The 144,179-nt window shown below is 43.4% G+C and overlaps 1 protein-coding gene and 1 long non-coding RNA gene across 2 annotated transcripts; one reads left to right on the forward strand and one right to left on the reverse strand.

Moving 5' to 3' along the window:
- The first annotated feature begins 8,519 nt into the window (after positions 1–8,519).
- TMEM114 (transmembrane protein 114) lies at positions 8,520–62,151 on the forward strand. The gene is made up of 4 exons (XM_083153386.1): positions 8,520–8,971; positions 9,069–9,149; positions 52,518–52,655; positions 59,733–62,151. The coding sequence occupies exons 1-4, from the start codon at positions 8,788–8,790 to the stop codon at positions 59,960–59,962; spliced, it is 633 nt and encodes a 210-aa protein (XP_083009512.1). The 5' UTR covers positions 8,520–8,787; the 3' UTR covers positions 59,963–62,151.
- Positions 60,058–88,945, reverse strand: LOC146020347 (uncharacterized). Its single transcript, XR_014450770.1, has 3 exons — positions 88,810–88,945; positions 62,444–62,588; positions 60,058–60,183 (listed from the first exon to the last, which is right to left on the reverse strand). It is a non-coding gene; the product is annotated as an uncharacterized LOC146020347 (long non-coding RNA).
- Between the last annotated feature and the right edge of the window lie 55,234 nt (positions 88,946–144,179).

Below are 144,179 nucleotides of genomic sequence, written 5' to 3' on the forward strand. Positions count from 1 at the left end.
GCTATTCCATAACATGTCCTATTTTTCCCAGCTGGATATAACCGTGTGGTGACAAAGAACATTGTTACCCTTTCACACTGCAGCTCTTAACCGGTATACTGCCGATTTTTTTAGCCTTTTAAAACGGTTAGAGCTGCAATGTGAAAGTGCCAGTCTGCATTTACTGGTTACAAATAACCGGTACTTGCAAATGGGTAAAAAGCAGAGTCTCTGAACCTACATGGTTCAGAGACGTTTTTTATGCAGTATGAACGGCTCTGAACCGGTATATGGGACTCAGGCAGCAGTGAGCACTGAGCTGGCTATCAGCGCAGTGAATATTTTATGAGCGGGAGCTGCTCATTACATATGCGCATATGTAATGAGTGGCTTCCGCTCATTAAATATGCACTGCGCTGTCTTTTAACTGCTGTCTGTCCTGCTTTCACACTGCAAACCTGCTTAAGACCTGGTATTTATGTGTGGTGAGAAAGGGGTTTAAAACTGTAATATACCGTTTTAAATACCATTTCAAAATACCGGGTCTTAAAAGTTTAGGCAATGTGAAAGCAGTATGACTTTACAAATTTGTCATAGCAACAGCTATGTTCTCTGTATAGAGTGTTACTATTTTCTTTATTATATGCACAGCTGAGCCAATGAATGATTAAATAGAAGGATTATCTTATCATTTTCCTCTCAGCGGTGCTCTGAATTGTGACTTTTCCATTAATAGATTTTGTTTTACTTATTATAACCCTATGAGCAGCTTTTATGAAAACATGTTATGACTTCATGTAGGTGATTGAGCAAACTTCCACTACAGTATACTGTTGCAATGAACTGCTACTACCTAAGTAAATAAGGGCCTTATTCTGGTTCACTCCTTCTAGCAAATTCCTTCTTGGATGGACAAAACCATGTGCACTGCAGGGGGGCAGATGTAAAATGTGCAAAGATAATTAGATTTGGGTGAGTTATTTTGTTTCTGTGCAGGGAAAATACTGACTGATTTATTTTTACACTGCAATATAGATCTCACTTTGAAGTAAAACCCCACCCAAATCTAATTCTCTCTGCACAAGTAACATCTGCCACACCTGCAGTGCACATGGTTTTGTCCATCTAAGAAGGATTTTGTCAGAAAGAGTGAACTAGAATAAGGCCCTAAGTGACATAAATACAGTATATAATATGATTCAGTTGATTGTATAAGTACTTTATTGGAAATAGTGTAGCATTTAGAAGCAAATGCAAGTATGATCCCATGATATAGTTTTTGAATAGTTATATCATCATTATATTTTTGATTGTGTCATTCGACAGCCCCATTTAAGACTTGCTACTGCTTTCTACTAAGTGATTGGGGTTTCTGGAATTAATAGTTTAAGAAAGTGCAGGGGAAGGATAGATTCCAAGATTGTTGTAATTTGCGACTGATTACTGAGCGCTTTGTCTTGTACTTGTGTTTTTGAAGGTTTGTTATTGATTGATCAATTACAAGTATCAAAAGTTTTATTTAAAAATAATGTTCCAGCATCAGCACAGAATAGCCTGGCTTTCAGAGTTTCAATACAGAATACTCTGGCCAACAACAGAGAAAAATATATATATGTACTGTGACAGGCAGCCAGGGAAAGCTGTAATGGGATGCATGGGCAGGACTTTGTGGCGGATCTCAGTTTATGTTTTAACTGTCTCCAGAAGGAGGCGGCCTTGTATACATTGTCAAGCAGTCTTTTTGTAGAAACAGACACACAATTATAGATTTGATTGTCCATTGTTCTATATATGAAACTCATGTAGTGTGCCCACATATACAGTAGCTCCTCCTTCCTGTGTGAACCATCTCATGAGTAACTATTAGTCCATGTGTTGCTTCCTATCTCTGGAGTTGTCTTCTCTCTATCAGAATCTCCACTCTCAAGACCCACTTTTGTCATCAAACCTAGCCATCTCTCATCCTAATCCTCTCTTCATTCTCACTGCTTACCCCATCTGTGTCACCCATGCCTGTCTACTCCATGCTCCTTTGTTTGGGGCAGATGTATTAAGCATGGCAAAGAGATAAACTGGAGATAAAGTGGAAGGAGATAATGCCCCAGCCAATCAGCTCTTTTTGAAACATGACAGTTGGGAGTTGATTGGCTGGTGCGTTTTCTCCTTTCACTTTATCTCCAGTTTCTCTTTTCACCAGGTTTAATAAATCTGCCCCATTGACATCTACCCTTTGGCTTGTGCCATCTTGATGCTTATATCATTGTCATGTCCACTGATGCTAGCAATAAAACAAAAGGATAATTTGAAACTATGCACCCGGTTAAAATAGCAAAGGGTTTAAATACAGAAAGCCTCACCATACTTCACAAAAATTGACATAAAAAATGGATTAACTCTAATAAGAAGTTAACTAGATAACATGTAGTAGCTATGACACCAACTGGTAAAAAGATGACACTTCTTGTGACACCCACACCTCTTTACTATATCAAATGTCTTACACTCTGTCACGGCTGTTGTCACAGACTGTAGAGAGTCTGTACTGGTTTAAAGTGGCAGTGGGTTGCATAAGCAGCAAGCATGGCAGTGCGATATAGCTCCTTTATATGAGTTGTGGGTAGCAGTGAGAACTGCCATTTGGTAAGGTGCTTAGGGTTACCCCATGGGCACTTGGATACATGACAGACGTCACCAACTGACACAGCTGGAAATGAAAGGCAGCCACTGGGATCTTGCTAGAGGATGCCAAGTCATAGGTGGACTAGACCTGCGTGTGAACAGATGAAGGCCAGATGGATACCGGACCTTGGAGAGTACTTAGGAGTACCGGGCTGGGTCCCGGGCCAGGTACCATACTTAGAAGGTTACTGGGCTGTGTACTAGACTTTGGGGTCGATCTTATTAGGTCCAAAGGATGTGAGGTGGACCATTGTGGTGCCATTTTCATGCATTTAAATGCTGGAAACGGCACCCGATTCAGTCTGATCTCCCACCCTATATATACATTATTGACTAATATACTTCTCTAAGATAATATAAACACACAAAAGGACAAATGTAAAAGGGTGTGAAATCAGAAAGCGAGAGATTTGGGGAGAGTTTTCCCATTTTTTTTAAGCGGCAATCATTTACACTGAAAATCCAGGTTGATTTTGCTATTTAATTGGTTGCCACTTTTTTAAAAAGAGGCAACTCTCCCAAAATCTTTCACTTTCTGGTTCTCACACCCTATTACATTTGGCCCATAGTATCAACTTAAACCACTAGTAGGCAACAGAATATTAACTGTTAAGTTATTGAATATATTAGTATCATCTCTTCCGGAAACACCTATTTTAGAAATACAGACTACTTGGGGGTTTATTTACTAAGATATGAGTTCTACTTCAGACGGAATGTTAAAATCTACTTCTAATTTATCTATCACCTTCTAGAAAATAATAGATAGAATCTGATTGGTTTTAGCCTGAGTATCATTACGATCAGTGTGTGTTATAATGACAGAAATCCCACCAATATTATTGGACACACCAGATAGCATACTTGAACTACTTCCAATTGCCATCAAAACCCCATCACAGAGCCACAACTGTAAACACTAGCATCATTCATTAAGTCAATACTAACAGAAAAGAAGAACATCCCTGGCTCACTGACAGTAGCATATTATCGTTTCACTGACAGCAGCACATCCCTGCCTCACTGACAGCAGCATATGTCACGTCTATCATTATAATACATTTATCGTAATGATACTCAGGTTAAAACCTGGCTTGAAAAATGACCTAATGAAAACAGCATTGCAATTGTTTTAATGGTTTCAGAGTAAATCTCATTCAGACAAATAAACAAACAAAAATCATACTTTTATTAGTAATATGTATAGACACACAAACACACACACATACACACACACTCACACACACACACGCATACACTATATTGGTCTATTATATCTTCAGCAGTAGATTAGACACATAAATGGGCAGCACACAATTTCTCTAATAGTATCAAGGGTTTTGAAACTGCCGCCATTCTGACCAGTTAATCTAATCAATCACCATCCTGTGTTGCATAAATGCAGTTTTTTATATCTTCCTACAAAACTAAAATGTATTGACATAAATGTATGACATATTGCCAACCGAGTTTCCCAGGTCTCTGAGTAAATGATGATTATTATTTTTGCCACTTACTGGTGATGTTCTGTACCTTGTACTTTGTTTCCATTGAGTCATTTAAGCCTTAGGGCCTTTGACATTTGTGTTCTCTTTCTATGAGAAGTATGTGTCTTATTATAGTCATATAATGTCATTTGTTCTTGTTAAAGTTAAATCAGGCTCTTCTCATCCCAGGACCCCAATTTCAGAAATATTTGGAAACCTGTCCTTGCACAAATATAAAACATCCCCTCCTTTAATGTATAAGGACAATCTAAGATGGCGTTAATAATTGCTTAAGAAACTATTAGCAAAATAGTTTTATTTAGGATCAGTACTGACTGATCATTGTTGTTACCTATAATTTGCCTCTGGTAGAGGGGGGAGGTGTATTTCACGAGAACTCTAGTGGGGTTTATAAAGTATAAATATGTAATAGATGCTTACATTGTGAACAATGACTGCAGAGACATCGCATATAACAAACACTTCTTGGAAAACAAGTGAATGGCAATGATGCTGCTTCCACCATCTATATACAGCACACAACCCCCCCCCCCCTGTTTTCAATGTTAAGTGCAATACACAGGTGTGTGAGTATAAGACACTGCGAAAGGAGTTGGATGTGGGAACATTGTGCAAAAATGAACAAACTAAGCAAGAAAAATGGGAGATGAAGTAAGGATCTATACTGAGCCTTGGAGAGAAGCACCAGCCAATCAGCTTCTATTTCCCATGTTACAGGCTGTGTTTGAAAAATGTCCACTTTATCTCTCTAAATCAGGCATGTCCAAAGTCAGGCCCGGGTGCCAATTGCGGCCCATGCTGTCATTTCAAGCGGCCCGCAGCCTCCAGCTGGAAGAGCATCAGATGTGGGAAGCACAGCACAGGACACTAAAGGTGCCCATACACATTACAATTATTGTATACAATATCGCATCTCATCGCATCTCGGTTTTGCGATGAGATCAGGGGCCAGATGTATCAAGCTTCAAAGTGATAAAATGGAGAGTGATAAACAGCCAGTCAATTAGCTCCTACCTGTCATGTCACAGGCTGGATTTGAAAAATAACAAACTGAGGAAGCCGCTGATGACTGCTAAGAGGCGGAGAAACGCGTTCTTTGGAGCTGTGTTTGATGCCAGGATATTGCAAAGTGAACCCTGTATACTGCTGCTAAAAATTGTCTGCAAAGTGGGTACACTGCTTTGGCTACAGCTGCATCCCTCCTCAGCAATTGAGAATATCCAGCTGAGTAGAGGAAGGACTGAGCCCTGACCACACACATAGAGTGGGGACATTTTTTGTGCAGCTTGAAGCTCTATCTAAAGAGCAGGACTGGTAACTATGCACACAAATCTGCCTTGTCAGTGTTGTATTGAGAAATAAGCATATTAGTTACCATATATGCCAAGCATCCGTTTGTCTTATGTTGTTTGTCCTGTCTGTCTGATCTATGTTTGAAGTGCACTTCTAATGAATTTTTATTCTATGTATAAATTGTTATATATTGTTTTTTAATAAATAATTCCATTAAGGAAAATTATTATTGTTATTTTTTTCTGAGTACAACTGCGCTCCTTGGGTATGCATGCAGCCTAGGCAGCGTGCAATTTCCTTGAAAAATAACAGGTAGGAGCTGATTGGCTGACTGTTTATCACTCTCCATTTTATCACTTTTGAAGCTTGATACATCTGGCCCTAAATGAGATGAGATCTAGTACAAAAAGTATGTGCTGCACATACTTTTTGTACTAGATCTCATCTCATGTCAGCTCATCGCAAAACCGAGATGCGATGAGATGCGATATTGTATACAATAATTGTATACAATAATTGTAACGTGTATGGGCACCTTAAAGGTGGGGCCCCGGCGAGCGCGCCTTTATCTTGCTGTCTGCTGCAGTGAGAAGTTGCCGGCCGCCACAGTAAGATGTGTTTGGCATCCTACCCCTGCTGAAATCGTGTATCACCCTACTCCACAATCTCAGTGACAGCAGTGTTTGGGGAGGGGGGCAGCAAGGGGAAGCTTTCTCCCGTAACATGCAGAGCGGAGGAGGGCAGCAGCGGTAGCCCAAGCATCTCCTATCCTTGCAGTTCCTGCTTTGCCTCTTCTTCTTCTGGCTCACACAAGGGGTTGGGAAACATACAGAGAAGGGAGGGGGCAGAGTGGGGGACATACAGTGAAGGAGTGTCAGGCTGGGAGACATACAGTTAATGGAGGCAGTGATGGCCATTCAGAGAAGGGGGAGCAGGGGCACGCTGGGGGACATACAGTGAATGGGAGTCATACAGTGAAGGAGGGTCAGGCTTGGGGACATACAATGAATGGAGGCACTGATGGACATTAAGAGAAGGGGGCAGGCTGGGGGATAGAGTGAATGGGTGTAGAGTGGGGAACATACAGTGAATGGGGGACATACAGTGAAGGAGGGGCAGGCTGGGGGACATACACTGAATGGGGGCAGGGTGGGGGAAATACAGTGAAGGGGCAGGCTGGGGGACATAGAGTGAATAGGGGCAGAGTGGGGGACCATTCTGATGTGATTAAGGATTCAAAGAATGTCAGGCTGAATGGTCGGCCTCCACACATTTAGACTTCACCAAATCTGGCCCTCGTCACAAAAATGCTAAATGCTTCGTAGACCTGGTGACAAAGCAACAGAATAGTGGTGAATCCAGTTTTGCAATTGGCTCATTACACTGGACAACATATTTAAAAAAAAAATTTGGATCTAAAAATTACATATGTTTATTAATAGAATATAGGGTGCTGAAAACAAAAATGACAATGAAATTGAAAGATTTGTTGCCGTTATCTAGTTATTCACATTTATACTGTACATACACAACATCAACCATAATACAAATGATTCCTTTTAATGCCGCATTCATTTTGCAAGTCGCTTGTACACTATTTCCGCGGTACCTCTGACAAGTGTCCAAAAATAGTCTGCTAGCATTGAAGCTTTCCATTTCCCCCGCTATCTCTTCTCCATCTTAAAAATATCCTGGTGAAAACATTCACTGTGTTCATCACTAACGGCGCCACAGTTAGCTGGGAAAAATCTAAGTGAGAATGAATCAGATGCATCTTCAAAGACATACTGTTTTGTACCCATGTCTGATATGAGGAAATCATATTTTCAACCAGTTCAACGTAGTTTGCTGCCTTCTTATTTCCTAAAAAGTTTTGTGCTACCAGACGAAAATCGTTCAAAACAGTCTTCTCATCACCTGTTAAGATACTATCAAATCTTTGTCCTTGGAAAGATTTCGTATGTGGGGTCCAACAAAGATGCCCTCCTTGTTTTTCGCTTCACTGAGCCTTGGGAACTTTTGCCTAAGGTACTGAAATGCTTGACCATCCCTATCCATTGCCTTAGTTCATCGCTAAGGATCTTCAAAACTTTAACTAATAAACAATGTTAAACATCATATTTGTGTTCAGCGCATTGAAAGCAGTAAGAATTGGTTGTTTTTACGTAGGATTCATTTTATCTGATGCCTAGTGGTATTGAGCAAGGGAATTGGACTGGCCTTCACCTCAATAGGTACTTATTCATGGATAATGTCCATGATGAAGGTTGTTCTTACATTCTCACTCAGAGGCAGATTTATTAAGCTTGGTGAAGTGACAAAGTGGCTTGTACTTTATCACCGGCCAATCAGCTCCTATCTGTCAAGTTACAGGCTGGGTTTGAAAAATGACAGTTCGGAGCTGATTGTCAGATGATAAAGTACTAGCCACTTTATCACTTCACTGAGGTTAATAAATCTGCCCCACAGTGTCAAATGATGTACTGTAGAGATGTGGCTCACACAACCCTAGAAGGTGGCCCCTGTTACTCTCCTACTGTACATACCGTATATCCGACAAGCAGTGCTTGCATTTGTCTCTGAAGCAGCTTGCTCACTGTACAATTAGTGTGATGCTGGAGATACACTGTACTGTATGTGTGAATGTGTGTGTTGGGGGCAGGGGAAGGGTGGGTGAAGAGGGGTTAGGTAGAGTGATTTATTTTTCTACTTAGGATTAGAGTCAGATGCACTGTGTGGCTATTGCTAGAATTTGCAAAAATTCACAACCAAGTGTTAACATATTTATATTCATCATTAGCTTTATTATATATACTGGAATTGATGCTTATGAATATTTTATGAGAGAAGAGTCTGAATGAAAAGGTGTTAAAGATTCCTAGTAACAATTTTATAAATAAATGGTTTCATCATTATTCATTAAGTGATGCATTTAAATATATCACGTTATTTGATTGGTCATTGCTCATTGTTATGCTAAATACAAAGGGGGCTTTTAAAATTAATACACATATACAGCGCATCTGCAGATCACATTATTTTATTCCTTTCTACTGTCTTTGTGCCTGGCTTATTCATAAGTGAGGCAGGAAAGCTCTCAGTGTTCAGCTGGTTGCATGCTCACAGCAGTGGCTACTGAATTGTCGCTCCTGTCACTGCCTGTTTTACAACATCACTAGAATTGTTTGAACCTACAGTAGAGGAAGACAGATTCTGCTGCTGTGCTGATGGAACATGACGCTTCTTTCATCCTAATGGAAACTGTAGCAAAGAATCCTACTATTTACATCACCACTGACAGATTACAATATTTATAACCTTATCTAAAATGAAGCTCAAGTTAAGTATTCTGACTATTTTTGTTGCCTTTGTGGGTATTTTGAGTTTTATTTTTTTGGTGGTTGCTATTGGGACTGATTTTTGGTACATTATTGATGCCTCCAGATTGGAAATAAAAAACAACTTTTCCGAGACCATGAGCTCACACTCAGGACTTTGGCGGACATGTAAATGTAAGTATCATGGCCATTTGGATTTTTTAACCTTATTCTTAAAATATGTGAATATCTCTTTGGAGAAATTTAGTTTTAATCTTTCTTTCTTTTACAGTTAAGGACAAATGCTCCACTTTGATAAATCCTTTCTGGCATGGTAACGTAAACTTTACAGATTCACAAAAGCAACTTTTAAGTGAGTTGAATATTGCATTTCTCAAATTATATAGATTCAATGATTTTGTTTTTATTCAGAATTTTAAGTGTACTTGTTAAAATGCACTAATTCTACTCCAAACATATTTAAAATGGAGTGGTTCTACAAGTTGAATTATGTACAATAATAAAACTGCCATAGCTACACTGTATGGGGTGTGAACAAGTAATATAAATCGAAAGACAAATTAAGATATGAATTTTCATTACATAAGATTGTAGATGGTAGAAAAATTAATATGATCAGAATTATTATAAAAATGCACATATTAAACTGTATTGTTGCTAAAAATGTTATCAATATCTTAAGAGTTGAAATGCTATTTTCAGAATGTGATGTGACACATCCTGCTTACATATATACAGAATACACACACACTCAAAAAAACACACACACACACACACACACACACACACACACACACACACACACACACACACACACACACACACACACACACACACACACACACACACACACACACATATATATTTATTATCCCCAATACTCCAATTAATCTGTGCAAGGCAGCTTTACCTCAACAGTCCCTGAGGGTTATAGGGACCAGTTTCCACTATATATATATAGTCCACAATGGATCCGGCACAGCCACTTATATTCATACCAGGAAGGGTGCCAGTAATCCAATGGCAATACACTTTGACACAGTAACGGCACTCCATCCTCTTGAAAGCAAATTTATTCCCAATAGCATTGTTTCAATACAAAAAGCTGTATCTTCATCCAGCTCATTCATATGTATATATACTGTACATCCATCTATATTTCAAAATAAATATTAATGTACAGTAGTTCTTGTTTTACCTTTTGAAAAAGAGTTTGATGTGATTGAAATGTGAATGGAGATGGGCTATATTTTCTTACTAGTGCGTGATCACCACTTGCAGGGCATTTAATGTATTGCAAATTACTATGACATTTTGAATTATAGTACAGACTTCTATTACAAACAGATCTTCATCATTAGTTGATTTATTTATTTAAACTAAATTGTTATATAGCGCCTTAGAAATAGAAATTAATCAATAAATGTATGTATTTGTAACAATATACTTACAAAATCAAATACAAATAAATGGTTGTAAGATATTAGAAAAGATGCCAAAAATAATTTTACTGAAAAAAAAAAATAATATACTTTATTATCTGCATCTAGAAGTATATGGTACCCTCTGTAAGGGCAGTATTCAATGCCTCCGATTCACCATATTTTACAGCGAATCTGGCAATTCGCCGGGGTACCAGCGAATTTTCTGTCAGAAAAAAACAATTCGCCCTATTCAATGGAGCCAATTCGCTGCAAATGAACAGCGAAAGTGCAGTGAATCCTACACAAGATTCGCTGCCAGCCGCGATCCTGGCCATTGAATACTGGCCTAAGTGTTTTAGGAGCTATTCACTCCCAGCCGCTATTTCCGCCGGCTAAAGTAGCTAACTTTGTCTTTTTAATGCTTCCGTTATCAACAGCATTGAATGCAGTTTCCGACAAATCAGATCTGACTTTTAAGCAAGTCAGATCTGTTTTGTCAGAAACGGCTGCAGATTGTTGAATTCACATCTGTTTTTCATCAATCTACGGCCTTTTTGACGTTTTGCAGACTTTCCGATAGTCGGTACATTGAATACCAACTGTTGAGTTCCTGTCAGAAGGAATGGAAAACGTCCCAGATTCTGACTGTCGCAATGTCCCGAAATTCACAATCCATGATTGAATACCCCCCTTAATGTCCCAGTAATACTTTGGGACTTTTGAATTAGTATTATATACCAGGATTTTGAGAACTAAAATGATTTAACTCTGTATTCATAATAAATGTCTCAGCATACTTTGATTTGGTTTATATTTATTTACTATTTTATTTAAGTTTGTTTACACAAGAGTTCATAGCCAGATTAAGGGTTGGGGAGCAGGGTATACGGTACCTTGGGCCTGGCTGAAGCACAGTGACATCACTAGCTTTCCTTCTTGCTCAGCAGCAGAACTAGGAGGCAAGAATGTTAGTATGCCTGCTTAAGGTAACCCCTGTTGCTCATCTCTTTCACTTTTTGAGATGGTCTGCTGTTGCAGAAGGTTTTGCATTAAGGTTCATGTGCTGAGAAAGTTGCGTCTCTAAGTGTGGTGCAGATGGAACATAGCTAAGGTGTTTTAAAAAGGTGTATATGCAATTCTGGAATATACACCATATTAAGCAAACTTGCTTCATAAGTACAGTACACATCATTATTTTAGTACCCTGGCTCAGTCTAAATGATTGTACACATTGTGACAGATTTGTCAGATTTGTTACTTTAAGCAAATTTTAAGAGCAGGTGGCATTGCATCCAATTCTGATCAAGGAAGCCAAAAAAGGTTGGCTATTTTTGCCAATGTAAGTGGGATTGGAAATATACCATCGAAAAAGATTATTCAGATTATATAGTAACATCGTTTGTGAGGTTGAAAAAAGACATAAGTCCATCAAGTTCAACCTACTGTATAACCAATCTTCTGTGGTGTAAATAACTGGATGAGTTTACCATCTATTCATTATAAACCAGCATCCCTGATGACCCAAAGTGGCTGTCCAATCTTAGTCCACTATAGTACATTATAATCAATGATTATTCCCCTGGATACTATTTTCTGTTAAAAATATATCTAAAAAATATCTATAAACATATCTGGTGAATCTGCTATCACAACCTTCTCTGGGAGAGTATTCCATATAATTAACTCCCTTACTGTAAAGAAACCCTTTTTATGCTGGGTGAGAAACTTCCTCTCCTCTAATCTTAGAGGATGACTGCATGTCCTGTGAACAGTCCTCGTGGAAAACAGGTCACATGATAGTTTTCAGTATTGACCCTTTATGTATTTTAATATATTTATAATATTCATTTTAGATGCCTCTTATCCACCGTAAACATACCTAACTTAGCTAGCCTCTCCTAATAGCCCAATGACTCTAAACCTTAATTAATTTTGTTGCTCTTGTCGTCTGTAGCTTTTCAAGTACCAATATGTCTTTTTAATGGAGTGATGACCTGAACTGTGCACTGTAGTCTAGATGAGGCTATACCAATGATTTATAAAGTGGCAAAATTACACTGTCCTCCCCTGCCTATATGCCCCTTTTTATGCATGCATATACCTTTATTGCCTTCGCTGCTTATCCTTGACATTGGGCAGTACCACTAAGTCTACTGTCAATAAGTACTGACAAATCCATCTACATTGAGGATTTCCCTATATTTTTCCCATTTAATTTATAGATCACTTACTTGTTTCTGCTCTCAAAATGCATAAACTTACATTTATCAATATTAATCCTCATCTTCCATTTAGCTGCCCAATCCTTCAATTTATTTAAGTATTTCTGTAGAGAGACTACATGCTGATCCGATTTAATTACCTTATATACTGTAGTTTAGGGTCATCTGCAAAAATGGAGAATTTGCTAACTAGACCATCACCTACATCATTAATAAATATGTTAAAAACAAGTGGCCCTAGCACAGACCTTTGAGGAACACTGCTTTAAAGTTTAGCCCAATTTGAAAATGTTACATATACCACAACTCTCTGTTCCCTATTCTCAAGCCAATTTTTCACCCATATTTTGTAGCTCAACCTCATGTGAGGCACTGTTTGTTTTAAAGGCCTTAGAAAAATCTAAGTAGACCACATCTACTGTGTTGCCCTGGTCTACGTTCTCACTCACCTCCTCATAGAAGCTAATTAAATTGGTTTGACATGAATCAAACGATTTTGGTGGAAAGTTATAAACTTTCCTTCTACTATATTTCATATTACGTTCTCTATGGAACCCTTAGCTCTAATGGGACTGTCTTTTCGCTTATGGCCAATGGACAAAATTGAAGGCCATACTCTTCCATTGCTCATTCTAATTCTCACTGTGGCAAGGAAATGCATATTAATCCATTGGACTGGGAATACCACTCCACAATTATCAACAGTCAAACAAAAACTCCTACATATACTTTACTTTGAAAGGAAATATGCAAAACTAGACATATTTCATGGAGCCAATAAATTATTACGAAAATGTTCTCTATTTATAGACACTCTAGATTCTAATACTAAAAACTATATCTTTTCAATATTTGAAAAGGCCTAAAAAAATATTGTATTTTTATTCCTATTTTGGGGGGTATTCAATCGGCGTTGTGCTCCCGCAGCCATCTTCCGATGGGGAGATGGCTGCGGGGCCCTATTCAATGCTGTCTTCCGCGACAGCATTGAACAGGGGTTCTCAGCAGAACGAGCCCGACATCACAAGCTGTCGGGCTCGTTCTGCCGAGAAAAGCAGGAAATAGGCGAGCTCCCGGCCGGAGCTCGTCTATTTCCATCCTCAGCTCGCGGCCACGCCCCCTTCTCGCCGCTCGGCGGCCGGGACATTCAATCCCGACTGCCGAGCTCCAGGCGAGCAAAACGAGAACGGGACAGGGGCACGGCTGTCGCACTAGCTCGACAGCCGTGCCCCTGACATTGAATACCCCCCTTAATCTGTCATAATTCCTATATAACCTTTACAATAGAATATTGCCTGTTGAATAATGTTATAGGGACAGTTCAGTACCTCAAATGTATGTCTATTGTAATATATGTTATATTTATATGTTTTCATGATGGTAGAACAAGACATCAGGTATAAGTTTATTTTCAACCATTGAAACTCCTCTCACCACATCCCCCCCACCCCCACCCTTCTCCTCCCCTCTATTTTATCCTCATGTTTCTTTATCTGTATTATAATTTGTCTACCCCTGCGATGTCTTCAGTGTTTGTTTTTATTTTATTTAGAAATTAGTCTTGTTTGTGACTAACTTTATATTACATATGTATCAGTTCATATAACATAAATACTGTACTTTATTGCAACATATCTTACCTTAGGTTACATCTTGTATTATAATGTTACATCGGTACCAGAAAATCTCGCTCATAACATAGATGGAATGATTACGATGTAAAAAATTAGTTTAAAAATGTAGCTCAATGTTTATTACATTGGAAGTTATCATATATCTGCACATGATGCATATGACTGTGATAATCTATGTTTTGATCTTCTATGGAAAAAAACTTTCAGTAAAAAGTATTTAAAAAAAAAATTGGATTGACATGACCTATCCCTCATAAATCCATACTGGTTCCCACTGATAATTTTATTGCAAGTCACGTACTCCTAAATGCTACTCCTTGAAATACCCTCCAGTACATTCCAAACAATTGATGTCATAGTTGCTGGACTATAATTACCTGTATGTGTTTTTCATCCATTTTCATATATGGGTACTACATGCAGGTCAGCTGAGAGGGGGGGGGGGGGGGGGTTACTAATTTCCCGGGCTTGCTTGAGGGGCCCCCATTCCCCCTCTCCCGAGCAGCAGAACAGACCAACAGCTTGATGAGCCTACTGTCAGCACAGCACATGCTGTCAGTAATGACACTACCCACCAAATTATTTTTTCACCCACCTTTGTTCACCCACACTTTGGGGGCATGGCCTAATCACAGGAGGCGATTACTGGGGCCAGGCATACCTTTCAGTGGCCCTGACTACATGTGGTGGGGCCGCTCTCTAATGAGGTTCCCCCTGGGGGGATACAGGCACTGGAACGGGTTATATTTTCAAGCTGCTGTGTGGAGTGGGGGCGTCGCTCCCACTAATGAAGCTGATGCTGAATACAAAGATACAAAAAACACTGTGCTGGTTTTGAGGAAGTAAGTAAGTAAGTAAGTAAGTTTTATTTATATAGCGCACTTTCTCCAACCGGACTCAAGGCGCATTACAGACATTAAAAATAACAATACACATACTGCAATACAAAGGGATATCAGTACAAGGAACAGGCAACAATGGCAGTACAGATGTACATCACACATACAGATATGCACAAGACGCATTCTAATAAGGGACACTAACATGGGGAACATATTTACCGAGCTGTGCAGTACCCAAGCAGCCATTCAGTGGCGCCACATGGTGATTGCACAGCCAGCTAGGTAGCCAGTAACAGTACTGATATACACTGGCGGATTTAGGGGGGGGGGGGCACCAGGGCACGTGCCCCCCTGTCATTTCAGATGTTTTTTTTATATTTCTGCTGCCCGCTCCCCCGCTGTGCCCGCTCCCCCGCTGTGCCCGGCCGGGAGAGAGATGTGCTACTGTATAAAATTCACTTCTCCTGCTGGACCGCTAGCCAATGGGTGCTTGCGGTCCAGCAGCCAATCAACTGGCGGCTGCTGGAACGCGAGCGCCTATTGGCTAGCGGTCCAGCAGGAGATATGAATTTTACATAGGATAGGAGCACATTTCTCTCCCGGCCGGGCACACTGTGGAGCGGGGAGACGCATGCGAGCGGAGCGGGCGGGGGGGGGGGGCTGGCTGTCAGCACAGGCGGGGGGGGGGGGGGGGTGCACACACAACCCTCCCACCCTACTGCACCCAACCTGCTGCAAGCACCTTCCCACCCTGCTGCTCCCAAGCAGATTCAGTCGAGCATGAAGCCCCTTGGCATCGAGCATGTAGGTAAGTGGCACTTATGTGTCAAATGTGTAATGGGCATTACAGTGTGTTATATAGTATGTTATGGGGATTACAGTGTTATATAGTATGTCATGGGCATTGCGGTGTGTTATATAGTATGTAATGGGCATCATGTGTGGGCTTATGTGTAATTGGAATTACAAAGTTCACTAAAATGTGCAATGGGCATTACGGTGTGTGGTATAATGTTGGTCCATGCCCACTTTTAACTGAGCAGGTGCCTCACCTACTACAAATTGAGAGGGAGGGGGGGTGCGAAACATGCCCTTGCTCCGGGCACCGTGGCACCTAGCTACACCACTGCGGCCGCCTTATAGGAGACAGACACTAGAGGTACTGCTATACCGCTAGTGTTTGTCAGAACAGAAGAGTGCGGCCAGCGCTACCCGGAAGTGTGGATTTGGGTAGCGCTGGCGCGCTATTTGAATGGAACCCTTCACAAGCATGCACCCTGGCTCCCCCCTGGCAAAAAAAAAAATCAATCCCATGGCATGGCAACAAGAATAAAACCCCTGTCAAGAAGCATGTAACCCCTGGCAACAAGTGATATTCCTCTGACAATAAGTATGTAGGTAAGCAGCAATTATATGGTATAATATGTTATAGGCATTATTATGTTTAATGGGCATTTTGGTATTGGCATTATGTTTAATGGGCATCACAACGTATGGCATTGTGTTTTATGGGCATTACTTTGTTGGCATTATATGTAATGGACATTACAGTGTGTGACATTATATTTAATTGGTATTACGGTGTGTGACATTATGTGTAATGGGCATTACTGTGTACATTTTTGGCTCGCCGACGGCGCGCAATGTCCCTATTTATACATCATTATCTATATTATGGCTTAATCCATGTGGCGTTATCCGAATTTTGGCTTAATCCATGTGGCATTATGGAAATTTTGTCTCATTCTTTTTGGCATCATGTGTAAGCGGCAAGTATAATAGGGTCCACTATTTTGTTGCATAATGTGTAAAAGTGGTATATGGTGTGGTACACTACACTCAAGGACACGCCCCCTCTGGAATGGCCACGCCCCCTTTAAAAAAACAAGCTACGCGCCGGAGGCGCGCACACAACTCCATCCTTCACTTTTCACTCCACAGTGGGCCTGTGGACTTAAAATGTCAGGGCCTATTTCTAATGCCATTCCTTCCTTCTCTCTCTGCTCTCCTCCTCTCTATCTCACTTCACTCTCTGAGAATGCACACTGGCACTACTAACACCGCTCACTCCCATCCCCCTGTCATGGTGCCCCCCCTGTCATTTTCTCCTGGATCCACCCCTGCTGATATATATACTAGATGTACTCTAATGAGGGACACAGACATGGGGAACATATCATTACTGAGCTATGCAGCACCCAGGCAGCCAATCAGCGGTGCCACATGGTGATTGCACCAGCCAGTACTGTACATATAGAACACAAAATAACAGTACAGGGTACACAGAACTAGACATAACACAATTAAAGCACAATTCTTAGTATACAATACAGCTGAGATATAAGGAAGTGAATGAGAATAGATGCAGGTATAGATTGTAGATGAGTAAGAGAGCTGTAGTTGAAATACAAGAAGAGTGCTGTGAGAACAGGAGGGAGGAGGGCCCCGCTCTAAGGAGCTTACAATCTAGAGGGAGGGGGAGACAGACGGGTGACATGAGGTGCAGGTAAGGAGACCTGAGGCAAGAATTAAGCATGGCAGGGATGGTCAGGACACGAGGCTGCAGGTAAAGAGAATGGACAAATTAGTCCTCTCTCTCCTCCTATCCTCCTCTTCCCCCTCCACTGGCACCCTTGACCCCTAACAGCTTTGCACAGTGGGCCATGCCAGGAAGGATTAAATAAATTAATTACCATGGGATAATTGCATTAAATCCATTGTATTCATGTAAAATAATAATAATACATCAATATTGAAATAAAGAAATTAATTAATGAAAAAAAAAAGCTTTGATTATAACCACGAATAATTGGCATGGTACTTTTTACAGTCTCTAACATGGTTAGATATTGTATAGTACAGTCCCATTCCTTGATTAACCATGTGACCTTATATCATTCCCCCGAAATTGCACAGTCTCTTACACTCACTATTTGTAGATCTCAATGGTGGTTGGCTCAAATAGAGAAAAAAGTCCCTGGAGTGGAGAATCTTTATCCTGGAGGGAGTTCCTGGGCCCGTAAGAGATGGATCTGGTAGGGCAATGCAAGAACTTGGGGTCCTGTGGTCTGGTTCAGGGTAAATCTTTGGTCCAGGGATGTTGGGTATCTGTATCTCAAGAAGAGGCTGGTAGGTTGGCACACTTGATGCATTTTGCCAGTTAAACTGGCTTTTTCAAAGGTGGTCTAATGTTGCCACTGGATCTATATTTATACTATATCCAATATGGCTGCTGATTGTTTGCAGCTGTGAGGCCACATGCTTTCTAGCTTTCATTTCATCTAAAAAACCCATATCCCATGGTTTATTTAAAACATGACAGGGATGAAGTGGCGATGAACTCTGTAATATGCTGGATATCTGCAGCCGCATGACTGCGATGACGCGGCAGCCATGCAACTACAGTCACCTAGTATCGTGCACTGTGAGGAGGTGGTTCCTTGTGGTCTCATGACCAAAACGTCGTGATGGACTTGCACCCACAGCTGCACCATATCAGGGCCGTAACTAGGGGGGGGGGCTGGGGGGGCACGCGCACCAGGCGCTGGAGGCAGGGGGGCGCTGGAGGCAGGGTGTCGCTGGTGTAAGCAGCGGCAGCAGCGGGGAGCTAGCGCCGCAGACATAGATGTATGTCTGCGTCGCTGCTGCCACATCAAAGATGGCCGCCGCCATGAAACAACAGACAGACACTAGAGGTGCGCTTGACCTCTAGTGTCTGTGATAAACACAGTGCGCGCCCAGCGATACGCGCTGGGGCTGGAGTCTGGACAAGCCCTGCCTGTCTCTTCATGGGGGAAACTACATCTTCCTCCTCCTGCAGCAGGCACCCCCTTCGCCCTGTCCCTGGATCCACTGGCTACCTGGACACCCTGCAGCTCCCCCCACAAATTGGTGAGTGCCCAGGGATTGACCCCCCTGACCCCCCTGTACTCCCTTCCCCCATGTGTGACCCCTGTTACCCCCTTCCTCTGTGTCTGTGACCCTATCTGCCCCAATATCCCTGGTGTCTGATCCCCTCTTCCCTATATGTGTGTGTGTGACACCTTTTACCCAAATTAAAATGTGTAATGGGCATTACGGTGTGTGCTATAAATTGTAATGGGCATTACGGCATGTGATATTATGTGTAGTGGGCATTACGGTCAGTGGCATTATGTGTAATGGGCATTACAGCATGTAACATGTGTAAGGGGCATTGCAGTGTGTAATATGCGTAATGGGCATTAGCGTGTGTAGCATATGTAATGAGCATTACGGTGTGTGTCATTTTGTATAATGGGCATCACAGTGTTTGGTATAATGTGTACTGGGCATTACGGTTTGTGGTGTAATGTGCTCTGGGCATTACGGTTTGTGGTGTAATGTGCTCTGGGCATTAGGGTGTGTGCTGGAATATGTACTGGGCATTACGGTGTGTTCTATAATGTGAATTGATACTACTATGTGACCACACCACTCCCCCCTCCCCCCAAAAAAATGCCCTAAATTTTTAGCGCGCGCCTTCGGCGCGCACTGTCCCCGTTTACTGTCCCCCTTCTGCTGTCTATAAGCACACATAAATGGCTTCTGATTAATGTTTTTCTTTCTGTGCAAAACCAAATGCCAAATGTGTGCCTGCTTCTGGAAAAAAAATATTTATATATATATATATATGCGTAATGGGCATTAGCGTGTGTAGCATATGTAATGAGCATTACGGTGTGTGTCATTTTGTATAATGGGCATCACAGTGTTTGGTATAATGTGTACTGGGCATTACGGTTTGTGGTGTAATGTGCTCTGGGCATTACGGTTTGTGGTATAATGTGCTCTGGGCATTAGGGTGTGTGCTGGAATATGTACTGGGCATTACGGTGTGTTCTATAATGTGAATTGATACTACTATGTGACCACACCACTCCCCCCTCCCCCCAAAAAAATGCCCTAAATTTTTAGCGCGCGCCTTCGGCGCGCACTGTCCCAGTTTAATATCCCCCTTCTGCTGTCTATAAGCACACATAAATGGCTTCTGATTAATGTGTACTGGGCATTACGGTGTGTTCTATAATGTGAATTGATACTACTATGTGACCACACCACTCCCCCCCCCCCAAAAAAAAATGCCCTAAATTTTTTGCACGCGCCTTCGGCGCGCACTGTCCCTGTTTACTGTCCCCCTTCTGCTGTCTATAAGCACACATAAATGGCTTCTGATTAATGTTTTTCTTTCTGTGCAAAACCAAATGCCAAATGTGTGCCTGCTTCTGGAAAAAAAATATTTATATATATATGCGTAATGGGCATTAGCGTGTGTAGCATATGTAATGAGCATTACGGTGTGTGTCATTTTGTATAATGGGCATCACAGTGTTTGGTATAATGTGTACTGGGCATTACGGTTTGTGGTGTAATGTGCTCTGGGCATTACGGTTTGTGGTATAATGTGCTCTGGGCATTAGGGTGTGTGCTGGAATATGTACTGGGCATTACGGTGTGTTCTATAATGTGAATTGATACTACTATGTGACCACACCACTCCCCCCAAAAAAATGCCCTAAATTTTTAGCGCGCGCCTTCGGCGCGCACTGTCCCAGTTTAATATCCCCCTTCTGCTGTCTATAAGCACACATAAATGGCTTCTGATTAATGTGTACTGGGCATTACGGTGTGTTCTATAATGTGAATTGATACTACTATGTGACCACACCACTCCCCCCCCCCCCCCCAAAAAAAATGCCCTAAATTTTTTGCACGCGCCTTCGGCGCGCACTGTCCCTGTTTACTGTCCCCCTTCTGCTGTCTATAAGCACACATAAATGGCTTCTGATTAATGTTTTTCTTTCTGTGCAAAACCAAATGCCAAATGTGTGCCTGCTTCTGGAAAAAAAATATTTATATATATATATGCGTAATGGGCATTAGCGTGTGTAAAATATGTAATGAGCATTATGGTGTGTGTCATTTTGTATAATGGGCATCACAGTGTTTGGTATAATGTGTACTGGGCATTACGGTTTGTGGTGTAATGTGCTCTGGGCATTACGGTTTGTGGTGTAATGTGCTCTGGGCATTAGGGTGTGTGCTGGAATATGTACTGGGCATTACGGTGTGTTCTATAATGTGAATTGATACTACTATGTGACCACACCACTCCCCCCTCCCCCCCAAAAAATGCCCTAAATTTTTAGCGCGCGCCTTTGGCGCGCACTGTCCCAGTTTAATGTACCTCTTCTGCTGTCTATAAGCACACATAAATGGCTTCTGATTAATGTGTACTGGGCATTACGGTGTGTTCTATAATGTGAATTGATACTACTATGTGACCACACCACTCCCCCCCCCCCCCAAAAAAAATGCCCTAAATTTTTTGCATGCGCCTTCGGCGCGCACTGTCCCTGTTTACTGTCCCCCTTCTGCTGTCTATAAGCACACATAAATGGCTTCTGATTAATGTTTTTCTTTCTGTGCAAAACCAAATGCCAAATGTGTGCCTGCTTCTGGAAAAAAAATATTTATATATATATATATGCGTAATGGGCATTAGCGTGTGTAGCATATGTAATGAGCATTACGGTGTGTGTCATTTTGTATAATGGGCATCACAGTGTTTGGTATAATGTGTACTGGGCATTACGGTTTGTGGTGTAATGTGCTCTGGGCATTATGGTTTGTGGTGTAATGTGCTCTGGGCATTAGGGTGTGTGCTGGAATATGTACTGGGCATTACGGTGTGTTCTATAATGGGAATTGATACTACTATGTGACCACACCACTCCCCCCTCCCCCCAAAAAAATGCCCTAAATTTTTAGCACGCGCCTTCGGCGCGCACTGTCCCGGTTTAATGTCCCCCTTCTGCTGTCTATAAGCACACATAAATGGCTTCTGATTAATGTGTACTGGGCATTACGGTGTGTTCTATAATGTGAATTGATACTACTATGTGACCACACCACTCCCCCCCCCCCCCCCAAAAAAAATGCCCTAAGTTTTTTGCGCGCGCCTTAGGTGCGCACTGTCCCTGTTTACTGTCCCCCTTCTGCTGTCTATAAGCACACATAAATGGCTTCTGATTAATGTTTTTCTTTCTGTGCAAAACCAAATGCCAAATGTGTGCCTGCTACTGGAAAAAAAATATTTATATATATATATAATTTTTTTTTTTTTTTTTGGGGGGGGCACTAAATGTATGTCTTGCCCCGGGCACCAGAAACCCTAGTTTCGGCCCTGACCATATGGGGTTCTGTGATTTGTCCTGGTCGAGAGACCCCTAAGACATAGTGGCCATCTGTCCACAACGTAATAGCACATAGCCGCATCCTGAGACTTCTTAGATGAACCCGCTACCGTGATGATTTAATGGTCACGTGTTCATGATGTATTGCTATGAGGAGGAACTATTGAAAACAGGAAGTTTTGTGCTAAACATGTAAACATTTGTGCTAAACTCATATTGTGGGCAAAGATTATTCAATTCAAGGGCATACCACATTAATTACATTCTAAACAATTGGTTTTATTCCATATATAATATATATATATATATATATATATATATATATATATGTATATATAAATTTACCCAGTTACCCAAAGCTTATCATATAACTGTAATTATATAGATTATCGTAAGAATAAATAAATAATACAATAAATGATAATATTATATAATATTATCATTTATTGTATTTTGTAGTATGTATTTTTTATTTATTTTTATTTTGACTGTATCATTATTTTGATGAAGATTGTGACAGATATATCTAATATAGATGATAGTTAATTCCTCTATGAATACAGTATATTGTAAATCTTTATAAGAAGCATGAATGAGGATAATCAGTCCACTATGTTTATAATTCTTACGATAATTTATATAATTACAGTTATATGACAAGCTTTCCCTGAAGATGGGAAAGAGAAAATTATTGGAGGATCTTAAATGTGTGGGAAAAGATTTTTAAAACACTCTATGCTCGGCAGTGTCTAAATGTGCAGCACATTAATAAGTACATTAAAATGCTCCATAAATTCTATGTAACCTGGAATAATCATAAAACCTATCCCTCTAGTACAAGTTTGTTTTAGAGAAAATGTGGCTCATAATTTTTGTGACTCTCCTGCCCTTGGACCAAATTTACAATACATTTATGCTAGTCTAACAGGTCACAGGAATAAAACATTTCCATGTGATATAGCAGGTATTAATCATTACTATTAAGTAGTAACTGCACAGTGGTAGCTCCAATATAACCATCCCATCTTTTCTGAGATAGTTGTTAAAACATTTAGTTAATGAAGTCACTTAAAAAAATACATTGGGTTAAAAACGCCCCCAAATTTAAACACCCTCATCCCCCCCATTGTTAGGGATGTTGAGATATTTGTAAGTTGTTTACATATAAATGGACCTAGGTATAGGCCTTTTACTTCCTATATTTTTGGTTGATTTTATCTTTACCATACTACCTGAAGCGTCATGCTATTGTTGTGATTTCAAGAATACCCATTTCCTTGTTTATTCTGCATTCCTATTTTTTCTTTAGAAATTCGAAAAAATGTCAAAAAAATATGCAAATATAGGGAGGTATAAAATCCAGAGACATGTGTATCCTTTCAGAATTTGCCTAATCAGCAAACATATTATTGTCAGTATTATTATAATTTTATTTATTATTATAATTTTATTTATAAGGTGCCACAAGTGTTTCGCAGCGCCGTACAAAGGAACAATACAGGGAGACAAAGCTTGGCATAACATTGAATAAATAACAAAAATAGAGTACAAAAAAGAGCGCCACAGATCAATTCACATTACAGCTTAACTACAGTATAAGTAGTGAGGACTCAATCAACATACAACTAGAGGCTTGAGGCCAATGATGGAGATGAGTATGCAGACGAAGATGGTCACTGAGTGTTGGAGTATAGAAGAGCTGTGAGTGAAATGTGAAGAGAAGTGGGCTTTGACAACAGGAGGGAAGAGGGCCCTACTCGGAGGAGCTTACAATCTAGTAAACGTATCCAGTAGACGTATATAAATACATTGCTGTATTTTGCACATCTGCAAACATAAAAAATATCAGCATCCAGAGTACTAATGGTATTTCAATCCTGCTGTCTAAAGTATTATCTAAATAGCAGTAATAATCAATGGCAGCTCCTACCTGGTCATAGGAGGGGCGTTGCTGCTGTCTCCGTTGGCCAGGGTCTCCGTTTCCACTGCACAAGGTCCTGGCTCCTGTACAATGCTGTTGACAGGTGCTGGTCCTGGCACATGCACAAAAGACTTCTATAAGCCTTATTGCTAAAACAGCTTACTGTTGTCCATTGTTTTGAATTTGTTTGTTTTTTTAATTCTCCTGCCTCCTGTCTTCAGCTCCCTGGAAGTATTACATACGATTAATAACGCATGTAATTGATAGCATGTAAAAACAAGTGCCAGATCATATCATATCTAAATATCTGCATTGACTTTGTCTTACACCAATCATCATTAGTATTGAGCTGATAGATTCTTCCCAAGAATCCCAGCACTTACCTCTTGTTTCATCTACCAACTTATTTATTTATTTATTACCAGTTCTTCATATAGCGCACACATATTCTGCAGCGCTATACAGAGAATATTTGAATATTCACATCAGTCCCTGCCTTAGTGGAGCTTACAATCTATATTCCCTACCACATGCACACTCACATTCATTATATGGTTAATTTATGTTGGGAGCCAATAAACCTACTAGCATATTTTTGGATTGTGGGAGGAATCCGGAGTACCCAGAGGAAACCCACTCAAGTACGGGGAGAATATACAAATAATTCTGCACAGTTAGGGCCATGGTGGGAATTGAACCCATGACCTCAGTGCTGTGAGGACCACTTCTAGCATTGCTAAAAAAAATGTAAGGCTGCACCTACAGTATATATGCATTTTATTCCCTAATAATCTTTTTTTTTTGTTCTTTTTGGATAATATTTGTTGTTTTTTCTTGGTCTGGTTATCAACTCTTCATAAAGAAGATTTGAACAGAGTAGGATATGTTTTTCTTGATGTAATACTGCTCATTCTCCCATTTTTTTCTGCGGCTTTCAGTTAACAATGGAGAGACTATTTCAATTCAGATCTGCAATGCTCTGCATTGATTTCCTCTGTCTACACTTAAAAAATATATGGGATTGATGCTGGTACCAGGGCTAGCTCTGCCATTAGTCAAACCATTGTGGTGTCCTTATTAGTTCTGCAGTTGTGCACACTTGTGTTTTTGTGCTATTTCAGCTGGATAGGGTGAGGGGGCATTCTTTTCTTTCTCAAAAACGAATTATTTCCAAGCTATTGTAACCCTAATATAGGTTTACATAAGTAATAAGGTTATCTCATATAATTAGCCAGATCTGTCAATCTGTGATTGTGTGTATAACGCTGGGCGGAGTCAGGCAGTGAACCCCGCCCAGCATTGAACACAGCCCACAAATACACAGATGTGGCCTGGACTTTAACATAAATGGTTGTCCCACTGGCACCCACATATAGTACGCCAGAGGCATACACATATCCTCCTGTCCTGTGCTCTGCGAACCAGGAAGTCTTGCGGGAACACCCACCCACACATAGCACTGCAGCGGCATCCACACATACCCCTGGATGGTGATCTGCGACCTGGAAGTCCCGCAGCCTCCACACCCCCTCTCCTTATTTTTAGCAGTATAACTGTAGTGGAACAACAGAATTTTGGAGAACACTCCTGCAGCCTGGTGCCCAGCTCCCGCCACCGGCCAGGATCATCCTCCCGCTACCCCGACACACAAAACTCCACAACAGCAACTCCCACGGCCTGCTACGGCTGCCCCGCCCATACGCTCTCCATCCCCATATGTCCTCCTGCAGCCGCCATGGAGCAAGCCCGCCTGCCATAGATGAATGAATCCAACCGCCCTGGGCTGCACTGTTGTCTGCCGCTGTCCGCCTGCTGCCCGCCGCCAGTTATGAATCCCCTACAATCTGGAATGGAGCGCGGCAGCCGCCAGGGATGCATCCCCCTGCTGCCCACCTGCATCCCTCCGGCATCCCCCTGCTACCCTCCTTCACCCCCTTGCAGACCTCCTCCACCCCCCTGCTGCCCTCCTTCACCCCCTGCTGTCCTCCATCACCCTCCTGATGCCTTTCTTCACCCACCTGCATCCCCCTGCAGACCTTCTTCACCCCCCCCCCCTGATGGCCACTAGCACCCTCCTGCTGCCCTCCTGCATCCCCCTGCTGCCCTCTTTCACCCCTGCTGCCCACCTGCATTCCCCTTCTGCATCCACCTGCATCCCCCTGCTGACCTCCTGCTGCCAACCTGCCAGACTGGGACAGAGGGGCAGGTGTGATGACGTAGGGCCAGATGTGACGGACAGAGGGGAAAGACAATGCAACATACAGTAGGTGGAGTAAATAAAAAAATGAAAAATATCTAAATATAATCATATGGGCAATACATAAAAACATAACAAATATATTTACAAACAAAATTACAATAAATTACATTGATCATGTAAAAAAAAAACTACACGTACAGTATCTCTTATATATTTAGCCAGATCTGTCAATCTGTGACAGTGTGTATAACGCTGGGCGGAGTCAGGCAGTAATATTCTCCCCGTACTTGCATGGGTTTACTCCGGGTACTCTGGTTTCCTCCCACAATCCAAAAATATACTGGTAGGCTAATTGGCTCCCAACAAATTAACCTTAGAATGAATGTGTGTGTGTGTACATGTGGTAGGGAATATACAGTAAATTGTTAGCTCCACTGGACTCCACGGGACTGATGTGAATGTTCAAATATTCTCTGTAAAGCGCTGCGGAATATGTGTGCGCTATATATGAAACTGTTAATAAATAAATTAGCCTAGGGATGCTGCCGGGAGGAGGGGGATACGTGCCAAGATGCATGGGTGAGGATGCGGGGGGGTGGAGATGCTGGCGGGAGGGAGGTGCGTGTGTAGATGCTGCCGGGAGGGGGTGGTCCAGGTGGGGATGCTGCCTTGGGGGTGGATATGCTGCCGGGAGGGGGGGGGGGTAGTTGCGGGTTGAGATGCTGGCAGGAGGGGTGCTGGTGTAGATGCTGTCGGAAGGGGGGGTCGTGGGTGTGTGGGTAGAGATGCTGCTGGCCTCACCCATGTCCCAGCTGAGAAGCGGCTTACCAGTGCCGACTGTGCGGGCAGTGGCTGTGGTGGCAGAGGACGCCGCCATCTTTTCCCTTTCACCCAGCTTAGACTGCTGCTGCACACACCGGAAGTGACGCCGTAATCCCACCCCCCTGTATGTATGGCAGCTCATCTGTCTTCCCCCTCCTGCAGTCACTCACGTGTGTTTGTATGGGGATATTCAGTTTGTCTACTTCTCCTGTGTGTATAATGCTGGGAGGGGGGCGGAATTGACTGTGTAACTCCGCCCAGCGTTATATATACACACACATGATTGACAGATTTGGCAAAATATATAGGAGATTGCCACCTACCATCTATACCCACATCTCTTCTCACTCGTTTCCCTACATCTCAGCTGTATTGTGTGCTACATATTGTGCTGCTAATTGTTACCTGTGCTCTGTTTTAGTTCTGTTGCTGTTATATTAATTTCTGTGTACCCTGAACTGTTCTAATGTGTGCTATATGTACGGCGCTGCGTACCACTTGTGGCTCCTTATAAATAAAAATTTAATAATAATAATACTAATAATATATTGGATTATATAGTGACCCCCCTTTGTTTGTAGAATTCCCCCCTCTGGAAAAATCATTAATTTACACTGTTTCTTAAAACCTTGATACTCGATTTGTTATAGTTTATTCTGAAAAATTCTGCTGGGTCATTGCTTGTGTCCTAATTGTATGAAAAAATTTCAGTGTTTGGATATATGGATAAGGGAGACTCAACCTATATACAGAAAGAACGGTCACTTGCGAGAGGCAATTATCTATACACAAGTGGATTTTTTTTTTTTTGGAGGCACACTTTTTTCAATTTAAGTATTGGTTACAAAGAGTCAAACATAGCGTTTCATTTTATTTTTATTAAAATGTAGTGGCTAGGTAGCTCAAGAACAAATATAACACAAACGAAAATACAACAAATTAGTATCAATGGCCCTTATTCTGATCGGTGCGTACTTTCCCGAATTCTTTCGGATCGCGTTTTTTAGCCATCTGCGCATGCGTGGGGAACGCTATGCGCATGTGCCACGTATGGTCTCCGTACTTGTTCTCACTAATACCGTACAGAAATGTGCACCGCATACATTCGGGCAATAGGGGTGTGTTATGGGCGTCATGCGGAATGACACAGGGGCGTAGTTTCAAAGTGGGCTAAACAGGGCGGAAACATGGGCGGACACGGGGGAGTACACATATATTGGTAGGCGTGCATTCGGACAGCACGCCGAATGCACGCGAACAAAAAGGGAAGAAATGTGCGGTGTCCAAAAGGTTACTTTTGCTTTGCGGACACCACTCGGTCATGCGCTAGGCAATCGGAACACCTAATCAGGACGGACGCACCTCAACCAATGTCACCTGAACCCAATACAATCACATACTTTACCCATTACTTGTTAATTACACGCTTCTCACTGCTACAATTGGAAGCATTGCAGCTTAAAGGGAACATTACATGCTGCACTTGTCACACACTTTTACACTGCAAATAATGCACACAACTTAATAATATTAATGAAATTGCTAACAATCCCTTTTTCAGGAGGTTGCCTAATAGCCTAAGTGGGTCATGTGATCGCTGTGTGTACTCAGTACAAAAGTGTTGGATTGTGCGTAAATACTCCGCATCGGGGCGTACGGGCAGCTTTCCGTACGTTCTCACGCGGTAAGACCGTGCTTGTGCGGGAAGACCGTGCAAGAATCTGTACGTTTCCCCCGCGCGCGCACGGTTTGTATGTCGTCCGTACATACGCCCTGTTCTTACAGAGTGAGTCCGTCCGAATGCGGAGGACACGTGGGCGTTTCTACGGACGATGCCCGCACGCTACCGCACAGCGATGCGTGCGGCCCGCACCGTAAGAATTCGGGAATATCCGCACCGATCAGAAAAAGGCCCAATATGACTAATGTAATATGTTAGATACTGTAAGTAGAAATAACTAGTCATAAGGAAGCGCAAATGCAATAGAGATCGTGTTTTTCTAGTTTAACATTATATTTATTACCAACTAGAAAAACACAAAGATCTCTATAGCAATGGTGCTTGCTTTTCTTTCTGAGTATTAGAATATTTGATTTCTGGGGCACCTCAAGCATCAGTAGATTAATTTCTTGCCATAGAGCAGGGGTGGCTGAACTTTTGTAACCTGGGACGGGATGACAGGGAGATAGCTAGTGATTTGAGAGACAAAGATAGAGGGTGACTGGGAAAGCTGGGGTGACAGGGTTATAGCTTGTGTCTGAGGAAGCTGATATATATATATATATATTTTAGAGGTGGTCCGGCACAGCTACAAATATTGCCGTTACTTTGGGGTGTTCCCACACAGCAGGGACCAGGTATAGAAACACCAGAGATGCAGTAGTCAAACCAGTGTAAATCCTTTTTAATCCAAATTTTGGAGTAAAAAGGATTTACACTAGTTGGGAGAGCTGCACCTCTTGTGTTTATATATAATTATACACATGCACACACTATAAAATACAGGCTGCTTTTCCTGCCCAGCCTCCCTGCCTCCTCACCTTGCAAATTGTCTCTGCTCCTCCGTCCCTGGCTGCCACTGTCCGTGCACAGTGCACAGCGGCAGACACTACTTGCAGGTCTGTCATTTCCCATCTGTCCTGCTGTATTGCTGTGGGACAGCTGGAAACACAGGCATGCGGGTGGATGACGGAAGGCACGGACGGGCTGACGGATGGTTGACGGGAGACACAGGCGCAAGGCTGGCAGGCGGATGATGGGAGACACAGGTGGCTGGGAGGATGTCAAGAGGATGCAGGCTTTCCAGTGTGGGGAGTGGGTGCCAGTTCCCCACTATGCCATACACCCAGGCTCTTTTTTCGTGGTGTGTGGGTGGCGTCATAACCCGCGCACTGTATTGTTACCCACGCACTGTATCCTTGGGAACTCTGAAGCCTTTGAGACCTAAGTTCTCAGAGGTTTCGCCAGCTGTTTCCATGGTACATTAGGGCACTTGATCGCGATCTACCGGTGGGAGCTCATCGATCGACGGGAAGATTGCGATCTACCTATTTTCCAGCCCTGCCATAGAGGTACTTAATACTAATTGCTGGTTTTTGAATAACATTATTTCATATTTGTTCTGTGCGGGATACGCTGGAGGTTATTCTGGTTGGTGCGTAAATTTCCGAATTCTTTCGGAGCGGACCGCACGCCACGCTGTGCGGACATTGTAAGAAGAAACGCCCACAGGTCCTCCGCATTCGGACGAACTCGCTCTCTAAGAAGAGGGTGTGTTTACGGGCAACATCCAAACCGTGCGTGTGCGGTGGCCACACAAAGATTCTGCACGGTCTTACAGCGTCAGAACAGACGGGAAGCTGCACGTACGCACCGATGCGGTGTATTTCCGCAAAACTCTCGACTATTCTCTGAACTCATAAATCTGTCACATGACACACTTATGCAATTAGGCTACCTCATTAAAAATTGTTTGTTTGTAATTGGAATCAATTAAATCCTAATAGATACTTAAACACATTATACACATTACTACCACTTTACATTAACCCTTACATCATGTGAAGTGCTATTCATTCATTGTTACCCCTTTACCTCGGTTTCATGTATGCATATTATGTAATAATTGCACCTCAAATGCAATATTCTACAATGTGCTAATTATTACTAACACATTATAATGCAAACTTACCAACAGTTATAAACACAGTGTGTGTGTGTGTGTGTGTGTGTGTGTGTGTGTGTGTATTTATTTATTTGGATAATGTTATTTGGTCTACAATTGTAGTACATTTGTGTATTGCAAGGATGTGCACACTACAATAACAAACATCTATATACAGTATTTACCTTTTTCAAGTGATAAATATTGTAAACAATTTACACATATACTGTTTAATGTCAAAAAACACACAGACAACTTCTAACTGTCAACAACTATTTATTTATAATACAAAATATAGAAAAGTAAATATAATAAAAAAAAAGATTTAAAGCAGCAGGTCTGTCAAGTCCTGTAGGTCTGCCAGTACTAGCTGCAGGTGCTCCCTCAGTCGCAGGAGGGCCCCACGGACACCCTCATCTGCTTGGCTAGGGTCATCTGTGGGCATGTTAAAGGGAGTAAAATTACTATTGATATTCATGAATACATTTAACATAGTGATACATAAATCTAATAAATTCAAGGTGACATCTATATCTATCTATCTATCTATCTATCTATCTATCTATCTATATATATATATATATATATATATAGGTATATATGACACATACATACATACATACATACATACATGCATACATACTAAATGAAAAGCCTGTTTTTGTCCCTCTACCCTTTACTCTGTAGAAGACCTCACAGTCATAGTGCTCTCTCTGAATCTCAACCCACCCATGACTAAGCTGCTGCTGCTGTTGTCCTTGGACATGAGAAGCATGTAATGAGCTCCACCAATCACAACTAATCAAAAACCTCTCAGTCTCTGTTCTCTGATGCAACGTGGCATGGGACTTAGTCAACTCTCAGGAATGCACAGTACACTTGTGCAATCATGGATGGCTTGGCTGCTGATGGTCTGCTCCATAAATCATTGTCATATTGCCAGTTAGGTGAAGCTGCAGCACTAACCCACTCCCATGCACAAAATCATTATTAAGTCAAAAGCAACCAACAATTATGTTGTCAAAAATACATGCCAACCACAGGGGGTGCCTAGCTAGAGGAGGGCCAAGGGGCACTGACCACTTGTGACTCCATTATAAGCCACACCTGTCCATACTCCATTAATGCCATACTTAATCTAGTTTAGAAATATAAATCAACTATAAACTCTATTTACCTATATGAGGCTACAGATTGTCCGCTTGCAGCAGGGGCCTGTAACCCTAAGGTGACCAAGTCATCCCTTTAATCCAGGATACAGATTAACTACACAGGTTCTGTGGCAGTTAAAATCGAGCTGAAAGCCATCCCCAGAACCAGTGTCATTGAGATGTGTCCCGGATGAAAGGGATGACTTGGTCACCCTATCTAACCCCTAAGTGTGTCTGTTGTTACCCACTTTGGTTTTTTACTTAATACTATAGTAATACACTATTGATTCTGCAATGCTACATAACAAATAGTAGGCCCAAAAATTATTAGTGATGCATTATGTATACCTACCACTTTCTGCCACCTGCACCTCACAGGCCTCCTCCTCCGACACCACTTCCTCTGCCACTTCCTCCTCCGCAACCTCCTCTGGCACCTCCACCTCTGCCACCTCCTCCTCCGCAACCTCCTCTGGCACCTCCACCTCTGCCACCTCCTCCTCCACAACCTCCTCTGGTACCTCCACCTCTGCCACCTCCTCCTCCACAACCTCCTCTGGCACCTCCACCTCTGCCACCTCCTCCTCCACAACCTCCTCTGGCACCTCCACCTCTGCCACCTCCTCCTTCACAACCTCCTCTGGCACCTCCAACTCTGCAACCTCCTCCTCCACAACCTCTTCCTCTGCCACCTCCTCCCGGCCCTGCTCCTCCTCGGCCTCCTCCCGGGCCTGTCTTGCGCGTTCACGTGCTGTAAAAAAAATTAAAATGCAGAGTGTCAATTAAGGCACATTATTTTTTGAAACATCATTCACCAAAAACAATGACATATTATACCCACATTACAGCATGTCAAAGAGGAAGTAACACATATATAGTGAAGGCATTTTCAAATCATTAACAGCCATTTACCCACATTTACATAAATAATCTACTTAAATCATTCACTGGTAAATATGTAATATTTGCATAAAAACTCACATCTTGAGATCTGCAGCCTTAGGCGCTGCAGAAGCTCAGGCTGCCGTCGCCGCAGATCGGACCACCTGCGCTCCAATTGGGCCACGGACCTCCGCACCTGTGTGCGTGTGAAAATTCGTCGGCGGGCAGCAAGATACGCCCGCCGCTTTTGGACGTTAGTAATAAAGGGCCCCGCATGCCCTAGCCTGGTCCCCATTAAAGAGACCAGGGCCCTCAGCTCTGCTGTAGTGAAAGGCGCAGAACGCTGGGAGGTCGCCATTTTCCCAATGGGGCATCACAAACAATCATGTACTGTAATTGGTTGGTAAGATTGTTATCTGGTATTAACTTTATGGTTAATTTTTACATGCAAAGTGTGTATGCGCTACAACAATCGGCTAAATCAAACGCTTGCTATACCTTGGCATCGCTGAGCTGCCCTTCGCAGTACTTACTGTATGCAACGAATATTGCCACCAATAACCACATCACCAACACATACAAAACAGACAGGGTGAAAGAAGTTGGGAAAAAATATACTCAGCAAACATGGCAGAAAACACTATTTAAATAGTGTTCAACAATATACTAAATTAGACAGCCTTAATGGTGTAAACCCAATACACCACAAACATACAAAATAGTGCAATAGCTTTTCCCATTATAAGGCCATGGTGCCATTTAAACACTAACCTTATACCGGCCCACAATATAGATGTGGATTAAAATGTACCTAGCATCAGGGCAGTATTTATAGAGCTACCACATGTGATTTGGATGGAAGCAGTGATTATTATTGCATTAGTTGTGGACTGGATTAACATATGGAATGGGTTAGTGTCATTTGTTGTACATACCAAACAAGTGCACATTACGAAAGAACATTCACAGATATAATTTATGTCTGGCTAAAGGTGCAGTTGTTCATTGTGATTAAAATCTGGCAATGAGTACAAAATCAGACTTAGAATGTACGCCTGGTTTTGTACATTTGATTTTCCGCTGGTATGGGCGTGGCCTATGCGCCGCACAAACACCACGGTGTATGTCGCCGTACGGTACGCTGCCGCACAGAACGCAGGGTGGGGCTGATGTACGCCTATTACATCAATGTGTATATATAGGTGTGCACAAAATACAACTTTGTGCTGCAAACATGTCTGGTTCACAATCAGAGGGAGAACAGGAGCATCAGCACCTCCTAGCTCGGCTGGACTCCATCACCTCCAATGAGCACCTCACCAGAGACCCGCCATTGGGAGGTGAGCAGGTAGCTGGGCCATCTACAGCTGCCCAATCTACAGCTGCCCAATCTACAGCTGCCCAATCTACAGCTGGGCCATCTTCTGCCTCAGCAGAATCATTGGGAACACAGCAGGTGGCTTCACAAGAGAGTAGCCTGGCCAGCACTTCAAGTACAGCGACTGGTAGCCGTGGCCGTGGGCGTGGCCGAAAGAGGCCAACAGAGGAACCAAGCACCAGGAACATGGCATTTGAAGCACAGGAGCTTGCCATACTGGTACCCCGTGCACGGGATTGGAGAGAGCTGACACAGGACAGGTTGACACACACAAGGAGATGGAAGATTTGGGAGGACATAACTGTGGAGACTAATGCGGTAGCTCCACAAGTTCGTGAGACAGAGCATGTGAAAAAGAGGCAAGCTCAAGTGTGTTACATTTGAGCAGAACAAGACCATTAATGTTTTTATTAGATGTTAGATGGATTTGGTAAATGGTCAGTCACGTTGCTAGGAGCAACAGATAGATAGATAGATAGATAGATACAACTTTATTGTCATCATCCTAATTTAGGACAACAAAATTCAATTTAGCATCCATCCGTACACATACATATTATAAAAAACCAGAAGTCCATAACAATTTTACAAAGAATACCTAAAACCCAGTAATCCCCCTCCCCAAACCACATTCCCCATTTAATTTAACAATAGCCCTCGGGAAAGAAGCTGTTCTTCAGCCTAGTCGTCCTTTTCCGTAAACACCTATATCGCCTACCTGACGGTAATAGCACAAATAATCCGTTTGCCGGATGGGTGATGTCTTTTAGGATATTATGTGCTCTACGTAAACAGCGCTTACTCTGAATCTCCTCAGCAGACGGGAGTGTAATGCCCATTATACGTTGTGCCGATTTAATCACCCTCTGTATAAGTTTCCTTTCTGCAGTGGTACAATTCCCGTACCAAACAGAGATACAATTGGTCAAAATGCTCTCAACTGCATGATTACCATGTCACTTATTCTATATTTATTGTAGGGTGAGCATAAATGTTTCCTCAAAGTGTTGGTTTTATAGTTTAACATAATGTAAGTTATGTTGAATGAAGCACACAATGAAATCTGTAGCAGATTAAAATGCATGCTAAATCAAACGTCAGGGGTAACATGTAATAATATTTAAACTTTGTTTGCAGGTGGCATGACTTCAAAACCAACCTCAAGAGGAAAATGACCGCACGTTGGAACCACAGCCACACCTCTGGGGCTGGCCCCATGCCAGGCCGACTGCAGCTCACCCCCCTGGAGGAGTTGGCTCTGCCCTGCATTGCAATTGAGGAGGTCCAGGGGGTGAGCAACATGGATAGTGAGGCTCCAGTGGAAGTTTTTGCTACTGACTTAGAAGGTAATTTGTTTGCATGCCATAAGTAGTTTGTACTAATTTTATAGGAATGTGTTGTAATTGTACGTTTCTCTTTCAGCAGCATCTCCAACGTGCGGGAGTGATACTCTTGAGGAGGCGGAGGAGACAGTGCCACCTGCCACCAGTGGCAGCCATGTGCAGCAGCAGCAGCAACCAACGACCACACAGGATTTGGACAGGTGGGTGCAGATGCTTGGGCAGATTCGCCAGCAGGGAGACTTAGCATCAGAGCGGCTGCGTAGGACCGAGGAGGTCATGCAGGGTATTGTCAACACCCAGCAGACAATCGCTGCCACCCAACAGGGCATGGCTGCCACCCAGCAGTCCATAGCTGGCAGCCTGCAGGTGTTGGCAGAGCAAGCCCTGGGCCAAAATGACCTCCTCCTCCGCCATAATGAGCTTGTGGCAGAGCTACTTAACACCAATAGGGCCCTATTGTCAGCCGTTTCTGGTGCATTCCCTACACCAGCACTCCCTGCTGGCAGAAGGGGAATACCATCCCCCCCTTCCACATCATCTGCTCCACCTGCCCCACCATCCCAAGGTGGCCGTGGCCGAGGAGCTGCTGCACATGGCAAGGACCCTACCAGGGCCAAACGGTCCCGAAAGTGAACTTGGCTCCGCATTAATCTCCACCCTTATGTCTTCCCAAATCTTTCATTTTGCTGTGTGTGTCAGCTTCATGTGTGCAACCCAATCCCGTGCACAGGGTACCCACATTTGCCCTTGTTTCAAATGTTTTGTTTGGTTCCCGTGTTGCCCTCTTTCTGCTACCATTACTGTCTGCTGTACTTGAAGTGTTGGCGCTATACTTTTCTTGTGAAGCCACCTGATGTGTTCCTAATGATTCTGCTGAGGCTATGTATGAAAAGAATACATTTTTGTACATTTTTGATTGTTTTGTACATTCCTGTTATGGTACCTTTATTTTTTGGCATGTGCCACATAACATGCTATTAAAATGTTATGCTTTCCCTAACTGTAATACATTTTTCATTTCATCCCCAAATGTGTGCTGTTATTGCTGAATGTAAAAGTGACATGTATATTTATATAAGTGATACCAAGTTCTGTCCATTGCTTGCAGTGTAAATGTGTGTAAAAAATGCAGCCGTGCTTTCAGCATATATTTGTGTGTTTAGTAATGGTCCATTTAGGCTGCAATGGTTCCAATTTAAGCAATGAAAAGAGTGTAATTAATGAGTAGAGGAGTGGATTGTATTGTGTTCAGCTGACAGTGGTTCAGGTGCGGCCGTACTAATTGGGTGATCCGAATGCCTAGCGCATGACCGAGTGGTATCCGCTTATGAAGACCGCATATTTCCTGCCTGTTGGTCGTTTGCAGTCGGTGTTCTGTCCGAATGCACGCCTACCAGAATTAGTGCACTCCCTCGTGTACACCCATGTTTACGCCCAGTTTAACCCACTTTGAAACTACACCCCTGTGTAGTTCCGAATGACGCCCATATTACGCCCATATTTCCAGAGTGAATGCGGTGCACATTTCTGTATGGTATTAGTGAGAACGAGTACGGAGACCGCGCGTGGCACATGCGCATAGCGTTGCCTACGCATGCGCAGACGGCTAAAAAACGCCATCCGAAAGAATTCGGAAATTTACGCATCGACCAGAATAAGGCCCTCTGTCTCCTATTTCTAATTTCTAAACCAGAGAATCGTTTGCATGAGCTCTACAAGAAATGCTTCTATATTCTGGGTTCGAAAGTTAATGCAAGAGTCCAGCTAACTCACATCTACAAGCGATTAATTTGATGATACTTTTGTGAAGGAGGCAATGCTAGACTCCAGCATAAATGTAGATTTGTTAACCTCTAAATTTTTGATACCTTACATTTTGTACAGAAAGCGTGAAAGTTGGTCTGATGTGGCCACACATCAGACCAACTTTCCTCCAACCATCCATCTAGTTGCTTGGATGGAAAAAAAATATGGTACTGGATGGGAGCAAATGTAATATTTACTTCAGAAATTTGCTCCCAAAATCTGGAAATGGACAAAAATTGTCGCTCAGACACGGTACTGTAGTTGAAACTGTTTGATTTAAACAATTCGACTGAATGTTTTTGTCCATTTTCCGGGGTTTGTGAGCACATATCTGATTGTCCTTTGCTCCCATCCAGTACCATATTTTTATTCCATCCAAGCAACTAGTTGGATGGTTGGATGAAAGTTGGTCTGATGTGTGGCCAGCATTATAGGAAAAACTTATAAGATTATTTCCTAATGAGAAGCCATGGATGAATAGTAAGTGTAGCATATAAGATTATTCATAACCTGAAGAAGAGCATTCAAATGGCTAAGGGGACCTATTTGGTAAACATTTAGAGTTACTTCAGGGAATCTGGTGATGCAAGGTCAGTGTGACAAGGGATCAAGCATATAACTGATTCCAGGGATTCCAGTAAAGGTAGTTACAAGATTAATGATCCTTTTGCAGATGAGTTTAACAAATTGAATGTGATGAAAAAGGATGTGGCAGAGATACGCTAGGTGCACACCAGTAATTTTCTTAATCTGTTGAACTGATTACAAACACATTTAAAATCTTTCACGTTTATTCGAAAAAAGAATTTTTTAAATGGATAATGATCACCTATCCCCTTTAACCCCTTCATGGCAGAGCCAGTTTGTGCCTTCATGACAGAGCCCTTTTTTTCAAATCTGACATGTCTCACTTAAGTGGGGATAACTTTTTTTTGCTTTTACTTATCCCAGTGATTTTGAGATTGTTTTCTCGTGACACATTGTACTTCAAGTTAGTGGTAAATTTGGGTCGATACAGTCTGTGTTTTTTTGTGAAAAATACCAAAATATCGTGAAAAAATGGAAAATTTAGCAATATGCAAAATGTCACATTTTCTGCTTGTGAGACAAATAATCATACCACTCAAAATAGTTAATAACTAACAAAGACCATATGTCTACTTTATGTTGCAATCATTATTTCAACTTCCTTTTAATTTTTTTGGACACTAGGAGGCTTCAAATATGACTAGCAAATTCTCAAATTTTCAAGAAAATTTCAAACACTGATTTTTTTAGGGACCAGTTCAGTTCTGATGTGACTTTGAGGGACTTGTATGTGAGACACCCCCATAAATGATGCCATTTCAAAAACTGCACCCCTCACAGTATTCAAAACAGCATTTTGGAAGTTTGTTAACCCTTTAGGTGTTTCACAGGAATTAAAACAAAGTGTAGGTGAAATTTCAAAATTTCATTTTTTTTTTCGGATTTTCAATTTTAATACATTTTTCTAAGGAACACAGTACATTTTACTAGAGAAATGTGACTAAAAATTGATTCCCCCAATTCTTTGGTTTTCATAAATATCCTATATGTGGCCCTAGTGTGCACGGTGACCAAACCACAGGCTTCATAATAGAAGGAGCACCTACTTGATTTTGGAGACTCCTTTTTATGAGATTATTTTTTAGGCACCATGTAGGTTTCTAGGCACCATAAGATGCTAAAAGTTAGGAACCCCCCCACAAGTGACCCCATTTTGCAAACTACACCCCTCAGGGAATTCATCTAGGGGTATAGTGTACATTTCAAACCCCCAGGGGTTTCACCAATTGTGGTACAAGTGGGCAGTGAAAATGAAAAAAAATAATTTTTCATTTTCACAGCTCAGTTGTATCAAAATTGGTGAAACCCCGGGGGGTTTGAAATGTACTCTATACCCCTAGATGAATTCCCTGAGGGGTGTAGTTTGCAAAATGGGGTCACTTGTGGGGGGGTTCCACTGTATGGGTGTTTCGGGGGTCATTCAACCAGAATCTGTGCTGCAAAATCCAAAAATCACTCCTTCCCTTCTGAGTCCTGCCATGCACCCAACTGGTATTTTTTGGTCACATGTGAGGCATTGCCGTACCCGGGAGAAATTGGGGCACAGATTTTGGGGTGCTTTGTCTCCTTCATTCCTTGTGAAAATGAAAAATTTTGAGCCAGATCTGCATTTTTGTGTAAAAAAATTTAATTTTTTACACAAAAATGCAGTTCTGGCTCAAAATTTTTAATTGGCGATCGTTGGTGATCGGTGCGGTATACGCACACACACACACACACACACACACACACACACACACACATATATATATATATATATATATATATATATATGTGTGTATATATATATATATATATATACATATATCTAGAAGGAGGCAGAAAGAAGGCGCTTCATGGTGCAGTATTTTGATAGTGAGAAATTTATTAGGAATAAAATTTCCAAGGTACAATTAAGCATAGACTCGTACCATGTGTAAAAACACTGTGGACTGGGTACCACAAGGCTTAGGTAATTAAAACCAAAGGCAAACTGCTCACACTGTACCGGGACCTTGGTATCACTCGAAACGCTGCAGAGCTGGCTTGCACGGAAGCGTGTGAAGGAAAACCACGTCCAGGAGACCAGTGATCGGAGTAGTAGGAGCGTCGTAGGCCACGCCCTGACGCGTTTCGTCACTGGGGACTTCGTCAGAGGGCGTGGCTACTACGTACGCTCAACTAGAATATAAGGAACTATCCCTGTCACTCAAAACTAGGTAAGTATGCCGTATTGGACAGCTGGACAGAGAGGGCGGGTGGGCGTTGACATGCATAGATCGCTGACATAGACAAAGAGCATGATGGGATTAGGCACCGCTAGTAAGCGGGCGAATACCAGCGTAACGCGACAATCAAGTGACGCGAGCTGCTGGGTGTGTCTTACCTCGTCACCATGACGCGAACGGAGAGTGTGTAGATATCACGGGTAAGTGGGCGGATACACTCGCGATGCGTCAGCCAAGTGACGCGGGCCGCTGGGTGTGTATTACAACGTCACTATGACGCGGACGGGACATGCTCAACCACTATTGGACCTAATTTGTATAGAGGCGGATAAATGTATAGCGCATCATCTGAATGACGCGAACAGAGGAAATACAACACAGTATTGGACCCCGCGATTAGAGGGGATGGTTTAAGGATTTTACGTCACTAAGATGATAGGCAGGCGTATCAACCATTAGCTGCCGAGTGTAATTATAACTATACCCCAACAGGGGCGTTGCTAGGCCATGCTAACATGGCAACAGATATAAACAAGATTGTATATTATATATCAGCAACGCAACAATCAGGTGTCTGTGATACATTTCAGAACCTGATATAAGCAAAGGGGATGTGTGGTAACAGTAACATCAGCGTCTGTCACAGACTACTGAATAAAACAGGGAGTATTGTTAGCTCACGTAAAAAATGTGACATTTGAGGTACAACTGTATGCTGTGCTAAATAAACAGCTATATAAGCTCAAATATATAAAAATGTCTCTATAAAGAGTTATTATATACCACTGGTACAGATACATTGTGTGAGCAGCCTACCTATTGGATGAAGGCATAAAAAACAACAATCAGTTTACATAAAAATTCACATAAAGACCCATCACAAAAAAACATTACAATAATCCATATCAGCTAGTTGACAGGCGTCAATCTAGCTAGAAATATCTAATATTAATTGTTCCCAAAAAACAGGGAAATAGAGTTTCTACATATAAAACATAATTCATGTGAAACATATCATAAAAAACATATCATAAAAAACATTTATAAAAATAGCCCAATTAGATTGCAGGCTACATAATTCATCAGTATAGCGTACAAGATTCAGCCACAGTAATCATACCCATGATAAATATCCACAAAATCATATTACAAATCAGCCTAAGCATAAATAGTATAGACTGATGAATAAAGAATGTCGGGCTTATGATACCAATAAAGCAGAACTAGTTTATAAATGGGGTTATCTCGTATCCTTCGTTGAGTCCCCTCGGGACCAGTGTGTCCAATCTCAAGATCCAGGTGGTCTCACGCTTAAGAAGAAACTTGTCGTGATCACCACCTCTCTTACTATGTTGTACCAATTCAATTCCCCTACAAGTCAGGGTTTTCGGGTCACAATTATGGACCTCCTTGAAATGTCTGGGCACACTGTGGTTGGTAACCCCATGCTTGATGTTACGTAGGTGCTCCAGGATTCTAACCTTGAAGCACCGTTTGGTCTTGCCAACATATCTCAAACCACAACCACAAGTCAGGAGGTACACAACCGAGGTGGAATTACAGTTAATAAAGCTATTCACTTTAATGTCGGTATATCGTTGCCAAATACCATCGATGGCAGCGACATTATGTTTGTGACGCAATACAGTTCACATGAGAAAGAACTGAAGGGCATCTTTCAGAGGCATTGGGGTGTCCTTAAGTTGGACCCAGTCTTGGCGGGCCACATACCCGAGGTCCCCAAAATGGTGTTTCGCCGAGCCAAAACTCTTAAAACCATGATTTCAAAAAGTCAATTGGAGGGCATTAACAATCCCTCTGAAACATTCTTGAACATAAAGGGTAGCTACCCTTGTAATCATTGTAAAATCTGCCCCTTTATGAAAAAGGGTCCTCTGATAGAAGGTACCGACATTAAAGTGAATAGCTTTATTAACTGTAATTCCACCTCGGTTGTGTACCTCCTGACTTGTGGTTGTGGTTTGAGATATGTTGGCAAGACCAAACGGTGCTTCAAGGTTAGAATCCTGGAGCACCTACGTAACATCAAGCATGGGGTTACCAACCACAGTGTGCCCAGACATTTCAAGGAGGTCCATAATTGTGACCCGAAAACCCTGACTTGTAGGGGAATTGAATTGGTACAACATAGTAAGAGAGGTGGTGATCACGACAAGTTTCTTCTTAAGCGTGAGACCACCTGGATCTTGAGATTGGACACACTGGTCCCGAGGGGACTCAACGAAGGATACGAGATAACCCCATTTATAAACTAGTTCTGCTTTATTGGTATCATAAGCCCGACATTCTTTATTCATCAGTCTATACTATTTATGCTTAGGCTGATTTGTAATATGATTTTGTGGATATTTATCATGGGTATGATTACTGTGGCTGAATCTTGTACGCTATACTGATGAATTATGTAGCCTGCAATCTAATTGGGCTATTTTTATAAATGTTTTTTATGATATGTTTTTTATGATATGTTTCACATGAATTATGTTTTATATGTAGAAACTCTATTTCCCTGTTTTTTGGGAACAATTAATATTAGATATTTCTAGCTAGATTGACGCCTGTCAACTAGCTGATATGGATTATTGTAATGTTTTTTTGTGATGGGTCTTTATGTGAATTTTTATGTAAACTGATTGTTGTTTTTTATGCCTTCATCCAATAGGTAGGCTGCTCACACAATGTATCTGTACCAGTGGTATATAATAACTCTTTATAGAGACATTTTTATATATTTGAGCTTATATAGCTGTTTATTTAGCACAGCATACAGTTGTACCTCAAATGTCACATTTTTTACGTGAGCTAACAATACTCCCTGTTTTATTCAGTAGTCTGTGACAGACGCTGATGTTACTGTTACCACACATCCCCTTTGCTTATATCAGGTTCTGAAATGTATCACAGACACCTGATTGTTGCGTTGCTGATATATAATATACAATCTTGTTTATATCTGTTGCCATGTTAGCATGGCCTAGCAACGCCCCTGTTGGGGTATAGTTATAATTACACTCGGCAGCTAATGGTTGATACGCCTGCCTATCATCTTAGTGACGTAAAATCCTTAAACCATCCCCTCTAATCGCGGGGTCCAATACTGTGTTGTATTTCCTCTGTTCGCGTCATTCAGATGATGCGCTATACATTTATCCGCCTCTATACAAATTAGGTCCAATAGTGGTTGAGCATGTCCCGTCCGCGTCATAGTGACGTTGTAATACACACCCAGCGGCCCGCGTCACTTGGCTGACGCATCGCGAGTGTATCCGCCCACTTACCCGTGATATCTACACACTCTCCGTTCGCGTCATGGTGACGAGGTAAGACACACCCAGCAGCTCGCGTCACTTGATTGTCGCGTTACGCTGGTATTCGCCCGCTTACTAGCGGTGCCTAATCCCATCATGCTCTTTGTCTATGTCAGCGATCTATGCATGTCAACGCCCACCCGCCCTCTCTGTCCAGCTGTCCAATACGGCATACTTACCTAGTTTTGAGTGACAGGGATAGTTCCTTATATTCTAGTTGAGCGTACGTAGTAGCCACGCCCTCTGACGAAGTCCCCAGTGACGAAACGCGTCAGGGCGTGGCCTACGACGCTCCTACTACTCCGATCACTGGTCTCCTGGACGTGGTTTTCCTTCACACGCTTCCGTGCAAGCCAGCTCTGCAGCGTTTCGAGTGATACCAAGGTCCCGGTACAGTGTGAGCAGTTTGCCTTTGGTTTTAATTACCTAAGCCTTGTGGTACCCAGTCCACAGTGTTTTTACACATGGTACGAGTCTATGCTTAATTGTACCTTGGAAATTTTATTCCTAATAAATTTCTCACTATCAAAATACTGCACCATGAAGCGCCTTCTTTCTGCCTCCTTCTAGATTCTTTTGCCCTGTGGATTCCAGGGACCTCCATACAGAGAAAGAAGTAGCTGCAAGTTTTCATATGAACTTTGGTGCAATTATCCCCTGCTTCATATAACAGTGGACGTTGTATACTGGTGTTTCAACTGACATTACGGGCGCAGTCTATCAAATTTCTCTCCATATATACATATATATACATATATATACACACACATATATATATATATATATATATATATATATATATATGTGTGTGTATATATATATATATATATATATACACACATTTGCACATTTTTTTATTTTATTTTATTTTTAACTTTTCCAGCAGCAGCATGATGCTGCTGCTGCTGCTGCTGCTGCTGCGGGGGGGAGGGGGGAGGAGGGGAGCGCAGCGTGCGCTCCGGACGTAGCGGTGGAGCCGCTGGAGCTGCTGCTGCTGCCGGGTGAGGAGGGTGGTGCTGCCGCTCGGTGGTGATCGGTGCTGCACCGATCACCACCGTTTTCTGTGTTACCGAGCGGCTTAGCCGCCGGTAACACAGGAAACGCTGTGATTGACTGTTCAGATTTGAACAGCCAATCACAGCGATCGCCGACCGGGGGGGGCACCCCTGCCCCCCCTGGGCGACGAGGGGGGATGTCTGCTGTCAGGGACAGCAGACATCTCCTAACTGTCACCGCGTCTATAGACGCAGTGACAGTTAGAATCCATGACGTACATGTACGTCAAATGTCGGGAAGTACTTCCCGACCATGACGTACATGTACGTCAAATGTCGTGAAGGGGTTAAGGCAAAAATCCCCTGTAAGGCAAAAATAATGTTAGAATGTGCAATAAAGTTTGGAAATAGTGATTTCCAATAGTGATTAAAAAGGTTTTTGACAAGATTGTTCTGATATACTGTAGGTTTCCTTAATATTGGTAATATTCTCAATTATGTTTTGCACCCCTTATTTTTTTTTAATAGTGCTTTCCTTTGTTAGGTATTTTATAACAGCTAGGGAATATTGTTAAGTGCTCATTTTAGTTTTTTTTTTTAATTTCTGGACCAAATTGGCCTTATATGTATTTTCTGTATTTCTTACAGAGGTAAAGTGGGGCAAATGTATTAAGCCTTAACAAGAGATAAATGCAAGGGTGATAAAGAGAGATAAACAGCCAGCCAATCAGCTCCTTACTGATTTTTTCAAACACAGCCTGTAACATGGTAGTTAGCAGTTGATTGGCTAGACGTTTATCTCTCCTTGGGGTTTATTCTAGTTCATTCTTTCTGACAAAATCCTTCTTAGATGGACAAAACCATGTGCACTGCGGGGGGGCAGATGTAACATGTGCAGAGAGAATTAGATTTGGGTGAGTTATTTTGTTTCTGTGCAGGGAAAATACTGACTGCATGATTTTACACTTCAATATAGATCTCACTTTGAAGAAAAACCCCACCCAAATCTAATTCTCTCTGCACAAGTTACATCTGCCCCACCCGCAGTGCACATGGTTTTGTCCATCTAAGAAGGATTTTGTCAGAAAGAATGGACTAGAATAACCCCCCTTATCATCCTTGCATTTATCTCTTGTTAAGATTTAATACATCTGTCCCTTAGTAGCTAATTGTTGTTACAGAAAGTGTTTCTCTATTTGAGCAGAATGTTACCAATGGTTCTTTCTGTATTCTGGGCTTAATGTCAATTCTTTATTGCTACATTTGGCTCAGTTCTACTTTCATCCTTTAATTGGCTATATTGCCTTTTAGGATGTATCTCTGTGCTATTTTATTGCAAATACAGATGTTAATATAAAGATACATATTTGAGTATCTGTCACATTTTATTAGTGAGATATATTTTTCCCATTTAGATATTGTATTTATATATGATACAAGAAAAGCACTTTAATGTGAAACACTTACTGTATTTTATTCCCTATCACTGAGCATAGTGTACAACAGGGGTCCTTATCCTTTAATGCATAGGCTCCTTTATTTTTTGTTTTTTTATGTTTCTTTGTAAATTTTTATTAATATTTTTTGATACTTTCAACAGTGGTTCCGTGTTTATTGTTTCATTTTACTATGCAGTGTACTATCTCTGGCTGATATAAGCATACAGTATATAATCGGCGATCCACCATTCACTCACAAGTCTCCCTTTCCCTTTGCTGGGTGTATATTATATCTAAAGGGACATGTTGTTCCATATATCCTATAGTAGCAGATTGTGTTGTGTATACTCTGTCATTTGATTTCTGCCAACATCTGTGCTGGGTAGCTAGAGACTTTGATTGGCAGGCTTATTTCTCCCCATTTGTGGGTATGTGGTGCGTTCCTGTATAGGTGCGTATTAATTTGCACCTTTTGATTTATTTCTATAGACATGAATTGCAGGTTTCATTCTGAATTTGAATGGTAACTTCACTATTTAGAGCAGTGGTAGCCAACCCTAGCCCTCGAGAGCTACCAACAGTGCACATTTTCCAGACAACCTAGCTGCTGCACTGCTGCACTCATTAATCACTGACACATTTTAAAAGATACACAGATGGAGCTAATTAGCTCACGTGTGATTCTGTGAGGAGACCTGCAAAACATGCATTGTTGGTAGCTCTCGAGGACTAGGGTTGGCTAACCCAGATTTAGAGTAAAGCAGCCCATACACGGCCCGATGCCGGGCTGTGTATTCCTTGCTTTGAGGTGCGCGCTCCCGCAGCACCTCATCGCACAGTACAAAAAGTATGTGATTGCACAAACTTTTTGTACTTAGTTCTCATCACATTGCATCTCATTGCATGCACAACGCATGCACATGCAATGCAATGTGATGTGATCTGTGCTATTTAAGCCCACAACGCCTGCCCGTATCGGGCCGTGTATGGGCAGCTTAAAGGCTACATATAGATGCCCTGCTTGCAGGTTATCTGTAAACCCAGTTTGTTGTATTACTGTCTCCATTTGTAAAGCACAACAGAATATGCTGCACTGTATAAGAAACTGTTAATAAATAAATAATAAGTAACGTGTAAAGTCTGCAGTTGATATATATTTCCGCTGGCCTGTGTTCAATGAGTTATGGCTTCTGCTTTCCCTTCATATTTGATGCTTTTTTTATCCAGGGTCTATTTTTTTCCCTTGTTTATTTATGTTTTCTTTATTAGTTTTATGATATTGTATACTATATTTAAATATGTATCTTTATTGGGATGTTGATTCATATTGTTGATAATATTCACTGTTCTGTATTTTCCGATCCCTATGCATTTTTATTGTACAGTATATAAATTTGGTTTTCCTGTTCAACAAAGAAAGATTCTTAAAAGTTACATGGGGAGCCGGTGTTTATTTATAATACAGCATCAGTCTTCTATAGGCAAGCTCAGTGTGAAACACTCATAAATATACCAATAGGTTTATGTTATGTCAAAATAACTATCTTTAAAACAAATCAGTGAAATAAAATTCACAAACCAATTAAAATCTTCAGTGTTGTACACAGGTCATACTGGCATTCATGGAAATATTTATATAGCGGCAGGTTTATGTTTAAAATGTAAAGTAAATAGTAAATGCAAAGCCAAGTACTGTATATTTTACTTTACAATTTTGAATTAAAACCTGTTGAGAAGTGTTGGCTTCCAAAAGCTGTAGTTTTAGAGGTATTTCCCTTAATATTACCTTTATTAGCTAGGCCAATGTATGGGACAGTTATTTGTATTTCTGAACTGGGAACACATGAGGAAATTAATGACTTGGAAGCTCTCCAAACTAACCTCTTGTACACCCATCTGAATAGTTACAGTATTATTCTCCCTTTGTTAGTTTATTTCTAGCAAGGCTTGTGTATTCAAAGAGATTTTTATACTATTAATCCATATTTATAGGGATTTTACATACATTCTTACAAACCTACAACAGCAAAACTGTGGCTATGAATGTTTTAGAAGAGATTTGAATGTGTTATTCTAAAATCCAGCAATCCATCCAATCCAGTGTCAGAAAAATGTTTGATGTGTGGCTTCAGTTGGATGTGGCTTAAAGGCCCATACACACTTGATGATTTTCAGCTGAAAATCGCCTAGTGTATATGGACCAGAGATCCCCGACTAGCGATGATGCGCACTCCCGCATCATCGCTACCAAGGTGGGAAGTCTGCTGGTTTAACCAGCACATCTAGCGATGATGGCTGGTTTTTCAGCCATCAACGCTAAATGTGTACGGCAGCCAGGCTGAAAGGTGACTGCCTGCTCCCTCCCCCTGCTCATATACTCACCCCGCCTCGCTCCCACGCTGTCCAGCTGCACTCCGGTCTCCTGCACGCCACATGGACTCCTCTCCCCTGCCCGGCCACACAGCACAGTGGAAAACTCCGCCCCTGCCAAACGCCCCGCCCTCTGGCTATCTGAACGCTCCCTCCCCTGCTCCACAGTGTGGAGTATACACTCGCAGCCGCTGCCCACCAATGTTTAAAGGCAATAATATATACATTGCTGGCACAGGCCAGTATATCAGTATATATTACTGGCACCACTGGGCACCAATGTTATTAATAAGCCAGTACTATATACATTAGTATATATTAATGGCACCACTGGCCACCAATGATATTTATAATGCAGTAATATATACATTGCTGGCATATGCCAGCAATGTATATATTAATGGCACCTGTGGGCACCAATGTTATTAATAAGCCAGTAATATATACATTGCTGGCACATGCCAGCAAATATTACTGGAACCAATTAATTTTTTTTTATGGCAGCAATGTATACTCTCTCGGATGGGCTGCCACTATTGATGCTCTTAGGGCTGTTTCACACAGTACGGTTCCTGCCGCACGGTGAAATCCCGTACGGTCAGGGAGCCGCGCCGCACTCAGAATTTTATAATGGCAGGGATGGCCACAGCCCGGCAGCCGTCCCTTCCAGTGGGGGGATCCGGCTGCAGCCGTGCGGCCGGGCCGTGGCCGTCCCGTGTGAATGGACACAATAGTGTCCATTCACAACTGCTGAGTGCGGCACGGCTCCCTGGCCGTACGGGATTTCACCGTGCGGCAGGAACCGTACTGTGTGAAACAGCCCTTAAACTCCCCTGTTACAACGAGCACTTCACCCCCTTGTGTCGAGCATGCAGCCCCTGGTGTCGAGCATGCAGCCCCTGGCGTCGAGCATGAAGCCCTGGCATTATGGCATGTGGCTTATTCTACACATCATGATGTGTAGAATAATGTGTACTGGGCATCATGATGTGTGGCATAACATGTAATGGGCATTATGATGTGTGGCATAACATGTAATGGGCAATACAGTGTGCAAAATCAAGAATAGAATTTTAGCATAGGTTAAGAAAAACATAAGGCGGGTCAAGGGGCGGGGCAAGGAGCGGGCCACTATCCGGGAATCTCTCAACACAAAGGTGGTAATGATAATTTTATTATGGCAGTAGCGTATACATTGCTGGCACAGGTGTATGGATTTCTCCCTACGTGCACGGCTGCAAATAAAATCGTAGCTATGCACATGGGCGGGATTTCCCTGGGCAGGGCGGCATTTACCTGATCGCTGGGTTCCGAATATACGCAGCCCAGCAATCAGTTCTGAATCAGGCCCCAAGAAAAGAAATGCACTGAATAAAATGGCCCATGCTCCCACTCTTAGAATTCTAACCCAGCCCATTATGTAAATAGCCTTTTATACGAAAGATTTTCAGCAAAGTCACCTCCTGAAAATTTCTTGCTCTTTGGGAAAAATAGCTCAGTGTGTACATACTACTTTGGTGAAAGATATATCTTTCATAGATTTTGGCAAAGTCTTTGGAAATGAAAATCTTCTAGTGTGTATGGGCCTTTTGAGTGGATTCAGTGGAATGCAGAGGATTAAAAAAAAGTCTCCAAATCACGCTTAAATTAAAACCCCTTTTTTAAATTATACCTAATGATGCATACATTCTGAGCGGCTCTCCCCCTGCCCGGCGCCGATGGAGGGGGAGCATAGGCGAATCTAGAATTATGGTAATGGGTAGTCCTAGATCTAGACATAACAGCAGGGGGACCTTTGCGCGGCGCAGCCTCGCACCAAAAAGGGGGCGTGGCCTCATGGGAAGGAGGCAGGTCATCACAAAAAGGGTGTGGTATTACACTTTAGACCATACACAGTAATGCCCATTACACATTTTAGCAAACTCCGTAATACCCATTACACATAAAGCCACACGCCGTAATGCCAATTACACATAAGGCCACACACCATAATGCCCATTACACATTGTGCCACACATCATGATGCCCATTACATACTATATAACAAACCGTAATGCCCATTACATATTTGCCACATAAGTGCTGCTTACCTACGTGCTCATTGCTAGGGGGTTCTTGCTTGATGGCACCATAGTAACCATTACACATGACGCCGCACACCATAGTACCCATTACACATGATGCCGCACACAATAGTACCCATTACTCATGATACCGCACACCATAGTACCCATTACACATGATGGCGCACACTATAGTACCCATTAAACATGATGCTGCACACATAATGTCCCTTACACATGATGCTGCACACATAATGCTGCTTACACATGATGCTGCACACCTTAATGCCCCTTACACATTAAGCCACACATTATGCGTAATGCCCCCCACATACCGCCACTTGTAGCGTCCCTTAAGCAATGCCCCCAAAAGTGCCACTTACTGTAAATTTTTATATGAGCCTTCGCTGCTGCTGCAGGGAGAGATGGAGAGCGGTGCAGCTGCTTCTATGGGGAGAGGAGCAGAGCGCAGCGCACGCTCCCACTCCCCTCCTGGTGTCCCCTCTAGCCGAGTGGACATTTGAAATATTGTGCACGCTGTTGCTGTGCGTGACGTCGGGGGAGCATGCCGGGCGCCGGCACCACATGATTAAAGGGGGGGCGGGCTGAGGTGAAAGCGGGGAAAAGAATTGGAGCGGAAGCTGCAGGGGTGACATTCATTGACAGCTGGGCAGAGAGCAGGGGGCTGCCCGGCTGTATTCAGAGCACTGCAGGTCACGGCTGTTTGAAATAATACCCCTTTCACAACAGAAAATGCAGGGATTTACCCGGGAATATGGTCCCAGGATCATGCAGGGACATTCCAAGGCTGACCCCTTATACACCAGCCTAGTCCCTGCATTTTCTGGTGTGAGGGGGAGAGACAACCACTCCCCTCTTCCTACCCCCCTTTAACCAACCAGCTATATCTTCAGAACCAACTGACCCATTTACATAAGACCAGTATCATATTGAAGAACTTTTGAGTTGGCTTTGAATGATTTTGGTCCCGTGAAACTGGGCTGTTTGGTTCCAGAGAAATCTGCCCTCAAAGAACATAAACAGTCATGAAATTACATTTAAGAAATGAAAAAAAAAAACGGTTTACCCTCAATATCCCTGGAACCAATTAACCCATATGGAACCAGCCTGGTATCAGATTGAAGGCCCAGCAATTTGGATTCGACTGAGATCAACCTCGAGCTTCAGTGATGCCGAAGGGGGAACTGGCAGCCGTTGAACTGGGTGGGGGTCGGAATTAGAGGGTCCCATGTTATCCTATAGCGAAAATGTTCCAGCTTTGCCTGGCAGTATCTCCGGTTCCCAGGGAGCTAGAGACACGGGACTGGTCTCGTTGGAAAGCCCCATCCCTCAGTTACAAAATGGGCTAATGGGTGTTCCTGTGCACCCCCGGACCACCCCCTAGATTCGCCTATGGGGGGGAGGACAGCATTGCATAGCGCAGAGTTATGCAAAGCAGTCCTCAACGCCGCTCATCTGCTGGTATAACCCCGGCGATGATGCGGGAGCACGCAGCAGCTCTCACAGCTCATCGCTAGGGCATACACACTGGGCGGCTTTGAGCTGAAAGCCGCTCAAACAGGCTGTTTTGAGCAGCTTTCAGCTCAAAGTCACCCAGTGTGTATGGGCCTTAAGTGTTCAATAAATCTAAAATACAATATTAACTTCAGAAAAACACATTATAAAACTTTCCTTTCACATTATTCATGCACAGTTTTTTAATAACTGTTTTACCATTTGAGTTTTGAGTGGAATGTATATAAGTGAATAATACACTTCTACAAAGTAGTTTGGTTAAAGTGTGGGGGAACAGGGTGGTACTGAGTTCCACCTCCTCCAATGGTGAGGTGGAACATTTTAACCTCCACATTGGCCGGCACAGTAATTCTCACAGAAAAGCATTCTAGTTTGCTGGGGGGTGCCAAAAACTCTACCACCGGCCCTGCCTCTGTCTAATTGGGGGGGGGGGGGTAATTAGGTGGCATCGAGAAATGAGTTCCCCCACCTCTGCATGACCACTTTAAGCCCTGTGTATAAAGCATTGGCTATTATAAAACATTATTTATATTTAAAGCAAATGAGATGCATTTTTGTCCATCCAATTGCGGTATGCAGTGTCAGAGATATGTAAAGTACATAGTAATGTGCCATGCTGATAATACATGTTACATGGTCATTTCTTGAAAGCAAAGCTTCAGTTTCACAGCAGTGACATTATTTTGCAGGTATGCATGGGACTCTAGTGATCTTACTACCTCTCAGCCTGATTCTGATGATATTTGGAGGAATGACGGGATTTGTTAGTATACTTGCAAGGGCATACATGCTGCTGCTCTTGGCGGGAATGCTTTTTCTATTTGGAGGTAATGTATATATTCATTTTTAGAGGAAATATAACATCTTCACATTTCCATTGTATCCATGTATTTAATATTCCTTTACATGTATTTATATGTATGCTTTTCTTTTAGACATTGAACTTCAAATAAGAGCACCATTAGTAATATACTCTGCAATACATCGCAAACGAATGCATATTGCTGTCTTTTATGTAAATACTGTTGTCAGTGGCGTAACTATAGCTCCGCAGCCCCCGTGGTGGCGGGGAGGCGCAGAGAAAGTTTGGGCGCCGGGGGTCTGCGGGGCTATAGTTACCTGCTGCTGTCTCTGCCGGTACCTGCCTGCCGTGCCCGGTGCCGTCACGGTCCCGTCTCTCCCAGCGCTGGCTAGTGGCTCCTGCTGCTATAATAAAAACGGACACTTAGAAAATGGCTGCCCCCATACTGCAGACAGTTTTCTGTCTGCAGTATGGGGGCAGCCATTTTCTAAGAGACTTTTCATTATAGCAGCAGAAGCCACTAGCCAGCGCTGGGAGAGACAGGACTGTGACGGCACCGGGCACGGCAGGCAGGTACCGGCAGAGACAGCAGTGGGGGGCGCCGAGGGGAGGGGGAGTGGGGGCGCCCAAAAATTTGCGGCGAGGGGGCGCAAAATAGATAGTTACGCCACTGACTGTGGTGGTATATATGTACAATAGGGAGCTTGTGCTGCATTCGGTGTTAATCATGTCAGTAACATTATGCTTATATCCATGTCTCTTGTAAATCTTGTATTTTTATTGAAAATTTTAGGGCCCATAAATGCTGCCCCACCTAATGCACGCCCCCTGCCGACCGAATACCCACAATACCATGCGAGCGGATGTGTATGGTAACACTTCCGCTCGCATGCGAACTCACAGAGGAAAAATAATTTGATGTTCCCTCACCATCGAATGATTTTTCCTCCCTTTGCAGATAAAAGTAAATTTGTACTTACTTTTATCAGCCGAAATTGGGGCGGATGCTGAAGTCATGTGACATCAGCAGCCCACCCCGAGCAGGCAGGGGCACTTTGTTTGTGGGCACATCCATGAGATGCTAGTGAGCCTGTTGGAACTGCCTGTGACTGAAAATCCTACAAAAGGCGCTTGCTGTGGGGGTTTGCACATGCGCATAATCGTGCACACGCAGGCGCAGATCCCTGCCATAGACCAGGGGGAGCGAATTCGGACCACATGTCTGAATCGCCCCCTCCCCCCCCTTAGTAATGTTTCCTTAAAAAAGTAATACATTTGCTAATATTTTCAAATTACATTATTTTTAAAGCAATAGTTCTGCTATGAATAGCTAAATAAGAAGTAAAGAAATACTTTGTTCAATAACGTTCTAAACTTTAAATTCATGGATTTTTGTTTCCAATTTATATTTTATTGAACCTCAAAAAAAAAAATCTCTTCAGTAAAGATACCAAAGACAGGTACAAAACATTTTTTTAAATTTTCATTTAAACCGTAAACCTACCAGACATAACAAATACTCGAATAAGGGCAGGGGATTCTTCAGATGAACTTAACATATTAGTCTTGAAAACACAAAATAAAAAATAAATATCCTTAAGGATCTCCGGCAGAGATATATTAGCCTATTCTCCCATATAAATATGAAATATTGCTATAGTATAAGATAAAGATACAGAGATAGCAAACCCTCATTATCCGATAGAGAACAAAAAACTTAATAAGATAACAAAGAAAAAGAGACAAATGCCTAACCGAACTCCAGAGTCGTCAATTCATCCATAAACAGATCTATTCCATCAATGAAGAAAAAAAGGGGACAGTAAGAGCAAAATAAAAAATAGAAATAGTGAGTGCGGAATCATTAATTCATTGTTGTAAAATAGCCGTTCTGCCAACATCTAAAAGGTGTGTGACAAGATTCTTACTTTGTTTAGGGACAATAGGCTGTCCATCCAAATATCCAAATAGTGCCCAATGAAGAGTGCATTGAAATGATCTACCCAAATCTGCCCTAGCATAATGGTGTTGTTCTTTCTAAAATGTTTAGATATGACATCAGTCTCAGAAACAGTGCAGAAGGTCTAAATGAATGGATTAAACTACAGACCATGGTACAGTTTATAAGCTGGGGGAAATGACTGTGAAGAGCATGAGTTTCCTATTTGCCTCACTCAATTTAAACTGTGTGTGCAGCATAAGATGTTGCTGAAGCTGTGGGTGTGGCTAGTGGCTATAGAGTTTAGTCCCATGATCACAGGATGGACTGGGGCCCAATATTACTTACTTAGTGGCTGTTGCTGTGTGTAGTTGTGTCAGTATATCCCACATATAAGCAGTGTGACTCTGCAGTGTCATTTGTGAAAAAGTTTTATTAAGTTATAAAAAGTAAAAAAAAATATGCACAGTACAAATTGTTTCTGTTGTACGCCACAGTGTTTGGTTGCATACATATACTGTAAGCACTGTTATACCCCACAATGTCAGTGGACATTTGTGAAAAAGTAGTGACAAATATTATTGTTTGCACTCCTTCTGAGTTTTGTACCCCAGTGAATTGTTTCATATTTATGAATTGTGGGAAGGAGCATCACAGCACGTGCCTTCTCTGGGATCATTTTTGCCATGCCCTTTACATACAAGGGCATGCACCTTACTCCTCCATAATTTAAAATTGTATGTATAGGGGTGCCAATTCTCTTTCATGGAACATGGCACCAAAAGATTTAGGGGGTTATTCTAGTTCATTCTTTCTGACAAAATCCTTCTTATGCTGTGTACACACAGGGGAGATATATTGCTCAGCCATATATTGCTGAGCAATATATGGCTGAGCAATATATTGCTCAGTTTCTAAATACATCAGCGACCAGAGAAGGTCGCTGATGAAAAAGAAACTGCCGGGGGAAGCCCGGCAGTGGTAATCAGCTGGTCGCAGGAGCATGTTCCTGTGACCAGCGATCACCACAGGGGCAAAAACGGGAGCGCGCACCCGGCGATATATCGCCGGTGCACACTCCCATTGCGGGCAATATGGTCGCTCAGCGACCATATTTCCCGCGATTTTGCACAAAATCACCCCTGTGTGTACGCACCTTTAGATGGACAAAACCATGTGCACTGCGGGTGGGGCAGATGTAACTTGTGCAGAGAGAATTAGATTTGGGTGGGGTTTTTCTTCAAAGTGAGATCTATATTGCAGTGTAAAATCATGCAGTCAGTATTTTCCCTGCACAGAAACAAAAAAACTCACCCAAATCTAATTCTCTCTGCACATGTTACATCTGCCCCCCTGCAGTGCACATGGTTTTGTCCATCTAAGAAGGATTTTGTCAGAAAGAATGAACTAGAATAAACCCCTTAGTTACAGCTCTGCCTCTTGAATAATGAAAACATTATTGGTTAAAAAAATAAAAATACAGATCCAAAATCAAAACATGTGGCAAAACCAAAGCCAACACCAAAACACAAAGTTCATTCAGATGAAAAACAAAAACGAACACACAGGGGTCAGCATACATCCCTAATGTTTAGTAAGGTGTTCCATAGTTTTGAATACAACTGATATACTGTTTTTGACAACCATTTAAAGCTGGTTAAATTTAGCAATCTGGAATGCATTCGATCATGGTGGTATTGCCTTAACTAAGTGCACCTCTCTGAGGTCATTCAATTAAATCTTGAAAATACCATAGCCTCTACCAAGCTGCTCTCTAAGAAAATACACTACAGTATATGGAAAAAAGTATTTGGCCATACTTGTTTACCTATTGACTGTCGACCTAAACCCATGTCAACCTTGGCCCATGTCAACCTTAAGTCAGGCAGACCTTGACCCATGTCGACCTTTAACCCTGTCGACCTTGGGGCCAGTCGACCTTCCTGGGTCGACCTAATGACTGTAGACCTAAGTCTGGTCTGACAGATGTACCGATTCCATCTTTCGTTCCAGTAACTGATATCGACATACACACAACTCACCGAAACATGTACAATTTTAATATATGTCCCCAGTGGTAATTATTGTTACATATTCGTAGTGTCTCTCAGAAGCATGTGCACAGGTTACACATTGTGAGGTTGTGTCCAATGCTTTACTTGCATCTAGCTACAGTGTGTACACATGTACATCACACCTCCACCATGTTACAGGAGCGACATTTATGGAGAAATGTGCGCACCCACCACTACACTTCTTTGTCATAGTCGCACCCAGAAACTCATTGGAATACATTGGCCGGTGCTGGCACCAAATAGGCACAAGCGGCCATATCACTGCCACGACGAGTGTGGCTACATCTGTATAAACCACAAGAGATTCCAGCACTTGTGTGCATGTGACTTATCCTGTACTTTGATAGAATTTTAGTGGTAACATATTTTGAATTGCTCAACCATTGGAAGAATATTGGAAATGATTTTTATCCCAGCTAAATGTGCTAATCAGCTGGCTACTATTATGGTGGTCAGTCACTACTACTAAAATGATGCTGAAAATGTTTGAGCATACAGATTTCAGGCGCAATAAAAATGCAATTGCCACAGGTACAGATGAGAACGGGCATAAATAACTATTGTGTCTAAATCATCCTTATTAATGCATTCTAGTTTACTGCAAAACTAAACTAGCTATGATTGTGAATAAATGTTATATTTTAATGCTTCTTTCAACACATAACAACAAAGCACAAATATAGCTCTCTTGCAGTTCCATAAATGGATGGAAAATGAATTATGATCACATAAAGTACATCCATAAATCAAACAGCATAGAATATACTATACTAATTCTGAGGTGAATGTATTATAGCAAAATCACCAGTCTAATTTTCTTGTAAGATCAGTGACAAAACATGCATTAGTGTCAATAACTTAGTTGTGGCTTATGGTTGGCAGTTTTTATTATGTTATGCGGAAGATAAATTATGTTACTCTACTTGCTGTCTTACAGAAAAAATACATAAAGAAAGAATAATAATAGATCTATATTTTTTTACAGTATATTTTAATTAAAATGTATGCGTATGAGCACAAAATCTCCTTTCTATTTACATATCACTATGTTGTATAGGGATTGCAACACTTTTCTATTTCCAAAATAAAATGAAATATAGTATGAACAATAAACTACAATGGAAAAAATTGGGAGTCTCCTGCTTTCTGTCCTCCTGCACTTCAGATCCTGTGTGTCTTCCTGGTGCTTTCATCCCTCATCTGCTGATATGTGATGAGAGGAAGGCAGAAACTGGACAGGAAAACATACATGCAGCTCTTTACTTAATTTCTATCATGCACTACAAATACGTCTGATTATTTAATCAAAACAAGGAAAGTCATTATAAACACTTACTGAATCTTTGTTTATTACAAACGCTTGTGCTATAATCAGTATTATTTTTCTGGAAAAATAGGTCCAGGAACTCAATGAAATAAATAAATAAATAAAAATCAATGAAATGTGTTAAATGTTGTTTTACATAACTGTCATTACCACATATTTACAGTATTTCTGTGCCCCCCAAACTGAGTCTTCTTTTCTCTGGTATTTGTGTATGTTATCTGTTTGACTTCAGATTTATTTTCTTACCAATTATGTAATTTTGTGTAATCTTTCCTTGATGTTCTGTCATTGTGGCATATTGTCCAGTAATCCTGATATGGGAAAGAATGCCTGCCTCTTTTTTTATACATAATTATATTCTTCATTATATACCACACAGGTATATAATAGAACAACGGCTTAGTGAGGAATAAGTTCAGTCCCTACAATGGACCACAGGGAACAGATTATACAATTCCTCATGGCCAAAATAGATGATTTGGAGAACAGCGATATAAAGGGCCGTATTCAATGAGAATATTGACGGCGTGCAGCGAATCCTGTTTAGGATTCGCTGCACACTCGCCACTGCCCGCTGTGTTCCGGAGCCTCGCTGTCCCCCCTATTCAATGTCGCAGGGGCTCGCTGCCCCTGACGGCGAGTGTGAACCGCCGCAGGGAGCCTGAGGACGGTGGCAGGCAGGGAGATGGAAGTCTCCCTGCCTGCCCCAGAACGTATGTACCAGGCAGCACAGGCTGCCCCCCGGGAGAGCCAACAAGGGACCAGGTATTCACTGCACCCGATCGTGCATATGTAATGATCGGGTGCAGTGAATATATGAATATCTAATGAGTGGCTCTCGGCTCCCGGCCCCCTGCTGGCTGCTCTGTGTAAAAATATATATTTTTTTAATTAAATATATATTCATGTGCTATAAGCACATGAATAAAAATAACATGCCCCTTCTCAGAATAAAATTCCTGATATTTTGACACCAAATGTAAAACAACAACAACTTTATTTTAAAAGTTCACTTTCCACTGCACCATAAAAAGATGGCGATTTGCTACACGGTGACAAACAGTAAAAATCACTTAGAAAGACGGCGAGAAATGCACGTTGTATAGGGTGATTCACTTTCTGACCCAAAAAATCACCTTCCAAAGCGAAAATAGCACAAATTCGCCGTGAAAGATGTATTAGTGTTAAGATTCCTACTGACCTGGGCATATTTGATCCCAATGCTGTCCCACAGGTTTAGAGGGTGCATAGGTTGGGCCCTGAGAGACAAGAGACCTAGACCATTGCTCAATTCTTAGATTTTAGAATCAGCACAATCTCTCACAGTTGAGGGTCACAAAGTCTTGATTTTTTATTATTTATCAGTTCTGGTTTCCCAAAAAAGGAATGAGTTTTCCTCTGTTTGTAAACTGTTGATGGAATGGGACAGATGATTTTATTTGCTGTATCTAGCCAAATTGGGGATAATGGAGAATGGTAGACCTATATTCTTTATCATGTCAGAACTTTCAGAATTGACAGTTACCATTTATTCTATATACTGTATCATGGCATAAAGATATAACTAGATATGCATAAGATTTATGAGTTTTTTTTTTTTACTTTCAATGACATGCGGTTTATTGGATTATTGTTGTTTTGTCCTTTTCTCTTCAAAAGTGTTAACCCACATTTTTTTTAATCATATTTATGAATTTTTTTGTGATTTTCATATTTTTGTTCTAATACGCTAAATAAAGCTATTTTTTCTTTTCATTTCAGCATTGGTGACTCTCACTGGAATCAGCATCTATATTGCCTATTCAGCTGCAGCATTTAACTACGCACTGTACTCTGTAGGTAGTGAAATTCTTTCTGAAATTGAAATACGGTTTGGATGGTCATTGGCTTTGGCATGGATATCCTTTATCACGGAAGTTCTCACTGGGATGGCCTTTCTCTTGGCTGCCAGAGTTACTGGCCTCAAACGAACTCGAGATCAAGTTATATAAACAATGTACATTTCTATACTGATTGTCTACTGATTGATATATGTGCATATATGAAGAACAAGATGAAGAGAATCATATATAGCATATTCTGTTACCTTTAATGAAATGATTCAAGATGACATTTGGAATACAAGTTATGGTCTGTTCCGAGAACTTCAGCAAGATAATTCAATTTTACATCTGCGTGCCTCACATTGAGATTTACATACAGTTCTTCATTCCTGTAGAACAGCTATAAACAGTTACTCAGAGAAGACCATTGACTTTTTGTATTGTTTGGGATTTTCATACAGTAGAGATTAATTTAAGCATTGTTATCAGCAGTGTTAATGTATTTATAAGTCATCATTATTCCTCTTCATGTTACCATCTGGTCATCTAAATTATGTGCATAAGTGGTATATTGTACACTTTTCTTGGCATATAGTACAGTAAATCTAGTGGTTCAAAGAAAAAAAATAGCAATCTCTGCTAAAAAAACTACGGGTTTGTATACGCAGTTGCTATGGGGACAGCTGTCATAAGGAAAAGCCTTCTTGATACAGTAATTGGAAGTCATCATTACACCACAAAATAAAGGTTTAGGCTCTACATGAAGGATTGTGAATAGAGATATGAAATATTTATTTTGTGCCTGTATTAGTCCGTTGTGAGCTATTGGTTTATTAATACGTACTATCTTTGCTGTAAATCATCTTTCTAAAATAACCTGTTTAATGGTAATGTTACATCTCAACAGTGCAAGTTATGGATCAGCAGATCAGTATGTCTTAATACAAGCCTGCTAAGGCATTTTAGTCATTCTCATAATGATTAAACAGCTGTGTAGTCGTGATTTAATTATGTGATACATGAATGTAGCAAACATTTTTTAAATATTACCTGGCTGTGCATAAAACATGGGCCCTTATTCTAATCGGATCGGTACGGCCCGCGTGCGGCCGTACCGCCGATGTTTTTACTCTGCACATGCGCAGAGGTGAATCTGCGCATGTGCAGCCCCCTTCGCCGCAGACGTATTTCGTCCGCCGCAAAGGGGGCGTATAGGGGCGTGAGAGGCATCATGCCCTCATTTCCCTATGTGTACGCCCCGCGTTTCATGGGCGTTCCCATGCAAACGCGGGGCGTACGCATGGTAATGAGGCCATGACGCAACTCATGGGGGCGGAAAGCTGACGTCGCCGGATGTCAGCTTTCAGCCCCCATACAAGCTACCACACGGACGATTGTCCGTGTGGTCTCAGCTTGCGGGAGCTGCCGCGGCGTGCGGACCTGCCTTCGATGGTCGACGACCATCGAATGCAGGGGGCAGCTCCCACCATGGTGGAGGCGTACGCCTCCACCATTTTTATGCGGATCGCCAGCCGTCCGTGTACGGACGGCCGTGGCGATCCGTAGGGTGGGCGGGGATTCGTCTGGTGCGGTCGCAGCCGCATATGCGGCTCGACCGCACCAACCAGAATAAGGGCCATGGTGAGAGAATCATTGTTGGAAAACTATTGCTTCACATATTCAAATAAGGGTTTTTCATTTTTCATAAAAAAGACACCAGCATGCTGTTTCATTGGAAGCTTTTGGATGGGCATTTTTTAGCCGCCAAGCAATCTGTATGGCAATGGATCATGCATACAATTTACAGAAGAATGAAACTTTATAGAAAATTTGATTTGTAGAAAATGATTAACAAATATAATTTTAGATGATAGGGTTTCTAGATTTATTTTAAATAATCCCCATTTTGCAATAATAATAAAAAAAAATCATTATTAAACAATTATTGTAGATTTAGATATGATACTCCATAAACTTTTCATTAATGCACAGCATTTGTGGAAAATAATGAACCTTTATTCTATAGAGTTCATTACATTAACCCTTTGACTGCCAACATCTCTGCGAGAGATGTGCAAAATTTCTGCTAAAAATGCCAGCGTCACTCACATTTGTTCCATAAATTCAAATAAAAAATGTTGTGTAAAAAGATTATATTTTATATATATAATGTAAACATTACAGGTCATTATGAGGAATAAAAATGTTTGCTTGGTAATGTTCATGCCTATTTTGACAAATTCAGCTGGCGCTTAAAGGGTTAATTTGATATTTCAATACCAACGATGATTGTGTTACGTTGATGTATCTGTAAAAGCAAGGGGGAAATACAATAGCCTGCGAGATGCAAACCTCAACATTATTCTGGAGGGTCTGTCTAATCTATTAAAGTAGCAATCATTTAAAAGGCAAAACTAAGGCTGGGGTCCTAGTGAGGTCAATTAACAATACCGTTCAGTGTTTACCCCGTGGGTCACTCATTTCGCAGCACCGCCATTATCGTTAAATATATCAGCGGTGCCGAATATAATGTGTAAGGGGCATAACTCATCCATCTTGACTTCAGTTCAAGCGTCATGTACCCAATTCTCAACAAATGACACTTTATTTTCATAAAAGAAAATGTTCCCTTATTAAGTATATTTTTACCTGCTAAGTGTCTGACCAGTATCTCTCACTCCAAGGCGTGCTTTCATCAGCGCTGTGTGTGCTCAGGCTGCAGCACAGTGATCCAGCAGTCTCCCAGTGCTGCTGTTCCTGCGACTGGTCATCATCCCATGCCTGTCATGCCAAACTGTCAGAACGAAAAACTTTCTACTCAGGCGCTAAATACAGTATAGGTAAATGTATAAATAAATCACTGCTTGCTATCAAAAAGCATATGTTGTTGTATAAAGAAAAGCAGTAGAAATCAATAATACACCTGTGCGGGTGTATAACAATGGCCCTTATTCTGATTCGCGCGGTACGGCCCGCGTGCGGCCGTACCGCCGATGTTTTCCGTCTGCACATGCGCAGAGGTCAATCTGCGCATGTGCAGGCGAATTCGCCGCACATAACGTTACTACGCCGCAAAGGGGGCGTATAGGGGAGTGAGGGGCTTCATGCCCTCATTTCCCTATGTATACGCCCCGCGTTTCATGGGCGTTCCCATGCAAACGCGGGGCGTACGCATGCTAATGAGGGCATGACGCAACTCATGGGGGCGGAAAGCTGACGTCGCCGGATGTCAGCTTTCAGCCCCCATACAAGCTACCACACGGACGATTGTCCGTGTGGTCTCAGCTTGCGGGAGCTGCCGCGGCGTGCGGACCTGCCTTCGATGGTCGACGACCATCGAATGCAGGGGGCAGCTCCCACCATGGTGGAGGCGTAGCCTCCACCATTTTTATGCGGATCGCCAGCCGTCCGTGTACGGACGGCCGTGGCGATCCGTAGGGTGGGCGGGGATTCGTCTGGTGCGGTCGGAGCCGCATATGCGGCTCGACCGCACCAACCAGAATAAGGGCCAATATCTGTAAAGGAACCAACCAAAATTCAAAAAACTCTAAAGAATTCTGCGCTTATATAATAGAAGCAGGATCACTATGAACATATTCAAAAGGTATTTAGTCAATTATAAAAATGTATTCTACACATAAATAAATAGATAAAGAAGTAAATTAATACATTTACAGATAAAGGGCCATATGCACTTAGCTTCAAAAGTGATAAAATTGAGAGTGAAAAACAGCCAGCCAATCAGCTCCTACCTGCTATGTCACAGACTGTGTTTGAAAAATGTCAGGCAGAAGCTGATTGGCTGGCTGTTCATCACTCTCTATTTTATCACTTTTGACAAGCCGGCGGTGACCCGGGGGAGCAGCTGGAAGCGCCGCTATGCAGATGGCGCTGGCGGGGGATGGCAGCTGGCGTCGCCATCGCCATCCCCTGCCAAGATGGGACCTGCCTCATCTGTATTCACATCAATTATGTTACATCTGCTTCAACTCATGATGGCTATATAGCTGTTGGTCACTGCAAATATTACATAACCTACAGCGGTTTGTGGTTAATTGATTACAGCTACCAGCAAGAATTCAGTATATTCCTCGACAGGTTAATACTACAAAAACATATTATATTCTGGATAAGCTCATCAGGGGGGATATCAATGAGAAATTCCATTGGAGATACATACTTTTTTCGATGCATCGTTTTTTTATAAAATAAAACGTTTTTTTGATAATTTTCTTATGTTTATGTATTATCTTTTATTTTTGATCCACCTCAGTTTTTATTTTTAGTATATATATATATTGGTTTGTTTATTGCAAGATTTTGTATCTGTAAATTGATTAATTTCCTTCTCTATCTATTGATTTATGTGTAGAATACATTTTTATAATTATGAGTGCATTTTGAATATGCTCATAGTGATCCTGCTAGTGAGTTTTACGCCTGACTGTCAGCCCCTGTCTCCTGCAGCTTCCGCACTGCCGTCATTACAGGGACGTGCAGTCAGGGGAGGCAGGGGAGGCAGTGCCTCCCCTGTCATTAGAGCATTAGGGATAAACATAATAAAATAATACAAAGAATATACTTATGACACATATTATGTGTTACAAGTATATGCTTTATATTAATATATTAATTTTTACACCATAATTTGTTACTTTACTGTTTCGGAGGCACCTAGAGCAGTGACTCCGACTGTTAATGTTAAGTTTCAAGAAAGAGGGGTGGGCAGGGGGCAGGGCCAGGCACCAGGCTGCAAAATTCCATCAAAAAAACCTCTACAAGCGGCACCTATAGCGGTGCCGCAGTGACAGGGACATCCTTTAAAAGCAAGCCGCTGTCAGTGAAGCAGCTGCGATTGGTCAGTGCAGCAGAAGTTACCCAGCTGCACTAGCCACTAGCTTTCGCAAACCCACCCCCTCCCCCGCATGGCGGGAGCACGGACCTCCGTACAACCCACCTCCTTCCCCACCCGGCGGCTGCTTGGTCGGCCACACACCTGGTATGCACACGATGAAACCTCCACACCCCTACCCCCTTCCTTACCCGGCGGCTGCATGGACACCCACTTTTCCCCCCTCCCCTGGTGGACGCATGTTTAGAACCACTGAAAACTCCCCTTCCCCACCCGACGGGTGCACGGATCTCCGTACCCCAGCCCCCCTCCCCAAATGTCCGCGATACGCAGCTCACAAACCTGTGGGCACCTCTGCTGTTCACGAAGCACGGGGACCGCAGGGGACATCCCAGAAGCCAAGCCTGGAGCAAAGCTGGAGACGGCATTGCAGCAGCCATTGATAATGCAGGTACCGGGTGCCTTATGTCTGGCAGTTGGCTGCCGGTGAGTGAGAGCCGGGGAGCGGACAGGGGGAGGAGGGTGAATGCTCACTGTTAGCACAGATCAATGCAGGGTGATGGTGTCAGCCCTGCCGGAGCTGTCACTGACACCAATGCTGTGCTGTTCACGGTGTTCAGGGAAGGGAGAAAAGTCTTGAAACAATGTGGGGGCCAGGAGATATGTTTAAGGTGCATTCTGTGTAAAAGGGCAATTAATAATGTGGGGCAAATGTAAGAGGCACTATGTGGGGCATTATATGTAAAAGGGAATTTAACAATGAGGGGCATATGTTAAGGAAATTATTTGTAAATTAGAATTTAATAATGTAGGGCATATGTGTTATGTGTATAAGGTCATTACTAATGTGGGGCATATGTGTTATGTGTATAAGGTCATTACTAATGTGGGGCATATGTGTCATGTGTATAAGGTCATTACTAATGTGGGGCATATGTGTCATGTGTATAAGGTCATTACTAATGTGGGGCATATGTGTCATGTGTATAAGGTCATTACTAATGTGGGGCATATGTGTCATGTGTATAAGGTCATTACTAATGTGGGGCATATGTGTCATGTGTATAAGGTCATTACTAATGTGGGGCATATGTGTCATGTGTATAAGGTCATTACTAATGTGGGGCATATGTGTTATGTGTATAAGGTCATTACTAATGTGGGGCATATGTGTTATGTGTATAAGGTCATTACTAATGTGGGGCATATGTGTCATGTGTATAAGGTCATTACTAATGTGGGGCATATGTGTTATGTGTATAAGGTCATTACTAATGTGGGGCATATGTGTTATGTGTATAAGGTCATTACTAATGTGGGGCATATGTGTTATGTGTATAAGGTCATTACTAATGTGGGGCATATGTGTCATGTGTATAAGGTCATTACTAATGTGGGGCATATGTGTCATGTGTATAAGGTCATTACTAATGTGGGGCATATGTGTCATGTGTATAAGGTCATTACTAATGTGGGGCATATGTGTCATGTGTATAAGGGCATTAATAATGTGGGGCATATGTGTACAGGCAATTTTTATGGTAAGGTGCATTATGTGAGAGAGCATTAATAATGTGTAGCAAACAGTCTGTGTATGGGGGAATTATTTGTATTAATGGGATTAATAAAGTGTGACATACTGTAATGTGTAAAAATGTATTCATTAGGAGTGTCATTTGTAAGGGGGTTTATTGTGTGGTAATATATGGATAAGGACATTACTAGTGTGTGTCATTCTGTGCATATGGTGTATGTGTACTGCGAATAAGGGTACGACTGTGGAGGTTGAGCGCAGTGGCATAACTACGACAGGTGCCGGGGATGCGGTCGCTATGGCACCCTTGATGATTGCAGGACCTGCCGCTCCCCTGCACCAAGTCATGCTGCTGCCACTGCCTCACTAACCACTGACCTCACCGCACGTCACTGCGTCATTACCATAGGCTGCAGTGCATGTACTGTACAAACAGCGTTTATCGCCTTCCCTGAACATGGGAGTAGCCATGTTCTTCCTGGTCACATGTTACTTCTCAGCCTATTCTGCAAATCTCACAGCAGTACCAATTGCCCAGTCAATCATCACTCCCCTGCTGCTATAAAGGTGCTAGGTAAGTGAGGCCAGTAGCCAGTCTCTGTCTCTCAGCTGCTTCCAGGTACCTTGCTCCAGAGGACTCCACTAAATCGATTTTCCACCATTGATACTAACCATCGGTGTTCCGTTATAGGTAATCTAGCTCTATTGATGTTCCACCATTAATACTTATCATTGATGTTCCATCATCTGTAATTCAGCTCCCTCACTGATTCACCACCAGCATCAGCAATCCTCAAAGCCTCTGCGGTCAGTATCACTTGCTTCAGTTATTGGAACTTGCATTAATTACCTGCCATCTGTGTTATAGGGCCTTATTCTAGTTCACTCTTTCTGACAAAATCCTTCTTAGATGGACAAAACCATGTGCACTGCAGGGGGGCAGATGCAACATGTGCAGAGAGAATTAGATTTGGGTGAGTTATTTAGTTTCTGTGCAGGGTAAATACTGTCTGCTTTATTTTTACACTGCAATATAGATCTCACTTTGAAGTAAAACCCCACCCAAATCTAATTCTCTCTGCACAAGTTACATCTGCCCCACCTGCAGTGCACATGGTTTTGTCTATCTAAGAAGGATTTTGTCATAGTGTGCTCAGTAGTGTACGGACTCCATCAGTGTTCACATACTGCACCAACTTCAGTTAACTTCATTACATATACTAACAGATTTCATCAGTAGTGTATCTACACTGCACCTATAACCGTCTTTATTGTTGTTTTGCCAAGTGATACTCTTTGACCTGCTGCTTTTGCTATTCTGTGCATATTGCATCATCAGTATTTAAGTCACTTATTCACCGTTCATTCACCTTTCCTGTGGTCTTAATAAAGGCACTTTGCTTTTATTGCTGTGGTCACATCTCTGGAATACCTGTTCTGAGTGCTGGTATGCCCCACCCATAAGAACCCAGTTTTGAGCCAATTAGACCACCAAAACCAGAGAAAGTAAGCGTTTAGCCCATTTTAATGTATCCATAGGGTTAAGCTATAGCAATTCTATAGCAGCATGCTTTTACACCAGCACTGCTGACAAAATAATACATGTTGCACTATATAACCTGCAGCAGCTCATCCCTAAGTTCCTGGATGCAAAACACTATGCTTAGCGTCTCCATACAGTATTCCCTATTTGAGTACTAAGAAGCTCTTTGCGTACCAAGTAGTACAGACAGCTTTTATTGTACTGTGCTGTAATAACTACAGCTATAAGTGATATATTTATATGTATAATGGAGAGGGATAAAAGCTCATCCCTAAGTTCCCAGATGCCAAAACTGTGCTTAGCATCTCCATACAGTTTTTGCTTTTTGAGTACTAAATAGCACTTTGTGTACTGTACCAAGTAGCAGGAACAGCTTTTATTGTACTGTGCTGTATCGGCTACAGCTATAAGTGAAATCTTTATCATTTTAATGGAGAGAGATAAAAGCTCCTCCCTACGTTTTTGGATGCCAAAACACTGTGCTGAGCATCTCCATACATTATTTCCTATTTGAAATGGGCTTAAAACTTTATTTCTACGGTTTTGGGGGTCTAGTTGGCCATAAATGGGTTTTTATGGAAGGGGAGAAATTTAGCTACCAGAGGATATCAACTCCAATTGTCATTGGCTGACTGCGGTGAGATGATGGTGAGCAATCTTACGCTCAGGTGGGACAGCTCCTGCCGGGTGCTTAGGTCCCTGTTGCACAGCAGGTACGCCCAAATATGGATAGTGTGCAGGTAGGGGACTGGAGCTGTGGGTTGATCATTTCAGTGTATGTTCCTTTGTCAACATCCCCTGTGTTTTTTAACTCACATACGGGCAGATTTATTAAGCTCTGTAAAGTGATAAAGGGTGACATTCTATGCTATGCGAGTATCGTTATTTTGCGGTAATTAGACCACAAAATGGCGATATCGCATTTTCCCATTAAATCGTTGATTTAATGGGATGCGCATAGGGGCTGAAATCGCATATTTTGTGCATTAAGGTCTGGTGAATAAAAATGCGAGATTAATTCGCATTTTTATCGCATCCAGATGTTTTCGCACAGAAAAGTATACAAGTCGCTTATTTAATGCAATGCGCATTTGCACATCGCATTTTTTAAGTGACTAATTTTCGCACTAATTTCAGACCTGGGTCTGTTAGGCGAATTAGCCAGAACCCTGCACAGATCGCAATGTTCCGTGCAGGGTTCTGCTGTAAAAAATAAAACAAATGGTTAAATTAATCATTCTGAATATAGACGCCGAGGGAGTAACATCTCAGCGCATCCAGAGCAGAGATGTTACTCCCTCGGCGTCTATATTCAGAATGATTTCTGGCCAATCAGGAGCTGACTTTCTCGGCTCCTGATTGGCCGAGAAATCATTCTGTTCAGAGACGGCGAAGAGGAAACATCTCAGCGCCGGGCAAAGTCCTTCAAGCCGGGTACCAGTCTGGAGCAGCACTGTCACCGGAGGTCGCCGCCGGGGAGCAGGTGAGTTGGATTCTCCTCCTTAGGTACCCCTCTGGACTACCACGGATCCCGGACCCCGGATTCTTCACGCCAGGAGCCCCGGAACCCCAGGACCAGCCCCGGAACCAGGACCAAGGCCCCGGAACCGGACTCTTCTGCCCTGGAGCCCCGGAGGAAGAATCCAGGATCCAGGGACCGACCTACGGGCTCAAGGTAGGTAAGTATCAGTGTGTGTGTGTTTTGTGTGTATTAAAGTTTTATTTTACAGGATGTCAGTGTGATTTTGTGCACTATTTTTTACACTGCAGAACTACAAGTGCCAGCGGGCCCTTTAATGCCCCGCATGCTGGGACTTGTGGTTCCCCAAGTCCCAGCATGCGGGGTAGGCTTGCTGGGACTCATAGTTCGCCAGTGTAAAACAATAGTTATCATTCTTTTTTTTACACAAAGCATCAGCTCCATGCCCACAGCCCAGGGGCATGGAGGACAGCCCCGGACTATCAGCATGGGCTGGTAAGTCCTGGAGGGGGGGGACCCCTTCATTGGGGGGGTCCCCACTTCCCCAGGACCCCTGCCCATGCTGACCAGCCAGGGGGTTAATGCTTTGGCCGGGGGGACTTGTATAAAAAGTCTCCCCCCGGCTGTGGCATTACCCTGCTGGCTGGTTGTGTCCGGTGCTGGTTCTTAAAATACGGGGGACCCCTAGTCACTTTGTCCCCCGTATTTTGGGAACCAGCGCCGGACCTTGAGCCCGGTGCTGGTTTCATAAAATCAAGGGGACCCCTATTTGTCGGGGACCCTGATTTTATGTCACCAGCACCGGCTCAGTGAGCCCGGGGCTGGTTACACTCGGGCGGGGGACCCCGCGCTCGGTTCTTTTTTTTACAATCTTGCGCTGTCCTGCAAATGTGCGATTTTCAGACATGAAAATCGCACATTTTCAGGACTAAAAACAGCGCACCACTTCGCTGCAAATCGCCCCTATTCGCACTTTTTAGCCTCCAATGCTCATCACATTAAATATGCGCATTTAGGCTGAAAAATGCGATTTCAAAATAGGCGATTTGCGGCGATGTGGTGTGCGAATTAAACATGCGCATTTAGCGCATAGCATAGAATGTCACCCAAAGTGTCTGTTTTTTTATCACCGGCCAATCAGCTCCTAATTGTGAAGTTACAGGCTTGGTTTGAAAGATGAAAGGTAGGACCTGATTGGCCGGTGAAGAAAAACAGCCACTTTATCACTTCACTGTGAATAATAAATGTACCCCATAATGAGATACACCTTCAGATACAACCAGGTTAATGCCTGGTTGACATTTGTTAACCAGATCGGTGATCGTGTATGGCCTGCTCATACTGTATATTATTCATACTGTAGTGTAATTCTGTGTTTAACCAGTGTAGCATAATGTGAGGCAGGTACAGCAGTGCCCTTACACAAGTATAACCAATGACATTGCTAGCTCCATAGATGTGGGCTACCATGAAGCCCTGGCTGAAACCCGGTAGCCATTTTGTTAATTCACATGGTGCTTGAGTGTGATCTGCTCGTACTGTATGTTATTCATACTGTAGCGTAATTCTGTGTTTAACCAGTGTAGTGTAATGAGATGCAAGTACAGCAGTGCCCTTACACAAGTTTAAACTATATAATGATTAGCTTCGTAGATGTAGGCTCCCATTAAGCCATGGTTGAATCCCGATTGCCATTTTGTTAACCCGAGTTTGGCCTGCTACAGTAAGTACTTTTGACCATACTGTATACTCTTTCACATATATCCATAGGGGGGTATTCTTGTTGATTCATAAGGCTGCGCATTCGCAGCCTTGCGAGTCCACCAAACCCCACCTTGCAAAGGGTGGCTGGGCGCCACCCATTTGCAAGGCAAATTCGCAGGCAGGGCATGCAAATTAATGTTACACAGTAATATCCATTCATAGCCTGGTGGGATCCGCAGCCATCATTTCATGGTCTCTGACCATCGAATGATGGCGAAGGCTCACACATGTGTAAGGTTGCCTCAGAGCAACCTTACAGATGCGAGTCTGCTTGGGGGGGAAGTAGGCGGGTAGCTGACATCCAGTAATGTCAGCTGCCCACCAGCCACCTTTCCATCATGCCTCATTAGCATAAGAACGCCCAACGTTCTCATGGGAATGCCCAAGAAGCGCCCAATATAGTTACTTTAGGTTCTATGAGAGTAGCCAGGTAGCATCAATGTTACTCATCAAACTGTACAAATCTGAGCCTGTTTAATCACAAATTCCTTCATTCAGCAGGTTTTCCTTTGGAAAGGATAGCTGGTAGATTAATCCAATTTTCATGAACTATTTTTTTTAGAGACAACATCTAACAAAGGGATAGTTTCAAACTCATCCCATATGCCCCAAACAGATCACTATTATAAATGTATATGTAAATACATCTGTGTAATTCATATCAGCAATAATGATTGCATTACATTTTCAAGACTTATTTTTCAGGACTTCTCCCATGCATTCATTCTCATTGCTGTTGTGCCACATTCAAGAAATTCTTTATGACTGCCCTGTTCATTGCAGCACTTTGTTAAAGTCAATGTGCCAGACATGTTTTTATTAACTATTCCCACATTATTGATATCAGTACTGTAATATTTCTTTGTAGTATGCAATGCTGTTTTTTCATATGTGGTGTCATAAAAAAAGCAATCTAACATAGAAGCTTGTTTTTCTATCTAATGTTTGTACATGCTTTTTTCTAAAACCTTTTGAAGGAAGTTTATTTTGTGTCTTTTTTGCATAATGTCCTAGGTTACCAGATGGGAAGCCACACAAGTCAAGGCAAGGAGCTTCTCCCATGCCAGCACCTCTGGACACCATATTAACATGCATGCATGCAATGCATACACTGTAGATACATAACGTATGCATACCTCCCAACTTCCAGCCCATATGAAACGGGAGACTCGGGTGGCGGAGCCGTGCGCACACCCGAAAAGGGGTGTGGCCTGTGGAAAGGGGTGTAGCCTTGCACACTGGTGCTTCCTAAGGTCACAACCCTTTACCCATCCCTCAGCAGCGCTGAATAGATGCTGTGCGCATGCGCACAGCATCTATTCTCTTCAGGCTAGGAGGACTCCCAACTGCCCCCCCCCCCACCGTGGGACACTGGCAGCACCGGGCGGGACGCTGGAACGTCCCCGAAAACCGGGACGTTCCCGCGGAAATAGGGATGGTTGGGAGGTATGCCTATGATAGGCATTTTGTTTTATAAAAAAGATGAATAAGACATAATTAAAGGCTTGATAACTTATGACCTTAGCTCACAGATAGAGCAGTGAATGAAACAAGACTAACATATTTAATTCTAAACTTACCAGCACTTATTACTGAATTCATTTTTATTATTCTTGGGGAAAAAAAATTATGTATGTACAGTACTGTAGGTTTGGTCATTACTATTATTATAATTTATTTATATAGTGCCACAAGAGTTTCACAGTGACTAACAATACATAAATAAGCAAATAACAAGTCATCATTTGTAGTGTATGTTATAAGAAGCATTACGATAGACGATAGAAGATATAACCCAATAAAATGGCATTCCTTACAAACTGCAGTTAGAAAAGAGTGCTTGCACTTCTCTCTGAAACAGAAACTTAGAATATATGTACAGAATAGGAGAGTGATATAGGTCCCAAATAACAGAATGATGGCAATAAAAACCAACTTCCATACTGCAAGTGTGTACCAAAATGCAATTGTTTACAGATTTATGATGAGCTTACACTAGCGTCCACATCTGGAATATTGCTGGGAAGCATAATTTTATTACAATAGGGATATAGTCTGCTCTCAGGAAATGCATCATAATGGGACTTACTGTAGATACAGCTCCAGAAATATTTTCAGGAGGCAATTTTTTTGTACAGTAGGTCCTGAAAGCTTATTGTAAAACTATCATAATGAAACCATCAAGATTACTAGCTCTGATTGGCTTCTTTAAAATGGACCCTTTCAACTAATTCATTAGCATTGCAGCCAGAGCTTGATCAAGAAGAAAATGGTGGATTTGTTACCATGATAGTGAAAGCAGGAGGTTAGGGGTAAGGTCGTAGCTAGATCCCCATCGCTGAAAGGACCTTTCCTGACAGGTGCTGAACTATGTCATCTACTGGAAACAGTAAGCTATGGCAAGTAAAGCGAGTCAGTGTGCCTGAAACGTGATGGTCATAGCGAGCCCATTAAGTTACAAGTTTGTATTGTTGGAGTCCAAATAACATGAAGAAAATGTAAATAACACAGCTTTAAGGGTAGAAACCACACTTGGGTGTGCTGACCTGGCTGCGCCACCTCCCCTCCTGGGTGTGCTGCCCTGGCTGTGCTGCATCCTAACCAGGGCCGGTGTAAGGCTTCTCAGCACCCTAGGCAAAACTTCAACCTACTGCGCCCCCCCCAATACTGCCACCACTACCCACTTTCCAATCCCATAAGGCATTCTTGCCTAACATTCAGTAATGGCAGGAAGGCTCCCAAAGATGTGGTGGTCCCCCCTAGATCCTGGCACCCTAGGCAGCTGCCTAAAGCTGCCTAATGGTAGAGCCAGCCCTGATCCTATCCTGGGTGCACCAGTTTTATTCTGGATGTTCCAGCCTGGCTCTGCTGCATGTTATCCTGTGTGTGCCAAGGCTGGCTACTCTAGTCTTATCCTGGGTGTTCCAGCCTGGTTGCGCCAAGTCCTATCCTGGGTGTTCAAGGCTGCTTGAGTTTTCTGCTGACAGAAGCTTCAGTTCAGTACATGTAGAAATGATGTTGGGACAAGCCGTTGGGTCTGAGTACCAGGTGACTGGATTGCTTCCAGACAGATTGCATGCCACCTCCTCCCCTCCACTTTAAAATGGTGTTGGTACTGCTGCTTATTACAACCCTCCAATCAGCTACCACTGAGGGGGATAAAATGAGTCAGTTTAGAACATCTCAGGGCCTTGAACAATTGTGTCCTCCTGAGAGAGATCTAGGGGGAAATTTACTAATATGAAAAACCGAGTTTTTCGTATTAGTATTTTCCCTACGACTGCATACGACTGTTACAGTCGTATGCAAAGTCGTGTTCCGGAGGGTCATTTACAAAGCAGTCATATACGACTGCTTTGTAACCCTCCGATGTCGTAGGAATTCGTATTAGCGGCCGTATATACGGCTGCTAATACGAATTATTTGTAGCAGTCTGCACGGATCAGTCAGATCCGTGCAGGCTGCAAGGTGTAAAAATTTTTTTTAAAAATAAATAAATGGAAAAAAAAAAACGGTGTGGGGTCCCCCCCACAGCCTAAACCAGCACCAGGCTGACGGAGCCTGGAGCCGGTAATTAAAAATCAGGGAACCCGACAAATAGGGGTTCCCTGATTTTTTAACAACCAGCCCCAGGCTCCAGGTCCGGGACTGTTTCCCAAAATACGGGGGACAAAATGACTGGGGGTCCCCCGTATTTTAAGAACCAGCCCCAGGCAAAACCAGCCAGCAGGGTAATGCCACAGCCGGGGGGAGACTTTTTATGCAAGTCCCCCCGGCCAAAGCATTAACCCTACCGACCAGTCAGCCTGGCCAGGGGCCCTGGGGGAGTGGGGACCCCCCCCAATGAAGGGGTCCCCCCCTCCAGGACTTACCTGACCAGGCTGAAGCCTGGTACTGTCCCCGATGCCCCTGGGCGGTGGGCATCGGGCTGATTATGGTGTAAAAAAAAAGATAAAACTATTGTTTTTTACTGTGGCACTACAAGTGCCAGCAAGCTGGGACTTGGAGAACCACAAGTCCCAGCCTGCTGGGCATTAAAGGGCCCGCTGGCACTTGTAGTTCCACAGTTAAAAAAGTAGTACACAAAACACACTGACACACATTTTAAATAAAAGTTTAATACACACATCACAAACACACTGATACTTACCTATCTTGATCCCGTCGGTAGGTCGCTGGCTCCGGTGTCGGCGGCTCCGGTGTCGGCGGCTCCGGTGTCGGCAGCTCCGGGGTCGGCGTCCTGTCTGAAGACAATCCATGTTGGACCTGTGGAAGTAAATCCTACTCACCAGGTCCTCCATGGATGGTCTGCTGTCTTCTCTCTTCTTTTCCAGGACTTATTTCTTTATGTTGTTTCTTCTGTCTTCTTCTTTCTTCAAGCTGCCGGCCGCCGGGACTTTCAGAGCTGGAGAGATGTTGCCTCCACGACGTCTGGACTAAGAATGAATTCTAGCCAATCAGGAGCCGACTTTACTGGCTCCTGATTGGCCGCTAGGCGGCTCCTGATTGGCTAGAATTCATTCTTAGTCCAGACGTCGAGGAGGAAACATCTCTCCAGCTCTGAAAGTCCCGGCGGCCGGCAACGTGAAGAAAGAAGAAGACAGAAGAAACAACATAAAGAAATAAGCCCTGGAAAAGAAGAGAGAAGACAGAAGACCATCCATGGAGGACCTGGTGAGTAGGATTTACTTCCACAGGTCCAACATGGATTTTCTTCAGACAGGACGCCGACCCCGGAGCCGCCGACCCCAGAGCCGCCGACACCGGAGCCGCCGACACCGGAGCCAGCGACCTACCGACGGGATCAAGATAGGCAAGTATCAGTGTGTTTGTGATGTTTGTATTAAACTTTTATTTAAAATGTGTGTCAGTGTGTTTTGTGTACTATTTTTTTAACTGTGGAACTACAAGTGCCAGCGGGCCCTTTAATGCCCAGCAGGCTGGGACTTGTGGTTCTCCAAGTCCCAGCTTGCTGGCCCTTGTAGTGCCACAGTAAAAAACAATAGTTTTATCTTTTTTTTACACCATAATCAGCCCGATGCCCACCGCCCAGGGGCATCGGGGACAGTACCAGGCTTCAGCCTGGTCAGGTAAGTCCTGGAGGGGGGGGACCCCTTTATTGGGGGGGTCCCCACTCCCCCATGGCCCCTGGCCAGGCTGACTGGTCGGTAGGGTTAATGCTTTGGCCGGGGGGACCTGCATAAAAAGTCTCCCCCCGGCTGTGGCATTACCCTGCTGGCTGGTTTTGCCTGGGGCTGGTTCTTAAAATACGGGGGACCCCCAGTCATTTTGTCCCCCGTATTTTGGGAACCAGCCCCAGAGCAGGTGCCTGGGGCTGGTTGTTAAAAATCAGGGAACCCCTATTTGTCGGATTCCCTGATTTTTAATTACCGGCTCCAGGCTCCGTCAGCCTGGTGCTGGTTTCGGCTGGTGGGGGGGACCCCATGCCGTTTTTTTATTTATTTATTTTATTTTTATTTATTTTTACACCGCAGCCTGCACGGATCTGACTGATCCGTGCAGGCTAAAATGAGAATACGACAGGAAAATGGTGTTCTATTTTTCTGACGTATTTTCGTGGGCAAAAGCAGCCGTATTTTCTATACTGCTGCTTAGTAAATCAGGAACCACCATTCTTTTGAATGGTGATTCCTGTCGTATCCTATCGATGGTGTAGACATTCGATACAAATACGAATGTTCCATCCCTAGGACTACTAATTGTTGTATTTTCGGGATAGTAAATCCCGAAAATACAAATTCGTAAAAAAATGTGTATTTCTCCCTACGAATACACCTTTTTTCTACGAATCCATTTTGGTAAATGTCCCCCCTAGAGTCTGATTTCTAGGCTCCAGATTACGTGAATCTAGCATTACCCTGTCCTGCTGCTGCTTATCCCTTGCTTACTTATCATCTGCTATTACCATCTCCAGCTTTCTGAGTTATCATTGGCTACCAGGTTACAGCACTGCACCCTGAATTATCGGTTCCCAGACTGATCCCTGAACCATCGATTCCCAGACTGATCCCTGAAACATCGGTTCCCAGACTGAACCCGTAACCATCGGTTTCCAGACCGACACTCATTCCCTTAATGGGAAAAAATTGTGGCTGTGTGCTACAGATCAGAAGGCTCCCAAAACCTATATCACATATTGACCTATTATTTAAGCAGCAGTCAGATGTTGGTGTGAGGTTATCAGATTCACTGTAAATCTGTAATTACTATATTTTATTAGGTGTAGTAATTAATGTACTATTTTAGTCCGTCGGTACCCTCTTGTTCTCCATATATGTCTATATACCCCCTATATGTGTGTGTAGTTCCAGATCATATATTATTAGGCTGTATAATCCCACCTCAAATGTAATGTCTGTATTTCCCAGGACTTTATTCATGTAAGCATTGTACCATTGGCAATCTCCCCAGGGGGGTTTACAATTCTTTGTAAACCTCTGGGCTCTAGCAGACTTTGTGGAACCGGCCACCACAGGGGGTGATCAGCCCATAATGTAATCAGCCGATTATTGTTCCTGCTGTTTACATGAGGGGGATAGCTGAAGGACAATCACCACAGGGGGTGATCAAATTCCCCTACTATCAACAGGAGGGTTGTCCACAGGGGGTGACCACCACATAATGTAATCAGACTGTGTTTTATATCTTGTGTTGACTCTGCTATGCATATCTTGACCACTTCCAGACTTTCTGGAACCGACCCCAGCAGGGGGCAGAAGCAGATGGGCAGCAGCAGTACCTGGGAGGGGGGATAAACCTGACTTGAATCCACCAATAGGGATTGAGTGCAAGCCCACTGATGGTATGGAGAAGCGTGGGAAATTGGAAGTTTTTAAAATGACTGGCACACAAGCCAGGAGAGATTTTGATGGACTGTCCTGGACTAAGAGGTTATGCTCTGTCTAGGTATCGTGTGGACTTATATGCTATCACTGCTGTGTGGAGAAGTGATAGTTTTGTGCTTTGGAACTGCTGCTACAAGGACTGACATTGGACTGCTACCCGATAACATTTATATGCTACATTTGCCTCTTGTTCCTGTCTTTATCTACATGTGTGTGCTGTGATAAAAATAAACCATATTTTGGTTTCATCTGCTCGGTGTCTGAGTGATTGAGGAACTCGTACCCTCACATTTGGCGGCAGCGACAGTGGGATCATTCAGACACCAACCTTCGAGCACAGAAAGCGCAGAGAACAGAGGATCAGACCATATGTAAGGAAACGGAAAATGCAATAAGGTGATGTTCAGCAAGTGAGCAGGTGTCATTCCTGTGGAAAGGGAAAATGTTTCCAAGGAAAGAAAATCGATGCCTCAAGACCCCTGTAGCAGAGGAGCTCAGGGATGGAGGTTCTTCAGTGTATCGGCAGGCTGGGAAGCCGGATCTGTTATTTATTGTCAGGAAAATGCATTATATCTGGAAGTACTGGGAAGACGCTCAGCAGATGGTCAGCGGGTGGAGAGTATCCAGCATACAGGACAAGTTGTGTTACCTGGGGGATGCATTTCTGCACTGTAAAGGTGAGGCCACCTCTTGGAATCTGCTGGGAGAGCCAGAGTTTGTAGAATTTACAGAGGAAGTGATTGCTACAGTTACCCAGATGCTACAAAGAGGACAATATTCTGAGGCTGAAGGACAAGTCCAGAATAAATTGATGCCCCAGATAGAACCAGAGGAAAGGTCTAGAAGGGGGCTACTGCAATCTGGGCAGACAACCGAGGGGTCTGCCACAGAATTAAGTGTTACTGCAAGAGAAGGGTCGTTGTCAGGGGGGCCCCTAACTGCCCTTGAAGAAATGAGTATGGAGGAGCTGATAGCAGAAGGTCAGCTGCGAGGTATACCCATCCGATCCTGCACTCGCGGGGAAATCCTTCAGCAGATCCTTCACGATCAGGGAGATCCTACAAATGCATTTGCTGATTATCGAGCTTGGATCCTCCATTTCGGTGCACAGTTGAGTGTGTGGGAACAATTGCAGTGTCTGGAGGAGTGCTTCGTGGTGGCAGAGGAAGAGGCGATTGATCGGGGGCTCCTGGATACCCCAGCATGGCAAGATCAGTGTCGCAGGGGGCGTGATGAAAGGCACCGTTTGCAATTGCTTCTCCCCCATCCTAGGGAGGAAGCTGCTCAGGGTTCTCTGCAGGGGGAGGTTATCCCCAACGTGAAGGAAGTGAGGCCTCTGAGCAAGGCACCCCGGGAGGAGCTGCACTACTGCTTCCCTTTTGCTGAGGTGGGAGATGCAGAGCTATTATCCTGCTGCCAGGGGATCTATGAGGACTGCGTCCAAGAAGAGATCGCCGTGGTTAGAGGAGTATCCGACAACATCCAGGCCACCAGCCCACCAGTCACAGATGACGTCGTGTTTCGGGCTGCCCAGCATACTCAGCTGGGGAAGGAGGCTATCGCGGAGAAGGAGCTGTGCGCAGAAGTAGCTGCAGGTGAGCATCTGGCTTTTAAGGGGACAGAGCTGACACAGCCTGTCCTGCAGCCACCAGCGGCATTGTTTGTGATGGAGGGTCCCTCCTCAGCCCTGGACATTGAGACCAAATGCTGGACTGAAATTTGCCATGCCCCTAGTTTGGGTTTGGGGGAGGAAGGACATGACGGGGTGGTGGAAGTGCCAGGGCCAGAGCCCCTATATTGGCCTGCTGTTTGGCCCCTGGTCCTTGGGCAAGAGGGGGAGGTGGAAAGTGGTCCCTGCCCCATTGTGCCCGAGGCAAAAGTATTAGTAGGTTACAATGTTGCAGAGGGGGGGTACCCAGAATCCGAAGAAGAGGAATCGCTACATCCCTTGTTAGTTCCAATGTATGACTTAGACTGTAATCATGCCCTTGCTGGTTCTGCAAACCAGCCGCCTTTTACAAGATGGGTTTGGTATGATGTCACCCTGTGGGACTCAGGTGGTATATCCAAACCCCAGATTCTCGGCTCTGCATCCCGCTATTCCAGGTTGTTATTGGTTCCTGAACAGCTGGGTACCGGGACTACAATAGTAGGGGAAGGAATGTGAGGTTATCAGATTCACTGTAAATCTGTAATTACTATATTTTATTAGGTGTAGTAATTAATGTACTATTTTAGTCCGTCGGTACCCTCTTGTTCTCCATATATGTCTATATACCCCCTATATGTGTGTGTAGTTCCAGATCATATATTATTAGGCTGTATAATCCCACCTCAAATGTAATGTCTGTATTTCCCAGGACTTTATTCATGTAAGCATTGTACCATTGGCAATCTCCCCAGGGGGGTTTACAATTCTTTGTAAACCTCTGGGCTCTAGCAGACTTTGTGGAACCGGCCACCACAGGGGGTGATCAGCCCATAATGTAATCAGCCGATTATTGTTCCTGCTGTTTACATGAGGGGGATAGCTGAAGGACAATCACCACAGGGGGTGATCAAATTCCCCTACTATCAACAGGAGGGTTGTCCACAGGGGGTGACCACCACATAATGTAATCAGACTGTGTTTTATATCTTGTGTTGACTCTGCTATGCATATCTTGACCACTTCCAGACTTTCTGGAACCGACCCCAGCAGGGGGCAGAAGCAGATGGGCAGCAGCAGTACCTGGGAGGGGGGATAAACCTGACTTGAATCCACCAATAGGGATTGAGTGCAAGCCCACTGATGGTATGGAGAAGCGTGGGAAATTGGAAGTTTTTAAAATGACTGGCACACAAGCCAGGAGAGATTTTGATGGACTGTCCTGGACTAAGAGGTTATGCTCTGTCTAGGTATCGTGTGGACTTATATGCTATCACTGCTGTGTGGAGAAGTGATAGTTTTGTGCTTTGGAACTGCTGCTACAAGGACTGACATTGGACTGCTACCCGATAACATTTATATGCTACATTTGCCTCTTGTTCCTGTCTTTATCTACATGTGTGTGCTGTGATAAAAATAAACCATATTTTGGTTTCATCTGCTCGGTGTCTGAGTGATTGAGGAACTCGTACCCTCACAGTTGGTACTCATACCATCAATACCTACTAGTACCAGTCACAGACCAGTCTCAGGTTCAGCAATGTGCAGAGGACTCTGACAGAGGGCTGCTACCTGCCCATCGGCTGCAGCAATACCCATATACCCTTGCTGGGGTCCCTGGAGAAGACCACCGGTGGGTTTAGAATCTGCACCTCTGTACAAAGTTTCTGCCAACACTCTCCATAGCTGTGTCCACAGTGTTGTGTCCATACATGCACCATCATTACATCAAGCCCCACAGTTTCAAGCTCCCAGAATCCTCCACTGACTCACTGATGCTACAGCACGGAACACCAGAGACCTGAGCCCTGACAGTGTCAGGGGGAGAAAGACTATCAGGGAGAGAGAAATACAGTGTCAGGGAGGAGAGTGACAGCATCAGGGAGAGAGTGCCAGCTTCAGAGAGAGAGTGCAAGCATCAGAGAGAGAGAGTGCCAGTTTCAGAGAGAGAGTGCCAGCTTCAGAGAGAGAGAGTGCCAGCTTCAGGGAGAGAAAGCAGGAGAGATAGAGAATCAAGGAGTGAAAGTAATAAAATTAATGAGAGAAAATGACAGCGTCAGGGAGAGAGAGAGCATCAATGAGAAAGTGACAGAATCGAGAAGAGAAAGTGAAAGAGTCAGCAGAGTCCAGACCATGTGTGAGCTCAGCACTGCCACATTTGGCAGCTATCATGTACTGCCTCCTGAGTACTGCATGAGAGCTCAACAACATGGCTGTTGCAGAAGCACCTACACAGGTCCCAGCAGAAGATTTAGCACAGCAGTATGCTCAGGACTTAGTACCAGAAGCAGCAGCAGTAAGTGTTTGGACATCTGGACTAAAGGTGCCCACAGACGCTACAATTGTACTGTGCTATGCGTTTTTGTCTGTACAATGGTTCGGTACTTGTGGCGTATCACGGCTCCCATCGTATGCCATCGTATGCCATATGTAGTGGCATACGATGGCATACGATGCGATACGATGTTTTACCGATTTTTGAGCATTTTAGCTCAAAAATCGTATGCGATTGCATCGGATGCCATACGATGGCATCCGATGCGATGCGATGGCACCCGATTTTGCACTGAAATGCATCAGAATGCATTGAAATGTGTATTAAAGTAGTGAAATGCCCCCAAATGCCATTTTTCATAGTGCACCACCCCCACTATCAACGTCAACCCGAAGCGCAGCGAGCGCGCGAGGGGCGGCGGTACGCGTCCTACGACCTTTTCATACCCCCACTATCCACGTCGGCGTGGAGTTGAGAATAGAATAGTGTGGCTAGCGCAGCGAGCCACCGAGCCCGAAGCGTGGCGAGCGCAGCGAGCCCCGCAAGGAGACGCGGATACCTGTGAAGCACGCGAGGGGACGCGTATAGCTGTGAAGGTATCCGCGTCCCCTCACCACATAGTTACATAGTTACATAGTAGGTAAGGCTGAAAAAAGACTTGCGTCCATCTAGTTCAACCTGGTATAGATATCCATTGCTGATTTGGTAGGTTCTGGTATTTTACAGACAAATTATATTTCTTATTTGTACCCATGGATGTTTTTCTCCAGTAAATGTTTGTCCAACTTTGCCTTGAACGCATTTAATGAGCCAGCCGTTACCACCTCTCTGGGAAGAGAGTTCCAGAGTTTGACTGTTCTGACCGTAAAGAAATTCTTTCTACTAGCTGAATGAAATCTTTTTTCTTCTAATCTATACTAATGCCCTCGCGTCCTAGATTCCTTTCTAGTAGAAAAGAGGGTGCGTGACAGTTCCTTATATTGGCCCTTGATAAACTTGTACATGTTGAGCATGTCCCCCCTTAAACGTCTCTTTTCTAATGTAAATAGTCCCAAATTGCTTAATCTCTCCCCGTAGCTTAAATTCTCCATTCCCCTAATAAGCTTTGTTGCTCGCCTTTGGACTTTTTCTAATTCTATGATGTCCTTTTTATAGTGTGGGGCCCAGAACTGTATTCCGTACTCTAGGTGAGGTCTCACCAATGCTTTATATAGTGGCATAATTACCCTTGAGTCCCTAGTTTCCATTCCCCTCTTAATACATGCCAGAATTTTGTTGGCCTTTTTTGTAGCTACATTACAATGGGCACTACATCCTATATCCACCACGCTTCGGGCTCGGTGGCTCGCTGCGCTCGCCACACTATTCTATTCTCAACTCCACGCCGACGTGGATAGTGGGGGTATGAAAAGGTCGTAGTACGCGTACCGCCGCCCCACGCGGGCTCGCTGCGCTCGCCACGCTTCGGGTTGACGTTGATAGTGGGGGTGGTGCACTATGAAAAATGGAATTTGGGGGCATTTCACAAGTTTAATACACATTACAATGCATTCTGATGCATTTCAGTGCAAAATCGGGTGCGATCGCATCGCATCACATGCGATTTGATCGCATGCGATTCGATGCGATTTTTAGCTTACGATCTGCATGCGATGCAGGTCGTGGGAGCCGTGATACTCCACAAGTACCAATGGTTCTATACAATTTTTCTTCCAGCTTGCGATGCAATGTGCACTTGGATGCATGCGATGCGATGTGATGAACCTATGTTTGTAATGTTAAATTTCAGATGTAGTCTAAAAAGTACGTGCAGCACGTACTTTTTTAGACATACAATATCGGGCTCCCGGGAACGCGCATCGCATCGCACAAGCCCATAAACACCATCCAATAATTGTACATAAGATGCAATTTGTGCTTAAAAAGTACAAAACGCATTTGATAATTGATGCGTCTGTGGACACCTTAATAGTATAGTGATATTATCACAGAAAGGTGAGCAGCATGAGCACACATTCTCACTCACAGACACACCACACATAGACTTTGGCTAGGCAGTGCATATTTTCATTTTATTAGATCTGTATTTGCTGGGCTTTGCTGTACTATTAACGTTAGATTCAGTAATCAAAGATGCAGCAAATGAGACTTATGGAGCTGCTGGCCTCTGTCTGTCTGTGTGTGTTACACTAGGCTCTGTCTGTCTGTATGTTACACCTCCCACTTGATTTTCTTCCTGGTGAACTAAATGCTGCTGCCAGTGGCGTAGCTATAGCTCCGAGCCCCCGCGGTGGCGGGAAGGCGCAGAGAACATGTGGGCGCCGGGGGTCTGCGGGGCTATAGTTACCGCACTTACCCGCTGCTGCCCTGCTGCCACGGTCCCGTCTCTCCCGGCGCCGGCTCCTGCAGCTATAATGAAAAGGGACACTTATAAAAAAAGCTGCCCCCATACTGCAGACAGTTTTCTGTCTGCAGTATGGGGCAGCCATTTTCTAAGAGTCCATTTTCATTATAGCAGCAGGAGGCGGCGCCGGGAGAGACGGGACCGTGATCGCAGATGCGGCCGGTCAGGTACTCCGAGGGGAGGGAGGGAGGGAGGAGGGGAGGGAGGGCGCCGAGGGGAGGGAGGGGAGGTGGGCGCCGAAAAATCTGCGGCGGGGGGGCGAAATTTAGGTAGTTACGCCACTGCCTCTTCCCTCACTGCACAGCACCCCAGGCTATCCAGCACAGCAATCCCTTTCCCCTCACAGCACAGCACCCCAGGTTTACCAGCCCAGCAATACCTCTCCCCTCATAACACAGCACCCCAGGCTCTCCAGCACTGCAATCCCTTTGCCCCCACTGCTCAGCACCCCAGGCTCTCCAGCACAGCAATCCCTCTGCCCTCACAGCACTGCACCCCACGCTCTCCAGCACAGCAATCCCTCTCCCCTCGTAGCACTGCACCCCAGGCTCTCCAGCATAGCAATCCCTCTTGCCTCACTGCACAGCACCTGCACAGCAGCCCTCAATTAGTACAGGTTGAGTATCCCGTATCCAAAATGCTCGGGACCAGGAGAATTTTGGATAACGGATTATTCCGTATTTCGGAATATTTTAATGTTTTAATTATGTATTTTGAAGTATCTTGCATGTATGCTGTATAAACACATAAAATACACACAAATATATTTAATTACCACATAAAATACACACAAATATATTTTATTTGTTCAAAAACAAGGTTTCAAAACATGAAACAAAATTTGTGTCCTATCTCAGATATTGAATTTGAATGCCAAGCAATCATTTTCTTGCACATATATAGTGCCAGTTACATATCATGTCACCAGTAGTGCTGTTACAAATGTCCCCAGTGAGTTTTTAGCAAAAAAAATATTTTTTATTCACTTTCTGGAATGTATGGTTTTCGGAATAATTCGGATAACGGATACTCGGATACGGGATACTCAACCTGTATAGAATCCCTTCAGCACCCATAACCAGTGACGTGCGGTGGGGTGAGGCAGGTGAGTCACAGCCTTTCCTGTCATACTAGCGTATATTCTGGCGTTTTGAATTGAAAGTATGTCAACAATACAAATAATTTTTTTTTTTTTAAATCTTATTTTTTATTATTCTAATAATTTTTATAGTCAAAACTCTGAAGTAAAAAGTCTATGGCAGGTGAGGCAGTGTCTCACCTGGCTACCTTTTCTGCACATTTCTTATCAAAACTCAACGAACCTCCAGCAGTATATACTGCTGCACAGGTGTATAATGCTGGTATGTTCCCCATGGCTTATATATTGTTTGCAAATCTGGCTCTGGTACTTGGCAGGAACTCTTGAGCCATTTACCTCACTGCATATCCCTGCCCATTACCCCTTACCAATCACAGTGCCCCTCTCCCAGCACAGTGCCCCTCACCCAGCCAAGTACCCCTCTCCCAGCACAGAACTACTCACCCAGCAAAGCACCCTACTCCCAGCAGATCTACTCACCCAGCAAAGCACCCTACTCCCAGCAGATCAAACCTCTCCCAGCACAGATCACAGCAGCAGCACCTGCATGTGAATCTGCGTCCTATGTCCATGTGTGGGCAACAGCTGCAATTTAAAAGCATTGGGTTGTGGGGAATGCCTACCGCCATAATTAAACCTCCTTGACAGGATATAGCAAATTAGAGCACCTTTTTCAAAACTCCAAAATCTAAATGCTAACATTTTTGAGCACCAATTCACACTTTTCTTTGTGATGGTTCCATGTACACAAACTTTGTTTCATGCACAAAATTATATAAAATATGTATACAATTACTTTCAGGCCTGGGGGCGCCTCCACCTGAAGGAGCTGTATAGCTTTGGAAGTAAGTGCACTTATTTCCAAAGTTACACAGCTACTTCAGGTGGAGGCGATCTGGAGACTGTTTATTATTATCTCCAAATTCATTTATTAACATTCTGGACAAATCATATTTAGAACTTTGGCTCCGTTCATATTAAACCAGGCAAAAAGCTTAACATCTGGCCACAAATCTCAATTTTCTTCTCGTACACAACAGATACCTTGTAGCATTCAACTGTCTCTGTAAATTTGCACAGGACTGTAACTGAAGGGCTTGAATTAATTTGTCATCAGAATATTTTTTTACTGCGTAATTAGGCTGATGTGGATCGTTAGCTATTTATAAATTGCAAATCTATCACGTTTTATATAAATGTATGATTTGAAAATGTTTATTAATGAATTCTATGGTCAATAATAATAATAAAAAAATAGAATATTAGTTTAAATTTGAATTTGCGCTCTCTTAATTTACCATCATAATAACTGCACTTTCTAAGCACACATTCTTCCACCACATGGTAAAGCATCTGTATCTTCTTCCTGGTAGCTGCTCTTGGGTCCAGTGAACTGACTGAGGATTCATATCCACACATGCGCACACGCGCACACACGCGCACACACATACACACACCCCAAACTTGGTAGAAGAAGCTGCTACCTCTGGGCATGAGCAGTAGCTCCGCTCTGTCCCTTAAACTGCATGATGTGGCGGCATCGCTAGTAAACGTAATATTGGGATGATTCTGATTGACTCAGTAAGCTGCGAAGATCGCAGCTTACTGAGCGCCAGAGAGCCCGCCCCACCGATTACCCTCCCCCTCCCCCTGCCCCCTTGCAGGGTTGCGAGGGGATGTGTTACAAAAAAACACATCCCCTCACATGCTGCCGCTGCTGGAGAAATCATTCGATGGTTGCTGACTTTTATTTGCGAGCTCTGTCATGTGACGTCAGCCACCGCCCCTGGCCCACACTGTCACGCCCACACTCCCATGGGAACGCCTAGCGGTTTCATGGGGATGCCCATAAAACAATAAGCATTCTCATGGGCAGCCCGGTCCCCACCGCCGAGCGCCCCAAGCCTGCCCCGATCCCTGCAAACGGCTCGGCAACTATGCACATCGCTGAGGGGACCTGCACATGCATATAAAGACCATGCGCATGTGCAGTCCCACAACCATCAGGACGGGCTGAACTCGCTGTTTAGCATCACCCCCTGATTGAGGCCAGACCTGACGTCACATACCCCTTTTTTCCCTGACACGCAAATATAATGGTTGGGTGACACCCCCAGACACCAGATTCCTGTCAGTCAAATACTGTAGCGGCCAGCTTGCAGTTAAAAAAATTGCTGATTGGTGACAGGCATGCATACTGTATTCTGGATACATACGCACAACAATGATCAGGTCTAAATACCCCAATGTGCAGGGCAATAATATGTGGGCATTATGGGCCTAATTCTAGTTTGCTTGGTAAGCCTATGTGTGAGTCATTGCTGTGTGAGACAAAGGGCCTAATTCGGCATCGATCTCTAATCTGAGAAGCTGCAGATCACTGTGAGTAGAACCCGCATGGTGCAAGTCTGCAAATTAATTTGCTAAACTTTAGCAGATCCATATCCATGCGCAGACCCATACTAAATCCTGGACCATTGAAAGCATGTTGCCATCTGTGCAAATGTAAGTAGCTCTGAGGCTTCACAGAGTGATGATGTCACAGAGCGATGATGTCACACATAGGCTGAGCTGTTTGGCTCTGGGCTCATACCTTGACGGAAACTGGATGAAGGAAGACGTTATCCGTGAAGATGGGCTGTTGTCTTAGCAAGTGCTGTGATGACGATGATGATGTGCAGTGCGCTGCACCTGTGAGATCCCAGAATGCTGATGTCTGTGTCAGAGACGGCGATTTCACATTTGAAGATCAGAGATGGAAGATAATTTCCACACCACCGGCATTTAGCCGCAGAAGGAGCAGATGGCTCAAGCACCATAGGTTTACCACCAGAAAGAGCAGAAAGCGCAAGCTCCACAGGTTAACACCTAGACTGACCCCCATTTATGAGAAAGAGGAGCTGGAGGCGCCCAATGTGGAATGTGTTGACACCGGAGGAGAAAGTGTTGGCCCAGGGAGCGTCAAAGTGGCGCCTGGCACCGGGCACACAGAAGTGGAGGGATTTGACCCCTTTAACAACATAATGTTGATGCTTATGCTATCCTGGCTAATCAGACTGTATATATATATCCGTACTGCTGCTGGTCGGTGGTGACATGGACAGTATATACTGTAGCTCTGTGTATATTTGTATATATGTAAATTTGTAAATATTGTAAATATTGTACATAGTTATAGATAGATCTATCTATCTATCTATCTATCTATCTATCTATCTATCTATCTATCTATCTATCTATCTATCTATCTATCGATCACCAATGTACAATAAAACCCTGTACAATAACAGTCCGTGCGTGTGTGTGTGTGATGTGCGTGACACAACCCATGGCTGCATAATGTGACGCAAAGGCTCCGACTCTGAAACAGCCGCACAACGTGTAATGAGATCATGTGTAACAAGGTGTAATATCCCCCTACTGTACAATACTGTGGGTATAACATGTCACCCCAGAAGTCTGTGCCCTGTATAATAGATGGACATGGTCACATCTCCCCGGCCACTGCTACAGTGTTCCTCAGTAACATATCACACAGACCAGTCATTACCTTTTGCTGTACAGCAGTGTTTCTCAGCGTCAGCAGAGGCGCCGAGAGGGAGGTAGCGGGTACTTTTTATTGGGTCCCGGGTCTGCTGGAGGGGCCTGAGTCCTGCCCCCCCTCTGCTGCAGGGGGAGAGAGAGACCCAACTGTCACTGCAACTGCCTCTCTCCCCAGCTCAGCACACGCTGCTCGGTACTATGTCCTGAGCTGGGGAGAGAGGCACAAATCTAAAGCTGGCCATACATCAGAAAGATCGATCTTAAGATCGATTGCGCTCATGATTGTGTACAATTTCCCTTGAAATCCCGGAAGTCCTTGGTGGTTTTTGGACACACAATCTGCATACAATCCATCATACAATCAGTCATACAATCCATCTGCAGCATGAATGTGTATACAAGATGTGCACACAATCTGCATACAATCCATCATACAATCAGTCATACAATCCATCTGCTGATGGATTGTATGATTGTGTACATAAGATGTGCACACAATCTGCATACAATCCATCTTACAATCAATTGAGATTGTATGATTGGGTACAATATCTTTCTGATGTATGGCCACCTTAACTCTATCTGCACATATTACATCTGCAGTGTACATTGTTTTGCCCATATTTATAACAAATTTGCACCCCGATCAGGTCTGAATTAGGCCCTGTATTTGTCCAATGAGGAGACAATCCTATCCAATGATCCAATACAAATCTGTTGGACAGAATGAGATTCCCCAGCAGCCAATGGTGCACATCGGTGTATGTACAGCATCACTGGTCTATCAGCAAGAGGGGAATAATGTGTATAACTGGCTATGGTGTCACACAGTGGTGTAGCCAGGGCTATTTTTCAGCAGGCTCCAGCAGGAACTGAGGCCCTTATTCTAGTTCACTCTTTCTGACAAAATATTTCTTAGATGGACAAAACCATGTGCACTGCAGGTGAGGCAGGTGTAAAACCCCACCCAAATCTAATTATCTCTGCACAAGTAACACCTGCCTCACCTGCAGTGCACATGGTTTTGTCCATCTAAGAAATATTTGGTACTCTTTACCTAGAACGGCGCCCGTCGTGCTGATCGCGGGTACATTTATGTGCGTCCGCGACGCGACCGACGCGATGCCCGCGATTTGCCATTGAAACCAATGTTAAACTTTGAAATCGTGTCGGTCGCGTCGCGGCCGCACATAAATGTACCCGCGATGCCCGCGACGCGATGCTCACGATTTCCCATAGGAATCAATGTTAAAAGGCGCGATGGACCCGATTTTACTGTTAAATGGCTCAATCCACCCGATTTGGCCATAGGAATCAATGTTAAATGGGCCACAGAGCCCATTAACCCTTAAATGCCCCCCCAAATTTTTAACGCCACCCCACGATCCACGCCAACCCGAAGCGTGGCGAGCGCAGCGAGCCCGCGAGGGGCGGCGGTACGCGTCCTCCGACCTTTTCATGCCCTACTATCCACTAGGGCGTGGTGTGAGAATATAATAGTGTGGCGAGCGCAGCGAGCCACCGAGCCCGAAGCGTGGCGAGCGCAGCGAGCCCCGCGCGGGGACGCGGATACCTTCACAGTTATGCGCGTCCCCTCGCGGGCTTCACAGGTGTCCGTGGCGACGCGGACACCTGTGAAGCCCGCGAGGGGACGCGTCTACCTGTGAAGGTATCCACGTCCCCTCGCGGGGCTCGCTGCGCTCGCCACGCTTCGGGCTCGGTGGCTCGCTGCGCTCGCCACACTATTATATTCTCACACCACGCCCTAGTGGATAGTAGGGCATGAAAAGGTCGGAGGACGCGTACCGCCGCCCCTCGCGGGCTCGCTGCGCTCGCCACGCTTCGGGTTGGCGTGGATCGTGGGGTGGCGTTAAAAATTGGGGGGGACATTTAACGGTTAATTGGCCCTATTTGGGCTGTGTGGCCCATTTTACATTGATTTCTATGCCCAAATCGGGTCCATTGAGGCATTTAAGTGTAAAATCGCGGTCAATCAGGCTTTTTAACATTGTTCCCTATGGGAAAATCGCGGTAATCGCGGTCATCGCGGCCATCCCGATTTACCCGCGATGCCCGCGATTACCGCGATTACCGCGATGACCGCGATTTTTACCCACGACGACCGCGATTTCAATCGCTGGCGCCGTTCTAGGTAAAGAGTACCAAATATTTTGTCAGAAAGAGTGAACTAGAATAAGGGCCTCAGTTCCTGCTGGAGCCTGCTGAAAAATAGCCCTGGGCGTAGCTATGCTAAGGCAGCTCCCGCCATGGCTTGGAGGAGCCAGCATCTGCTGGGCGTACTGAGAACTGATAAAAGGTCACTGTAAGCACACAGAGCTAGCGCTGGCTGCTCAGCACACTCTGCAGTGCAGGAAGGCACCAACATGGAGAAGCTCTCTCCCTGCTGCTCCTGTCAAACAGCTGACAGGCAGCAGCAACACACAGGCTCTCCACTGCAGTTGTGTAACCTGCTTCAGTTCCCACGCCCCCCTCTCTAACAGGTGGTATACCCACTCACCCTTTCCCATTCTGGAGTCTCAGGGTACAAACACAGTCACACACTTAACCCCTTCCTGACACAGCATGTTTTTGCCTTCCTGACAGAGCCCTTTTTTTCAAATCTGACATGTATCACTTAAGTGGGGATAACTTTTTTTTGCTTTTACTTATCCCAGTGATTTTGAGATTGTTTTCTCGTGACACATTGTACTTCAAATTAGTGGTAAATTTGGGTCGATACAGTCTGTGTTTTTTTGTGAAAAATACCAAAATGTCGTAAAAAAATGGAAAATTTAGCAATTTGCAAAATGTTAAATTTTCTGCTTGTGAGACAAATAATCATACCACTCAAAATAGTTAATAACTAACATAGACCATATGTCTACTTTATGTTTCCATCATTATTTCAACCTCCTTTTAATTTTTTTGGACACTAGGAGGCTTACAATATGAATAGCAAATTTTCAAATTTTCAAGAAAATTTCAAACACTGATTTTTTTAGGGACCAGTTCAGTTCTGATGTGACTTTGAGGGACTTGTATGTGAGACACCCCCATAAATGATGCCATTTCAAAAACTGCACCCCTCACAGTATTCAAAACAGCATTTTGGAAGTTTGTTAACCCTTTAGGTGTTTCACAGGAATTAAAACAAAGTGTAGGTGAAATTTCAAAATTTCATTTTTTTTGCAGATTTGCAATTTTAATACATTTTTCTAAGGAACACAGTAGATTTTACTAGAGAAATGTGACTAAAAATTGATTCCCCCAATTCTTTTGTTTTCATAAATATCCTATATGTGGCCCTAGTGTGCACGTTGACCAAACCACAGGCTTCATAATAGAAGGAGCACCTACTTGATTTTGGAGCCTCCTTTTTATGAGATTATTTTTTAGGCACCATGTAGTTTTCTAGGCACCATAAGATGCTAAAAGTTAGGAACCCCCCCACAAGTGACCGCATTTTGCAAACTACACCCCTCAGGGAATTCATCTAGGGGTATAGTGTACATTTCAAACCCCCAGGGGTTTCACCAATTGTGGTACAACTGGGCAGTGAAAATGAAAAATTAAATTTTTTACACAAAAATGCAGTTCTGGCTCCAAATTTTTCATTTTCACAAGGAATGAAGGAGACAAAGCACCCCACAATCTGTGCCCCAATTTCTCCCGAGTACGGCAATGCCTCACATGTGACCAAAAAATACCATTTGGGTGCATGGCAGGACTCAGAAGGGAAGGAGTGATTTTTGGATTTTGCAGCTCAGATTCTGGTGGAATGTTGGTGGGTGCTATGTTGCATTAGCAAGACCCCCGAAGCACCAATACAGTGGAACCCCCCCACAAGTGACCCCATTTTGCAAACTACACCCCTCAGGGAATTCATCTAGGGGTATAGTGTACATTTCAAACCCCCAGGGGTTTCACCAATTTTGATACAACTGGGCTGTGTAAATGAAAAATTACATTTTTTACACAAAAATGCAGTTCTGGCTCAAAATTTTTCATTTTCACAAGGAATGAAGGAGACAAAGCACCCCAAAATCTGTGCCCCAATTTCTCCCGAGTATGGCAATGCCTCACATGTGACCAAAAAATACCAGTTGGGTGCATGGCAGGACTCAGAAGGGAAGGAGTGATATTTGGATTTTGCAGCTCAGATTCTGGTGGAATGTTGGTGGGTGCTATGTTGCATTAGCAAGACCCCCGAAGCACCAATACAGTGGAACCCCCCCACAAGTGACCCCATTTTGCAAACTACACCCCTCAGGGAATTCATCTAGGGGTATAGTGTACATTTCAAACCCCCAGGGGTTTCACCAATTTTGATACAACTGGGCTGTGCAAATGAAAAATTACATTTTTTACACAAAAATGCAGTTCTGGCTCAAAATTTTTCATTTTCACAAGGAATGAAGGAGACAAAGCACCCCAAAATCTGTGCCCCAATTTCTCCCGAGTATGGCAATGCCTCACATGTGACCAAAAAATACCAGTTGGGTGCATGGCAGGACTCAGAAGGGAAGGAGTGATATTTGGATTTTGCAGCTCAGATTCTGGTGGAATGTTGGTGGGTGCTATGTTGCATTAGCAAGACCCCCGAAGCACCAATACAGTGGAACCCCCCCACAAGTGACCCCATTTTGCAAACTACACCCCTCAGGGAATTCATCTAGGGGTATAGTGTACATTTTAAACCCCCAGGGGTTTCACCAATTTTGATACAACTGGGCTGTGCAAATGAAAAATTACATTTTTACACAAAAATGCAGTTCTGGCTCAAAATTTTTATTTTCACAAGGAATGAAGGAGACAAAGCACCCCAAAATCTGTGCCCCAATTTCTCCCGAGTATGGCAATGCCTCACATGTGACCAAAAAATACCAGTTGGGTGCATGGCAGGACTCAGAAGGGAAGGAGTGATTTTTGGATTTTGCAGCTCAGATTCTGGTGGAATTTTGGTGGGTGCTATGTCGCATTAGCAAGACCCCCGAAGCACCAATACAGTGGAACCCCCCCACAAGTGACCCCATTTTGCAAACTACACCCCTCAGGGAATTCAACTAGGGGTATAGTGTACATTTCAAACCCCCAGGGGTTTCACCAATTGTGGTACAACTGGGCAGTGAAAATGAAAAATTAAATTTTTTTACACAAAAATGCAGTTCTGGCTCAAAATTTTTCATTTTCACAAGGAATGAAGGAGACAAAGCACCCCAAAATCTGTGCCCCAATTTCTCCCGAGTATGGCAATGCCTCACATGTGACCAAAAAATACCAGTTGGGTGCATGGCAGGACTCAGAAGGGAAGGAGTGATATTTGGATTTTGCAGCACAGATTCTGGTGGAATTTTGGTGGGTGCTATGTCGCATTAGCAAGACCCCCAAAGCACCAATACAGTGGAACCCCCCCACAAGTGACCCCATTTTGCAAACTACACCCCTCAGGGAATTCATCTAGGGGTATAGTGTACATTTCAAACCCCCAGGGGTTTCACCAATTTTGATACAACTGGGCAGTGAAAATGAAAAATTACATTTTTTACACAAAAATGCAGTTCTGGCTCAAAATTTTTCATTTTCACAAGGAATGAAGGAGACAAAGCACCCCAAAATCTGTGCCCCAATTTCTCCCGAGTACGGCAATGCCTCATGTGTGACCAAAAAATGGCAGGACTCAGAAGGGAAGGAGTGATATTTGGATTTTGCAGCACAGATTCTGGTGGAATGTTGGTGGGTGCTATGTCGCATTAGCAAGACCCCCAAAGCACCAATAGAGTGGAACCCCCCCACAAGTGACCCCATTTTGCAAACTACACCCCTCAGGGAATTCATCTAGGGGTATAGTGTACATTTCAAACCCCCAGGGGTTTCACCAATTTTGATACAACTGGGCTGTGCAAATGAAAAATTACATTTTTTACACAAAAATGCAGTTCTGGCTCAAAATTTTTCATTTTCACAAGGAATGAAGGAGACAAAGCACCCCAAAATCTGTGCCCCAATTTCTCCCGAGTATGGCAATGCCTCACATGTGACCAAAAAATACCAGTTGGGTGCATGGCAGGACTCAGAAGGGAAGGAGTGATATTTGGATTTTGCAGCTCAGATTCTGGTGGAATGTTGGTGGGTGCTATGTTGCATTAGCAAGACCCCCGAAGCACCAATACAGTGGAACCCCCCCACAAGTGACCCCATTTTGCAAACTACACCCCTCAGGGAATTCATCTAGGGGTATAGTGTACATTTCAAACCCCCAGGGGTTTCACCAATTTTGATACAACTGGGCTGTGCAAATGAAAAATTACATTTTTTACACAAAAATGCAGTTCTGGCTCAAAATTTTTCATTTTCACAAGGAATGAAGGAGACAAAGCACCCCAAAATCTGTGCCCCAATTTCTCCCGAGTATGGCAATGCCTCACATGTGACCAAAAAATACCAGTTGGGTGCATGGCAGGACTCAGAAGGGAAGGAGTGATATTTGGATTTTGCAGCTCAGATTCTGGTGGAATGTTGGTGGGTGCTATGTTGCATTAGCAAGACCCCCGAAGCACCAATACAGTGGAACCCCCCCACAAGTGACCCCATTTTGCAAACTACACCCCTCAGGGAATTCATCTAGGGGTATAGTGTACATTTTAAACCCCCAGGGGTTTCACCAATTTTGATACAACTGGGCTGTGCAAATGAAAAATTACATTTTTACACAAAAATGCAGTTCTGGCTCAAAATTTTTATTTTCACAAGGAATGAAGGAGACAAAGCACCCCAAAATCTGTGCCCCAATTTCTCCCGAGTATGGCAATGCCTCACATGTGACCAAAAAATACCAGTTGGGTGCATGGCAGGACTCAGAAGGGAAGGAGTGATTTTTGGATTTTGCAGCTCAGATTCTGGTGGAATTTTGGTGGGTGCTATGTCGCATTAGCAAGACCCCCGAAGCACCAATACAGTGGAACCCCCCCACAAGTGACCCCATTTTGCAAACTACACCCCTCAGGGAATTCAACTAGGGGTATAGTGTACATTTCAAACCCCCAGGGGTTTCACCAATTGTGGTACAACTGGGCAGTGAAAATGAAAAATTAAATTTTTTTACACAAAAATGCAGTTCTGGCTCAAAATTTTTCATTTTCACAAGGAATGAAGGAGACAAAGCACCCCAAAATCTGTGCCCCAATTTCTCCCGAGTATGGCAATGCCTCACGTGTGACCAAAAAATACCAGTTGGGTGCATGGCAGGACTCAGAAGGGAAGGAGTGATATTTGGATTTTGCAGCACAGATTCTGGTGGAATTTTGGTGGGTGCTATGTCGCATTAGCAAGACCCCCAAAGCACCAATACAGTGGAACCCCCCCACAAGTGACCCCATTTTGCAAACTACACCCCTCAGGGAATTCATCTAGGGGTATAGTGTACATTTCAAACCCCCAGGGGTTTCACCAATTTTGATACAACTGGGCAGTGAAAATGAAAAATTACATTTTTTACACAAAAATGCAGTTCTGGCTCAAAATTTTTCATTTTCACAAGGAATGAAGGAGACAAAGCACCCCAAAATCTGTGCCCCAATTTCTCCCGAGTACGGCAATGCCTCATGTGTGACCAAAAAATGGCAGGACTCAGAAGGGAAGGAGTGATATTTGGATTTTGCAGCACAGATTCTGGTGGAATGTTGGTGGGTGCTATGTCGCATTAGCAAGACCCCCAAAGCACCAATAGAGTGGAACCCCCCCACAAGTGACCCCATTTTGCAAACTACACCCCTCAGGGAATTCATCTAGGGGTATAGTGTACATTTCAAACCCCCAGGGGTTTCACCAATTTTGATACAACTGGGCAGTGAAAATGAAAAATTACATTTTTTTACATAAAAATGCAGTTCTGGCTCAAAATTTTTCATTTTCAGAAGGTATGAAGGAGAAAAAGCACCCCAAAATCTGTGCCCCAATTTCTCCCGAGTACGGCAATGCCTCACATGTGACCAAAAAATACCAGTTGGGTGCATGGCAGGACTCAGAAGGGAAGGAGTGATTTTTCGATTTTGCGGCTCAGATTCTGGTGGAATGAATGGTGGGTGCTATGTGGCATTAGCAAGACCCCCGAAGCACGGAAAAAATTATGAACCTAATAATCCATAGATGTGTGGTATATTTTAAAACACTCCTTTATACATAGGCCGGGTTTGTCGGGGCAAGTGTCACACTGGAAAATAGTTTGCTTTCTTATTCCCTTTTTATAGTAAACTTTGCACCTTTTTTGTGTCCTGCCCTTTTTTCCAGTGGAGGGGATTTCATCAGGAAAATGCTGCCCTGGTACAATACGGGGGCCAGTACTAGAAGTACTGAGGCCCTCTGCCTGCTGGTTCCCAAATATTAGGCTCTTTATGACTTCCTCTTGAAAGTGCATAAATGTCCCCCTCTGGCTGGTAGAACGGAATAGCACGTAAGCGTTATACAGTGCCATCTGGATGATATACACGGCCAGCTTCTTGTACCAGATTTTTGTTTTCCGCAGGGGACTGTACGGCTTCAGTACCTGATCTGAAAGATCCACTCCGCCCATGTACCTATTGTAATCCAGGATACAATTAGGTTTTGAGGTGTGGGTACTGGTACCTCGTACAGGGACGGAGGTGGTACTGTCTCCGTGAATTGTTGTCAGTATAAGGACATCCCTCTTGTCCTTATATTTGACCAACAACATATTTTCGGTGCATATTCCCCTGCTTTCACCCCTTCTCATTACTTGGGCAATGTGCGTTTTTGGGAGGCCTCTTTGGTTCTTGCGCACAGTACCGCAAGCTGCTGTACCTCTTGAACCAAGGGCCTTAAACAGGGGGATGCTGGTGTAAAAGTTATCCACATAGAGGTGATAACCTTTATCCAGGAAGGGGTGCACTAAATCCCAGACAATTTTTCCACTAACACCTACGAGGGAGGGGGGGCATTCTGGCGGTTCAATTCTTGAATCCTTCCCTTCATATACCCTAAACCTGTGGGTGTACCCTGAGGTGCTTTCACACAGCTTATACATATTTATGCCATACCTTGCCCTCTTACTGGGAAGGTACTGGCGGAATTTAACCCTTCCTTTAAAATGTATAAGGGACTCGTCTATGCAAATGAATTTATCTGGGATGTACATCTCTTCAAATTTGGCACTGAAGTGATCAATGACCGGCCTGACTTTGAATAGCCGGTCAAAGGTGGGATCATCTCTGGGTGGGCACTGTGCATTATCGTTGTAATGCAAAAATTTAAGGATTAACTCAAAACGAGTCCGGGTCATGGCCATACGGTAAAGTGTGGTGCTGTACAGAACATCTGTACTCCAATATTGCCTAATTTCTGGCTTTTTTACTATGCCCATATGAAACACCAGACCCCAAAACGTCATCATCTCTACTGCATCTACAGGGGTCCACCTAGCAAATGATGACGTGGGGTTTAGAGCAATAAACTGCTGGGCATATAAATTAGTTTGGTCCACCATTAAATTTATAAAATTATCAGAGAAAAATAATTTGAAATAGTCAATTTCTCTGAGACCTGTGGAATCAAATTGGATTCCTGGGATGGCCAAAAACTCAGGAACCTGGGGCTCAAAATTGTCTGGTGGTGGGGTCCATACGAGATCAATTATTGGGGGGGGGGGGGGGTCTCAGCTGCTCTACGGGGGCGTCTTTGAGGGGGTCCCTCATCACTAGAGGAGGAAGAGGAGCTTAAGATGAATCCTTCAAATTCCCAGCTTGCCTCACTGGCTGTGTCAGAGTCAGAGGCAAGCATGGCATATGCCTCCTCCGCTGAATACATTCTTCTGGATGACTGGGATGACATTTGGGATGACATTTGGGATGCCATTTTTATTTTTGTGTTTCTGGTAGTGAAATGTTTCAACACGTGTATAGTGTAGGGGGGGGTACAAACTTTATTTCAATGTAGTATGTAGTGTGTAGTGTGTATGTAGTGCAGAAAAAAAAAAAAAAAAGGTCCTGCGCCAAAAATTGAGCACAGATGTTGGTCAGTAACGTCCGTCACTGAACAGCGCTCAAAGGCAACAGGAATTTGATCAAAAAAATTTGATAAAAAAAAATTAAAAAAAGACCCCACAGCACCCTCAAAAAAAAAAAAAAAAAGGTGATCAGTGATGCGACACTGATTACCAGTGAGGGGCAGCAGGTGCACAACCTTTGGTGCAACTGACAGTGCAACTGGCAGGTATATATATAAAAAAAACCTCTGCACCCCCAAAAAGTTGCTGATCACCTCAGATATAGTGATCAGCACAAAAGGGGGGGGGGCAGCAGACACAAAATATAGCACTCTCTATCACTCTCTGTCACTATCTCTCTCTATCTCTCTCTATCTCTCTCTATCTCTCTCTATCTCTCACTATCTATCACTCTATGACACTGCAGCAGCAGCACTGACAGTTATATATATAAAAAAAAAACCTGCACCCCCAAAAAGTTGCTGGGGGTGCACAAAAGGGGGGCAGCCGACACAAAATATAGCACTCTCTATCACTCTCTGTCACTATCTCTCTCTATCTCTCTCTATCTATCACTCTATGACACTGCAGCAGCAGCACTGACAGTTATATATATAAAAAATAACCCCTGCACCCCCAAAAAGTTGCTGGGGGTGCACAAAAGGGGGACAGCAGACACAAAATATAGCACTTTCTATCACTATCTCTCTCTATCTCTCTATCTCTCACTATCTATCACTCTATGACACTGCAGCAGCAGCACTGACAGGTATATATATAAAAAAAAAACCTGCGCCCCCAAAAAGTTGCTGATCAGTTAATTTATACTGATCAGCACAAAAGGGGGGGGCAGCAGTCAGTTGCACACGCAGTACAGCTGTATATATATAAAAAATATATAGCACAATCTGTCACTATCTCTCTATCTCTCTCTATCTCTCTCTATCTCTCTATCTATAACTCTATCACACTGCAGCAGCACAAAATATAGCACTCTCTGTCACTAGCCCTCTCTATCTCTCTCTATCTCTCTCTCTCTATCTCTCTCTATCTATAACTCAAACACACTGCAGCAGCACAGCAGCACAACACAGCACAGCACAACACAGGAAGTCACAAGATCCAGGAACGCTACAAGCAGTGATCAGGTAAGTGTTTGCAAGGATCAGGTCAGTATATCGCGGCAGATAGGCACGGTGACCGCACTGCACGCAATTCCAGACCGGAATGGCGTCTGCAGTGCAGTCACCGTTAGTTTAAATCACCCTCCATGGCTGTGATTGGTTTGTCGGTCCGACGAACCAATCACGGCCTTTGGGGGCGGATTGGGTGAGGTGGGGTGACACCAGTGTCACCCTTACACCCCGTGGTGATTGGTGCTGTACTTTACAGCACCAATCACCACCGATCCCTGTGTCACCGGCGAACGTTATTCGCCGGTGACACAGAAAACGCTGTAATTGGCTGTTCACACTGAACAGCCAATCACAGCGATCGCCGACGGGGGGGCGGCATCGCAGCCCCCCCTGGGCATGCAGGGACATGTCTGCTGTCAGGGACAGCAGACATGTTTAAACTGTCACCGCGTCAATAGACGCGGTGAAAGTTTAAAGCCATGACGTACATTTACGCCATGTGTCAGGAAGTACATCCCGGCCATGACGTAAATGTACGTCAAATGTCGGGAAGGGGCTAAACCTCCAGTCCCAGCAGCAGCTCAGAAGCTTCCTCTCTGCATTTCCTCCTGTACGTGTTGCTCCGCCCCCAGATCTCCTGCTACAGCTCCTCAGTTCTGCTGTCCTCCCCTGCTTACTGTGAGTCTAGATTCTATCCCCAGCTGTGCCACTGCCTCTACCTACCCCATATGTGCCCCTGCCCACCCCATATGTGCCCTTGCCCATCATATGTGTGCCCTTGCTCCTGCCCACCCCATGTGTGTCCATCCCACCCCATCTGTGCCCCTGCCAACCCCATGTGTGCCCCTACCCACCCCATGTGTGTCCCTGTCCATCATATGTGCCCTTGCTCCTGCCCACCCCATGTGTGCTCCTGCCCACCCCATGTGTGCCCCTATCCACCCCATGTGTGCCCCTATCCACCCCATGTGTGCCCCTGTCCATCATATGTGTGCCCTTGCTCCTGCCCACCCCATGTGTGTCCTTTCCACCCCATGTGTGACCCTTTGCCATCTCTACCTCTGACTCTCCCCAAGTGTTCCTCTGTTGCTTTCCCCATCTGTACCTCTGCAGCTCTGCTATGTCCTTATGTGTACCCATGCCTCCCCTCCCCCCTCCATGGCTGTTTGCTGCAAGACCAACACAAGCAAGACCATGTACAGCGCCATGCATTTGAAGAATGCAGGTAAGCACAATTTTATATTGGTAAAGCACTGGGGAGGGTCTGTGTGGATGTCAGGAGGGTTCTGCTCCTTCTCTCCATGGTGACTTACTGCCTGACATCTATTGAGTAATTACCTTATGTCTAGCTTACAGTGTAAGGTGCAATATAGGGGGAAATTTACTAATATGAAAAACCTAGTTTTTCGTATTAGTATTTTCCCTACGACTGCATACGACTGTTTCAGTCGTATGCAAAGTCGTGTTCTGGAGGGGGATTTACAAAGCAGTCATATACGACTGCTTTGTAACCCTCCGATGTCGTAGGAATTCGTATTAGCAGCCGTATATACGGCCGCTAATACGAATTATTTGTAGCAGTCTGCACGGATCAGTCAGATCCGTGCAGGCTGCATGGTGTAAAAAAAAATTAAATAAATAAATAAATAAAAAAAAAAACGGCGTGGGGTCCCCCCCACAGCCGAAACCAGCACCAGGCTGACAGAGCCTGGAGCCGGTAATTAAAAATCAGGGAACCTGACAAATAGGGGTTCCCTGATTTTTAACAACCAGCCCCAGGCTCCTGCTCTGGGGCTGGTTCCCAAAATACGGGGGACAAAATGAGTAGGGGTCCCCCGTATTTTAAGAACCAGCCCCAGGCAAAACCAGCCAGCATGGTAATGCCACAGCCGGGGGGAGACTTTTTATGCAAGTCCCCCCGGCCAAAGAATTAACCCTACCGACCAGTCAGCCTGGCCAGGGGCCCTGGGGGAGTGGGGACCCCCCCAATAAAGGGGTCTCCCCCCTCCAGGACTTACCTGACCAGGCTGAAGCCTGGTGCTGTCCTCGATGCCCCTGGGCGGTGGGCATCGAGCTGATAGAGGTGTAAAAAAAAGAACAAACTATTGTTTTTGACTGTGGCACTACAAGTGCCAGCAAGCCTCCCCAGCAAGCTGGGACTTGGAGAACCACAAGTCCCAGCCTGCTGGGCATTAAAGGGCCCGCTGGCACTTGTAGTGCCACAGTAAAAAAAATAGTGAAATAAAACACACTGACACCCATTTAAAATAAACGTTTAATACACACATCACAAACATACTGATACTTACCTATCTTGTTCCCGTAGGTAGGTCGCTGGCTCTGGTGTCGGCGGCTCCGGGGTCGGCGGCTCCGTGTCGGCGGCTCCTGTGTCGGCGGCTCCGGGGTCGGCGTCCTGTCCGAGGATAATCCATGTTGGACCTGTGGAAGGAAATCCTACTCACCAGGTCCACCATGGATGGTCTTCTTTCTTCATCTGTCGACATCCTGGAAGTCGTCAGCAGCTGCCGGCATCTTCCGCGACGCTCCCCGGCTTTCAGAGCCGGAGAGATCCTCTCTCTTCGCCGTCTGGGCTCAGAATGAATTCTGGCCAATCAGGAGGCACCTAGCCGCCTAGCACTAGTAGCAGATCCAATGGTGAGCCACTTTAACCCTTCGCATGATTTTTATTTTTTTGCAACAATGTGCAACAATAATGCAACAAATAAGAACATTAACATTGTTTATCATTTCATGTAGACCATTTCTGGATAAAAAAATACAATTATTTAAAAAATTTAAACCAGGCTGTTTGAAATGCAAAAAAAAAAAATTAATGTAAACATAGATCAGAATAAAGAACCTAACACAGCACCAGAATGCAAACCACAGATACAAGGGTGTAGATCAGTTGGTCACCAGCAAGTTGTTAGGCAGTAATTAGGTTGACACCATTAGGTCAACATGTGTCTAGGTTAACATACAGGAAGGTCAACATGAGTCTAGGTTGACAGGATCATAAGGTCGACGGGGTCATTAGGTCGACATGGGTTAGGTCGACGGTCAAATGGTCGACATAGGGTTTTTCACAGTTTTTGACCCGAATGTCGACACAATCAACATGGACACAGGTTAAAGTGCACCACTGCGCTCACCATGCTTCGGGCTCGGTGCCTCGCTCCGCTCGGCACACTAGTTTATTCTCCAACCATGCCCTAGTGGATGGTAGGGCATAAAATACAGCCTGTCGGCACATGTCGTCTCAAAAAACTGGGAAAATCCTCATGTGAACCTTTTGGCAGTCAACCTAACCCATGTCGACCTAATAACCCCGTCAACCTAACCCATGTCGACCTAAATGCATGTCAACCTAATGACTGTCTAACAAACTGCTGGTGACCCAATGACTGTATCCCAGATACAGTACCTGAATTAGAATGAGTAAAACATGCCAATTACTCAAAGGGTAATGAAGCGCACAGAGAAAAGAGGCCCAGCCCAGGGGCAAACTCAAGATTTTCTTGGGAGGTTTCTGCGTCCTCACTCTCTTATTTAAAAAATGCATTATCGGAATTCTGAAATTATATTATATTTATCAAGAGACTTGCAAACATGTACAAACAAAGTGTAACACTCACCACTTAAGTACCATAGCATTTCCGCCCTCTCCCGTCCACTCCACGCCTCCGTAGTGCCCACCCCCCGGTTCTGGCGCACAGACAGCGTCAGCGGCTCTCACACACTGATACTGTTACTATGGCAACCAGAATGTGGCTGAGGACCATCATGCCGGTGCATGAGACAGACACCTGCGGCTAACACCACGCAGACCCCATGTCTATAGTAGCCTGACACAGGTTTGCAGACCGATGCGAACAGTGTCCGGTCCGCTTGTCCAATACTGCCCATATCTGAACCTGGTACCTGGATCAGATGCCGGCAGCTCTCACATGCTGACGCCATCACCATGACAACCAGTCCCCAGTCACAACCATTGCGGCGTCGCAAAAGGGTGGCGCCCGCGGCTCCCACCACACCGGCACCATCCCCATAGCAACAGAGCGATAGTTACAGCCATTGGACATAGGAGATGATCCAGAGGGCGGAATTAACATATCATCACAAGGCATAAAAACAATATACCGAACCAAGTCATATACTGTATAGAGTGTATGGCTCCCCGGCACGCCGCACAGTCACGGATGTCTAACACACCCGCGCCGATACCGCACCACCAGGGCACCAGCACCCACATGTGTGGCCATGGCGGTGTCCCGGGAGCTCCCACCTTCCCGGGGCACTCATCCCAGCCCACATACACAGCAATAAGCCTAATAGATATGTACATAAAATAAAATAAAAAATACACCAACATTAAAGCATGGACAATACAAAAAATTCTAAGCACATACATAATTATGAATGCATTAAATCCACCATGTGGATATCCTGAACAGATGCCTAGATTAGTCAGCATACATCAAAATATCTGAGAAAGAAACCATAACAATACTTCCTCCACCTCAGGGTTTAGCTGACCAAAACTACACCACTATCTGACACTTATATAGATGCACTTAACTCATAAATCAAAAGCCATCATTCACATGAATGTACTCCAGACTAGTCTCTCATTTAAGCCCAGAGGCGCTACTGTGCTTAAAGTATAAATCCACTTAGCTTCCAATCTAAGCAGTTGTTTATATCTATCTCCACCCCTATTGCACTCCGGGACATGGTCTATAATTTGGTATATAAGGGAAGCTAGTGTATGCCCTTTATCTTTGAAATGCACCCTACCCCCAAAGGAGGCTTTAATGGCCGATCGGTGCATAGCCATTCTTTCCTTTAATTTACGCGATGTCATGCCCACATATCATAAGCCACATGGGCACACTATCATGTAAACAACATACTGCGTATCACAAGTTAGTACATGTCTAATGGAGTATTGTTTGGTGGAGTGTGGGTCCTTAAACTTGCTCCCTGTGATCAGGAAGCCACAGGTGACACACTTAGGGCATTTATAGCAACCTGATGCTTTATGAATAGTTTTAGAGTCTTTCAACACGTCAAACCCAGAAACATCTGTGTGTACCAAAATATCCCTCAAATTTCGCCCCCTCGTATAGCAAGATAAGGGACGGATCTTTTTAAATGCTGGTAATTCTTTGTCAGTGACCAGAATCAGCCAAAGTGCCTTACTGGCTATTGGCACCACTGCACTAGAGGTATCAAATTGAGAAAAAAATGGAAACACATCTCCATGTTGTTTAATGGATGGTTTGAGTAAGTCGCACCTGTTAAGTTTACAGGCCCTATCCTTGGATAATTTGAGAGACTTCAGGGAGTACCCCCTCTGTCGGAACTTTTCCACAATCTTGTCCAACTCCAGATCTACTTTAGTTCTGTCAATACAAATTCTTACTGCCCTGACCATCTGGGTGTATGGCAACTCTTTAACTTCTTTAAAGGAGGGGGATGGTGGCTACTTGCTAGCAATAACGTATTGCAGTCAGTAGCCTTGCTAAACAATGATGTACTGATAATACAATTTTCAATAGTGACAGACACGTCAAGAAAGTCGATTTTACAGTCACTTAAATGTGGATTTAATGGGCGTGTCGTCCGCATTAATTTCAGACATCATTATGTTAAACAAATCAATGCCACCATTCCAAAACATGAACAGGTCATCGATAGATCTACAGAACGCCCGGATGTGTTGACCAAACCTATGCTGAAAAAAATGTCTCTGTTCAAAATAGAACATAAAAACGTTAGCATAGGCCGGAGCCACCACCGCTGCCATGGCAAATCCAGACGCCTGTAGATATATCTCGCCATTAAATATAAAATAATTTTTGGTCAGGACAAGTTCAAGTAGCTTCAAGTATAAGTCAACAGTAAATTGGAAATCATCCAGACTGCACAAAAAGTCCCGCATAGCTGATAGCCCCTGCTGCTGCGGTATGGACGTATACAAGCTGGATACGTCCATAACACACATAATCATGTGTGCTTGCAAATCATTAAACATGTGGCAATATGATTTAGAAAGTTAGTTGTGATCTTTCAGGAATGTCGGTTGAACACAGATATGCGGTTGTATTAACATGTCCAACAGTTGTGATACAGGCTGCAGAATACTTCCCCTGGCAGAGATGATCGGTCTACCAGGGGGATGTACACGGTCCTTGTGTACCTTTGGCAAGGTATACAGCAACGGGGTGACAGGAAAAGCTGGTTTCAGAGCTACCGCACATTTTTGGCTTATTAACCCTTCCGCAACTGCTGTATCAATGATGGCAAAAAGTTCTTTTTGAAAAAACTGTGTCGGGTCAGATGGTAATTTATTGTACACATTCAGGTCCGCCAATTGACTATAGATCTCGGAGCAGTAGTCACCCAGATCTTGTACCACTATCCCACCCCCCTGTCGGCAGGGCAGATAGTGATACTTCTATCGCAACTCAGCTCTTTAAGAGCCACCTGCTCATCACGGGTTAAGATCCGATGTACCACATTGGAGGCCGTATTATAACGGGTCATCGAATCATCAAACAATCACATATATGTTTTAATTGATGTATTAGAACTCACCTGATCAAACTTTGAGATATGCATAGAGACTGAGTCTTGGAAATACTCATGCAATGTCATGTTCCTCCCCATTTGCTGAAGACTGCATTGCCATTCAAATTTATCGTGAGTGGTAGTAGGGATGAACGCAGACCTTTACACAAGACCCAACGTACACTCGCAGTCAGATCCCTTGAAGAAAGAGAATTCTGTCTAGTAGATGTAAATTGGCGACACTCACATGCCCTTAAATCACTGATATACAAGGACCAGTGCAGTACATAATGCAGTACTGTATATAATGTTTTGGTTTATTAACCATCTTCAGAGATGACCGTAACGTTAAACGCTGCACTGGTCCTTGCATATAACTGATTTCAAGAGCATGTGAGTGTCGCTATTTACAGTACTGTACATCCACACACATAGTATACATACACATTACCGACACACAAACACACAGCTGAAAACACACATACTGTAGTATAAAGCGTACAAAGCGCCTGCAGCCAATGAGTGCTTCTATCCAGCTTTATGCATAGCTGTCTACCCTCCTGCATTCTGCAGGAGACTCCCTGAAATAACAGCAATCTCATTCTCTCCCTCATTAGTCTAGCAATCTCCCTCATTTCACCTAGCCCACATTACACTGTTTAATTTTTTTTGGAAAAAAGGAATGAGAGATAGACACATTTCATTCAATCATCAGCAGCATTTCCCAGCACTTTGCCAAGTATAATATATCTTACTAACTGCTTTGGGGCTCATCTACATTTGGTAATAAGCCATTTTAAAAGTTTCTTCTCAGATGTAGCAGTACACACCCACACTTCTAGGTGCCACGTTCACAATGAATTTTCACAATCTCTCCATATATGGAACTAGACACGCCCTTTGGGTGGAGCATGATACGCCCCCTCAATGGGAAGCAGTGCAAAATTCTACTACCATCTATAATCTCCTTGAAACTGTTTTTCAAAAGTAGGCAAGTATGGCTTTATGCTACCAGTAACACAATATTTTGGATAAATGCACTGTATGTCTACAATAGTTTCAAGTGCAAATAAATCTTTTTGTTTGCATAAAAGTATGCTCTGGTTCATACTATGAATTGGTGAGTGTGCCTAACTAATATTATTGTATATGATTTATGTGTTTTGAGAACTTCCGCTCTCTGGACATTTAAATATACTGCTTATATTCCTTTTGCTTAAATATCAGCTAAATAAAAAAGCTGTAGACAAAATTTTATCAATTACAAAAGAGATTATCTTTAAATAGACTTTTAAATGTCTTTTAAACTGAATTGTGTAGGCATGCTATTAATAAAGAACTGGTGGTTACTGGCAGAGTTTCTCAGTGGAATGTCATGCTAAAATACTACAGTGGCTTGCTGCCACCCAGTGGTTTAACTAAGAACAGTAAAAGACACATTTTCTTGGCTATAGCAAGCATTCATTTTGACTCGCTGAAGAAAGCTTATAAACAAACAATTTGCAGTATATATACTGTCTAAAAATAAATTTGTTTTCCATATATGATATTTCTATAAAAAAATATACACTGCTCAAAAAAATAAAGGGAACACTAAAACAACACATCCGAGATCTCAATGAATTAAATATTCTTATTAAATACTTTGTTCTTTACATAGTTGAATGTGCTGACAACAAAATCACACAGAAATTATCAATGGAAATCAAATTTATGCACCCATGGAGGTCTGGATTTGGATTCACACTCAAAATTAAAGTTGAAAAAACACACTACAGACTGATACAACTTTGATGTAATGTCCTTAAAACAAGTCAAAATGAGGCTCAGTAGTGTGTGTGACCTCCACGTGCCTGTATGACCTCCCTACAACACCTGGTCATGCTCCTGATGAGGTAGTAGATGGTCTCCTGAGGGATCTCCTCCCAGACCTGGACTAAAGCATCCGCCAACTCCTGGACAGTCTGTGGTGCAATATGGCATTGGTGGATGGAGTGAGACATGATGTCCCAGATGTGCTCAATTGGATTCAGGTCTGGGGAACAGGCGGACCAGTCCATAGCATCAATGCCTCTGTCTTGCAGGAAATGCTGAAACACTCCAGCTACATGAGGTCTAGCATTGTCTTGCATTAGGAGGAACCCAGGGCCAACCACACCAGCATATGGTCTCACAAGAGGTCTGAGGATCTCATCTCGGTACCTAATGTCAGTCAGGCTACCTCTAGTGAGCACATGGAGGGCTGTGCAGCCCCCCAAAGAAATGCCGCCCCACACCATTACTGACAATCTGCAAAACCAGTCATGCTGGAGGATGTTGCAGGCAGCAGAACATTCTCCTTGGCATCTCTAGACTCTGTCACATCTGTCATGTGCTCAGTGTGAACCTGCTTCCATCTGTGAAGAGCAGGGATTGGCGAATTTGCCAATCTTGGTGTTCTCTGGCAAGTGCCAAACATCCTGCACGGTGTTGGAATGTAAGCACAACCCCCACCTGTGGACGTCGGGCCGCCATTCCACCCTCATGGAGTCTGTTTCTGACCATTTGAATAAACACATGCACATTTATGTCCTGCTAGAGGTCATTTTGCAGGGCTCTGGAAGTGCTCCTCCTGTTCCTCCTTGCACAAAGGCGGAGGTAGCGGTCCTGCTGCTGGGTTGTTGCCCTCCTATGGCCTCCTCCACGTCTCCTGATGTACTGGCCTGTCTCCTGGTAGTGCCTCCATTCTCTGGACACTACGCTAACAGACACAGCAAACCTTGCCACAGCTCACATTGATGTGCCATCCTGGATGAGCTGCACTACCTGAGCCACTTGTGTGGGTTGTAGACTCCATCTCATGCTACCGCTAGAGTGAAAGCACTGCGAGCTTTCAAAAGCGACCAAAATATCAGCCAGAAAGCAGTGGCGTAGCGATAGCTCTGCAGCCCCCATGGTGGCGGGGAGGCGCAGAGAACATGTGGGCGCCGGGGGTCTGCGGGGCTATAGTTACCACTTACCCTCTGCTGTTTGGTGCCCTGCCATCACGGTCCCGTCTCTCCCGGCGCCGGCTCCTGCTGCTATAATGAAAATGAACACTTAGAAAATGGCTGCCCCCATACTGCAGACAGTTTTCTGTTTGCAGTATGGGGACAGCCATTTTCTAAGAGTCCGTTTTCATTATAGCAGCAGGAGCCGGCGCCGGGAGAGACGGGACCGTGAACGCAGATGCGGCCGGTCAGGTACGCTGAGGGGAGGAAGGGGAGGCAGGTACACCAAGGGGAGGAAGGGGAGGGAGGGCGCCGATTGGGGGTGTATTGCTAATGTATTGCTAATTTTCTATAATTTCCACCTTTTGTCTATTCCATTTGCACAACTGCATGCAAAACTGATTGAAGTGTTGCTTCCTAAGTGGACAGTTTGATTCCACAGAAGTGTGGAATTACATTGTGTTGTTTAAGTGTTCCCTTTCTTTTTTTGAGCAGTGTATTATGATAATTAACAATAACTAATCAAAGTTTAAATCATACTGGCACAATCAAGACCAACATATAGAAAAGTAAATGTTGTAGATGCAATTCTGTATTGTTTCTTTGCACCCCTGTATAATATAGAATTCACATAGTGGTAATATGTGTATATATAATGACATCTAGGTATTCAATATATTCATTTAATCAAATTGACCTTGCCACTCTACAGTACAATAAACATTTTACTCCAATAAATGAATAATAAAATGATATTGTGTCATTAATTAATTTTTATTCTTTTCAGTTTAACACTGCTGTTCTGTTCAGGTCTATGCGTCCTAAAACTAAATTCATTTTGGTGACAGTTCCTTGTTTATGTAACTATAATTTCCAATATTTAAATTTTTACTTGTTATAAGGAGTTAGTACTAATGTACCTTGTGGTTCAATGGGCCTGATTCAGACCAGTTCCCAGGGCTGCGAATTTACAGCCCGAGAGATTGAGGAACAACTTTGCATGGTATGCTGTGTGCATGCAGGAGGTTCCCCTGCAAATGATGCCAGTGATGGCTAGCCATCACTGGCTGTTCTCAAGAAGATTGACATCTGTGGGCAGCAACCCAACGTTTTCTAGGAGTGCCCCAGAAAATGCAGGCGTAGCCTGGTCATTGGGAGGGAGGGCCTCTGACATCAACAGCGACCTCCATCTCCCCGCGGCCATGACAGCGTCGAGTAAGCTGTGAACATGGGGGAAAACCATTCGATGTGAGTGAATGGGTTGCAAACATAGGCGTGTGCAGCACATTTTATTAGGGGTTGCACTGTCAAAGTGGTGTGCCTAGCACCACCTATTGGGAATGTCTAACACCGCTATTGAGTGTGTCTAACACCGCCAATCAGGCGTGCACTCACTACAATATAAAACGTCTCTCAGCCTCACCATTATATCCTGCCTATTTCAGTTTTCTTCTAATTACTCTGTGTAACATGCAAATAAAGTCAAATTCATATCTGGATGACACAGATATGTAGTGTGATATGACAATAGTGTAATACAATTAACAATGCAAAACACACATAATTGATTGATGGGCACCTATTTTAATGGAATACAGGTCTAAAAAGCAAAAGTCTTTGGTAAAAGGTATTGCTGGTATTAGTAGATAGATTAGAAAGGGTTTAGTCAGTCGCACAGAAATAGATGGATTTAAATAAAAGGGTGGACCCTCCTTGTATTTTGTCAACACTCAATTAGTGATGGGTACGAGGGTGTGCTACCATAGACACGGATAGGACATAGTTATCAAGAAAGAAAAGAGTGTCTTTTTTTGGTGCACCTGGAGAAAAGTAATTCAATAAAACGTCACTTTTATTCGATTTATTAAAATTGTTTGCGAATATATAAAAAAAGAAAATAACAAGACATGAGACAACACATAGTGATTTAAAAAGGATAAAAATCCTAGCACCTAGGGTGAAACCCCACTACTTCTTCTCCCAATCTATTTGAATAACCTAAGTGGCTTGTTACAATTGTAGCGTGGTTCAGGGTTATTATTACTGTGTATACAATGTTTCAAAGTTTCAGAAAGTCCCTGGGCTCTTTCTAGCAGCCGCTGGTAGGCACCTGAGCACGGATAACTTCCGTCTCAGTGCTCCTGCAGGCTTGCTGGAGCCAGTAGTTCCACGTCCTACAGTTCTGTCACTGAGCAGTGTGAGAGGAGTGCCTGCGTGCACTTCCTCGCTCAAGTGAGTTTAAAGAACAAGCAGGGACACTGACGGTTCTGGCGCCAGATACCGTACCAGTGTTTTAGGGGACCGTGTCCAACGGTCAGCCTAACGCAGCCAACATTCAAAATATACAATTTATAAGTGGGGAAGGGAGAGTGGGGTATTAGACACACCTAGTGTGTCTAATACCCCACTCTCCCTTCCCCACTTATAAATTGTATATTTTGAATGTTGGCTGCGTTAGGCTGACCGTTGGACACGGTCCCCTAAAACACTGGTATGGTATCTGGCGCCAGAACCGTCAGTGTCCCTGCTTGTTCTTTAAACTCACTTGAGCGAGGAAGTGCACGCAGGCACTCCTCTCACACTGCTCAGTGACAGAACTGTAGGACGTGGAACTACTGGCTCCAGCAAGCCTGCAGGAGCACTGAGACGGAAGTTATCCGTGCTCAGGTGCCTACCAGCGGCTGCTAGAAAGAGCCCAGGGACTTTCTGAAACTTTGAAACATTGTATACACAGTAATAATAACCCTGAACCACGCTACAATTGTAACAAGCCACTTAGGTTATTCAAATAGATTGGGAGAAGAAGTAGTGGGGTTTCACCCTAGGTGCTAGGATTTTTATCCTTTTTAAATCACTATGTGTTGTCTCATGTCTTGTTATTTTCTTTTTTTATATATTCGCAAACAATTTTAATAAATCGAATAAAAGTGACGTTTTATTGAATTACTTTTCTCCAGGTGCACCAAAAAAAGACACTCTTTTCTTTCTTGATAACTATTGCTGGTATTACTAGGAGCAATAAGTGTGGGGGTCAGGGCTGGCAACAGAAATCTTGGGGCCCGGTACTCTGATATCTCTGGGGCCCCCTAACAACGCCCCCTTGAGCAGAACATTTTTTGTATACCGCTTATTGAATGTGTTTTTTTATTATTACAAAAGACACAATTAATAATCACTAATACTGGAGGGGTGTCTGGGTAAGTACCCTTACAGGAATCCAGGTGGGTGCCTTTATAAACCATTTCTAGGCACTGCACTGCCGCAGCTATGCTTACAGCCCGTCAAAACTTTGGGGCCCCTCACAAGCTTGGGGCCCGGTACAGGTGTCCCCCTTGACCCTCCCTGTCGCCTGCCCTGGTGGCGGTGGGGGCATAGCATTAGGGGGTGCCTGTGCACCCTTATTACGCTATTTGCCCACTCCTAAATGTTTTTCCCCCTGGCTGGGAATACATTCACTGGGGCAGGGATCGACTCTGACGGCGGCATGTATTTATCATTTATTAACAGTTTCTTATATAGCGCATACATATTCCACAACGTTTTACAGAGTATAGTTGTCCATTCACATCAGTGCCTGACCCAGTGGAGTTTACAATCTATATTCCCTACCACATGTACACACAAACACACAGACATTCTAGGGTTAATTTATTGGGAGCCAATTAGCCTACCAGTATATTTTTGGATTGTGGGAGGAAACCGGAGTACCCGGAGGAAACCCACACAAGCACGGGGAGAATATACAAATTCTGCACAGTTAGAGCCATGGTGGGAATCAAACCCATGACCTCAGCGCTGTGAGGCAGTAATGCTAACCATTTACCTTATCACTGGGCTCCAAGGCTTACCATCCCAGCGATCAGGTCTGAATCATGCCCAATATGGCCAGACATGAATATTTAACCAGAGATTGACCATGTATGTTTTAAAACACACAATTTGGACAACCAAAAAAGTAAAAAAATATAATTACAATGTTAGTTTATTCTTTGATATTTAAATTATGTCAGTATTTCATGTATTCACACAGTTATACAAGGTTGATCAAGATCCCATTTTGAGCTGGATATTTATGCAGAACTGGGGCATGCCGCTGCTCAGTGCTAGTGTATGGAGGCCTTAAGAGTTTACTGGGAATTGATTAGCTCTAATTGTTATGTTTGATTGATTGTCAGATTAGTTTTGGAAAAGCTGACAATATAAAGATAAGGGAATATATTTAGGTAAATTTATAAAAGTTTCCAAGATTTGGGAGAATAATTTGGTTGCTAAAACACTGATAACTATTTTGTACCTTTGTCAAAGATTGATTTTAATGGTTAGACATATGTTGAAAGATTTTTTTCATTTTACTGACATTGAATATCCAAAATGTAAAATGAAGATTTATATTGAAATAGGTTAGTTGACTTCCGGGGGGCGGAGCATCGTGATGGCCGCATCTTAATTCTCTCTCTGGCTCCTGCATCTAAAATCAACATCCATCCACCACTTTATCCCCGCACAAAAGACCCCAAAGCGCGCAATCCATCAAGGGGAAACGCCATACCATCCTTCTGGCGAGTTGATAAGGATCCAGGAGCTGATACTACCCCGGAATCCTGCCTGCAATGTGCGAGGCTTGCCCCACGTGAGACGCTGCCGGCGCCATCACGAAACTGCCTCCCCATACCCCTCATTCACCAAAGACCCCCGTCCTGCTACTGAGCCTAAGCAGCCAAAGCAGAAACCAACCTGCCGGGATGAAGACGCGAGAGCGGAGAGGAGCGCTCTATCTGACCTTGCTCCCTCCCTGCAGCACGACGGAGAAGACGCTGGGAGAAGCTGCCCGCCTGTGACGGGGGGGCTGTGACGGAGAGAGAGACCGCCGGAGGGTGGTGGAGAGGCGGCGAGACAGCAGCTGCCGAATCCCTGGAGGCTCCCTGAAGCGCAGATCGAGGCGGCGCGGAGACCGGGGCTGACTGACGGCGGGCGGGCGAGAAGCTGATCCTGGGTAACCAGCCAGACAGCTAAAGCCCCCGCACATCCAATATCACCAACAACTGTGAGTACAAAGCCCCCTGCAGAGCGGCACCTGCGCCACGGGCGCCCGAGGGAAACACAGCTCACACTGCAATTTGCCTGACAGGGCCCCCGCCTCTAGAATGCCCTGGGACATATCCCCAATACCCGTCCACTCTCCCCTGGCTCACTACAGCTAACACTGACTGGACAGTCTCTCCATCAATTGTAGAAGCCCAACTCCACAGCTTAACTCACTACAAGAGCTCTAACATGTCTACCAAAGCAGCATAATAGAACTGAGATACCGACAATTAAATATCCAGAGGGGCTCAACTGTTGAGCACTATAAGGAGCAACAAACTAAGCTTGCCACAACCATCTGGTCTGGTTTATTGAACATCTGCTTATACTGCACACGATCCCCGCTTCCTTCAATCTTCCCCCCAGCTCAATACAAGACAGGTAGCTGAGAAAAAAAAAAAAAAAGTTAAACCCATATTGTGCATTTGTGTTTAAGAAAGCTAGATTTGGGAGTAACTTATACGCCACTGCCATCTAGTGGACAAACCGCTAAACCACATCCAAGATATCTAAAATTAGAGGCATATTCAATATATCATTTACCACTACTGTGCTTAATATCCAAAGAACCCTCACAGGTTTTATAACATCAAAGCTTTGACAAGCTCTTGCTCCAAAATTACCCACTCTTTTCTCAGGATGAACCGTAAGCACATTTGATACCAAATGTAGGATATGCCGTTAATAGCCGACCGGTGTTCCACTGATCATCTTGCCTGGCAACATGAGTGCCACAATATAACCACTGATCTGGGAGAAGTAACCATATTAGCCTGCTAACAACCAAGTCTCCAGACTCTCGCCCCCCGGGGTATGGACAAATTTTTACAGAAACCATATCACATTCCCCAAAATATGGTCAAACAAAATAAACCTGGTCCCAAACCACAACTTAAGAACCCTCTGGCCCAGCAATCCACCACTTCGGAGGATTCACAGTCTCCCCCTCCAAGCTCTGAACCCATCCCGCTAAACCCTGACACTCCTACTCCAGAAATGTCATTCTTCCAACAACTTGACAAAAAACTGGACACTATGCAAGCGTCCACGGATGCAAAGCTGAACTCAATCCAAACATCCTTGGACTCTATAGTGTCCAAGATCGACAAAAACACTAAACGTATAACTGATTTGGAAACCAGAACAAGCGACCTGGAGGACACTGTGGTATCCCTTCAAAACACAACTGATCCTATTTCAGCGGCCCTAGAAGAGATGGCACTCAAAATAGACGAATTAGAAAACCGCAACAGGAGAAGTAACCTACGGTTTGTAGGAATCCCCGAAACAATAAAGGGTGATGACCTACAAGATTTACTAAGTGTGGACCTAGTTAACGCCCTCAAAGTCCCAACCCCCAATGGAATCATACAAATTGAACGCTCATGTTGCATAGGTCCTGAAAGGGCACCTAATGCCTCAAAACCTAGACAAGTCATCGCCAAATTCTTGGACTTCAGGGACAAGGAAAATGTCCTGCGCCTCTACAAGAAATCTCCCACACTGAAACTCAGAGACTTCCATGTATTGATTTTTCAAGATTTCTCCGCAGCAGTTTCAAATAAGAGAAGAGAATTTAGCCCAATATGCAAATTCCTCTATGAAAACAAATATAAATTCACACTTCAATATCCAGCCAAGCTAAGGGTCCAGATAGACGGGAAAAATCTGGTGTTTAACACTCCCCAGGAGGCGAGAGAGCAACTCAACCTCCCCCCAAATGATTGAAATGTTAGTGGCACAAATGTTGTTACATAATATAATTGTTGGTCCGACTGGGAAAATGGGAGTTATATACGGCCCAACCCAGTTGGTCTTTCCAAACCAGGAACACCTGGTCGGTTAGTTCTGTTAATTGTGTTAAGATAAACTATGTATACACCATGGTTAATTGTTTTTATGTTTAATTTGTCTCCTCTACTCTACCCCCTCTTTCACTTTTCTCTCCTCTCTTCCCCTTGTGATGGGCCTCCGGGGCGGAATAACATGAAAAAGGATCAGAGACGTCCGGCTTGCTGGGACTGGGGGCCTTATTCTGATCGGAGCGGCCAAACGTGCGTACGTTCGCCATTACCGCACGCTAGCCGTACGCGGCCGTTAGGGTTAGGTCCACCCACAAATCAGCCGCTTACGTACGGGCAGAAATACCGTAGAAGGGGAGTGGCGTACAAATGAGCGTACGGCAACGTACGCGGACGGCCCAGCCCTTGCACTCCGACAACAGGCGTACAACTGAGCGCACGGCGCCGTTTACGGACGTCTTTCGTCCGTCTTCCCAACGACTTCTTGCGGATATCTGAGCGTACGCCAGCTTGCACGGACGGGTCCCTATTGTTTTCAATGGAAAACTCAGCTTATGTCACCGCTCGTGAGAGTGAGCGTACGTCCGTGTACGCTGACATACCCTTCATATATATGGACCTGCAAATTTTGCCTTTCAACTATAATTATGAAAATTAATTAATTGATTGAATTAATTAATGTGGAAAATATTGGTCATGGGCTTCAAACATTGCTGAAACATCCTTTGTAGGTGTTAGATGTGGTTTATGTTATTGTATCCTAAATACAAAACCTATGTTAGAGTGAACACGTTGACACATGTCGACTTGTGTAGATTGAGTGTGCTACTGCGTAAAGTCGATGAAAGCACGTAGTGAATGTGTCTGTTTAGCAAATACCTACCTTAGCGTATAAAAAGATTCTTACCTTAAATTAAACAAACCTTTAATTGTGGAGAAGTATAGAAACATAAGCTTTCAATGTGTTTGAGTGCTGTGTGTGGCTTGCAGGTAGTGAAATCATGGTTTGGACTTAATAGACTGCAGCATTGCTTATTACATTCAGGTGTATGTGTTTGAGTAGTAATCAGCGTTAATTAGCCAACTCAGCCGCACGCTGGCATGCGGTATCTGTAGGGGTGGTTTGAGCTGGCAGTTGGCGGCCGCCTGTTTGGTGTCCGAAATGAACGGTGCCTTAGTCGATCGTGCGGTAGTAGCACCGCTCATTTCTGGTGCACACCCCCGTGTACGCCCATATTTACGCCCATTTTCCCTCATTATTTCGGCCGCTCCCATCAACACGCCCCTATGCCGCCCCATTACCCGTACACTCGCGTACAGGTTTTTTCGCACGTTGAGACCCCGGCCGTAAGCGTTGTGGAGTGTTCGCGCCGGCGCATTAGCGTATCTGCACATGCGCAGATCATGAAAAACTCCGGGACGTACGCGTACGGCCCGGCCGCTCCAACCAGAATAAGGCCCCCAGGATGTCTCCCCCAATACACTCAACAGACTGGACAAACCACCGCCAAAAAGCAGGTATCGGATAACATGACACACACACCAACACGGACTAACATAATACACACTAGACGAGACTTCCGCATCCTTTCATGGAACGTGGCAGGGCTAAACTCTGCTATTAAACGCAAAAAAGTATCAGCACATTTGAAATCTCTTAATGCAGACGTTATTCTACTGCAAGAAGCACACTGGACTGCAGGACCCTTTGCTAAATTAGCAGGATCCTGGATAGGTGAATGCATCGCAGCACCTTACACTAGCAAAAAGCGAGGAGTGGCCATCCTCCTACATAAACGCCTGCAGTACGAGATATTAGATACAGACATAGACCCTGACGGACGCTACATACTACTATCCCTAAAAATACACGGTGAAATATTTACAATTATGAATATTTATGCACCCAATTCCCCAAATTTATCCTTCTACACAAAAGTATCCAACTTAATGCTGTCAAAAGAAGCACATAACCTTATAGTGGGGGGGGGGGGATTATAACCTTACATACGACTCTTCCCTAGACAGATCTCCGCCACTCCCACAACGAACAAACAGAAAAAGGGATGGCCTAACAATTCTAATGTCCACGCACAACCTAATAGACCCTTGGAGAACAATACATCATAGAGAGAGAGAATATACATATTTCTCCCATGTACACCAAGTATTTACAAGAATTGATCACATCCTCATTAGAGACTCTATACAACCAAGAGTTACAGAGGCAAAAATAGAAAACATATTGATCTCTGACCACGCCCCTATCCACCTAAATATAAGCCTCCAAAACACCATAAATTCAAACCTCACTTGGAAATTCCCCTCATACCTCTATAAACAGGAACATTTTCGCAAATTCTTAGAAACAAAATGGAGAGAGTACTCTACAGATAATAACTGTCACAAATCGAACCCCATCCTCTTTTGGTCTGCCTCAAAAGCAGTCATGAGAGGCCACATTATTGCTTATATCTCCCGCAGAAGAAAAGAAAGGAGAAATAAACTCCTCAACCTCTCCACAAATTTAAACAAAGCATACCGAGCTTACGTAGACAGACCAAAAGAGGAAAATAAAACTGAATATTCCCGCCACAAAACCCTTATGGAATCATACCTCAACCACGAAGCCCAAATAAAAGTAGATTACAGCAAACAAAAATACTTCAACTGGGGAGGCAAATCTGGTAAATTACTGGCATACATGGTCCGCCAGCAACACAGAAAAAGATACATAACACGACTAAAAGACCAATCAGGTTATATCACCACTCACACAGATATCGCCAAACAATTCCATACATTTTTTTCAAACCTATACTCTCCACCTCCCACCCTACCATCCCCGGCATCTCTCCTTTATGAGGAAGCTGGACTCCCAAGGCTATCGGACGAACAGATAAGACTCCTAGAAGCTGACATATCAGCGGAGGAATTAAGCTCAGCAATAAAAATCCTAAAACTAAACAAATCTCCGGGACCTGATGGGTTTAGCGGAGAATACTATAAAATCCTAAAAACCGAAATAATGCCAAGTTTATTGGAGTTATTCCAGCTTCTGCAGAAGGAGAGCCCAAACTATCCAGAATTCAATGAGGCCCATACCATACTCCTCCCCAAACCAAATAAAGACACAGAAAAGGTAGATTCCTACCGCCCCATAACCCTGCTAAACCAGGACTTCAAAATCCTGGCAAAAATCATGGCGACCCGTCTACAAACCTTAATGCCAACCCTATTAACACACCATCAACTGGGATTCACACAGGGTAGACATTCTGTCCAAGGAGTCCGATCTGCGATAACTGCCATAGCATCAGCATCAGCCAATAACCAAAAACACAATATCCTGTTAAGTCTCGACGCAGAAAAGGCATTTGACAAAATAACCTGGGAACACTTGTATGGGGTACTCGAACACAGGCACTTTGGCGAGAGGTTCGTGAACACCATACGACTTTTCTACAACAACCCATCCACAAAACTAATAGTTAACGATTTAATTGGGGAACCGGTCACCCTACATAGAGGTACCCGTCAGGGATGCCCCCTATCACCCCTCCTGTTTAACCTCTCCCTAGATCCCCTACTACGGCTCCTGGATGGCATGTCCTCCTTTCAAGGAATAAAAGTGGGAAATAAATCACTCAAAATCTTGGCGTTCGCAGACGATCTCCTACTGTTTTTTGGTAACCCAGAGACCTGCCTACAAGCGGTTATCTCAAAAATAGAACAGTTCGGAACCATCTCAGGTTTCTCTATAAATGTACAAAAATCAACTGCCCTATCCCTTTCCAGCCAGACCTGTCCTGCTTGGGCAAGGTCACTTAAACTAACATGGGCCCCAACTAGTATCTCCTACCTGGGAATTCAACTTCCAAAAAACCTATCCCTACTATACAAATTAAATATAACGACAATAATCGATAAAGTTATCTCCGAACTGCGTCACTGGCAACACCTGCAATTATCCTTTTTGGGTCGAGCCCACCTCATTAAAATGATCTCATTCCCGAAGTTACTCTATCCCCTCCAAATTCTCCCGATAATACTATCCAGCAAGGATGAATCCCAAATCAATAGCGCCTTTCGCAAATTCATATGGTCAAGTAAAAAACCTAAGATAAGTCTAAAAATCCTCCAAAAAAGTAAGAAAGAGGGAGGCATAAATTTCCCACACTTAGCACTCTACAACCAGGCAGCTATATGTAGATATATAAAAGACTGGATCAACTCCACTAACTGCTACGCAAACTCAGAAATAGAACAACAACTGGTACCAAATATACATCTGATATTCCTTTTACATATGGACAAAAGAAACTTGCCCTCACTAATACAAGATAACCCTATCTTGATGTCCACTAGAACTGTATGGTTCAAAATACGCAAATCCTGGAACTTGAACCCCAAAAAATCTATACACCTTCCATTTTTGCGCAACCCTGAATTCCAAGAGGGAAAATCTGGCCCTCCGTTCCATATGTGGACAAACTTGGGGCTATCCTCTGTGAAACAACTCACCAACACTGAAACACTTAAACCCCTCACCATCTCCCAAATTACGAACAAATATACATTCACCATCCCACATACATTAGCGCTATACCAAGCACAACACTACACTCAAGCAGTGATCAAAGACTTAACAAAAAAGGACCACTCCAACCCATTAGACGCATGCTTCCAACTACCTACCCAAACGCCCAAACTTATATCCCTCTTCTATTCCACCATTCGGACACCCATCTTCTCACGCAACTTCTCCACAGGGATTCATAAATGGATTGAAATTTTTCCACATCTAACTTACCCAGACATATTAGAATCCCTACAACAATCACTACAGAACATGCCAAATGTCTCCTATAAAGAAATGACCTACAAAATTTGTTACCGAAGTTATATTTCTCCATCAAGAGCCGCTCAAATAGGCATCACTCCCTCACCCTCCTGCCCTAAATGCTCCCACCCACATGCGAACCTGACACATTGCTTTTGGGAATGTCCAAAAATACAAGATTTCTGGGGAAAAATCACCAACTTCATTAACAACACAATGAAAATACAATTCACCGCCTCCCCAGAATGGGCAATCTTGGGGGTTATAAAATCCTGCACAAACAACAGCCCAGAAGAAAAAAGAATCCTCTCAATATTCGCAGGAGTGGCTAGAAAATCTATCCTACAACTATGGCTGTCCCCCCTCCCGCCTCCTATACAAATCTTCGAGGATAAACTTTTCTTATTCTTTAAGCTGACATGGTTGGGAACACACACGAACAACCAACAAACTCATAAAAAGTTTCTAGCTATATGGGAAAACTACATTAATTCACTCCCCCCGGACACAACACGCCAACTACACATATGCACTCCCTAAAAACACATGCTCACCTGACTGGACTAAACACCCAATACAAGACGTTACAAGTCTCTCTCAAACCCTGATGAAGCGGAAAACCTCATGCGAATAACTCTTTAGCACAAATATCATTTGGACCCCGGAGCCCCAGCGCATCCCTCTCTTCTTTCCTCTCCCTCTCTATACTCTTTCCCATATCTACATCTTATTATTTCTATACTACACCCCCCTATACCTACCCTACACCCCCTCTATCCCTCTACAAAATATCCCCCACAATCCCTCTCCAACCCTACCATTTTCTCTCCTCTTACAACCTAAAACTCCTATCTACGTTCATACTATACCCACCAAAATTCTACCTCTATTCTATTAGTGACACAGAAAGCATTCATGTGTTAAACAAGATTTAGATATATACTACGAAACCATGAGCTTAATGAAGAACACATGAGAAAGAACAAACCGAATAAGCAAACTCAATGCTAACGTGTCATGTTAAAAATGGTTATCACAGTTTAATGTTAAGTTTAAAGAAAAAAGAAACTCTTTGGCTCACATATGGTCGTGGAACACAGGTGACCTGCTCGCAGCAAGCTTAACTACAGGAAGCAATGCAGAAACTACCTCAGCCGTAACTTAATGCTAATGACTTCTTGTAACAAAGAAAAAATTAATCTTGTCAATGTACATCATCTTATTGCCAAATGTATAATGTACCAATGCACTCTGTGTTTCCGAAAAAATGTCAATGTATATTTGCTTTTACCAAATAAAAAATTTATGATTATAAAAAAAAAAAAAGAAATAGGTTAGTTTAAGCAGCTTATGATTTGTTTTGAAAACTACTGTACAATGACTTAAAACTATCAGCAGTAATTAGGTCAAACGTTGCAAGATATGACCTCTGTGACCCCTAAACTGTAATTAACTTATGAAAGCACAGATTATTTCCCAAATTAACAAACTTAAGCACCCACGGCTGTGCCTGAATATAGGGATAGCCAAATACACAGGCAGGTGGTAATGTTCCATAAATGTATTACCTGCCAGAAATTAAATGTTCTCTGTAAAATCTAGTAATACAGCACACCTGTTCCATATTCAGATTAGATATCACAACATATTTCAATTCCATTCTGGTGTCAGATATCATTGCAATGTTTATATTTTATTTAATTTTTTGATGCAAAGTAGATATGCTTAAGTATATATTTGTTGAAGAGATTTTTATGGTTTCTCATATAGTTGTTTCATTATTAGGCATTGCTGTTTTGTATGTAACAGTGAAACTTCCTTTCAATGTAGGTAACTCTCAGGGCAGTATTCAATGAGATTATTCTCCGTGCATGGAGAGCGTTTTTTTTTCGCTCGCCATGCACTCGCCGTGTTTTTGCGGAGATTCTCCATGTTTGGAGATTCTCCGTCACGGGACTTTATCCAGTATTCAATGTGACTGATACTCGCCGCCCCTTGGGGCGAGTATCAGCCAATCTGGCGTACTGTATGAGGTGACATGGGAGGAGGGCGGGAGAATGATTGCTCAGTTGATATTGTTTTGTTTTACTTGATCTTGTTTATTTTGTTGTTTTTTATTGTCATGCTGAATTTTTTTGGGGTGTAAGGGGGCTGCCCACCTTGCATCGGGCGTGGCCCTGGGTCCCCCTTTGCAAGGGTTGGTGTTTTTTTTAAATGGTGCATTTTTTTCTTGCAAAGTGCAGTTTTTCTTTAAAGGGTGCAGCATGGCTTTTGGGGGTGGGTGCCCCCCTCTCCTGGGTGTGTGATCTGACATTGCATGGTGGTTTTGGGGGTTGAAATGTGTTGGAGATGGATTTTTTATGTTTTTTTCCCCACCAAAAGTCATGCTGCATGCTTTTTTGGGGTCTGTGTTGGTGCCCACCTTGCATCGGGCGTGGCCCTGGGTCACCCTTTGCAAGGGTTTGTGTTTTTTTTAAATGGTGCATTTTTTTATTGCAAAGTGAAGTTTTTCTTTAAAGGGTGCAGCATGGCTTTTGGGGGTGGGGGTGGGTGCCCCCCTCTCCTGGGTGTGTGATCTGAAATTGCATGGTGGTTTTGGGGGTTGAAATGTGTTGGAGATGGATGGATTTTTCATGTTTTTTTTGTTTTTCATATACAACAGGAATGTCGAGGCCGAACAGAGCACGTGGACCCCCTTCCCCTCTTTTTTCCCATACAGGTGAGTCAAGTCAGGAAGCGATGGCATCAAGGGAGGAAGCAGCGGATACCATTCATACGTTGGCGAGGAATCCTAACCGGCCAGTGCAGGATGTAGCAACACACACAAACAAGCCAAACTAAAAAAAAAGAAAAAACAGTTACATTAACTTACAGAATAATGAATATGCACACCATGATGACATTCAATCAAAAACAAACTGTAATTTTGGGTTAATCATTTATAAAAAACAGGCCACAGCAACCCTGGATGAGGAACAACCCAGTGGATCGGGTGCACAACCGTCTGCACCAAAGAAAAAAAAGAGGACGTAAGAAGAAGGTACCAACAGAGGATGCAACAGAGGAAGAAGAGAACACTCCCTTCAGTACAACGGAGAATAATGTTCTCGTGGAATATGCCTACAAATTCCATGACAAGCTTTTTGGTGTACGAAGACAGGAGACCAGCTACAAAGAGCGAAAGAAGATTTGGTCATACATTGCTGAGAAGGTATGGTCTGCAGCTGTTTATGTCCTTTTAATTCAACTCAGTCATAAGGTCCTTTTTTCAGTTTTTTTCATAATTATTGATGTAAATTTTTCCATTGTCATCATAGGTTACAGCTGTGAGTGGCAACCCTAAGGATGCAGATAAATGCCACAAAAGATTCAACGACTGTCGCCTGAAAACCAAAAGGAAGATCGGAAAGGTACGGCAACATGTTTTGGGACTGGAGGAGGCTCTCCATTACATGTGAAATGGCTTCCATGGGAGGAAGTCATCCAGGCGCACTTCAATCCCATCATGGTGGAAGGAGTACCAGGTTCGGTAGAGTCGAATGTACGCCGGGCCAAAATGTTGAACTCACAGGCAGATGCGATTTCCAGACAACAAAGAAGACGTTGAGAGGAAACACCAGCTGGACCCTCTTCGGAAATACCTCAGGACGGTAATAATTTTTGATATTTAACATTTGTAAAAAAAAAATTTGTTTTACTTTTCAACTTAGATTAATTTTTGTAATTTTTATAACAGATGTTCAAGCAGAAAACCCATCAGCTGTTACTGCACAAGCTTCCACACCGATCAACCAGGAAAATCTATCCAACGAAGAATCGACAGCACGGGAGGAGACCTTCTCCCTGGAACTTCGTCCACTTAGCTCAAATGTGACTGAAGACACCTTCATTGGATTTGAAGGAAGCAGTTTGCCTACTTCCCAGCAAACAGAAGAAGAAACAGGAATGTCCGTTCAACATCAAAGTTTCCAGCTTTCCAACCTGGATACCATTGAGGAATCGGAGGAAGAGGAGGTGGATGCAATAAGAACACCACCACTGCACCGTAAGCTATAATCCTTATTTTAAACATTGTGTTACATTTCTAAAAATTGGTCCTTTTTCAGTTTCTCATACAATCTTTTCTTGATTATTGTAGAGGACTTGCAGCTGATTGAAGACATCCAGCAACGCCAGACACCATCAGGTGTGCAGAGAGTACGGCAAATGGCAGCAGACATCGAAGACAGCAAGAACCAGTACCGCATCATGATGGAACAACGGATGACTGCCATGGAGAGACACCTGGAAACGCTGGCAACATCGATGGCTGACATTGAAAGACGAAGGCAAGAGGACTGGGCAGAAACCGAAAGACGACGCCATGAAGACTGGCTGGAATCTGAACGCAGACGTCAAGATGACATGAAGGGCCTTCGAGAAAGCATTCAGATTTTGACAACAGGAATCTTCAAGCTGGTAGAGAATGTGACCTGTCAACAGGAGACCTTGAGGAACATGTCTGCTTGCCAGACTCAAATTGCTGCAAGCTGCATGCTAATTGGCAACTGCCCGAGGACCAGGAATGAACAGGACTACGTGGGACAACAAAGAAGTTCAGACCTGCCGACACCACATCTACACCAGCAGCCTGTGCAACCACCTACATTCATGTATAGATCATCCCAGTCTTACCAAGGATACTCGGACTGTACAGCCATCCACCTCCGCCAAGCTCCGTCCAAAGGCCAAGCAGACCACCAAGACACTCATCTCCTGCAAGACCATCAACCACCCAAGCACCAGCAGAGGAGGAAGAGGATGACGCAATGTGAACACGGTTGTATATTTCCTTATATATTTTGTTCTTTTTGAGTACTATCTTTATTTTTATTTATGTTCTCATCCCTTCTTTATTTTTTGTTCTATTTTGTGTGTTTATTTAACCCCTGTATTTACATTTTCAGCTGTGTTCATAAAGGAGTTGAGCGTTACAGTTATGCAACGCATGCGTGTGCATGCATTGTAAATTATTGGGAAATGATGAAAGCTCCTTAACAATGGTGGATGTCATAATGGGCCAAAAGAGAGCAGTCTGATCCCACATTTTTCTTTTTCCCAAAAAACTTTACTTTATGAAATATGTTAAGTTGAATGCCAGATGAATCACCATTTTTTCCCTTATTTTTTTCAACAGATGTTGCAAAGAAGATGGGTTATAGTGAAATCGTGAATTATCTATTTTTGAAGAGGAGAGAATGAGAGAACATGATCGCATATTGGTGAGTTACAATAACCATGCACTTGTATTATCGCACAGGCCAGGCGCTCGCTTACTGCATCTGGCCTGTGAGATCCCACAACTGCATTTTGCAAGTGTTTGCGCCTGCAGTGCACCATTCCACACCCTCCACGCTCCCACCCAACCATGCACTTGTGTTATCGCACAGGCCAGGTGCTCGCTTACTGCGTCTGGCCTGTGAGATCCCACAACTGCACTTTGCAAGTGTTTGCGCCTGCAGTGCACCATTCCACACCCTCCACGCTCCCACCCAACCATGCACTTGTGTTATCGCACAGACCAGGCGCGTGCTTACTGCGTCTGGCCTGTGAGATCCCACAACTGCACTTTGCAAGTGTTTGCGCCTGCAGTGCACCATTCCACACCCTCCACTCTCCCACCCAACCATGCACTTGTGTTATCGCACAGACCAGGCGCTCTCTTTCTGCATCTGGCCTGTGAGATCCCACAACTGCACTTTGCAAGTGTTTTCAATAAATACATTATTAATTTATTTTATCTATTTTTATTACAGGAAGGTTCTACTGCAATCAAATGATAAATCCAACATAATGAAAGAGACCATTCAAAGTTATCATAACAATTTTATTTTTAACATGAAACATTATGTAATTATTTACTAATAAAAAAAAAATGTGTGTTCATTGATAAAAGTTTTCAAGGTATATGTCTAAAGGTGTAGATTCATCGCAAGTGTCCATTAATGTTCCAAAGGTATAGGCCCAGGTATTGGTCTTAAGGTAAAGGTCCAGGGCAAGTGTCCCAAAATGTTCTCAAGGTAAAGGTCCAGGGCAAGTGTTCCAAAAGATTCTGATGTATCTGAAAGAAAATTAATGTTCAAATATAAGTTTCATTGATAAGTAGATTTAGATTTAAAAAGTACAGATGAGGTGGTCTTCCTAATAGTGCGACACTCCCCTGATAACAGCATCAAGTCTATTATAAGTAGTCATGGTACACACATCCGCAGGTCCAGCCTGTTAGAAAAGTAGGGGTTGACACACATCAGTCCACAGCCATTTGGGATCAACCGATGGAAGATGCTGGAAGTAAGAAAGAGAAGGTATTATTAACATTACACAAGGCCCAATTCTTCCCACCATCCCCAAGTGTAGCGATGCTCACCAGGTATAAGCTGCTAGAGTCGCAGAAGTAGTCATGGTGCACACATCAGCAGGTCCAGCCTGTTAGAAAAGTAGGGGTTGACACACATCAGTCCACAGCCATTTGGGATCAACCGATGGAAGATGCTGGAAGTAAGAAAAAGAAGGTATTATTAACATTACACAGGGCCCCATTCCTCCCACCATCCCCATGGGTAAGCGATGCTCACCTGGTAACAGCTCCAAGGAGTCAGGCAAACAGCAGCATTGCGGCATCATGACAGCAGGGGTTCCCCAGATACACAGGTATTCATCTGTAGGCCCCAAAAGATATTCCGCCAGTAGAAGCTAGAAGAGAAAAAGAAGGTATTATTAACATTACACAGAGCCCCATTCCTCCCACCATCCCCAGAGCCGGCCTTAGGCATAGACAAACTAGGCAATTGCCTAGGGCATTTGGACTGCCTAGGGGCAGCAGCAGCTTCTGCTGATTAAAATGATATGCAGCATGCCTATATTCTGTGTGTGAGTGAGGCTGGAAATCACTGTAACATAGCATTCCGTATGCAGGTAGAGCCACAGTCGCACACAGAATATAGGCATGCCGCATATTTTAATCATTGGAAGCTCCTTGTGTGTGCTGGTCATAACAATGCAAATAAGACAAATTTTCAGCAAAAAAGGCACCCAACGTTAGCAGAACTGGCTAGGAGCTGCATGGCCTATTGAGGCAAGATGTATGAGGAAACATCTGTATCCAAGCAGAGGTCACAGTGTTAGCGGCTGTGCGAGTGCTGTCTGCGGGTGGGTTGGTTGTGCAATAGTGTTCGGCATAGGTGTAAGGGGCATTATGTGTGTCATGTATAAATGCATTAATAATGTGCAACAAATGTGTAACAGGCATTATGTGTGTCATGTGTATAAGGGCATTAATAATGTGCAACATATGTGTAATGGGCATTATGTGTATAAGGGCATTAATAATGTGCAACATATGTGTAAGGGGCATTATGTGTGTCATTATGTGTATGAAGGGCATTAATAAAGGTTGGCATAATGTGTAAGGGGCATTATGTTTATATGGACATTAATAATGTGTGTCATGTGTAAGGGGCATTACTGTGTGGTATTATCAGGGGTGCTGAGAGAAAGGGGTAGGGGGTATAAATGACCCAGGCCAAAGTCTGATGGAAGGGCCCAGTGGGGGCCTCGGGCCTCGGGCCCCCTCCCCTTAAGTGACAGCAGCAGCTGCAGCTCTTCTCCACTGCCCAGCACACACTGCTTTGTGCTGGGTTGCAGTGAGGCCATGGAGGTGCTTAAAATACAATATTTTCTCAGGATTTTTTTCTAAGGGTATAATGTGAATAATGTGAGGAGTAATGTATATAAGGTAAAGTGGTACTACTGTGTGATGTAACGTGAATAAGGGACACCATCGCATGATATAATGTGAATAAAGTTGCACTACTGTGTGGCATAATTTGAATTGGGGGTACTATTGTGTGGCCATGCCCCTTCCCAGCAAGAACACACCCCTGTTTGGGCTGCGCACTGAAAGTGTGCACTGTTTCTATTTAAAATATTGCGGGTAGGAGCACCAAAATGATGACTGCTATGATGAGGATTGATGGTGCTGGGAAAGGGGAGCAGGGTCAGAGGCGGAATTAGTGGTGGTGCTAGGGGGCACCAGCCAAAATCTTGCCTAGGGCATCAGTTATGCTAGGGCCGGCTCTGACCATCCCCATGGGGAAGTGATGCTCACCTGCTCCAAGGAGTCAGGCAAACAGCAGCATTGCGGCATCATGACAGCAGGGGTTCCCCAGATACACAGGTATTCATCTGTAGGCCCCAAAAGATATTCCGCCAGTAGAAGCTAGAAGAGAAAAAGAAGGTATTATTAACATTACACAGGGCCCCATTCCTCCCACCATCCCCATGGGGAAGCGATGCTCACCTGGTGACAGCTCCAAAGAGTCAGGCAAACAGCAGCATTGCGGCATCATGACAGCAGGGGTACCCCAGATACACAGGTATTTATCTGTAGGCCCCAAAAGATATTCTGCCAGTAGAAGCTAGAAGAGAAAAAGAAGGTATTATTAACATTACACAGGGCCCCATTCCTCTCACCATCCCCATGGGGAAGCGATGCTCACCTGGTAACAGCTCTGAAGTAGCATAAGTGCACCAAAATAATCCACAAACAACTTGGATCAACAAAACCAGCTGACCAACAGATGTAAACAGTAACTGAACAATGAATAATCAACTACGCCAAGTTAACTCTGAAAAACATGAAATAAAAATACAAATAGCATTAAAAAATATATATTAAAAAAAAAAAAAAAAAAAGAAGAAACTATGGAATAAAAATACTCAAAGCGTGAAAAATACGTCCGGATGAGTTGAGCTCTCGCTGTATCTCGTTCATTCATACCGGTGTGCAAATCTGTAGAAAGATCCCCATGCCGGAAAACCGCGGCATCTACAGTCACCGGCAAACGGTTTGTGATACAAATGTTGTGTAGAACACAACAGGCATTAATTATACCGCAAACCTTCGCCGGTGAGTATAAAAGGGCTCCACAGGTCTTGTCTAAACATCTGAACCGGCTTTTAAGGACACCAAAGGTACATTCAATTATTGCCCTCGCTGTTGTATGAGCCTTTTGGTATTTTTCTGCAGCTTTGCCCACCGGATCAGACAATGGGGTCAGGAGCCAATCCTTATTGGGATAACCGCCATCACCTATATCAAAAATAAAAAAAATACAATTGTAGATATTTGGATTGCAATAACAATATAAAAGAAAAGGAATAAGCTACTCACCTAACAGCCAGCCGTCCGGCATTCGACCGTGCTCGAAATCGGCATACAAGGCAGATTGGCTTAAAAATAACGAGTCGTGGGCTGACCCAGGAAAACCCACAAGTAAATCTGTAATTTTCATTTGGTGGTCGCAGACCACCTGAACGTTCAACACCCATTGGGTGCAGTCGATCGCGCCCAGCACATTGGGGAACTTCCATTTTGAATAAAAACCAAATCTGATCTCATTCCAACCACTCTCATGATCTGGGAATTTTATAAACTGGGTCGTCAATTTGCGGAATACTGTTATGACCTGGCCTATACAGCGCGAAAGGGTCGGCTGTGAGTAACTGCAGGTTTGGCTCAAAGTGGGCTGGAATGTGCCTGACGCAAAAAAAATGCAACGCACCCAACAGTTTCTGGAAACCGCTGAGTGCGTGATTGCCCCGTTTCTGTGCGACCAGGTCTGGCTCCATGAGATCATAGAGCATGTGGATTGCCTCAGACGAAAGGCGATAATTAGATATCACCTCCGCCTCAGTGAGATCACCCAGTTCACGCCTAATACGAAAATGGCGTGGACGTGGGACTGAAACCCGCACTGCCTCACCTAATGGAGCTATCGCCGAAACACTAGTGCCATCATCCATATCTGAGTCCTCCTCCACGCAGGCATTCAGCATGAACGTGACAAGAGTGTCCCTAAACAGCTCCATAACTGTAGACAGTGTTAAGTAATTGCAGGGAAATGCAAAAAAACGCAAATTACCCTGAAAAAACTATTCCAAAACAGCAGACTGCAAAAGCTGTGTTATCTCCTCAAAGGCCAAATGAAGGAGTGAGGTGGGTAGGTGATTCATGGGTAAAAAACAATCATGGGTAAAATAATGCATTCTGGGTTAAAAAAAAATCCCTTATAAAATCAAATATATATATTTATAAGGCACTTGCAGAACAAAATTAACGTGAAGGGAACTCACAATATATTAAAATACACTAGTAGAGTTTAAAATAACACTGCAAAAGTCTTCTAACATGATTTCAGAATAAATTTCTCCATGAAAAGATGATGAGGGATACATGGAGAGGCACGGAGAGGCACAGAGAAATTTACCTTGAAATTTATTCTCCGTCTTCTCATTGAATTCACTCATGGAGAGTGACGGCGAGAGACGGAGAAACTCCATGCAAAATCCCATTGACAAGACACGGCGATTGGCGGCGAGTAACAGATAGCGAACCATCCATTATTCACTGTTCGCCGATGGCAAAAATATCACATTGAATAGGGTTGCTCGCTTATGGAGAGCAAAAGTCTCCGTCCGACACGAGAAAAGCACAAACTCGCCATAAAACACGGCAAATTTTTCTCATTGAATACTGCCCTCAATCTTTTAAATTAAACTTTCAATTTCTTAATATGGAAATATGGACATTTTTTCTCTATTGACATTTAACAGATGGATATAAATTCTAGAATAAATCGTACTTTGAGATACAAACAAAAATATTAATCAAGGTACAGTAATACAATTGTTTCATAGACTGATACAGTATATGATATAAATATGGTCTATGCCAACTTTTACTTATTTATTATTACATTTAAGTTTTTTTATAAGTTTTTTTTATAAATTTCCCCCATCAAAAAAATCATAAAGTGATAATCAGAAAAATTATATATATATACTTAATCATGTTCTTTTTCCACAATTTCCTCTTCTTCCCATCCCTTTCTATATACTTCTACTTTTTTCAGATTGCAATACCATCTTATAAATTGGAGAGCAACATGTGCTTGCCTCCATTTTTATAGTACTTCCTGGTAAAGTTAAAGTTTTTTCAAATTTTCCTGAAATTTTCCAGAGGGAGAAGACGCTACTACAGATTTCCAACCAAACAGTAAGGGGCAGATAGAGATTGCAAGTGCACACAAGTGTTTTCCGGGCTCAAGGCTGCATACCGGACTTTGCACTTTTACAAAAGAGCTTAAACATTGTTTATTTTTTTATTTTTTGGTATTGCATACTTTCACCTCTTTCTTAAATCTTCCTATCCTTTTAACTTCTAAGAGCGCTTTGTTTTTATACACTTAATATCAGATCCAATTTACCCTTAACAGAGTTGATTATAAAATACATCACCTAAGGTGCGGCAAAAAAGCAATTCTTTTTCTTGTTTTATAATACAAACTATGTGTATGTAGTTGTATACAAAACATATTTTAGGTACACTATAAATTCAATACTATAAAAATTAATAAAATAAAGAACATGTCCATCGATTTAAACTTGGTTGGATAGTGTTACATAATAAACCAGAATTCCTATGCAAATATATGAGTGATATTTAAAGTTTTAGCTTTCATACTTTCCCAAAGGGCATAGCCAATAGCAACGGAATCTGCTGCGCTATATAAGAAACTGTAAATAAATAAATATCAAGGACTCTTGGATCTTACTTACTTTTCCATAAATATACTATTCATCCAAGCAGGAATCTAATCCTTAACTGTAGGAATTTACTTTCCCATAAAGTAATCGTAACCAATGGAATTGGTTAAGCAACAACAACAACAACAAATTCATACACTATTGTGTTTTTCTGGTTTGTCTTTTTGGCTTCCACATTGGACTACAATGAAGGAGGCTTTGAGATACTCCCCTTTCTCTTCAGATACTCTAACTATATTGAAAGGCATTGCTTCCTGGCTGTGACTTGTCATTACAGAAGCTTTTCCAGATATTGTCAAAGTAAGTTGTGTGTTATGAGTTGGGTAGGATTTTCGGTTAATAGAGGGTTGACTGTTTACTCCATGCGGCTCCTCTTGATTATCCTCCTCAGGAAGAAAAGTAGAGTTATAGGAAAGTATTAAAATGTAATGTTACAGCTTTGTTATTTATAGTCAGAATCCATATGTTTGCTATGGGCAACACCAAAATGTGTATCAAAGTGCTTACATGTGTTTAAAAGTCACTAGCTATTTATAAGTTGGGTAAGTTGTTGTTTTTTAATGTCCATTACAAAGAATCCAATTTAATCTAAAATGATAATAATTTACTATTATTATTATTATTATTATTATTATTATTATTATTATTATTATTACCTTACATTTGTTTATCAGGTACAGTATAGATACCAATTAAACTCAAACACCTTATTGGAAATTGGGGTGACCAATATGAACTTTGGTGGCCTTGACGACACCGCTCAAATGCGACACTGACATGGCCTTATATAGGATGAAGATCTAAAAAACAACGGTATGCGGTCAAATGACCGACAGATAAAAGGTCAAAAGTCATTAGGTTGAGCACTAATAGTCCACAGTCAAAAGGTTGAAACAGAAAAAAGGTAAATGCATTAGGTCAACCTATTTAAAAGGTATACACAAGCAAAATTTCGACATGGAAAAAGGTTGACATGAATTTTTCATGATTTTGTTTTAACCGACTTGTTCAATCTTTAACATCTCAGTGGACATAGAGGGAGAACATGAAAATATAATAGTGTGCCAAGTGCAGAGAGGCACCATGCCTGAAGCATAGAAAGAGCAGCGAGCCATGCAAGGGAAAAATGCATGCAGTAAAATTACACTGTGTCCATGTCAACCTAAGTCAACATAAACACCCCAAAAAGTGAAAAACACATGTTGACCTTTTTCCACTTTGACTTTTTTTTTTGCTGTGTCAACCTGTTTACCAATAGTGGCAAACTTAATGACTGTTGACCTAGACACTGTTGAACATTCCACCCATACAACATAACAAAAATGACAACTTTGTATTGATAGAGGTTTATTAAAATGCACAATAACAACATCCAGATATTGAAATATGGATCAGTGTAAGGAGGGAGGAGCATTGGGAGCAGGGAGTGTAGGGAGGAGCAAATATAGTCAGCCATAGGGCAGTATTCAATGAGAAAATTCTCCGTGCATGGAGAGCGTTTTATTTCGTTTTATTTCGCTCTCCATGCACTCTTCCGTGTTTTTGCGGAGATTCTCCATGTTTGGAGATTCTCCGTCACGGCACTTTATCCACTATTCAATGTGGCTGATGCTCGCCGCCACTCGCGGCGAGTCTTAACCCCTGCAGCGGACGCGTCCGCGGCAGGGAGCTTTCAGGGAGCCGGGGGACGGAAGCAGCCAGAGAGATTAAAGTCTCCCTGGCTGCTCCAGAGGAATGTGGTGGGGAGGGGGGCTCCCCAGGACCCAGGCAGCACAGGCTGCCCCCCCCTATAGCCAGCGGGGGACCCAGTATTCACTGCACCCGATCGTGCATATTAACGATCGGGTGCAGTGAATATATGAATATCTAATGAGCGGCTCGAACGCTCCGGCCCCCTGCTGGCTGCATTGTGTAAAAAAAAAAAAAAAATTTTTTTTTTATTAAATATATATTCATGTGCTATAAGCACATGAATAAAAATAACATGCCCCTTCACATGCCCCTTCACAGAAAAAAAATGACACCAAAATAAAAAAAAAACCTTTTAGTTTAAAAGTTCATATTCCAGCTCCCCATCAAAAGATGGAGAATTGCTACACGGAGAGACACGGAGAAAATCACTTAGAAAGACGGAGAATATTTCACATTGAATAGGGTTGCTCGCCTTTGGAGAGCAAAATGCTCCGTCCAAGGCGAAAAAAGCAAAAATTCTCCATAAAACACAGAGAATTTTCTCATTGAATACTGCCCATAGAGACACAGACAGCATCTGCAGTCAATCAGGAAACAATGTTGCAGCCACTTCACTAACTGGCTGCCAGTCCTCCAGCTCCAATTAGCTGGTGGTCAGGCCTACATTTCAAATGCCACTGGCCCTGTCTGTGCATCTATGGTTGCTGGCAATTACAACAGAGCTGGACAGTGTCTGAGCAAGTGCTGCCAGTGCTCAGCACTGTCCAGTATACAGTAACAGTGCATGTGTAAACATGTCCCTGTTAATCCTGGGTTTGGAGACTACAATGCCGGAGTTCAAATCTTGTAATGTTTGGGCCAAAATCCCAGGATCCTGCCAATTCTGGGATTTGCCTCCCTTTCCCCAACTAGGGGCCTGATTCATAGTTGATTGCAAATGCAAAATCTTTCTCCATGTGCATTGGAGGTGGGCAGGGCTGGACTGGGACCAGAAATCGGCCCTGGCATTTTGAGCACACAGGCCCACATGCAGTAGGTGGGACTGTTGCGTGGCGAACCCGCACAGCAAAAAGGGGGCGTGGTATCACGGAAAGGAGGCGTGGCATCATAAAAAGGAGTCATTACATATGGAACACACCGTAATGCAAATTACAGAATATGACACAATCTGGACCCCACAGGCTGCTACCCCTGTATAATAACAGGAAACCACAGGCTGCACCCCTGCACAATAACAGAACACCACAGGCTGCCCCCCTGCACAATAACTGGACACCACAGGCTGCTCCCCCTGCACAATAACTGGACACCAAAGTCTGCTTCCCCTGCACAATAACAGGAAGTTCTCTGGGAGAAGCCTGTGGTTTCCTGACTCTTCAGCCCTGTTCTCCCCCTGTACAGATGAGGCTGTGAAGCTGATTTCATATAAAGTATTCCTCTGTCTCCCCACTGCTGCAGCTTCATAAAAATCGATCCTCTCCCCCTGCTTCAGTTATTGTTCATCCCTCCCCACTGCTACATAAAAAAAATGATGAAGCAGTGGGGAGGGGGAAGAGGATCCATTTTAATGAGGCAGAAGAGGTGGCAGGGGGAGAGGAACAATCTTTATAAAGCTGCAGCAGCGTGGAGGCCTCAAGAAGGGAGACGGTGGGGATGATAATAAAAGCAGCTAGTTAACATTACAATCTTACCCTTGCTGCTGCTCGCGCAGGTGCCGCCTTTAGCTGGTGCTGGTGCTCCCGCCCTAAACCCTCCCGTGATACCCGGGCTAGTAGTGCCCCAAAGCAAGAGACCCGTGGTGGCTGGTATTCGAAGGAAAGCCGCGTCCTGACTGGGTACGTCATGAAGCCGCTCTTGCAGGACCAGACCCCGGAACTCCGGTGACTCGTGCATGCGCAGTCACATTGTTCACGGGAGACAGGTTCTCAGCGCAGGAGGCCGGCAGCCATGTTTCCTAAGTCGCAGCTTTGAGAATATGGCTTAGGAAACATGGCCGCCGGGAACCTGCAGACCAGCGCCAGCGGATCTTAAATTCGGCCCACCTGGCCATTTGCCAGAAGAGCCAGATGGCCAGTCCGGCCATGGAGGTGGGACAAATGTTACATGTGCAGAGAGATTTAGATTTGAGTGAGGTGTTTCAACTGAAATCTATATTGGAGTGTAACAATAAAGCTGTCAATATTTACATTGCATTAAATTTGCCCACTCAGAGATAGTTCTGACCTTATTGAAAGGTGATTGTTGATCAGTGTGCAGTCGCAGATCGAGTGATTATGGAATGAATGGACATGTGCAGGCCCAAATAGCAACAGAAATCATTTATGGATTGTAAATGCAATCCACTCGCATTTGGGCAGTGCGGATGGTGTAATGGTTAGCATTACTGCCTCACAGCACTGAGGTCATGGGTTCAATACCCACCATGGCCCTAACTGTGCGGAATTTGTATATTCTCCCCGTACTTGTGTGGGCTTCCTCCGGGTACTCCGGTCTCCTCCCACAATCCAAAAATATACTGGCAGGTTAATTGGCTCCCAAAAAATTAACCCTAGAATGTCTGGGTGTGCGTGTACATGTGGTAGGGAATATAGATTGTAAGCTCCACTGGGGCAGGCACTGATGTGAATGGTCAAATATTCTCTGTAAAGCGCTGCGGAATCTGTGTGCGCTATATAAGAAACTGCTAATAAATAAATAAACAAATAACTGGACAGACAGGAAGCTAGAGTTTGCGGTGGACACCTGCTGTTTTCAGGGAGTGCTTGAAAAAACACAGTTGTGCTGCCCAAGCATTTTAAGGGAAGGTCTGTGATGTCAGCGCCGGCCTTGATTAGCCTGTCTCTGTCGCAGATGACTCCAATAAAAGAGTTTGTAGTTAAGCTACAGGAAGTTTGACAAGTTACAAGTCAATGTCTGCAAATGTCAAGTTGACCCACCTAAGCATAATTCTTTAGCTAGATCATATTGTCTCAGCCTATAGAAATTCAGATATATTGGCTATATATGGATCACTAGAGAATTTGCAAATCAAGCGATTATTGAAGGACTGCGCATGAACACTGCACATTGGACTTAGCAACAGAAAACGCATATGGATCATAAACGCAATGGAGCCTCAGTTTGATTGACAGGAAGACAGCGTTTGGGGGTGGAAAATGTGTTTGGAAAATGACAGGTAGGAGCTTATTGGTTGGTGATTTATCACTATCCATTTTATCATTTACAAGGCTTAGTACAGAAATGTTGCATATGCTAAGCAGACCAGAGGGCTATATTACTGTAGTTGTTGATAGTCAATCTAAAAAAAAGCACTGCAGTTGTGTCCAATGAATAAACATGAATCTTATGCTGGATCACTTACTGTGTGCTGTAAACTAAAGATGGGGGCCCAGTAAGGGACTCACCATTAACAGGAACAACCAGAATCCACAGGGTGCCGAGTTGGTACATATCTGGAAAAAACTTACAAGCTCAGATAAACTTGCATCAGGATTAATCTACATTAGTACTAAAATAAAAGAAATAAATTAAACTGATATTTTATTTATTATTATCAGTTATTTATAAAGCACTTTAAGGGTTAATTTAGTTTGGAGTCAATTAACCTACCAGTATATGTTTGGATTGTTGGACTAAACACGGAAGTACCCAGAAGAAACCCATGAAAGCATGGGAAGAATATACAAGTGGCCCAGTGGTGTGCATGTGATTAGATTTTGAAGGGCTGGATATTGGACTCATTGGAGTCTGCTGGGACCTAAGAAGACACCTAGGTTGCATAGTGGTAAATCCTGCTCTACTTCATACCAGCTCTGATGGCACCATGTATGGGTGAATGGAGTTAGGGTGAAGGGCACCAGGTAGTTGTTTTTTTTAACCTCCTTTTTCTCAGAACCACTAAATGGGTATCTAGGTGACAGTCGACACGATATGGTTGACAAGCACAAAAGGACATCAGATACAGGAGGTCAAAAAGTAACATGATCAACTCACAAATGGTCAACACATTTTTGTAAGTTGTTTTACATTTTTTCCTTCATCCACAACTGGATTGACTGCTGTATATCTCTAAAAAGCCAATAAAGGCCTAACACAATATAAAGCTGGGATCTACTATTTTGTTTAAACGCTGGTTACTTTGTCCCGGCGGTGGGTCGGTGCGGTGGAGGGTTGCGGTAGAAGCCCATAGGCTTCTATTTGGCATCGCCAGATTTTTCTGGCGATGCCCCCCACCACGGTAACCCAGCGGGGGATGCTTACAGCTTCCCAAAATGCCCGGTAATGGGTTTTTTATCGCATTTTTAGCTTAGAGAATCTCCCCCTATGCTTGAAAAATTAGAGTTAAGAGCAGATTGGTTGGTACTTAGGGGCAGATATATTAAGCCTGGGGAAATGATAAAGTGGAGATACAGTGCAAGGTTATAATGCACCAGCCAATCAGCTGTGTTTGAAAAATGAGTTAGTAGTTGATTTGCTGGTGCATTAACATCTTGGTCTTTATCTCCTCTCTATCACTTCACCAGGCTTATGGTGCCCATACACTAGGGTGATCATGTGTAATATAATGATTTGTGTTCCCTTGAAGCTTAAGGTGCCCATACACTAGTAAGATTTATCTTCAGATCTGGCTGGTTGGAACAAAAACCTGGTTATGGATGAGTGACAGTTTTCCAGCTTTTCCAAGCAAATGGTCAACTGTCATTTGCTCTCATCCATAACCATGTTTTTGTTCCAACCAGCCAGATCTGAAGATAAATCTGCGTGTGTATGGCCACCTTTACTGTGCGATAAATCACATCTGAAGTACTTTTTCACTCATTCGATGTGCATACAATCATGCCCCATGTGACCTGAAATCGGGTGATGTAATGAGGGCTGGGCTATCTGGGGGTATATAAACTGACAAATCGAACATCGCATTGTGATACATCACATTTGTTTAAAAACCACATGCAATCGTAAATGCAATGCGATAAATATTATGTGTAGCACATAATATCTTGAGATGCGAGATTTGACCAGATTGGCCGCACATCGCATTGGGGGACACATTCGATGTACATACAATCATCGCACCCATGTGGTGAAAATTGAATGATTGCATGCAATATCACACCAGTGTATGGGCACCATAAATACATCTGCCCCTTAAACTTTCCAAGCTTTGATAAAATCTCTCCTAAAATTTGTATATACGACTGATTATATCTCTGACACTACAACTGCAGATGATAGACCCCTGATTACCCCCCTACACCATATCACTGTGGACTATATACACCATGATTACCTTCCCTGTATGATTGGTGTATACAGTACACCCATGATTAGTTCCCCTATATGTTTGTGGTGTATACCCCTATGATTACCCCTCCTACACTGACTGTGTTCTATACCTCTCATTACCTCCCTCATACTGGGACTGTGGTGTATATAACCTACTGATTACCACCCCTATACTCTATGACTGTAGTACAGTATATAACAATAGAATACTGACCATGCATGAAGCAGAAGGAAGTGGCGTTGGTAATAATAGACAGCTTAGCTAATGGAATCCACATGTCTGTAATGGTTACAAGAGGCATGTGGCAGGTGCTGGTTGGATGTGTACCACGGCATGTACCATGTGTAGCACGGCAGAGGATGGATGAGAGAGTGAGCAGTGCTGAGAATAGCCGCTAAGGATAACATGCTGTCTTCATCACACAGCCAGAGAACCCTGGAAGTGGTATGAACAGTGGTGGCCACTGCTCTTCTCCATCCTGGGCTCAGCCGATCCTGCCTGTCACCTGTCCTATACCTTCCTGGATGCAGATGATGGGATGCAGCCTTATGAGCTATTATAAAACAAATCAGGTGCAATATGGTCTATCTTAATAATCCCCTAATTGATGGGATGCCTCAAACTCCAATCTACTATTAATATCAAAAGTGCTTTTTACTGATATATATGTGCAGCTCCCAAACAACGATACTGGAACTCTATCTGGCAAGTAAATCAATCAGAGAGGGTGCAACTATATCAGTTCACATAAAGGGGTAAATTTACTAAAGGAAACTTGTAAAAAAAAAATAGGTGTATTTGTATCCAGAAATACACTTATTTTTGACATTTGCTATCAATACGAATACGAATTGCCGTATTTTCGGGATAGTAAATTTCCTTTAGTAAATTTCCCCTAAAATGTATTATAAAATTCCAATTGTATTATTAATTAAAACAAAATCACATATTATTATACCATTTCGAAACCAAATAAGTCCTCCAATATTAATACTGTATGAGAGTATCTGGATATACTCACAAGCGGTACCTTTCTAATATATTGACACAATGTTTTCCATTAGATTTTATTTAGTATCCAAATGAAATAAATGTTCTATAAGAAGCAATAGCCTCAGTCCTGTGGTCTTATAGGTGTAGAATGAATTAGTGCTTTCTAGTGCAATTGCACTCTTCAATTTGTTATATCAGGCACTAATGTACCTGTAGTTCCACAGTCCTTTATTATTTATTTATTTATTTATCTACAGTTTCTTATATAGAGATTCCGTTGTTCTTTACAATTGTAAACATAGATAAAACAAACTGGGTAACAACAGACAGACTTGGAGGTCGGAGGGTCCTGCTGCAAGCTTACAATCTATAGGGACATGAGGGAAACACAAGGACAGGCACCAATAAAAGCATAGCTTGTAGGTCCAGAGGGGAAGCTATATAATATAAAGTACCTCAGAGGGTTATGCATATGGAACTTGTAGGTTGTAGGCTGTATCCCACTAATTTGGGCCTCTGATGCACACAGCAATCAATAACAGTTCATATGGGGCTTACCGAATAAAGCCATATATATTTGTAGATTGGGCCACCCGAATACACACGTCCATGTCTTCTGAGGAAACCGCCAATATAGCCGACATCGATGAGAAACTGACCACCGGTACCCATCTGAAGCAACACCATTCCCCATCCCAATCCATCAGGGGGCCATGTCCACCTCTTGATCCGGCATCTGCAGGCGTGTAGTACAGTGAACGTTGCCTTCTCCCTTTTCGGCACCCGTGGGCTATTGGCGTGCAGTGCAGAGGACTGTTGGCATCGAGTGGCTGTGGGAGAGACTGGACGGTATGTATTCGGGCGGCCCAATCTACAAACATATATGGCTCTATTCAGTAATCTCCATATAAACTGTTATTGATCGCTGTGTGCATCAGGGGCCCGAATTAGAGGGAGACAGCCTATAAAGATCTGTGGAACCAAAAGGTACATTAGTGCCTGATATAACTAATTGGAGAGTGCATTTGCACTAGAAAGCACTAATTAATTCTACACATATAAGGCCAGAGGACTGAGGCTATTGCTTCTTATAGAACATCTATTCCATTTGGATGCAAAATAAAATCTAATGCACAACATTGTGTCAATATATTAGAAAGGTACCGCTTATGAGTATGGGGGTTATTCTGGTTCACTCCTGGAAAATTCCTTCTTAGATGGACAAAACCATGTGCACTGCAGGTGGGGAAGATGTTGCTTGTGCAGAGAGAATTAGATTTGGGTGGGATTTTACTTTAAAGTGAGATCTATATTGCAGTGTAAAAATAAAGCAGTCAGTATGTACCCTGCACAGAAACAAAATAACTCACCCAAATCAAATTCTCTCTGCACATTTTACATCTACCCCCTGCAATGCACATGGTTTTGTCCATCTAAGAAGGAATTTGCCAGAAGGAGTGAACCAGTATAACCCCCTATATCCGGACACTTTCATACAGTATTAATATTAGAGGACTTTTTTTGTTTCAAAATGGTATAAGAATATGTAATTTTGTTTTAATTAATAATACAATTACAATTTGAGATAATGATGTAGTTTATTGTCCAGGCTGGGATAATATTGTGGTGTCTGCTCTGCCGCAGTCCAAATCCTCACATTCATGCGTTACCCCTTGTCAACATTCCAGCAGCCAGCATACTGCTGCCAGAATTATAGCCGATGGGATCCCGGCTGCTGGCAAATCAGTGTTAGGAAATATATTTTGTAGTATTTTAATCACACTTCTCACTTACATAGCTGTTATGTGCTTCTTATTAACCCTTACTAGTTTTCACTTGTGTGCTTCCCTTTAGTGGCCGGCCTGTGCCGACATGATGAGGTCCCGTACCCCAGACCCATAACTAGTATTAGTGACACAGAGACGCCTTGTTGTATGGCCTTGGGTATTAGCCCTATATCTGCAGATATATACAACCAAGATATCTGTATTATCTGATATTATGAGGTGGTGTTATTTCTCACTCAGTGTGCATTAGGGATCGCAAAATGTTTATTACAAAGCAATAAGAGGTGTTGCCGGTTTTTGTCCAGTTTTGGTTGGCTTCCAGTTGGGTTCCACTTTTATTTGCCATCATTTTCCAGTTGCAAAAGTCACTGGCATTTTTTATGAAGTATAAATGATTACATTTGTTTCACATTTCAAACAGCAGCGTAATAATAGCTCCGCAGACCCCACGGTTGCTTGGGGGTGCAAGGTAACGGGGTCTGCGGAAGCTATTGTTAATGGGGCCATCACCGCCGCATCTCTGCCGAGTCCCGGTGCTCCTGCTGCTCATCCTGTGATCTGTAAAATGGCTGCCCCCTTCACAGCAGACAGTTATTAAGGATGCTAGAGGAGGCGGAGACCTCCTCTTGCATCCTAAATAATGGTCTGCTGTAAGGTGGTGGCCATTTTGTGTGGGACATTCTAACAAAAGGAGCAGGAGCGCCAGGACGGACAGCAGGTCCAGGAAGCCGGGAGGATCGTCAGCGTGACGGAAGAAGAGGCAGTGGTGAGGGCATGAGTAGGGGGAGGGGGTGTGTGGAGGTGGGGGCGCAGAAATTTTAGTGGCAGGGGGGCACCCCAATTCTAGTTACACCACTGAGTACAAATATAATTAATAATATTACAATAAACTTAAAAAAATTTATTTAATGGAAATAAACTAGATTACTTATTTTAAATTGTGCAATATATTTCTTTCCATAATAATACTAACATTTTGTTGTCAATGTATGTTTCCTAGACAAATTATACTGAAATAAAAGCACTGCCTAAGTGATCCAAATAGTGCTCTATACTTTGAATTACTTATATTTGTACATTAAATGTAATCCCCTAGATAATTTGCCTTGTAATAAGTGCATTGTTGTGTATGGAAATGTTTGGAAGATGAATTTGTCTTTGTTCCTTTGTAACATTTATTTAGATAATTACATCCTTAGGGGCTTAACATCTATGTACGCTAGTTTCAAATTGCTTACTCTACTGAAGATTTCAGAAATGTACTTAAAGAAAAACTGTAGAAAAAAAAGATGATGTCACTATTCCATTTTCCCAGGCAGTAAAGGGGCATACACACGCAGCGATTTTGACCTCTTTTCTAAGTAATCTGTCTAGATCACTTAGAAAATAAGCACAGATTGCCCGTGTCTACATCTTATAGTTATGGCGATACATAAGCCCGCACATCACCATTGCCCACTCCGATAGTCAGTGCATGCAGTCAAAATCTAGTCATATCGCTTAGCAAATGACTGCAATTTGCTCTGTGTATACAGAATGAGCCATAGCGATCGCAATCTACCTTATC

This window comes from Crinia signifera, chromosome 7 (assembly GCF_055691185.1).
Source record: "Crinia signifera chromosome 7, ASM5569118v1, whole genome shotgun sequence".
In the NCBI taxonomy this organism is placed as follows: Eukaryota; Metazoa; Chordata; class Amphibia; order Anura; family Myobatrachidae; genus Crinia; species Crinia signifera.

Excerpts from the sequence above, each read along its gene's own strand:
- TMEM114 (XM_083153386.1), top strand. The coding sequence starts at position 8,788 with ATGAAGCTCAAGTTAAGTATTCTGACTATTTTTGTTGCCTTTGTGGGT. Across the intron at positions 8,972-9,068 it reads ACTTTGGCGGACATGTAAAT|TTAAGGACAAATGCTCCACT; the intron begins GTAAGTATCATG and ends TTTCTTTTACAG. Across the intron at positions 9,150-52,517 it reads TTCACAAAAGCAACTTTTAA|GTATGCATGGGACTCTAGTG; the intron begins GTGAGTTGAATA and ends ATTATTTTGCAG.